Source organism: Sceloporus occidentalis, unplaced genomic scaffold (genome assembly GCF_023333645.1).
Source record: "Sceloporus occidentalis isolate IW3139 unplaced genomic scaffold, rSceOcc1.0.p SCAF_7, whole genome shotgun sequence".
Lineage (NCBI taxonomy): Eukaryota > Metazoa > Chordata > Lepidosauria > Squamata > Phrynosomatidae > Sceloporus > Sceloporus occidentalis.
The window spans coordinates 5,829,250-5,973,428 of record NW_028316987.1 but is presented as its reverse complement, the minus strand read 5'-3'; the positions used below and the strand labels follow the sequence as shown (position 1 = coordinate 5,973,428).

The following is a 144,179-nucleotide window of genomic DNA, read 5'->3' as shown; positions in this document are numbered from 1 at the left end:
AAGTCAATTTTCGTTCAGAGTGCTTTTGAAAGCACAGAGTGCTTTGAAAGTATAAACTTGGGTTAATTAGCATTAAACTGCAAACCAAATAAATTCCTTACTCATCCCTACAGGGGACAGGTGAATGCTGGGGATGCTAAAAGGGATGGGTAGGATGGAGATTTGGGAGCAGTAGAAGGAAGGCATTACAGACTGTTTTCTCCATGTAAATGATAGATTACAACCCACACACATTTCCTTTAAGAGTACAGAAGCATCAACAGCAGGGCCAGATTACCAATGTTTCAGTTGGTACAATGGCTCCAGGCCTCTCACTGGCTAGGGACCCAGTTGTTACCTTTGTGTGCCTTCAAGAACTTTCTGACTTGTGATGATCCTAGGGCAATCCTATCACAAGGTTTTTATTGGCAAGATTTATTTATTTAAAGAGTTGGCATTGTGGGGAAAGCCTTCAAGTAGCCTCTAAAGGGTTCAAAATATTTTCGTTTGCTTATGCAAGGCCATCCTGACCTGGTTGTTTCATTTCACATGTGCATGCTATTACTTTTAAATAACAAGTATGCTGAAGCATGTTGAACTTCTCTCCTTTTTTATGCTGTACAAGTCTACCCCTGTTCTTTCCATGTTAGTTCTGATTCTGGTACTAAACATTCTGGTTGGTACTAAATGCCCAGAAACACATTGACTTCTTTAATTGAGATATACCTCCGTGTATATGTGTATGCATGCACACACATGCCTACAAGTCACCTGTTGACTTATAGTGACGCCACAAATTTTATCTGGTTTTCTTAGGCATGGAATACTCAGAGGTGGTTTTTCTAGTGTCTTGCTTTGAAATGTAGGTATCTGTTGCCTTTAGGGTATTTAGGCCAGCTAGGGGGCTATCCAGACTACCTTTTGTACCAAATTGTAACCTGGATTAAAAGTGGGAAGTTCCCATTGGCATCAGTTTAAACAATCATCTTTGACGAAAGCAGAAGTGAATTTGATTGACAACAGAGGAGACTCCATTTTAAAATCAGTACTGCAAATGTGAACTTCAGAGGGGCAAATTGCATTGATCAAGATAAAGGGTAGTCAAAATTTCTACCCAGGGAGATTCGGTGTGGGGGCAACCGGATCTGCCCAGTTCTATCCAGAGCAAATGGGCTAGTGAGAATGGGGCCTAGGTATAGTTGTTGTTCTTGGTGGTGAACCTATCACAGGGTTTTTTGGGGCTGAGGGTGTGTTACTCACTTAAGGTCACCCAGTGGGTTTCCATGGCTCAGCGGGCATTAAAACCCTGGTCTCCCCAAACAACTAAACCACACTGGCCTCAAGCTGAAATTGGGTCCACCCATTAAAATTGTTGTGTTACAGGCCTAAATACCCCCCAAAGCATCAGATCCTGCCTAAAGCCTGGAGGCTAAACAGGTTCAGCCCAGGATGGGAGACTGCCAGTGAATACCAGATGCTGTAGTCTACATTTCAGGGGAAAGAGCTGGCAAAACCACCTCTATGTATTCCTTCTAAGAAAAACCTATAAGTCAATAGGCAACTTGAAAACACATACATTTGTGCTGGGGTGCAGCAGTATATCTGCAGTAAAAAAAAAAAAAAATAAATAAACAGAGCTTGAACTGGAAAAGACCAGGATTCACCTCTATCCAATCCTACTGTAGCTGTGTCTTTGTTGTTGTGTGTGCCTTCAAGTCATTTCTGACTTATGGTGACCCTAAAATAAACCTATCACAGAGTTTTCTGAGGCTGAGAGTATGTGACTTGCCCAAGGTCACCCTGTGATTTTCCACAGCTGAGCCGGGATTCAAACCCTAATCTCCAGAATCCTAGTCCAATGCTCAAACTACTGTTCCACGCTGCTTCCTTGTAGCTGTGTGTACCTGCTTTTAGAATCTTATACATGCATTAGCAAAGCAAATTGAAAAGGGAAGAGCAGAAAAGCCTGTCTCACCAGCTACCCTCAGCATGTTAAAAAGCAGTGTGGTATAGTGGTTTGAGTGATGGACTACAACTCTGGAAAGCAGGGTTTGATTTCCAGCTTGGCCATGGAAACCCACTTGGTGACTTTGGATAAGTCACACTCCTCAAGAGAAGGCAATGGTAAACCTCCTCTGAACAAATCTTGCCAAGAAACCTCCATTATAGGGTTGACTTAGGGTTGCCCAAAGTTGGGAACCACTACAAGGCACACTACAACAAATGTAAACCTGGCCATTAAAATAGTAATCACAAAAAAGTGGCAGCCAGTGAAAGAAAAAGTTGTTCCCAGATGCATTGTGGAAAAAGCCTTCACGTTACCGCTAAAGGGTTCAAAATGTTTTCATTTACTTATGCAAGACCATCCTGACCTGGTTGTTTCATCTGACATATGCATGTTATTACTTTTGAATAACAAGTATGCTGAATCATGTTGAACTGCTCTCCTTTTTTATGCAGTACTGTATAAACCTATTTCTATTCTTTCCATGCTCTATTAAAGTAGTAATGCCCAGAAACACATTGACTTCTTTGACTGAGATATACCTCTCTCTGTATGTGTGTGCGTGCGCACACATATGCCTTAAAGTCACCTGTTGACTTATAGTGACCCCACAAAGTTCACCTGGTATTATTAGGCAAGGAATACTCAGAAGTGGTTTTTCAAGTCCCTTGCTCTGCAAAGTAGGGATCTGTTACCTTTAGGGTATTTAGACCAGCTAGGTATATTTGTTGATGTTGTTGGCAAACCTATCACAGGGTTTTCTGGGGCTGAGAGTGTGTGATTCAGCTAAGGTCACCCAGTGGATTTCTATGTCCAAACAAGGGAGTATATCACATGGAGCTTTTTGGAAATTTTCCGACTCAGTTCCGACATGACTATACTTCCAACAATGTGCATTCACGTCGTAACGTGAATGTATTATCAGACACTATTCCTTTCTATGGGAGCTCTTTGCGAGGTGCTTCTGCAGTGATTCCAAAGTGACCCCTCATTTTGGTAAAACCAAAAAAAAGTGACTTCATAGAATTTGCTTCCAAGCTCACTTCGATTGCACTGCGAATTGGTCTGGTGTGGAAAACCACTCCGATGTCACTCCCCTGGGCCCCTTGTGTCCTGCTCCGTCATTCCCCTCCTCCTCCTTCATGCCATCTTGCCCCCTCTGCCACCCTGCAACCCATCCCATCATTCCCATCACCCTCTGCCTTCTCCTGCATCCTGATCCTGGCCCCAGCGACCCCCAGCGAGCTATCCCATCATCCTCTGCCTTCTCCTGCATCCCAATCCTGGCCCCAGTGACCCCCAGCGACCTATCCCATCATCCCCTGACTGTTTCTTCACCCCATGAAGCTAAGGAGGGAGCAGGGAAGGAGGACAGCATCCAGAGCCCCACTGAGCATGTGCAAGGGTGCCGATTCGAATCGTTGAACCCTCCGGTGTGGTAATACAATGTGCACTCACTCTGCTTTGCTTGAATCTGCATCAATTTGGAAGGGCAACAGAAAGGCAACCAGGTGTGGTAAAACATGACGTTTTAACCTTAATTCGCATTGCTAGACAGGAGTGGGTCTGGTGTGAAAAAACATCACGCTTTGCATTGCTAGAACAGGAGTGACTGCAGATCTGAGCTGCAAACCCCCCGCCCCCCATGTGTGATAAGGTCCATTGAAACAAACCCTAGTCTCCAGAGTCGCAGTCCAACACTCAAACCACTACGCCATGCTGGCTCTCTTGTAAACAAATGTTTTAGCTTAATTTTTAAAAAATATTATTGCAAACCACCTTGAATACTGTCTTGGGAGAAAAGCCAGATATCATGGTTTTTTGTGGGTTTTTCAGGCTATGTGGCCATGTTCTAGAAGATTTTCGGCCACATAGCCCAAAAAACCCACAAAAACCATGGATGCCAGCCATGAAAGCCTTCGACTTCACAGCCAGATATCAGTTCAATAAATGAATAAATCAACAGAAAGTCTGGAAAGCTTTTAAAAATACAGACAGACAATTAGCCCTAGTAAATAATAATAAACCACTCTGAGCAGTAGATGGAGTCAGGGCTGCTCTTTAATCCAAACTTTCCTCTTCAGAGAAATACAGCCTGAGCCATCACCATTCTTTTCACCACCCATTTGGAAGAGGTTCAAGGGCTGTAAGCGAAACTCCTCAGTGATCCTGGGTGCCAGTCTGGCGTGGTTCCCCCTCTCCAGCTGCTGCTCCTCCTCCTCTTGCAGGGCTGCTTCCATCCAGCTGTTTGGGAGCTTCTTTCAACCATTAATCCGAAACAGGGGGCAGAGAAGGAGGGAGCAAGAAAGAAAAATCTCCTGTTCCTGCAGGGCACAGCACATCAAACAAAAATGAGCTGGGTCTTGTGCAACTGACGGCAATTTCCTCTTCTGTCGTAAAACAAATTGTTGTTTTTCAAGAACGCCAGTTGGTTGTGGGGCACCATGTGCACACTTGCCCTGCAGGCTAGGTGTGTTGTGAAGGGGGGATCAGGGCAGGAGGGAAGATAGGATGGGTGGCCAAGAGCACAGGCATGACAGAAATGAGGACAGTTTCACATTTGTGGTTTTATTCGCAGTGGTGGACATTTTGAGGCCTTGTACTTTGTCAGGCTGGTTTGTGGCAGGGCTTGGAAAAGTAACTTTTTGGGGTTACATCTTTCAGAATCCCACAGGAACTGACCATTCTACCTAGAGAACTTTGCAAGTTGTAGTTCAAAGCAAAAACATTTCCAGGCTTTAGAGGAAACCATGGTAAACCTAGGAACATACCATCCAACTGTCCCAAACTGGCAGAGACAGTCTCACTTTTTCTGTCCCACTTTTTTCAGCTTCTGTTAAAATGTCCCAGTTTTAATCGCTTTCTCCCACTTTCCTGCTTACTTCACTTGTTACTAAATGAGTTCAAAATGAGCTCCAAATGCAGAAATAGTTTGAATTCAATTAACTCAGTAGTGGGAGAGGTGGGACCGAATCTGGCCCTCCAGTCCAGTCCATCTGCCTTGGTCCAGGCCTCAGAGGGAGAGAAGAACTCCAAGACTACAATATGGGTATAACCATATGGGTATAACCCCTTCCCCACCACCATTCCTTTCTCATTTTGTATCATGTCTTTTTAGATTGTAAGCCTGAGGGCAGGGAATCGTCTAAAAATAATAATAATTGTAAGCCACTCTTGAGAGCCTTTAGGGCTGAAGGGCAGGGTATAAATACCATTAAATAAATAAATAAATAAATAAAGTATTATTGGTTCTGGTGGGAAAATCCAACTCTATGAGTACATATACATGACACAGAGCCCCAGGATTTTCTCTTATATCCACACAGTGAAATGCACAGCTGTTCAAAAGCAGTTCTATATAGAAACAAACCACTGTGCAAGAGAATAATATGGTGGGTATGACCTCTTGGTTAGATCTGTCTCTGTCCAATTCATCTATTAAACTTCACTTGTGCACAGCATCCCATCATCCAGGTTGCTGTCAGGGCAAGGTAAAATAGGTTAAAACAAACAGAGAGGTCAACTTAGGGTAAAAGTAACAAGAACATATTACACTACAAGCATGCATTTTACATGCATTATCTCAGTAATCCTCTCAGCAATCTTATAAATTATGATTACTGCATAGGGTATACCCATATTGCAGATTCCAGTGGGGAAGATAGTGTTTTGCCCAAAGCCACACAATGAATTCATAACTGAGGTGCCATTTGAAAACCCTGGGCTATACTGTATTAGATTATTGGGCTGCCAAACATACTGTAACAACTAAAAGCCAAATAATTCTCCAAGGGCTGATGCTTTATGAAGCTCTAGTGCGTGGTCCAAAAGTACTATGATAAATAATTTAAAATGATGCCATTGATGCACAAGATCAGCAAACCTGCAGCAGACCCCCACGTTTGCAGAAGTACTAGCGAAAGGAAGGAAGGAAGGAAGGAAGGAAGGAAGGAAGGAGACAGAGAAACATTAGGAAGGAAAAAGACAGAGGCAGGACCGTAAGCAGCTCACTGGTGACTTAGCATATTCAGTAGACACAGAATTCTAATGGTGCATCTGCACTACAGAAATGATGCAGTTTGACCCCTCTTTAACTACCATAGCTTAATGCTATTAAATTCTGGGATTTGTAATTTTGTGAGATATTTAGCCTTCTTTGTCAGAGAACTCTGGTGCCACAACAAACTACAAATCCTAGGAATCCATAACACTGAGCCATGGCAGTTAATAAGCTTTCAGACTGCATTATTTCTGCAGTGCAGATCAGATAAAGGTGAGGGGATGGATAACAGAGAGTGATGATGGGGAATGGAATAGGCCAGGGGTCGGCAACCTCCGGCCCGCGGGCCACATCCGGCCCGGAGAGACCTTGGGACCGGCCCGAGCCCGGTCCTGCCGCCGATTGCCAAAGGCCCCACACCAGCAGCAATCGGCGGCAGGACTGGGTCTCTCGCGCGAGGCCTTTGGCCGCTCGCGCGAGAGGTCAAAGGCCCAGTGCCCTCGCACGAAAGGTCAAAGGCCTCTCGCGCGAGGGTGCGGGGTCTTTGGCCTCTCGTGCGAGCAGCCCTCAGCCGGCGGACAGGCAGGGCCAAGGAGCCTCGCTGCAGAGAGGTCTCCTTGGCCCTGCCTGGCTCCCTCCGCCGGCGGGTGGGTGCCCAGGGCCAAGGAGCCCCGCTGCAGCGAGGTCTCCTTGGCCCTGCCTGGCTCCCTCTGGGCAGGGAAGGAAGGGGGCGGGGGAGGAGGGAGGAAGGAAGGAAGAAGAGGAGGAGGAGGGAGGAAGAGGAGGAGGAGGGAGGAAGAAGAGGAGGAGGGAGGAAGAGGAGGAGGAAGAAGGGAGAGGGAGGAAGAGGAGGAGGAGGAGGAGGATTTCCATTCCATTTGGTGAGTGTGACTTTCCAAAGTTCATTTCTGTGTATTTTCGGTGCATTTAATGCTAAAAGGTCGGCTGTAACAATGATAGTGGTGATGGTGATGATGGTGATGGTGGTGGTGGTGGTGATATCAGTCAGCTTTTGAGGCATGCACTCACTCTTTCTGAAGGCGAGACAGTGTGACTTTCCAAAGTGTGCTTTCTATGTATTTTTGGTGCTTTTAATGCTAAAAGGTCTGCTTTAACAATGATAGTGATGTTGATGATGGTGGTGGTGGTGATATTGATATCAGCCAGCTTCTGAGGCCCAAATGTCCTCCATTTTGATCATGCCTAACAAACATGCATTTATATTAACTTTTTTTAAAATCATCAAATTTTTCGCATGCCCTCCATTTTAAAAAAGTGTCCTACATTTGAAAATGTCCTATATTATTTAATTATTTAATTATTTATTTTTTGGCTTTGGCCCCCCAGTTGTCTGAGGGACAGCAACCCGGCCCCCGGCTCAAAAATGTTGCCTACCCCTGGAATAGGCTATCTTGAAAAATGGCTACGTTGGTTGACTGTCTTCCTGTATTGGGAAACTTTATATTGAAGTTGCACACGTGGCACTAATATTGTCAACTTGGACTGACAACAGCATCAGCTATTGCTTTCAGAGCACTGCCACATGTGGTCTTTTCACTGCAGGAGCCAGGGAAAGAACAGAGGATGTTCTGCATGCAAAGTAAATGTTCTGCCATTAAATTCACTAAATTCCACAGTCATAGCCGAATACTCAAACCACTACACCACACTGGCTTTCCTGGTATTGGATACTAGAAGACATATTTGCACCCGGCCCATGAAGAGACCATATTCACATGCTAGCCATGGAAGAACAGAGCCTTGGATGTTATTAGCTCCTTATTTGGAAAAGCATGTCAGAGAAAATGTAGGATTATGCCATTAGAACAGCAGTAGAATTGTGCTCCTCTTAGTATCATCATATCCTCCTTTGCAGAGGACACTTTTCTGCAGGAAGACATCCTCTGCTTGAAGGAGTGCCTATTCCAAGGCCAATTTTAATATATGTATTTTAAAAAAAACACATAAGGAAGAAAATAGGACCTTGACATTCCCCATTGGCAGCGAATACCTGAATAGCCTGCTAAGCAAGCACCCAGGTGGTCTAGTTACACTCTTACCTGGTGAGATATTGCATTTCTGTTTAAATCTAAGTAATTATTTCCAAATTTGCACATAAACATAAATTAGCACATGCATGTCTTATTTACCATATGAACTTGACTATAAATTGACCTCATGCATAGGGCAGGTTTTGGGGCCAAAATTATGGATTTTGATATGACTAATGGATACGTCGAAGGTAAAACTTAAGGGCATGTAACAAGTCCCATTGTAGGATGAAGCAAAGGAAAACAGTGTCAAAGAATTTACAAAATTCCAGCAGGCATGACTGTTTGTGCTCACCCTAAAGGCTGGATAGATGAGATAGTAGAGTGAGGTCAGTGCTTCCAAGATAGAATCATAGAATCGTAGAGTTGGAAGAGACCACAAGGGCCATCCAGTCCAACCCCCTGCCATGCAGAAAATCCAAATCAAAGCATCCCTGATTTGATGCTTTGATTTGGATTACACTCTTGCCTTTTACTGGGGGATAATTCCTTTTTTAAAATAAGAATTAAGGTACAGTACTTACATTGACCCGTAGATAAGTTGACTCAGGTTTTTTGGGTCAATTGTTGACTAAAATTTCTAGACTTATACAGGAGTATATACAGTAAATCTGTGTCTCCCATTGCTCTTTCTCTCTCATTCTGTCTCTCTCTCACACACATACATATACAAGTACAAGTACACACACATGCACAAATAAACACATTTGACAGAGATGAGGGGAATATTCCTTATTTGGGACAATGCCTAAGTGGCTATCCTAATTGTCTTCCTATTGTCCAATCTTTACTGCAACATTATATCCGTTTAATAATACTTCACCTTATTATGACATCTCTTAATAAATCCTGGGCTCAGAGGGTGGTGACAAAGGAGGGCATTTTAAGTGTCTCCCTCCCAGCTATCCACTGGCCTATAGAAAGCTTTATTCGGTGAAAATCACCTTTGAAATAGTTTATGTATCAGAATAAAATATCCATCTACTCCAAAGGATTTGATGAGATACAATGGGCTCATTATTGAATATTGGCTTTAGACTAGATGATTTTTCTCTATAATTTGTTCTTGTCTAGAGATCCTGTTTTATATGCTTTCCCAGTGTTTCTTAGGCTACTTAATGTGAGGAACTAGCAATCCCCCATCACCACCCACTCATGTGCTGGCAGGGTACACATTTTCTCTAGATGTTTCTTATCGAAAGCCATGTCAAACAAACTTTTTCAAAGTATTCTTTTATAATTATGTCACTCACTACGGATGCATTCACATTGCAGAAACAATCCAGTTTGATACCACTTTAACTGCTATGGCTAAACACTGTGGAATTCTGGGAAGTGTAGTTTTGTGAGTTATTTAGCTTTTTCTCATAGATTAGCCACAGCAAACTAGTTCACAGAATTCCTTAGCATTGAGCCATGGCAGTTAAAGGGGTGTCAAACTGGTTTATTTCTGCAGTGCGGATGCAGCCCATGAGTATGTAAGGAAGGGGAGAATCATTTTGTAAAGGCCAGCTGGAACAGAAGGTACTAGTAGAATGAAGCACTGAAGAGTGTCAGGTAAAAACCTTCTTCACTTGCCCTTTGTGCTGTGGTTTCTAATTGAGGTAATGTATTACTTTTATATAATTTTCTCTTTAATAATATCAAAGATTGTTGGTGTGCCTTCTAATTCCCTACAGTCTCTTGTTCTTCTGGTTCTTGCATGTTCATCTCTGCTTGGATTGTGTGTTGCATTTATCATCACTGAAGCCCCATAAAAGCCTCTGGCATCTGACCTTTAAGACAAAGAAACATGGCCTCTCCTAACGTTTTTCTAAAACTAGGCAGTTGACAGCCCAGAATAATTCATGCCTGGTTTTTAATTATACCAACTTCCTTTCCCTCCCTATCCTCACCAGAAACATGTGTTGTCATCTAGGGAGGGGAGAACCTGTTTGACCAAATTTAGAACCGATTGAGGAAAAATTCCAAGACTTGAAGATAAATTAAAAAATGGTGATAGCTTAACAGAGACATGAGTTCCTCGCTAGCACACACCCTGAGTTTCATCATTTGTGGGACCTTACTAGGGTTCATTAACCATGACAAAAGAGATGCAATATTTTGCAAACAGCGTGGCATGTCCAGAAAAGACATAATGTAATGCCACTCCTGAACTTGGCTTTTTGAGAGGAACATGCTTAACTTATCCTCGCCTTGCTGTCGCCAGGGCTGGTCCATTTGGCAGATGACAAAGGAAATGGAGTGAGATGGGTATGCTCTCTGCACATATAACACAGAGTGCAAAGGGAGCACACACAGTACACCATAAGACAATGTGAGCAATGTTTTGGATGCTATTCAGAGTAGCACAGTCAGTGACAGACAGAGCTGACACATGGGATACAATTCACTTGTATGTTCTTCTACAGATAAGCTACACCAGGCAATGATGTTGCCTTGGGCAGATGATGTAAGACATTATAAAAAGGCAGCATATAGTTATTTAGACCAAAAAAAATAAAAAATAAATCTTACTACCAGGAAAAGGAAGAGTTGAGTGGGGGATCTGTATGCATCAGGTACCAAAATTGCTGAGCTGGCTTTGACCCAAATCAGTGCACTTGATTGGGATGGTGAGCATCCATTAAGGATACAGTGTACCTTGTAAACAATATCCAATGTATTTTGTGACGTTTAATGTCTGAGGGAACAACTGTCCATCTCCAAGTCTCCAACTTGAAAAGAAATCTCAAAGTAAGGAGAAAGTCTGGTTTTATGTGTATGGTGTTTTTAAAACCTCAATATCCATTTCCAGTTATTCCTAGCTGGCTCAGATTCCAGGTGCTTGTATGTATGTTGGTCAGGTACAAAAGAGACACACTGAAAAAGTAGGGAAAAGGAGAGAAATTTCAGTATATGCTCACTTACCCATCTATAAAGGTAAAAGTTTTCCCTTTGACAAGTTTGTCTAGTCATGTCTGAGTGCAGGGGCCGGTGCTCAAATCCATTATTAAGCTGAGGAAGCCAGCATAGACAAAGACGATTTCCATAATCATATGGCCAGCATGACTAAATGGAATGCTGTTACCTTCCCGCCAGGATGGTACCTATTTATCTACTTGCATTGCATGCTTTGGAACTGCTAGGCTGACGGAAGCTGGGACTAGTGACAGGAGCTCACTCCATCACACAGCACTTGAGCCTCAAATTACCGACCTGCTGACATTGCAATTGTCAGAGTCGGTGTCTTAACCACTGAACCACCACATCCCATCTATGCTTAGGTAGAAAACTATAGGTCCTCCTCATAAATAGCTGCACATCATGAAGACTGCCATTACCAGGTTCAAGGTGAATGTGGTGTTTTTCACCAGTATAGACAAGCTCCTACTCAGTTTTACAGTACAGATTTGGCCATAGTTCAGGTGAACATAATGAACTAATCAGGGCCCTCATAGGCCCAAATTTTCTAGAGCAGGGATTATCAATTTTGGAGTTTTCAGGCGTTTTGGACGTCAGCTCCCTTAATTCCCAACCATAGACCATACTGGATTGTGCTTTTGGAAAAGTAAGTCCAAAATAGTTGGAGGACCAAAGATTGAGAACCACTGTTCTAAAGGTTTAGAACCCAAATGGGTGCTTTTGAAATCCTTATGAAATCATTTTCTTGCTGATGGCTGAGGCCTTTAAACATTCTTGAGCCACTTGACAACATAGCATTATGCTGTCCAACATAATTTCTTGAAGGCTATGTGGACACTTGCTCACACAAAATTGAAACTGACAGGAAGACACAAGAGTATGACGAGATTAGTTCATAGGAGGACAGTGGGGGCCCCTCACACAAAGCAGAAGGCCAGCCTTCTTGTTATATGAGTGTTGAAAGCAGTGGCCTAGGAATTGCAGGTGGTAGGGTGGAATCTTCCAATGGGATAGTAGTGGAAACAAGTTGTGATAGCTGTACAGGACTGAAAAAAAGCTCTCTGTGTACTGTGCATGGCTGTCGATAAGACATGCAAGATGGAAATCCTAGTGCAGGGATGGACAACTGTGGGAGGCTGGGAGAGGTGCATTATCTCTCAAGTGACCTTTGGAGGGTCACACAAACTCCACCGCAAAAAAATGTTTTTGCCTCCCCAGATGCCCCCCAAACCCTCTAGGGACTGTGGGAGGCATCTTTACCATGTTTTTTCCGGCCCCTGGGCCGTTTTAAGCAAAACATTCTCAAAACAGGAAATGACTGAAAGTCATTTTCTATTTACTCCCAGCTTTTTTTTAAAGGCCTTTTCAAAGGAAAGGGAAGCTGCTGACCTGCCAACCCAATACAGTATTACTATATCTAAATAGTGCTATCTAGATAGGGGACAACTACGCATCCTAGTTTATTTGGTGATGTGCTACCTTTCTTAGCAAAAAGCCATTCAAGGTGGCTAGAGCAAAGGATAGTCATACAATAAATACTTCTTTTTGTTTAAGAGACTAACTAAAGACCCTTCAAAGTTGCCTAGCAAGGTGATAGGGAGGGATGAGAGGCTCTGATCTTGGGGTGGAAAAACTCTGGGGAACTATGGGATGGGGGCTGCCTGCATACTAGTAGTACCCCACACTTCCTTTCTCACAACTAAGGCCTGAATCCCACTACTTTTTAAACCGGATCGTAAATTGGTTTGAAACAGTTCAAATAACCCTGGTTCCCACTTGAATCGATTTGCTGAAGCGATTCGAAGAGGGGGGGCACGCGCTAGACCCATTTAACCAGCGTCTTTTCAATGCTGATGTTTTCTGTGCCTCTTTGGATAAATCGATTTTGCGCAAGTGTGAACCAGATACCTATCGGAATCGATTTAAATTTGCCCTTCGGCCAGCTGGAGTGTGTCCATTTTGAACCGATTCATTCATGGATGTGAACTACAAGTGGGTTATTTTACAGGGAAAAAATGCAATCAGGACAAATATAGTGGGAACCACGTTCCACTGTCTAATCGATCCATCAATTCTGATCGCAAACCACTTTTTTGTAAATGGGAATGAGGCCTAAGGCTGCCAGAGGAAACAAGGGATAGGTTTTCTGTATCTTTAATAACTGTATAAAAGAGGGAATGTCCTCTTCTTTGCAACCAGGGTACTGGAACACTGTCCCTTATTCCACCTGATAACCTTATCAGACACATAAATTAGTCTCTTTCTCCCCTCTTCTCTTTCTATCTCTCCTCCATTTCTCTTCTGTTTTTTTTTCTTTCTCTCTTTACGTAGGTTCTTTTATTCTCTCCTTCCTTCCCCAGCAACTTCTTTCTTCTCAGCTCACCCTCCATGTGATCAGTGGCATCACTAAAGGAGTGCATGGGGTGTGGATCACACCAGGTGATACCCCAGAGGAAGGATGACACCTGGTTGGCCCTCCTACCCCTAACACGCACCCTTCCTGGCTGCTTCATCACTGGGCTTTCTCCTTGGGGGGGAAGCCCAACAACAGAGGAGCAAGAGGGGTGAGTACATCGCTTCTGTCTCCTCCCACTGCCTCACTTGCCCGGCCAGGGCAACATAGCAGTTGGGAAAGGGGGCAGGCAAGCAAGTTAGTGGGAGGCAGCGGGACAGGCCTTTCTACCACTCCACTGACAACCCTCCACACCAGGTGTCACCATAGGTAGTGATGCCACTGCATGCAATAATCATGTTTTTAAAAAAATAGGGATGAGGATACAGTGCATCTGCCAAAACATTAAGAAAAAAAACAAAATCAATTATTGTTCGCCACTTGTTGCTTTGGTATCTTGGCTTCTTGCATTTTTATGTAAAAGGGCTACAAAAAATTTGCCCTCCCAAGAATTAAATGGTAGAACAGGTTTGTTTCATGGGCAGGATCAAAGGAAGCCAAAATTGTGACTGAGCCAACCGAGGCAACGTCACAGACACCTGGGGCGAGAATGACGCCACCAGAGTAAGATTTAGTGCTTTCTAAATTACACCTTTTGTGGGTTATGAGGCCTTAAAAATGAGGCTCACAAGCCACTTTCTAATTCTTCGAAGAAACCATTAGCAGTGCCTAATGATTTTTTTAAAGGCCCAAATGAGGAGATCTGCTTTCACTTAGAAAGGTGCTGCAGTGATTGAGGCCTGTTCGGAGTAAGCATCCTTGTTTGCTCTTCGCATAATTACATTTTTAATGTGGACAGTGTTAACATAAAAGGTTGACCGTTGACATTATCTTTCATATTACACAATTATTGCACTTCGATGCCACCTTGACTGCTATGGTTCTATTCTACAGAATCCCAGGATTTATAGTTCGATGAGGTACTAGAGTTCTCTGCAGAGAACACTAAATAGCTCACAAAGTTGTAAATTGCAGGATTCTATAGCATATAGCCATGGCAGTTAAATTAGTATCAAAATGCTATAGTTGTATAGTGTGGAGGGGATCTTTCTCTTATTCCTCTACTGTATGAATGGCAGAAATTTGACCTAGGCAAAAATTTTCCTCAGGGTGTCACGTTTTGATTGTGCTCTGTATAAAGATACATTTGGCTTGTGTGTGGCTGCAGATAATCTAGGATGGGAGAAGCATTCCCTTAGTTTTGATTTGGCTGGGCCAGCCCTACTTCATCCTCTCTTGTCCCACTTTGGGGCCATTCAGATTACCTATTACCCCGGTTCAGAAACCGGATTAACCACGGGAAGTTCATATTGGCCCCGATTCTTCCACAAGTGAAACTGAGGCTTTCACACCCATTGAGGGGCAAATGCCCCTTGACGTGGGTCTTTTGAAAGTGGAGTTTAACCTGTATCTTTTGAGAAAACTCAGGTCTGGCAAATATGAACTTCACCCTGGTCATGATCGGGTCAATTTCAGGGGAGGGATTTAGGTCAGAGGGAGGGCAGAGGGCAGAACATCGGGGTGGAGGAGGCGGAGGAAGGAGCCGTAGGAAGGGTGAAATGGAGGGCAGGATCGGGGCAAAGGAGGAGGAGGAGGAAGGATCAGGATGAAGGGTCAAGTTCAGGGGAGGGAATTAGGTCAGAGGGAGGGCAGGAAATGGAACATGCCTCCCCCTCGCAGGCAGCTTTCTCTCTCTCTTTCTCTCTCTCTTTTTGTATTTTTATTTTTGACATACTATGCGAATGCTTTTTCTACAGGGTAATACATATAGAAAGAATATGTCTGCTTGTTCTACATTTCCCTTTCTGCTTGCTGCCAGCACGGCACCTCACTTTGCAAGAGGCATTATTATTATTAATATTAATATTAATATTAATATTTTGTGTAATATGCAGATGCTACAATGCAAATGTTACAAATATTTCTCTTTCAATTTGGCAAATTGATACAATATGTGAATGCTTTTGCTACATATGTGTATGTGTGCATTCTGGGGTCGCAAGGAGGGAAAACAAAGCAAGAGGATGCAGAGATGGCATTCTGGGGCAAGGAATTATTATTATTATTATTATTATTATTATTATTATGACAGGAACGGGATGGCATGGCATGGGGGGAGGCAAGGGTTGTAGCATTTGGCTGGAAGCGAAAGGGACGGGAGAGGCTGGAAGGCTGCAGAGACCAATGACTTTGGAGGAGTCACACTCTCTCAGCCTCAGGGGAAAGGCAATGGCAAATCTTCTCGGAACCAATCTTGCCAAGAAAACCCCAGGATAGGGTTGTTTTAGGGTTGCCATAATGCGTAATGACCCAAATAAAAACAACACACACATACCTGGAGGTTTTTAAATCTGACAAGTTGACAGAATATGCGCACCAGTTGTTGTTTTTTTTAAAGGAGGAGGGAAAGCACCCATTCCGTTGGCCAATGGCTGTAGGAAATGTCACCTTTGACGAAAGCGGAAGTGAATCTGATTGATAGCAAAGGAGGCTTCATTTTAAACTGGTACTGCAAATGTGAACTTCAGAGGGGTAAATTACCCCGATTGAGGTAAATTATAGTGGGCATTGTTTCCTGAGAGATTCAAGAGGGGGGGACCCAGATCTGCCCAGTTCCATCCAGGGCAAATGGGCGAGTGGGAACGGGGCCTTTATCAGCAACCTTTAAAATGTCCTAGTTTCTCTCTCCTCCACCTTTGTCTTCAGCTTATTTCCACTGCTGCAATCTGAATTCAAAGTACATTTAGTTAACTAAGCAGGGGGGGAAGAGAGGAGAAGGCAGGATCTTGCCCTTTCTAGTGGGTGCAAGCAAAAAAGGAACTGCTGCAGACTCTCCAAGCTTGTTGGTTCTTCTTCATTAATACCTTTTGACATCTGGACTGCACCATGATGTTGATTGGCCACATGTGTTCCAATTTTCATCTGTGAAATGTTGGAGAAAGAGTTTTCCTAACCCCGAGTCCTTGGGCCTATTTGGCAAGGACCTCCTGGAATTTATTATTACCAGTCTAGGTCAACCTAGAACATTATATTCTCTGCACATTTGATATGATTGTTTATTGTTGTGTGTCTTCAAGTTGTTTCTGATTTATAGTGACCCTAAGGCAATGAAGTTCCCATGAGGTTTTCTTGGCAAGATTTGTGCCATGGCCTTCCCCTGAGGCTGAGAGCATGTGACTTGCCCAAGGTCACCCAGTGGGTTTCATGGCTGAGCTGTGAATCAAATCCTGGTCTCTAGAATCATAGTCCAAAATTCAAACCGCCACACCAGCCTGGCTGTTTCCGTTTGGTATGATGCCCATTCCTAAAGAAAGTCCAAAAATGCACAGGTGGCCAATATCCTTATTAATATCAGCTATCAGTTTTTAAAATGTGCAAGCTTTACATTAATCAGGTTAAATGGTAAAACAAAATATTCAGGAGGAAAAGAGGAAAGTACAGGTGTCCATCAAATTGCTTTGGGGAGATGTTTCAAGCCACTGAGGTGGGCAATTAAACTCAGCTCTAACATGGAGATCACATGCTAATGAACGTATTGCCAACCTTTTAGATTTTGGACTCTGATCCATACATATCAACAAGTCTTCCTTATTTTTTCCTGCTCCTAATGACAATTCAGGGGCTGAGATCTAAACTAGGGCATAATATGTAGATGAGGAGGTTTTTAAATTCATCCCCAAAGTCCCTAACACTCTCTTTACTAATACAACACTTATTCCAAGCCTGTTCTTTCCTGAAGGGGTTCAGCACTAACATCAATTATTTCAGATAATTATCTTCAGTTCTGCATATGATCATCATTATTTCATATGTATGTACATACTCAGAGGTCCCTTTGATTTTATAGCCATATGTCAACTTACAAAGCTTCTTACAATTAAGCTTCTATTTATGTCCTAGCTCTTGTCCTCTGGCTAGCTAGAAGCTTTTTTTTAACAGCATCTACATTGGGAGGTAAGTTAAGGACAACTAGAGAAACACGAACTTTCAGTGTTGGGATGCAGCAGCATACATCCAAATGCAACAAAGCTTGATTTGGAAAGAAGTGAGTTTGTACTCTAGTCAGTTCTACTATAGCAGTCCGTGGCCTCATTCACACTACATTTTAAACCAGTTTAAAAGGGAGTGGTTCATACTTGCACCGTTTTTTCACAACCCGTATTTGGAGGTTGGGGACACAAATCCCCCTTAACCTAGTTCTTTTGAAACCAAGGCATCTGCCACATCTTTTCAAAAGATCCGGATTATTTTAGGGAATTGCCAATGGGAACACACTGCTGATCCAGGAAAGAGGGGCAATGGGCAGAGGGGCAGAACATACCTATCCCACAGGTCTTGGCAAACTGTCATTGTTTTTCCTCTCTCAGCTCTTGCAGTTCCATGGGCGAAGATACCAGCTCTTTAAATCCTGTGAATTCAAATTTCCCATGCTGTCAAGTGGTCCCTTTAAACCACAGCACAGCCGTTTTCCACTTTTGCCCATGAATTGCCTACAACAGGCAAGGTAAATACTAGCTGCTTCTAGAATCTCTTACTACGCATTTATGAACAGCAAGCCAGAGAGAAAAGAGAAGAATAGAGAAACCAGCCTCACCATTTACCCCCAGCATGTTACAAAAAGTGTGTATGTATTATATATATATATATATATATATATATATATATATATAGTCTGGCCAACAAAATAAGGATCATAAGAAAAGTGTGGGCTGGTGAAAAAAAAAGTAATCTCTGGATGCATTTTAAAAGAAACCTTCAAGTGATCTGTAGAAGGTTCAGAAAGCTTTCATTCATTCATTCATTCATTCATTCATTCATTCATTCATTCATGGCTTGCCTGGCCTGGCTGTCTCATTTCCCATGTGAGTACTGATAGTTTGAATTTAAAATTTGCTGAAACATGTGGAACTGATCTTCTTGGTTTGTAGTGTAGGAACCTATGCCTATTCTTTCCATGTTATTTGTACCGCTGGGACACGGTTACCATATTATGAAAAGCAAAAAAGAGGAAACATTTATCAGATGACTAGCTCAAATCACAATTCACTATGACAACTCTCACTTTAAATACCCCTATTATATAAGCTGTGGTGCAGAAATATTCCTAACCTCCATTCTATTCCAATAGCAACAATTTTAATTGATGATTAGATTGATATTTAATCATACTAAACATTGATCTGGTTACTTCAGCAATCCTAACACAACCTGGGATTAAAGGCCCATCCCTTGCACTTGCTCATCTGCTACTCCAGCCTTGCAGGTTCCCACAACAACCCTGTGAGGTAGAGTGACATCAGGAAAAACTGTCAAGTGGACCAAAACGAAGAATGATGGATGGTGAAAGGGATAACAGATGCAGCCTAGGGAATGGGGGGAAATGGGAGATAAACATCTAGGTTCTCTGGAAGAGAGGAAAGAAACCCACAACCACTCCAGACCATGCAGTAGCTCCTTTCTTGCCAGAGCTGATACTACCATTGTTCTCCTTTCCCCTCCCCATGAATCTCCTCAGTATGGAGTGATAGGCCATTCTCTATATGGCACTCAATTTTGTCCCATAGATTTGCAATAATTAGACTTACAGAGGCTGGCTGCTTCCACCTTTCAGAGGTGGGAGGGGAACGTGTAAGAAAACCTGAACATTTTTTTTAAAATACCCAAACAAAAATGTTAGCGCTGAAAAAAAGACATGTCCACACAAAGAAGGTCAAAGTGTAACCCTAATCTCGTACCAATTTTTCTGTTGAAGAAGTAATACCCAGTAATGCCTGTATTTTTTCTTTTGTTTTTAACATATAGGAACATTCACACTAAACTCAAAGCTGTCTCGAAGTAATCAATCTGAGTCTCAGCAAGAGCAATCTGCCAACTTCCCCAGCAGACTGCTAGGTAGGGGAGGAACGGGTGAAGATTGAAAATGGGCAGCCAGGAAACAAGAAAATGAAACTGGAGACAGAAAAAAGCTAATCCTATATACATTGGGGTCTGGCTGTGCCCACCTCCAGCTCTCCCCCCCACTAGCATATAGTCCCTATGAGAATGCAAACCTTAATGGGAAAAAGTTGCCTAGCCCTGAAGTACAGAATTCAGCTGTTCTCCTAGCAAGGCTAAGTCAATGAATCATATATGCAGGATTTTATGTCCATTCATCCTCTTCCTCTCCCAGTGGAGTCAGAGAATGAGACATAAACTCATATGCATTAGAGTCATTCTACTTTTGCCCTCTTCCCAGCTTGTCTCTTCACCTCAAACCTGTCAAGCCAGCTGTCCTTCCAGAATCTGCCTGTCTGTCTAATAGATGCAGCCCTCAGTGCCATGCAGCTTGCTCAGAATGAGAGAGTGCTGAACATGAGTCAGAAAGGTGTCACCCATCCAAGATATACTTGTACTAGTACCAGACTCGCTAGTGTAGTGATGACTGGCTCAACTTTTCCCCCCCTGAGAACTTTGGAAAGTTATTTTTGTTAAAAATGTAGCATAACTAGAATTTGGGCTCTTTAGCTGATTCAGAAGAGTCCACCCTATAAAACATGTTGGAAATATAGATAGTAAATTATTACTGTATATACTCGACTATATGTCAAGAAATTTATACCCCAAAATTGACCCTAAAATTTTGGGTAGACTAATAGAAGGGTCAATGCATCAGTAGTGCTTAGAGAGGACCTAAAGCAAGTAAGCCTGATGTCTGAATCTCCACTGAACACCAATTCCTTCCCCTTGTAGTCCGTTTTGCAAACCTTTGCTTCCTAGCGGAAAAACTCCCCATTTAAATCCACTTGCTTCTTTCTCTGCTCCATTTTGCAAGTCCTGGCTTCCTATGGAAAAACCTCTCCATTTACATCCACTTGCTTCTTTCTCTGCTCCATTTTGCAAGCCCTGGCTTCCGATGGAAAAATCTTTCCATTTAAATCCACTTGCTTCTCTCTCGGCTCCATTTTGCAAGACTTGGCTTCCTATCAAAAAACCCTCTCCATTTAAATCCACTTCCTTCCTTTCTCAATCCAATGTTAAAACCTCTCCTCCAGCACCTGGGAATCGGTTGGGAGAGGTCCAGAGAAGAAGAAGGAGGGGCAAAAGTGGTATCTCCCCCTTTCCATCCTTCCTTATTGCCCCCCAGGTTTTATCCTAGACTTATCCACGGGTCATATCAAAATCCAGGATTTTGACCCTGAAACCTTCCCTCAACTTATACATAAAGTCAACTTGTACACGAGTATATACGGTAAATTCACAGACTTCATAAAAGGAGGGAAGTCCAGCCAGATATTTTAAGGTTCAAAAAACTATATGACAGGCTGTTATTTTAAGCTCTAATATTTGCAGTTCACCTCTTTCTGTATGGAGAATCAAGCTGCAGCTTGGACTGTTGAAAACAAATAGAAGTAAAATGTTCAGTAATAGGAACTTATTTTTTAAAAGAAGAAAAAAAATATTTATATGGCGTTCCTTGCAAAGGTGTTTTAGCAACTTGATAATGTTTGATCTAGCTCAGTGGTTCCCAAACTTTGGTCCTCCAGATGTTTTGGACTTTATCTCCGAGAATTCCTAACTGTTGACCAAGCTGACTAGGCTTCAGGGAGTTGAAGCCCAAACCACATGGAGATTCACAAAGTTTGGGAATCATTAATCTAGCTGCTCAGTTCTTAAAAAAACTATCTTTCTTATCTTATTACTTTCCAAAGAAGCTGAGCTCTTGAAAAAACTTTCCTTTGATGGAGTAACACAGCTTTTGGAAGGATTGTTGTTGTCTACCTTCAAGTCATTTCTGACTTATGGTGATCCTAAGGTAAACCTATCACTTTTTTTTGAAGCTGAGAGTATGTGATTTGCCCAAGGTCACCCAGTGGATTTCCATGGCTAAGTGCGGATTCAAACACTGGTCTTCAACCAATGCACAAATGCTGGATTAACCAAGAAGCAAAAAAAAAAAAAAAACCCTGCATTTTAAAAAGACCAAATTATAAGAGGTTGTATAGGCTTTAAGTGTATAATTTTGTTCAATGTATTTCAATTGATACGCTTCTGAAAAGAACTCTGGAAATGTCACTGTGGTTGGTTTGAGTTAATAGAGTTACGGTATATTCTAGCATATCTTTAGCATCTTAATTGTCAGGAACACTGTTTAGGAATCTTTAATGAAGGAATAAATAATGTGTAGCCTAGCAGGTGAAACCTCTTAAAAGAAATGCAAACTACAAAGGAGGTTGGTGAACAAAATCCAAAAGCCACAGGGAGGGAAACAGGCTCTAATCAACAGAATTCTACTGCCTAAAGTGATTACAGTTGGTAGGTGTGCAGTGAAGAAAAATAAAGCAAGAATGAAAACCAGGGGTCTTTCACACACCAAGGTTCCACCTTAAGACTCATGGCTGCATCCTGTGGAATACTGCATCTTGTCTTTTGGTGAGACACAAAGCTTTTTAAACTGCAGATGAGCTAGTGTGATGTAGTAGTTTGAATATTAGGCCAAGACTCCAGGAGACCAGGATTCAAATCCCCATTCAACCATGGAAACCACAGGGTAATCCTGAGCAACTACCACTCTCTAAATCTCAAAGGAAGGCAATGAGGAGTCTGCTCTGAACAAATCTCATGAAGAAAACCCTGGGATAGGGTCACTTTAGAGGCACCTTATATCAGCAATGACTTGAAGGTACATAACACCCAAACTGTGAATCCCAGGATTCTGCAGGATGTCAGTTAATGTAGCAGTTAAAGTAGAATCATAGTGCTGTCATTGTGTAGTGTGAACAAGCTCCAAGTGTGACATCTTTACTTTAACAGCAAGTGGCTAAAAACAGTTACATCATGCAAAAATATAATACAGTTGGTCTGCTGTATCCACCAATTCAAGCATCCACAGCTTGAAAATATTTTTAAAAGACAGACATTAAAAAAAAGGAAATCTTGATCTTGCCATTTTAAATTAGGGACACCATTTTGCTATACGTTGTATTTAATGGGACTTGAATATCCATGGATTTTGATATCCTGCAATCAAATCCCAGCAGAGCCCACTGAACAGTAAAATTAAATGTTCTGAAAGTTGGTAATTTTACTTGCTCCTCTGCATCACCCATAATAGCTTTTAGATTGGGGGGGGGGGGGGGCAAGATGGGGTGGTGATGAGAAAAATAAGGCTGGGGGGAGATATGACTGGACAACAAGTTTCAGTTCTCCATTCTGAAGGATGAGACAAAGAAGTTTATCGCACCGGGTTCTCGGCCCGGCCCGGCAGGAAACGGAAATGAGTGGGGGACGGATTTTACCGCACACACCCGTCCCTCACTCGTTCCGTTCCCCCTCTCTTCCCTGCCCATTCCGTTCCAGAGGGGACACTTTTTGAGAACTGTTCAGAACAGATCTCAAAAATTTCCCCCTCTGGAATGGATTAAGAACGGAAGAGAGGGGGAACGGAATGAATGAGGGACGGATGCGTGCGGTAAAATCCGTCCCCCACTCGTTCCGCACTCATCCCTACTCCTTCCGTTCCGTTCTCAGAACGCGTGGAAGGAACGCAGTGCGATAAAGTTCCATCAGTGCAATTCATATATATCTACTTGGATGTAACCTCCTTTGAGTTGAAGGGGATCTAATTCTGGATAAATGTATATAAAATCCCATCCTAATTGTTACAGCAGGAGAGCCTAGGCAGTTGGAAAATAAGAGCTCTATTCCCCCCAATCATAGTTTGATTTTATAATTAATAAAGGTCTACAGTACTAAATGAAATTAGCCTGTCAGTCCTTTCAACTTCTCCCATGCAATGTCACATTGACCTAAATAGCATTAATACAGAACAGTCTTTAGGGTACAGTGTAATAGCAGAGTAAGCAGAAACCTCTTGTTTTTCTTGTTCTGAGTTTATATTAGCTATGTATTTGTCTTATTTCACAAGGTTATGTTTTAATTGAGCAGAATGTGTCAGACGTCGGGAGGAAGAATCATCAGCATAGCAGATGAAAAGCATTGTCTGTGGCTTACCTCTGAGCTGAGATACTGTTCTGTGAAGACTTACTGCCATCACTCAACAGCAGAGTGTTGAGATGGTAGAGAATTGTAAAAGCAAACCAGCCATGCCAGCTCAAATGAAAACTCCAAATGTAAGTCAATATCTTTTATTAGGCCAATTCAAAATGTTTTGCGAGCTTTCAAGTTAGGCAGACCTCTCGAGGCTGACTGCCTCAACATCAGATTCTGAGGAGCAGGAATCAGAAGCAACATTATGGAGGAGGGAACTAGTACTGTCCACAAAGCTTGCCCTCCATCTATGGCTGCCAAATCTGGAACATTTTAGGTCCTGAAATTTCAGAGCCAACATTTTAAATTTAGGGATAAACCCTAATATCACAAAGGGTGGGCGGTTATTAATTATCAGCAATAAAAGGCATCAGGTCCTGTCTCATCTTGGAAGCTAAGCAAGGTTAGTATATGGATGGGAGACCACCAACGAATACCAGGTGCTGTAGGCTATATTTCAAATGAAGGAATGGCAAAACCATTTTGGAATTCACATCCTTTTAGAATATGTTTAAACCAAAGATGGTTGGATATGTAAATAAAGAATCCATGGATATGGAAGGCCATCTGCATTTCTACAGTGTAGGTGCACCTTTAGAGGAATTTTTAACAAGGGGAGGGAGAAGGAAAAGAAATGGACACATTGGCCTGTTACAGACAGCCAAAATAAAGCTGCTTCGAGTCACAGTGGAGGTATGGTGTTTCAATGATGCAAGAGTCCAGAAGCCACACCAAAGCCACGCTCCAGTCCTTAGGGCTGGAGCGTAGCTTTGGTGCGATTTCTGGACTCTTAGGACGCATGCATCATTGAAACTCCATACCTCCACTGTGACTCGAAGCAGCTTTATTTTGGCTGTCTGTAACAGGCCATAGTAAAGGCAGTCCTCCACTTGCCCTGAGGAGTGCAAAAGAAAAGACCAACCTTGAGATCCGAAAATCATATTGCCTAAGGTAGGTTGCCCTCAGATGTATCACTAGTGCTAACAAAAGATTCAACTGTCAATCTGTTCAGCTTATGTACATGAAATGGAAAGGGGTACCATCTTGGGCTTTCTGTCCAGCAATAAAATGCCTTGTACTACCCACAGAACTCTTCATGAGGGATGTTGGTGGTAAACCAGGCTAAAAAGTGTGGGATGTTTAAGCCATTAAGTTTACATTTGGTTGCAGTTTGAAGATAGAAACAAGGAGGCTATTTTCTACCGATCAAAAAACTTATATATGTAGTTTTGATTAGAGATGAAGGTGGTTTTACGTTTTATAGATTTTATAGTTTTAAAAAAATTGAAGCCAAACCATTATTTGCCTTTTTCATCTTCCTCAAAAACCTTCAGATGTTCCCACTTGCAACTAGATAGGGAGAGACAAAGACATGGGCCATGTAGTCCAAACCCTGCTCAACATTGGCAAACCACAGCTAACTAGAGTATCTTAAATAGATGGCTAACACCATAGTAATAATAACTTAAAGGAAAAGACCAGAAGTGTACCACAAAACAGAGGTCTACCAACTTAAGAAGATAAGAAGAAACATGAGTGAATCAGACAAAAGGCCTATCAGTTCAGCTTTCTATTCACATATGTGAAGGGATCTCTGGATCCCGTTTCGCCCATCAGTTTCCTGTCTATGAAAGTTATCACACGGGAGGAATTTCTCTTAATTTTGAATGAAAAGAAAGTGGGGCCAGAAGGCATTTACATGAATTCGCTAGTTCAGCGAATTTATGTGAATGTGAATTGCATTCAAACTGACTTCCCATTGCCTGAAAATAGCATGCCATTGCCCAAAATTGCGCAATAACGTTAAACCCCATGATTGCGTTCGGATTGCCATTGGATTATACTTCCAATTTCCCTTGTCTGATAACGTCCTATAAGAAACCCACAAGCAGGAAACACATCCGCTGTATCCTCAGTCTTACTTTGTCCAATGACTGATACATAGAATCATATTGCCTATGATACTAGAGATGGTAAATAGCCATCTTGATGATGGTCTCATCTTCCATTAATTTGTCCAGTCCAAGTTAAAATCATAGAAGCTGGCAGTGGCAGCCATAACTAATTCTTATAGCACTGAAAGGAAAGTAAACATCAATTCAAGTAAAGCACCCTGATGAGTTAAGGACCAGATCTACAATGAAAAAGAAACAAGTCCAACAAAATCTCTGTATCAATCAGCAATCACTGCTTGAACAGGAAAGAGTGGTTTTGCCTTTGTAAGTACTATGTGTGTCACTAGACCTAATACAGTGCTGGGGGTGCTGATCAAGCAAAAAAAAATTAAATATTGCTGAATTATTAATATTTTAAAATTTGGTGTCCTATCCCTGGATTGATGTTTGCTTTCGCTTGGATCCTGTGAATACCTTTAGAGCTGTGGTTTTGGATTGTTTATTCATACGATTGAAGTCAAACATAAAGCATCTTCCAAGACTTTTATTGGCATTTCCAGAGTCACTTTGTGGGTTTTAATAACAGAATCAAGAGGGGGTTTTACCGCCTCCAAGATGGAAGGTTATAATTTTGAAGTTATTGGTCAAATGCAGGGGCAGCTGGAAAGGGGTGTAGCCAAAACAATGCAAGAATGTTTGGGAATTGTTAATGAACCTCAAGACAAGCCTGAGAACCAATAAGAAAAAAAAATGTGAGAAAGGATTAAAGGAATTAAGCAAGCTTGCCTTGGGAATCACGAACTGAAACTAGCAGCTCAAATCATATGGTCCAACATCTAGTCCCAGTGTGAGCCTGCTTTCATGATCTCACTTTTGATCCTGACAATCCTAATGAGAACATAGAAAAACCACTTCTGCAAAAATAGTCCTTTAAATGCAGTATTTATGAAAGCAGATTTATTTTCCAGTACTGCGCATAGGGTATGATTCATATCTATAGAAGCAGAACACGTTGGGGTGATTATTTATCCCAAGTACAAAGAAACACAACCCTACTGCAAAGTAAGAACAAAAACATCTTTAGTTTGAAAGAAATCAGATTTTTTTTCCCCTTCCCACATGGCCACTGAGAGAGGTACATTGGAAAGCTGTGTCACTTTTCTCCTAACCACTGCAAATCCCTTCCAGGATGGACAAGGCAAACCCAAGGATGGGGATGCTGCACACAAAGGATTGCCTCCTTGTATTTAGTGTTAATTTTTCTAAAACAAGAGTGGTCAACTGCAGTAATCCAGGGCCACTTTTCTGCCCCTGGTACTCTTTGGGAAGGTGCCAAAAGGGAATCAGAAGTATACAGGAGTCCAGTTTTGATGGGGGTTGGGGGGTTGGAATGTTTAAACACTGTCTGCATGAGGGAATTGCAACCTATTTAAAAGGTGAAATGCTGCTCCTTGAAAAAAAGGAAAGTTAGGTGGGATATTCGGTGGGGTTTCAAGGGCCAGAAAAACAGCCTGGAGGACTTCATGCAGCTCCAAGACTGCACATTCCCCAGCCCTGATCTATAATATTAGACTAGTGATACCCAAACTTTGGTCTTCCAGATGTTTTGGACTTCAGCTCCCAGGATTCCTTGGCTGTTGGCCAAGCTTGCTGAGGATTCTTGGAGTTGAAGTTCAAAACACCTGGAGGACCAAAGCTTGAGAACCACTGTATTAGACCAATCTTCAATGTTGACACACAGCCATTAACACAGCATACATATATGGCCCATGGTCCTCTGTGTGTGTGTGTGTGTGTGTGTGTGTGTGTGTGTGTGTGTAGGGTCTTATTCCATCACTCTACATTGAGTTCCTTCCCTCACACTGGATGATGGGCCATTAGTGGTAGAATGGCAACCCAAATTCACCCATAACAAGGTTGGGCAAATGGATTGCCCAGTGAATCTGAGAGCCCACACTTCAGCATACCAAGGTGGAATGGTGTGATGCTCCAGATGTTGGATTGCAGTTCACCTTATCCTTCTATTTCCCTCACTAAAATGGGCTGAATACAAATTGTGAACAGATAAGTAATATTACACAATCTTGAAATACTTCCTGTGGTTTCTTCTATGCTTTCTAATCTAGGATTGGATAAATAAAATAAGACTGGGTTCAGAGCTGAGAAATATAATAGCTAACCAAGTTTGTAGATGAGACCAGCATATTCAGGATGTGAAGAATTAAGTGGATTTCAGATCTGGCCATGGTGCTACATGCCTTCGTTACATCCTGTTTCGATTACTGTAATGCAGTCTACATGAGGCTGCCTTTGAAAAGTGCTCAGAAACTTCACTTGGCCCAAAGAGCTGCAGCCAGGTTGTTAACTGGAACTCGCTACAGGGAGCACACAGCTCCCTTCTTGCAACAGCTCCATTGGCTACTAGTCCGTTTCTGGGCAAAATTTAAAGTGCTGGTTTTGACCTATTTGAATGACTGTTTCTCTCTTTACGAACCCACTAGAACACCGAGATCATCCAGAGATGCCCTCCTCTCTGTTCCACTACCCTCTAGGGCACGTTTGGTAGGAGAAAGAGGGCCTTCTTGGTGGCTGCTCCCAGGTTCTCCCTCCCTAAAGAAACCAGGCTGACTCCATCCCTGCTTTCGTTTCAATGGCAGACAGAAACATGTTTATGCCCCCAGGCTTTCTCACACTGATATGGGTGCTGTAGGAGTTTTGTAAGAATTTTATAAATTTTTTTTTTAATTTAAATTTGAACATGTAACATTTTTAACTTTTTGAAAGTAATTGTTTTTTAAACTTTGTATTTTTAATGCTTTGTACTACAGTATTTTAACTTGGACTGTTTTAAATTTTGTTAGCCACCTTGAGTCTCTGTACCGGGAGGAAGATGGGATATAAATGAGTAAAATAATAATAAATTTCATCTAAAAGCATGAATTGGTCAGGAAATAAGCAGATGAAGTTAAAAGTGAATAGGTGCAGAATTATTCAGAATGGGATAAAAATACTAAACATGCATACGTTAATGGGGGTAGGATTTTACTGCAATAAATCATCCAGGAAACACAGGGTTGTGTGGACAGCTCACAGGGGATTGATAATTATACATGTAGGAACAATGCAAAAGACAAAATCAATGCAAGCAGTGATTAGGAAGAAGACTGGGGGGAAATGCCAATATCATATTGTTATCTGCCCTCAAACTGACCATAACCCATGGCAGTCCTGTGGATATGTCTTTATATTATTACTCTATGGTGACCCCGTTAATTTCCTAGGGTTTTCTTAGATAAGGAATACTTAAGGTGGTATTATCAGTTCCTTCCTCAAAAAATATAGCCTACAGCTCCTAGTATTCTAACTAAGATCTGTCAATATATATTGGGGGGGGGGGGGAATAATTCACAGATTGGAAACAATCAATATACTTTTCCCACTCCTAAAAATAGGAGACCCAAAAAGACAAACAAATGCAACCTAGAACAGATCAAGCCTGAACTTTCCCTAGAAGCCAAGATGACTAAATTGAGGCTATCATACTTCAGTCACATCATGAGAAGAGATGACTCACTGGAAAAGACAACAATGCTAGGAAAGTTGGAGGGTAGTAGAAAGAGAAGAAAACCACATAGCAGAAGGATAGACTCAACCAAGAAGGTGATGGATCTGAGCCTGCAGGAACTGAGCAAAGCAGTTAAGGATGGGTGGGTGGGTGTTGGAGGTCTCTCATTCACTGGGTCGCAATGAGTCCGGTTGTACTCAAGGGCAGTTACCAACAATAGCCTGGTATTCTGTTTCTCTTCCAAGAACAGACAGGATCTGACACCTTTAGGGTATCTAGGCCCTTCTATACAGACTTCTTGCTGTTGCGTGCCTTCAAGTCACTTATGTCTTATGACATCCCTAAGGTGAATCTATTGGGGGGTTTCTTGACAAGTTCTTTAGATGAGATTTGTCGTTGCCTTTCCCCAGAGGCTGAGAGAGTGTCACTTGCCCAAGGTCACCCAGTGGGTTTTAGGGCTGAGCAGGAAATCGAACCCTGGCCCCCAGATTCGCAATCCAGCAGTCAAACCACTATGGCCCTTATCACATGAGCAAAATTTGAAGTTATCCCAGGGTCAATGTGAAGGCAATGCAGGGGCAATCATGGGCTTTCAATCAGGAGCCATCTTAAACACAATCGGGGGTCATTCCAGGGTTAGGTAAATCTTCTTTTCCCTCGAATTTACCTAACCCTGGAATGACCCTAGAATGACCCCCGGTTGTGTTTAGGATGGCTCCTGATTGCATTTGGTGTCATGTGATAAACTTGAAACTTTACCTAACCCTGGAATGAAGCTGGAATGACCCCCAATTGTGTTTAAGATGGTTCCTGATTGCATTTGGTGTCGTGTGATAAACAAACTTGAAACCCTGTGATTGCCCCTGCATTGCCATCACATTGCCTTCACATTGACCCTTGGATAACTTCAAATTTTGCTCATGTGATACGCACTTAACTGGGGGTAAATCTCATTCAACTCTTTAGCACATATTTCTCTGTAGGCCAATGTAGGAATGTACTGAGGAGGGCACAAAATATAAATTTAACCCATTATAAATGGAAAGAATGGACAGAGACAGATTTTTCTCCTTCATTCATAATTCTAGAATTTGGGCTCACAAGCTGAGAAATATTTCCAAATGGGAGGAGTAGTGAGGAAGAACTACATTACACAACCAGGGCCCGTGGAACTATTTTTAAGGGCTGTCTCAATATTGGCAGGAAGGTTGTTATTAATTTTGCCTATTTGCAGGCACTTGCAGGGTGAGGACAAATTACTTTTCCCATCTATTATAGCTGAAACATTTTTTAAAAATACGAAGATCCTTTCAAAGACAATCACTACTTAGCACATCCTCTACGTATTCAGTGCAGCTTTCTTCCAAGTAAGTGTGCTTAGGATAGACTGCAGTCAGTCTTTATTATTATTGGAAGGGCTCAGCTGCAATAGCTGTCTTAATATTTACAAATTTCAGGTGGTTCTGTAGAAACTGCAAAAAAATGTTTTTAATATTGCTTCTCGGTGCTTAATCAGTTAATGCAATTCCGATTGATATTTCCTTCAACTACATTGAACTACATTCAGCTGTCTTGGTGATCCAGTTTGTCAGATCATTAGCCCTCCCTTGCCTAGAATTGGGATTTGCATGTCTTAAGCCTCTGTTTTATGCACACAATGTATACTTAACAGAGGGAATAAATCACCAAAAGATGTGATGTTGACTAGTAGCTTAAATATCTTTTTAAGGGAACAAATTAATGGAACGTTTACAATTAGTGGTTAGTACTTATAACACGTAAATCAAACCTCCATGTTCATCAGTACTATATCTGGAAATAACAAATGATTGAGACTTATAGCAGGGGGTGCACTCCTGTCTTTATGCCTTGCTTTTTTTACTTCCTTAGGGCAGCTGTCTAACCATTCCTGGAAACAGGGCTTGAAAAGGTTACTTTTTTGGCCTATAACTCCCAGAATCCCAAAGCCAACCAGGCCATTCCTGGACATTGACCGTACTGTACCAGCTAGGAGATTCTGATCACTGTAGGCCAAACATTATGTCTTTTTTCCAGGCTGGGGTTGGCCAGACTGGATTTCCCTCATTGTGATCCAACAGTGCTCTTCTTAAGGTTTTTATAAAAGCCGCAACTGAAAGTCTGTGGATATAAAGCTCTAAGGCTCTCTCGGTTTAACCGCAGCTCACATCATGCTGTTATGTGCTTTGATACAAAGTCCTTTCGGCAGGTGGGGGGGGGAGGCAGCTGCCAAGGCTCAATTTAAAGGACCAAGGTTTTGGGGAATCGCCTGGCTGCCGGGGAGTGAGTAAGCCAAGGGAGCGGGTGCATGAGCAGGAGGAGAAGGTAATTAAAGAGGGAGGCACTAGCCACAGCAAGTTCCCACAAATGAAGGCCCCGGGGCTGTAGACACCAAACAACAAAGGACCAAGCAATTATTTGGCTCCAGTCGAAGGTGCTGGTCCCAGCGAGGAGCAGGTTTTAGCTGGCCACCCTGGGGCAATGCTGAGGTTTGGCAGCAGTGGCGGGTGTTGGACTGGGGGGGGAAGAGATGACAATGCTGCAAGCCCTTTGCAAGTGCCCAGCATATTTTGGGTCCCTCTGTGGGTGCAACATTGTTGGAGGAAGGAGGTGTCCCAAGATCTTCACTGGGGACTCACAAAGAAGGCCCCAGTGTGCCAGTTAAATCTGCAGGATCCCAGTAGAAAGTAAAAAGTGGTGGTGGTAGGGGGTGCTTTTTAATTCTAAGTGCTGTGTGCAGGCTGCAGTTTTGTTGTTGTGCACCTTTGAGTTGTTTTCAACTTTATGGCGAGCCAATCAGAGGGTTTTCTTGGCAAGTTTCCATGGCCAAGCTGGCATTCAAACCTTGGTCTCAAACACGCAAACCTTTTGGGAACAGTAAACACAGCACTTGATTTCAGTGACTTTTACATTTCTGCCTTAGCCCTTAATTCTGAATCTGAAATCCTCTATATTGTTTTTCCCAAAATGTGTAATTTGTAGAATCTAGCCTCACAGCTTATATTATTCATAAACTTCCCCAAGGTGAACCTACCATGAGGTTTTCTGGGGCTGAGTGTGTGTGACTTGCCCAAGGTGGGTTTCCATTGCTGAGCAGGGATTCGAATCCTGATCTCCAGAGTCCTAGTCCATTGCTGGAACCACTGCACCATGCTGTCTCTCCAATATTTGTCTGGCTATTGTTAATCTACTTTTGCTTTTTCCCTATCCATAAGGAACACCACACAAGCTAGAGGATACAGCGGTTTGCTTTTGCATCTGTCTACAGGGGAGGGCAAGATTCTGCCTCTTCTCTCACTCTTCTGCTGGTTAAGTTAACTGAGTGGAAACTACTTATGCATTTTGAACTCAGATTGCAGCCACTGAAGTAAGGTGAGGATAAAGGAGGTAAGTTGGAAGAGGAGGGAAAAAACAGGACTTTTTGAAAGCAGCAGCAGAAGTGGGACAACAGAAAATTAACTGGGACTGTCCCTGCCAAATAGGCACAGTTAGAGGATATATGGGTGCAAGAATGGTCTTGGGACTATATGTACCTGGAGCATATAAATTGCTCCCCAGCCCTTTAGAGCAAAGCACTGTGGCAACTATGAGAGTCTACTTCCTTATGTATGATCCATAGGATGGAGTGATAGCAGTTAAGGTGGATTCAAATTGCTATAACTGTGCAGTCTAGCTATACCTTATGTTATTTTGGAAGTTTCCTCTATTTAAATATTTATTTTTATGAAGGTTGCTTTAGAGGTTCTTTATGACTTTATCATAATTCATTTCAGGCCTTCATTGAGAGGTAAGCTGATTCAGATATGTTTTATGTATAAATATATAATGTTTACATTGTGTAAACCGTAGTGTCTACACTGCCTGATATTCCAGAAGTCTAGTACCTATAATAACTGTTGTCATTTTGAAGATACTCTAGTGTTGTTTTGCCACGAATCCCAGCTTTCATCCCACTACACACACAAAGGTTAATTCCTGCAGCTGTAAACCATCATGAATGGCAATTTTATAGTACCCTCTCTCAGAGGCTCATAACATGGCCACCCAACTTCAAACAAAACTAGAATTGACTTTCAGCCACTCTCAGTTTCATTTTCACCATAAATACTTGCATTTGGGGTGGTGGTGTACCCCATACTCTGTCCTGGGAGTGGAAAACTGTCCCCAGAGGCCCAGAATTTTCCCATCCTTGCACCAGTGTCTCAAATTTATTGGCAGAGAAAGAGGAGGAAAATATTTGGTCTTCTGAAGTTTTGGAACCTAACCAACTTGTTAAGGGGTTATGGGAACTAAAATCCAAACTCTGCACAGCCAATGGTTAATCACTACTGCTACAGCAACTGTCTTATCAGACACCCATGATTGTAATCATATTGAAATTTGCCTAGGTGTGCAGAGAAAATTGTTCTGGATACCAGAGTGATCCCAGCAATTCTTAATATCTCATCATGGGACTTCCTATTGAGTTCTTCTTCATTGCCATTATTATGTATTCTGCCCTGAGCAGGGGTAAAGTTGAACAAGATGACCTCAAATTACTTCCGAGTCTATGGCCCTTATCACACGTGGGGGGTTTGCAGTTCAGATCTGCAGTCACTCCTGTTCTAGCAATGCGAAGCATGATGCTTTTTCAAACCAGATCTGGAGTCACTCCGGTCTAGCAATGCGAATTCACGTTAAAACGTGATGTTTTACCCCACACCCCCCACGCCTTTCCGCTGCCCTTCCAAATCAAGGGGGAAGCGGAGTCAGTTCTATTCCAAGCAAGTCACGTGATGCGGATTCAAGAAAAGCAGGGTGAGTGCACATTGTATTATGCATGCTCAGTGGGGCTCTGGACGCTGTCCTCCATCCCTGCCCCCTCCTTAGCTGTCATCCTTCATCAAGGTGTAGGGGATGATGGGATGGGTGGCAGGGGGTCACCAGGGCCAGGATTGGGATGCAGGAACACTCAGGGGATGATGGGATAGGTCGCAGGGTGGCAAATAGGATGAAATGGCATGAAGGAGGAGTGGGGGGATGAAGGAGCAGGATGCAGGGGGTTGAGCCAAGGTTCAGATGCAGGAGAAGGCAGGGGATTATGGGATGGATGAAAGGTGGCAGAGAGGATGAGATGGCATGTAGGAGGAGGAGGTGAATGGAGGAGCAGGACGCAGGGGGCCAAGGGGGCGACATCGGAGGGATCTTCCACATCAGACCAATTCGGAGTGAAATCAAAGTGAGCTTGAATGCAAATTCTGTGAATTCCCTTTTTTCCCAATTTTACGAAAATGAGGGGTCACTTTGGAATCTCTGCGGAAGCGCCATGGAAGGGGCGCCCATAGAAAGGAATCTCGTCTGATAACACATTTACGTTATGACGTGAATCCGCATTGTGGACCCGCACTCACCCCAAATCTGAGCTGCAAAAATCCCCAGAAACCTCAGTGTGATAAACCTCTATAATTTGAGAACTGTGACTTTTCCTAGAGGCCACTTTCATCAGCCATTTCAAATGTGTGTTGTCAAGATTAAACTTCCCCAGCTCCCTAACTCCCGGTGGCAATTTCATACTCCTTACCTCTCCAGAACCTAATACCATCAGTTTTCATTGGAAAGCCCTCTGACATAGCAACTGTTCCTAGATGTAACTAGGGCTGCATCTGCACTGCAAAAATAATACACTTTGACAACACTTTACCTGACATGGCTCAATGCTATGGAATCCTAGGATTTGTAGTTTTTTGGCACCAGAGCTCTCTGACTGAGAAGGTCAAATAGATCACAAAACTACAAATCCAGTTTAACTATTGTCAAACTGCATTATTTCTGTAGTGCGGATGCAGCATAGGCCATAGACACTGGCTGTGATAGTGCTACAAAGAAAGGTTTTTCCCTCACAATCTTTATGACACTACAGATTGAAATTTGGTTTAGTTATCATGACATCCCATAAAAACCCTACGGATAAATGTGTTTATAAAGGAGGTTTATTGATTTAATTCCCTGGATTTCCTTTGCTGGTAGTCATAAGAAGTATGGTCTGAAACTGGCTTAAGTGGGAAGTGTAGCAGAAATGATCCTAGATCTACTCATTCCAGCTGAGCAATCTGACTAAGCCTGACCCTAAAGCTATCACTGATAAATTTGACAAGCCTGCTGATATCTTACATTGCAGACATGCCTATCAAAAAATGCTTCCTAAAGCAGCCTAATTTTCCCTATAACTGAGGCCCTACAGCAAACCCAATATCATTGACTAACCCTATATATCACATACTGCCAGAGCAACTAGGCCCATTCTAACTTTTCCTCTCCTGATAGGTTTTCCCAGAGTATTACCGCCATGACTCCTATCGGAAATATTTAATCTCAAGGCTCAGTTGTTTGCTATAGCAAAGTGCCCTCCTGTTAAAAAAACAAAAACAAAAAAAAAACACGCCACTTGTGTATTCCCCCCCAGCTTACCGCCATGGTTTTTTGGTTTGATTTTAGCCCCAAACAAGTCTGCTCACGCAATTAAATATATTCTCATCTCTTCCTCCACACACCCCTACAATCCCTCTTGGCTGAACGGAAGCTGAGACACAGACAGATAAACACAGGTGCAGAACTGTGAGTGAGTGCTGGTTTATTTATGGTACGGACTCCAACCATGGCGACGGGATTCCTACATTACAGTCCCTAATCTGTCCAGCCGGAAGCCCAGTCTCCATTCCCTCATTCTTTCATAATGTTGAGCCAAAACATGACAAAAAGAAGGAACAACATCCTCCACAATCTCCTTATGACAGTCCAGCCACTGATTTACTTCCTCTCCTAAATTCTTATCCCATAAACATCTCACAGCTTGTTTAGTCCTTAGGCTATCTATGAACAGACTATCAAGAGACCACATGGAAATTTGTCAAATGTTCACTAAAAAATTGACAAGGAAAGCATCTGCAATAGAACATTATGAAGGCTTTGAAGGGCAGGGGGTGTAACCTCATAGAATGTGACTCTATCTCATTCTGGGTGGGCTACAAGACATTTAAACTAATTCCACCTAAAAAGGTAGCATCAGAATTGAAAGAGTGCTCAGAGATCATCTGCTCCAGTACAATATTAGGGCTTTGAATGTAGTATATTTCCTATTATTTTCCCCAACATGATTGCTGCAATAATGTGGCTCGTGCTGTAAAGGCCACTGAAATGGTTAAAAGATTTTCTACCTTGGCCCAGTCATTCATCAAAATGTAGACTGTAGTCAAGAAATCAGAAGAAGGCTAAGACTTGGAAGGGAAGCTATGAAGATACTAGATAAGGTCCTCCAATATTAAGACAGATCACTAAATGCCAAAGTCACATGTGTGATGCCATAGTATTTCCAATTTCTGTGTACAGTTGTGAAAGCTGAATAGTGAAGAAAATGGACAGAATCAAGTCACTGGAAATGTGGTGCTGGTGAAAAATATTATGGATATCATGGATACAAATGACTGATACAGACAGGTGCTTTCCACTCGCCTGGGCCCAAAATTAGGGCTAGATAGGATTAGGCGTCCACACGCACCCAGCCCTACTATCGACACCCATGTGCCATCTTGGCACACCCCATCCCCATGGGGAACACTATGATGATGCATGCATGTCAGAGCGCCCTAATGGCATTTGTTGGAAGGGGTGCCATCACGGTGCATGAGCGCAATAATGACGCCCCTAAAAAGAAGCTATCTAGAGCGGCTTCTTTTTAGGGAGCACATCGGTGCCATGCCGTGCCGTGCAGTTGCTGTGGAACTGACCAGGGGCAAAGGCCAGCGTAAAGTTCTTAGAAAGGTTCTTTCTATCCATGATATCCATAATATTTTTTCTGTATAGTCCCTAAAAAGACAAATAAATGAATCCTGGAGCAAATCTACTCTGAACTCTCTCTAAAAGCTTAGGTTTCTGTATTTTGGATTCAACATGAGACAACATGACATGTTGGAGAAGATGATAATGCTCAGTAAATTGGAAAGCAGTTGAAAAAGAGGAAGAACACATTACAGATGGACTAATTTAATAAAAGAAGCCATGGCCCTAAGTTTGCAAGACTTGAGCAGGTTTGTTAATAACAGTCTCTTGCAGGATCTTTCATTCATAGGGATCTTTCATTCATTCATGGGATCTTTCATTCATAAGCCAGAATCGACTTGACAGCAAGTAACAACAAATCATCCTCTGATAGTTGGCTTTCCAGCATCTGCTTTAAGCATTGTAATGGAGAGTCAATTTTACTCTGAAAGTCTGTTCCACTATTGTACAACTTGTGCCACCAAGAAATTCTCCTAGTGTTTGGTCACAATGCTTTTTTTTATTGTAATTTCACCTGGTTGGTTCAGATCCTATCCTTCTGCAGCAACAAAAAAACAATTTTGCTCCATCATCTCTGTGGTAGTATTTGAGATCTTTGACAATTATATCTTATTGCAGCTACATCATCTCTTCTCTAATCTTAATTTACCAAACTCCTTTGCTGACAGGCATGTGTTGCCATACACTCACATCCATCTTTGTCTATGCACCTTTGCTGTACTTAACATTAAACACATCTTTTGATGAAGCAAAACAATGTACAGAAAACAGTGTCAAGGCAAGTCCACAGGAAATTCTCTCTCTCTTTGCTTCTTTTTACTTCCTTTTCTAGAGGCTAACCAGTCATGAAAGAATGGGACAATCTGTTCCAGAGGGAGAAGGATGCCTTCTCTTTCACCACAGTCATCCCACTCAATGTATTGGTATGGAGTTTGCCCTCCAGTTATACCTATCCAGGAAAGAAAGAGAGAAATCAGAATATAATTTATCAAACTGATAGACAATACAATTAATTATGTATTTTGATGACATCATTGGTAATATATTGAGCCAACACTGGTGTGACCTGGTGTATTGCCACACCTCCAGGTAATACACTGGTGTGTATTATCCTTAGTAGCAAATCTGCGGGAAAATATGCTCAGATACTTTTCCCAGAGCTCAGAAGTGTTACTTTTTTGACTCACTAGTGGGGAGATTGTAGTCCAAAAGGTAAAGTTTCCAAAAACAGAGTCTTTCCAACAAACCAAATCAGGAACATATTTCTGCATTGCACATTTGTGTATTGTTACTTAGAAAAGGGAGGAGGGACCCAAACACATGCTTTGAATAATTGTCATTTTTTACAGATCCATAGGCTCATTTCAAACCAGTACACAGCTAATGAACCCTTTGCTTTCCTGATCTTTCTAAACCAAGGGGAGATTATGAGCTCTCTTTTTTCTTTTGCAGGTTAGGGATTAATGGGTTTCAACATACATACACTTATAAGGGAAAAGGAGGAATGGGTATGGAACTGATAATCAATTTCCAAAAAGAAGGAGGCTTTTGTTTCAGTCTGCCTAGAACTCACATTCTTTGGCCTGGAAGCATTATTCTAAACACCTTCAGGACGTCTTGCTCTAATTTAGGCAACAGCTCTGTTCAGGTCTGGTCTGGACCATCTGGAGCTGTACAGACTGCCAAAAATGCAAAATGATCAACCAGGTTGCAAAAAGAGACTTCGAAGTGGATTTTGGAGATTATCACTCTAGGGCCAATTCCACAACAACTGTGCAACTGGAAGACAACAGAAGCATAGTGCTATAGCAATCTATAGTTCCGCATAGTTGCACAATCGCACTATAAAAACGAAATGAAATGAAACAAAAATGCAGTCACATTCCACGTACAAAAGCTAATCACATTGCTATATTGTGAGTATATCATCACTGGATGTTTTGCACATGCATCATTATCACGCTACTGCACATATCCAAAAAGTATGGTTCTGCTCGAAACAGAACAAAATTTCTATATTTAACAATATGATATATATCCAGTTCAAACCAAATAGTGCCCTATACCTCAAAATAAGACAGAAATCTACTCCAAAAATGATCCTAGCTGAAGTGCAGTCTGGGAAAAGCTCCCTAATAGCGCTCCCCAATAGTGCAAATGCTTTTGTGCATTTGCAGTAGCATGAACGAAGCACTATTGGCAAACCATTCATGGGGTTTCCCTGTTAATGAGAAGTTACAGGACAATCCCAGGTTATTTACAGGAGAAATACCGGAGAAGCACAATGTCATGTGAAAATGCGATTGTGCTATAATAACAGGAGCCTTCGGCTTTTCTCCCATTTTATAACCCCGTGTGATAATCTCCTTTGCCTACAGCCATTTATTTGACTTTCTGACTGTCCATGGCATTCTCAGCACTCTCCATCAGTGCCACATCTCAAATGAGTTGATTTTCTTTCTATCTGCTTTCTTCAAAAGCATTTCCTTCAAAAATGTTGGCTTATCCATAATAAACTTAATGTGTGAACCTTTCCCTGCCAACTTTCTCACATCTGGTCTAACTTTGTACAGTTTTTCTCTACCAGCAATACAACTGGAGAAGAGATCAGTAATGAAAATAGGTATCTTTCACTGCTGCATGTATCCTTCTTGAAAAGTGCCTAAATGGACCATCATTAGGGGTAAAGGTTCCAAGCTTTGTGTGTCTTCCCTGGAATTCAAATACTTGAAACAGCTTTCTCATGTAGGCTGGTCTTACAATAAGGCTACTGTCAGAGGCACAAGATGTTCAAGCAATCCTTTCACTGGTTCACCTGAGGTTTTGAGGAAGGATCATTCCATTTTGTTGGGCTTCTCCCAATCCCCTAAATTAGCCTGTTGCCCTCATCTGTATTAGTAGAAGCTGTTGTATTGCAATAAGGGCATAGTTAAAATCCAGTCAGCTTCTGTAGGAATAACCATCAGTTGTTCAGTGTCCAGAACTGGTATTTGGTGCTTAGACCAGAGCAATGAACACAAAAGCATAGTAATATGGTACTTGAAAATGAAAACAGGAATGTATGTGATCCTTCTATCTGCCATATCTTTGTATAGATAGGAGTTCTGAACAGGGGTTCAGAAAACCATAGAATTCAACTTCATTACTGGAGGAATTCCTCTGTTCATCTGCAGAGTGGTTTTTTTTCACAGCGAGTCGCAACCACACATCTGGGAGAAGTTGGGAAGGCTAGAAGATTTCTATGCATGCTTGAGACTTTGTACTTCTATTCTGAGAAATAAAATCTTGCCTGGTGCATTGGCAAAGGAAGTCAAAAGACCAAGCAAGATCTTGGAAAGGCTGTTGTCCCAAAACTCCCAGTAGTATTCCCAAAAGGTAATTTTTCCAAGCTTTTCATTAACAGGTGTATCTTGAACTACCTTGAGCCACCTCTTCTGATCAAGATAAACCGGAGGTACAAATTGTTCATTTTAAATACACCACAGGGTTTTCATTATGAGCTGTTATGGGCTTCTAATCATATGCAAACTAAGCCAGTCTCTAGGCATGACTAGAGGAAAATACAGCAATATCCTTTGAAAGGGCTCATGCCTAGATGGATCTTTTAAGTTAATTCCCTAACTGCAAGGTCAGGCCCTATTCAGAAGTTTTTTTTTTCTTATGTGACTATTCAAATAATCTCACTAATGCATTCTTGTTTTGTTGTTTGCAGGGGTGTGACTAGGGGGGTTGCAGGGAGTGCAGACCGCAATGGGTGACACCACTTCTCCCCAAACATCTGTGTTCTGGCAGAAATGGGCTTTGGCATTCATCTGTGTCCTGTTAAAATGCTGAAGAGGTGGTGTGAGTGAAGTGAGGCTCAGCAGGAGGAGAAAAGAGAGGCCTAGGTTTTATTTTTTATTTTTAAAAATGAAAAATCAATTTTAATTGTTTTTTTAAATCTAAAAAAACTCAAATCTTACCAAATTTTCACTTGAAACCAAATGTAAATACATTTAGGCTGTGTGTATGGTATTGTAATTTAAAGATATAATTTTAATATTGGTCCAGCACGCCCGCATTATATGCGGGCACGTCACATGTGACTTCCAGCATATGCTGGAAGCTATGCTAGAAAAATTCCTCTCGCATCCTGGAAGAATTAATGGGGTGCACACCTGTGGCGCACACCCTGTGCCACACCGTGGGCACGAGCCCTGTTACTTTTAATGGGGCTCAAACTTAACATGTTTTTCCCTTATGTGGGGGGGGGGGGGTCTGCAACGAATCCCCACATAAGGGAAGGGGGCACTGTAGTTGATTATGAAACAAATATTACATCCAGTGATATACAGGTTTTTTAATTTATGAGTAACATTAGTATAAAAAACATTACTGAGGATTCTGTATGGTCTGTTATGGGGGGAAGTCAATGGGGGGTGATACTGTGAGTTACCACACATTGGCTGATGCCATCCCTAGTGATACCATTGAACAAGACAAGACTTGTACCCAGGACTAATCTATTACAGAACAGACTGAGGACAGAAAATGAGAGAACTCTACTAGTGGTCACATCCACATCCAACTGAGACCATTCAGATGTATCATCAGTGAACTATAACCTATTCTGGACTGTAATGTTGCCCTCTCAAAGACTCTTGGTGGTAGACCTTTAGTTGCCTACAGACAGCCTCCAAACCTCAAACAGGTACCTATGTACAGACGAATGCACAACACCGATGTGGGAATAAGTACAAGACCTTGTCACAAACCCAGATTCCAACTCTGCCACACATCTATTCAGAAAATGTTATCACAGGACCTAATGGCATCATCCACAATATTAGAGGGACCTTCACTTGCTCATCCTCTAATATGATCTATGCCACCCTCTGTCAATGATGCCCTTCAGCACTCTACACTGGGCAAACAAGCCAGTCCTTGCACCAGAAGATAAATAGACACAAATTAGACCTTAGGAATGTGAACACACAAAAACCAATTGCAGGACACTTCAGTCTTGCTGGGCATTCAATTTTGGACCTCAGAACAGAAGTTCTTGAACTGAAAAACTACAATGGAAGATTGGAAATTGGAATACAATCTGTATCTGTGGGAAAATGAAATCCACCAGGATACAAGGTATCTGGAGCTCATTCATGAGCTTGGCTTGGAGAATCTGCATTCCATATACTCTGTGATACCAAATGCATGAAATAAATAAGAAAATGGAAATGAATATCCACCTTGAATCAGACAAAAATCAATCCTGTTGATGCAGCCTAGGATTATATTAGCCTTTTAAGATGTTGGCTCATATTCACCCTGTGGTCCACTAAGGACTTACTGTGTATAGTGAGAAGGGAGCTGGAGCTTCTCTTCTTGGTAAGAGCCATTCAACAGTGGAATGAAAGAATATTAAGGAGATTCAACTTGGGGTTGCCATAAGTCATTGGTCCACATGAGTATGAAACCCTTTTCTGTTGGTTGATTGAGGCAAATTCCAGAGGGGCTTACAGGATTTTCCACCCCAGGAAAATGAAATCCAGAAGGGAATTATCCTGACAAAGGTATGATGGTCCTGTGAACTTTCTTTGCTTCTTGCTTCTTTGAATATGGGCTGGCTATTCTACTTAGAAAGGAATTGCTGTACAAAGATCCTAAAAATGCACACCCAACACCCAGGAGTATGGATTGCATTGCCAACGACTGAAATATAGAATGTGGTTGCAGTAGTAATTTAAATGCAATTCTCCATAAGACAAAGAAGATGGACATTTTCAACACTCCACGTAGCCCAGAGGTATCCTTGAATACAACAGAAGTTGTGGTTGGTGCAGGGCTTTTGAAACTAGCCACTCAGACAGAAGAGGTGATGGAGAAGGGAGATCCTGACCCACCCCGGCCTACTTTCTTGAATGTGTTTGAGGAAGGATCATTGGAGCTTATCCCATGAACAAATAAGCCAGTTTACATCTTCCGGCTTGAATTCAGGATCCGGGATGCCTCTGGATGTTATCATACCTAAATCACCTATCTAGCCGGGATGCTGCCACCTGGATGCATCCTGGCTTGAAGCCTTGCTCATCAAACACTTTTTCGAAGTCAGGAAGCTTCCGACTTCAAAAATTAGCCAGCTGAGCAAGGCTTCATCTGGGCTCAGTGAGAGAGAAAAAGAGAGACTACTGGATTTTATTTATTTTTTTAAAAAAAAATCATATTTTTTTTAAAATTAAAAATGTTGTATGCTTTTAAAATTTTCTTTCAAAACTTCACATCTTACCAAATTTTTACTTTAACAACATGAAACTAGGTACATGTAAATATGTTTAGGCTGTAAGGGTGATATTGTAATCTAAGGGTATAATTTTAATTTTGCTAGTTGTTTACGGAGAACCAGCATGAGGAAGTGGTTTGAGTGTTGGATTACTACTCTGCAGACCAGGGTTCATTTCCTCTCTCGGCTATAAAACCCATTGGGTGACCTTGGGCAAGTCACAGGGGCAAACCTCCTCCAAACAAATCTTGCCACAAGAACCCATGATACGGTTGCCATAAGGCAGAAATGACTTGAAAGCACATGACAACAACAAAAGTTGTTTATGTCACACTATTACTACTACTTGCAGTGATACACGTGAATTACGATTTGTGATAGACATTAGAACAAAAAAGCAATTACTAAGGATTCTGTATGGTGGTTATGGGAGAAGGTCATTGCCACTACATCATCTTGACACTCACAGGAAGAATGTGGAGATAGGAAAATTGTGCCCTTTTTGCAATCTCTTGCCTGAAGCACCTGTTTTCACATGCTCCATAGTCAAACCAGCCTTCATCCAATGGCAGTCAAGGAGAGGTACTGACCAAAATCCAGTTCAATTAGGTTTTAGTAAGATGGCTAGATATAAAAGTGCACATGACCAACCTATTTTTAATAACCATGTAGAAGAAGGAATCTCAGCAAATGTGGCTTGCAAGACATAACCTGTTAGAAGTACAGGATTTCTAGTTTATAGCTGCCCTCCCTTGACTTTGGAGTGGACGCCATCTGGGGTCTATACCAAAATATATTTATTCATTTATTTATATCCCACCTTTCTCCCAAATGGGACTTAAAACAGCTTACAATATAATTTAAAACAGAACAGCTAAAACAATATGAAGTACAATGATATTCAAAATATATTTTTCTTTGCTTGAACTCCTGTGTGCACTGTATGTGTGTCCATGTGGTATACTGAGCAGGGAGACTGGATAAAACTGTATGAAAATTAGCCTTTTAAAGAGTAAAATTTTAGTCTCCCATTATGATTGCTGAAGGGGGGGTTAAAAACTCAATTCCTGTGTCTATCCTAAAATTATATAAATTGTCACTGTTGTAAACACAAACATACTTACTTTGGAGTACAGTAAGTCAGTAAGTCTCACCTAATTTTACTTTTGACTAGGTGCATCTAGGGTGAGTTGTCAGATTGGGAGTCATCATCCAAAAATTATTTGGTTCCTATCTTACCTGAAGCCATCCCCCTGGTAGGAGGACTTCAGCAAACTCATAGTCTTTATTCAGCCTCAACCCAACATCTGAAGTATAAATACATAATATGTGGACCAACTTAATAGGACACCTATGAGGATTACTGAAGAAATGGATGTAAAGCGCTTTGAAAACTTGAAGCATTACATAAATGTTAATTAGTACTATTAGTATTAATGAACTCTCAACTTCTATCAAGTCAGCATCAACCTTCTTTCTTTTCTTTTCTTTGTAACTTGAAAACTTGCTTACAAGATATTCAGCAACAGTGTACCTACACCCATTTAATACAAACAAGTCACAGGTGGACACGAACACACAGTTTCATACAGACTTGAGTTCAAGCACCTACAAAAATTCCCCTGTGACGATCTTCTCTCCCATCATCTTCTAATCTTTTATTTGCCTTTGAAATCCAAGAGTCCTCTTTGGTGTAATGGGAAGTCCCTGATCCCTTCTTTTCATTTCCTGAGAGTTTCACTCAAGCTGCAATGCAGCCTATGCAGTAGGGGTTGGAATTGTGTATATCTGCCCCCAGTTGGACTGCAACATCTAGCAGTCCTGAGCAACATAGTCAATGGTGAGGAATTCTGGGAGCTGCAGTCCAACAGTATCTGGAGAGCCACATAGTTCCCCATTCCTATAAAGAAGCATGACCTCCAAGACTCATCAGGCAGCTGATTTGCAAGTGACATGGTGAACAGGTAGCTTACATCTTTTGTTCCTGGCACTGATCATGTTGCCAGGGGGCCAGATTTATTATATGTGGGCCTCTAGGAAGTAATCCAAGGAGCAAGCTGTTTGCCTGCGATAGGGCTGCACTTTCCCCAGTGGATGTTGACACTTCAGGCTTCTCTCAAGCCTGTTGCGGTTGTCGCTATTGTCGCTGTATGCTTTTAAGTCATTTGTAACATATGGAAACCCTAAGGCTACCTTGTCATGGGATTTTCTTGGCATGGTTGTTCAGAGGATGTTTGCTATTGCCTTCCTCTGAGGCAGAGAGAATGTGACTTGCCCAAGGCCATCTAGTGAGTTTCAATGGCTGAGTTTCAAATCTGTTCTCCCAGAGTCCTAGTCCAATACTCAAACCACTGGTTTTTCCGTCTGGCAGATTATTTAGCTAGGGTCTTGTGTGCACTGGCCAGGATACTCCAAGGGTAGATCAGAGTATCTTGGGGTCACAGCTACCCTGATCTCACCCTACACCCATTACCTCAGCCTCCATTTATGCACCATGGAGCCATCATGCATTGTTTGCAGGGCATCTTGCCGGGCTTTCCAGTGCATCCACCTCCACCAAGGGTTAATTGCTTCTGAGGTCAGAATGAGGTGCCCAAAGTTCCATCTTTCTTCTCCTGCCTTCCCCTCTGAGAGGAGTGCAACTCCTCTCTCCTAGTTGCAAACTACTTTTGTAGTTGAACTCAGCTTGCAGCCATTGAAATAAGCTGAGGTTAAAGGGAGAAAGTGGGAGAAGAAGAGAGAAATGGGGGCATTTTAAAAGCAGCCGAAAAGGTGGGATGAAAGATAATTAGGATTGTCCTTGCCAAATTGGGTCAGTTGTGGGCTGTTCGCCAGAGGAAGGTAAACAGAATCAACTCTACATGAGTTCCAAAGTTGCTACTCTAAGGTTGCACTTCAGTGGGCAATCTGGACGATGTATTGCACTCATTGGACAAGAGATTGGGCTGTTCATTGCTAGACCAGTGCCCCATCATGAGTGAAATCTTATAAAGCAGTAAATACCAATAGTTTTTTGTGGATATTTTGGGCTATGTGGCCATGTTCTATAAGAGTTTATTCCTGATGTTTCACCAGCATCTGTGGCTGACATCTTCAGAGAATGCTAACCTGGAAGAGAGTGAGTATATATATTGGGTGAGGAGGAGTGGTTCCCATGTTAATCTGTGTATTGTTCTGTTGTTGATGGCCTCCTCAGGGTAGGAGGATATGCAAAAGAGCATTAGTGTCTGCTAATTGGTGATCATTGTTTGCTGGGAAAGCCTCTGACCCTGAGTGGTTTCTCATTTGCATTTGCTGAGTCCTGGTTTTGGTGTCCTTCAGGACTGGTAGCCAAACCTTCTTTACTTTGAGGGTGTATTCTTTCCTGTTGAAGTTGTCCAAGTGTTTGTGGATTTCAATGGCTTCCCCGTGCATTCTGACCTGATAGTTGTTGGCATAGTCCAGAATTTCAGTGTTTTCAAAGAGCGTTTTGTGCCCAGGATGGTTTGTAATGTGTTCTGCTACTGCTGGTTTTTCTGCCTGACCCAGTCTGCAGTGTCTCTCATGTTCCTTGAATCGTGTTTGGACACTGCGTTTGGTGGTCCTTATGTAGACTTGTCCGCAGCTGCATGGTATGCGGTAAACTCCTGCAGCTGTGAGAGGGTCTCCCTTATTCTTTGCTGAGCATAGCATTTGCTGGATTTTCTTGGTCGGTTTCTAAATCATTTGGAGGTTGTGCTTCTTCATCACTTTGCCTATTCTGTCTGTGACTCCTTTGATGTATGGTAGAAATACCTTCCCTTTGGGTGGTTGCTTGTCTTCACTCCTCTGGGTTTTCTAGGTCTGGCAGCCCTTCTGATGCCTGAGCTGAAATAACCATTCACCTATAGAGCCTGGTCTAGGTGCTTCAATTCATCTTCCAAGAAATGGGGTTCACAGATGCATTTTGCCCGGTGTACCAGTGTTTTGATTGTGCTTCTTTTTTGTCCTGGATGATGGTTTAGGTAAATACTAAATTTGTGGCCCATAGTTCTCCAGCCAGCTTGTGTTTGTTGCTTGGCTGCTTCCATATGCTTCCTCTCACATCATTGGAGATTTTGGATGGAGGAAAAAAGCAGGGAGTAAAAGGCATACTCCCAGCAAAGTTGCACAATCATTCTGAAGATTTTCAGGCACATTGTGCTTATCCAAGACTTAACCCATGAATGCTCCAGCAACAAACCATTCACCAGGGTACTCCCGGGAATGGTTTGTTGTTAGAGCATTCCAGGATCTTCATGGATTAAGTCCTGGATAAGCGCAACATCTTATCATGGGTGCTGCCAGTAGTGATTTGAGTGTTGGACTTTGACTCTGGAGACCAGAGATCGATTTCTAGCTCAGCCATAAAACCCTCTGGATGACCTTGGGCAAATCACATGCTCTCAGCCTCAGGGGAAGGCAATGAGTGACAAACCTCCTCTGAGCAAATTTTGCTAAGAAAACTCTACCTTGGGGTCACCATAAGTTGGAAACAACTTGAAGGCACACAGCAACAACAACATTGTAGTATATTTGGGCAGGAAGTGATGATGCAATTTTTTTTGCATTTCAATGTGTGTTGCTGCAGTGATGTTACAGAGGGAAAGGGCAAGTGCTGAAAGGGACTTGGAATATCTTAAAACGGAGAGAAAAGCCAACATTTCTTGTTTATACACGTGATTATCTAGTTCAGTAAATCGATTGTCTCACTTGCTCTGGGAAGTAACCACAGCTGCTTAGAAAACTAAGGCGGGTTACAGACGGGCAGGGGAAGACGTCTTGGAGGTGTATTCTGCTGAATACGGAGCCTCCAGACCACCCGCCCTGGGGGCGTGGCTCAGGTGTATGGGGCTTCCACATGGGGGGCAGTGAAGACGCCTCACCTGGGGTCGTTTCTGACCCGCAGTTTCCATACCGCCGCCTCGGAGGACGCTGCAAAGAGAGAGGCAGCTTCTGCACGGGCGGCCAAAAACGGGGCTTTTTTTTTTCTTTTGCCGGCTGGTGGATGCGCAGCTGCGCAGCTGCGGCGCTCAGCACCGGTGGCAGAAAGCCTATGTGCACATTTAAAGCACCCAGGCCCCTTTAAACTTTTTCCCTCGCCCTGCCCAAGAACAATGGTGGTCTCCTGCCAGCTGGTGATCAGCTGGTGTTGGCATCCTTGTCCGCTTGCACGTTGGTAGTGTCACCAGCATCATGGATGCCTCCTCTCCTTTGGTCCCCACGCTCTTGCTGAATCTGCAATGCACAGCCACAGCTGTCGCCGCTGCCACCGCTGTCCCCCTGCCATCCCCCATCACCTCCCTTGTACATATGTAAATATTTAAAGTTTTAGGGGTTTTTTATTGTTAGGTGAAAATGGCACAGGAATGTGTGTAGGGGTTCACTTTAAATTCCAAACTTTCCCCAATTCTAGCAGCGCATGCGTACATGTTGCTCTAGGGTTAGGGTTAGGGTTAGGGTTACGAGCATTAAAATAGAGTGCAGCTGTGCTGCAGCTTCCACATCTGCATGGCATCTGACGCTCTAATTAGAGCCTCGGTGCAAACTGCGCATGTTCCAGGACCCCGACTCATTATGCGACACAGCAGACACGGAGCTTTTAAATGGGCAACTTAAATTAGCGGTGTAACAATTCTGGCGTACCGGTGCAGCAGCTTATAGACGGAGCTGCGCAGTTGCGCAGTATATAGAAAAGAAGCGGGGAAAAGCAGCACCTTTTTAATGCCGCTTCTTCCCGCTTGGGGCGTGCGGGCGGCGTGTTCATGGCGGCATTCAGGTAAGGGCCGTCTGAAGGCATGAACACACCCCTTTTTGCCTGTCTGTAACCCCCCTAAGACTCTGGTCTGCATGAAAGCTAGTTGGGAATTGCTTCCTGCATTTCATTCTCTCCTCTTTCTTTTCCTGAGCAAGTTTCTAGCCTTTAGGGTAGAAGAAACCCCAAAAACCATATAAGCAATTTCAACTGAAAGCTCAGAAACCACAAGCGTCCCCTGCCGGCAGCTCCTTGGTTTAGAAGGTTTAATCCTCTGCCAAGTCATCATTCCCCTGGAAAATTAAGTGAATTATTCTGAAATTGCTCTTCACCCCATCCTTCTTTTAGTGGTTAGCAAGGAAGTTAGCTCTAGGCCTCAGAAGATCCAGGTGAAGTTTCGCATTCTTCCATAGATTTCCAAATGTGTGTAGAGAATTATTTGGTCAGCTTTCTGCATCAGTTTTCCAGAAAGTCAGTCAAAGCTGGATTAAAGTGGTTGGGGCTGTGGAGTAGTTCTAAAAAAAAAACAGGGCCTCTGCACATTTATGACCTATTCTGGGAATTCTTACATAGAAATTAATTAATCAAATGTGTATAAAAATAATAATAATTTCCCCTTTCCTCTCCAGCACATTTGTGCAATGCCATTTCTCTTAATTCCATCCACAAAATCCATTTTGTCTTTGAAGCCTTTCACACAAGGGTGGAAACTGTGGAGACATCCAAATGTTGTTGCACTGCAACTCCCAGCATTCTTCATCACTGGCTATGCTGGCTAAGGCTGCTGGAAATTCCAGTCCAGAAACTATGAAGGGCTACACAATTACCATTCCTGCTCAAAAGTTGCTTGTGTGGCTAGTGTTATTACATGGCTTTGTTGCTAGGTGAAACTGGACTTAGGACTTCTCCAGAAAGAGCAAATATGTCAGGAGGTTACAATATTTATTGCTGTATTTCTTGTGTTTGGGGCTTTTTTAAAATCAAGTTAACAATTTTGTTGTCCCAGATTATTTTCTGGTAATTTCTGGCAGCCACTGCTTCAAGTAGGTCTCTTTTTAATTCTGAGACACACTGGAACAATATATTCCTTCTCTTCTCTTCTCTTCTCTTTCTTTCTTTTTTTTTTTAAATTTCTTTTAGCATTCCAGTGCAATAGTGCATCGGTGCCTCATGAAATGGCACTACTCCACTTCAACTCCATGACTGTAAAAAAACAAACAAAAATTGAAAATTCAGAGAGGAGAATGTTTGTCTTCAAACCAAAGGGGCACCTCTGGAAATCACACCCCCATTTTAAAAAAAAACTTAGGAAAATCCAAGTGCAGATCCCAAAAATTGCTAGACAGAGCCCCCCTCCAAAAGGAATGGAAGGAGCCGATAATAACTGACAAACCCTATATTAGTACTATATTACAAGAACTTGTGCTTCTTTGGGAGTAGTGTTACTTTTTGTTTCTTATTCTTTAATTTCATTCCATTTTTAATTCTTTAATTTTCCTGGAGCAGTTGTGGAGCACTTGGGAAGTACACATAGGGCCTTAGGGTTCCCTGGAGCATGGATTACGAACCACTGCATTAAGGACTCTTCCAGACTGATCTAAATACCATTACCTTGGCCCGCAACAGACCACCAATTTGCAGCGGCCTGGGACCAAAATTAGGATTTGGGAGAAGGGAGCAACCACATGCTCCCAAACCCTAGCGCAAGGCAGTGGCACCTCACATAGGGGCTGCCATGATGAAGCAAGCGCGGTGCAGCAGCCGCACATCATGGTGCCACATTTGCATCATTGACTCGTGACAGTGTGCCAATGACACACTCATGGCAGCGGCCGCACGCACAAAGAAGAACCTAGTCTTAGCAGGTTCTTTTTGGTGCAGAGGGAGCCTGGGCAGTTTGGTTGCTGTGGGCTCCCTCAGGAGCAAAAACAGGAGGCTCCAGCCCACTCTTACAGGGCAGTCTGTCAAGCCCCCTTGTTGGGGTAGGCCCCTTAGGGGCTCCGCCATAGAAATTGATTCTAAAAAGGGCTTCACAAGTATAAAAGGTTGAGAACCCCTGCCTTAATGGTATCTTGGAGAATTCCTATTTCTGTTTTGTTCTTGCTTAACAGAAGCAATGTAGTTCTCACATTCACAGTGATGTAACATTGCCATTTAGGCTAAGTAAACAGGCACAGAAATGTATGCAAGCCATGGAGATCTCCAGGCAAGATGATGCAAAAGTGCTGATGGCGGGGAGTCCGATTTGACAGATAGGCCATTGTGTTTATATAGCTACAGTCTTGAACTGAAACATGGGAGGAGAGGGCTGCAAATATTCAAAGTAGGACTCTACTAGGTCTCACACCTGGAGTAGCCCCTGAGAATGCTAGGAACAACAAAAGAAAAAGAGTTTGATTTTCATTTTTTTTTTAAATATAAAATCCTGTTGTAAGAGTTGCTCCCATCCTTGGTGAAGCACAGCAGTTTTTTATATCAGTGGAAAACAGAGTGGTCAAAGGAGAAGTATATAGAAAACAAATTGTGTAAATCTACCTGATTAAAGGGGATCAATCTTCAAAGCAAAAAGTCCTTTCTTTAGGGGTATAAAATGCTCTTCCCCAAGACTAGGATCACACTGCTGAATGGCTACATTAATTGTACCATAAAAGGCAAAGATAGACAAGAAAAAGAATTGTCATCAGCCCCAACCAACATAGTCTTGAAATAAATGCTAATAGGTGCCATAAATCAAAAAACACCTGGAAGGCCAGTTAGCTACCTCTGCAAAGATAAAAGCACCCTTCTATTAGAGGAAATACACCTTCCTTTTACATGTGCACACTGTATTTTGAATTGGCTCATCACATCAGGTTTGTTATAGACATGTTATTAACAAACTAGGAAGTTTGCTTGGCTCAGAGTGGAAGATGTCACAAAATCAGTTAATGAAAACTTTATATATACCAGAACATACAAAATTGGCTTGAGCAACAAGGTTTCTCCATGCTATGACAAATTTACTGGAAAAGGATAATTTTCTATCAAATGTACAGTCTGTTCATTACATCATGGATTAATCACCTTTCTGAGTTATACTTCCTTTGAATCATGTCCCAGTGCATGGGGTTATATCGGAATAAGTATATTTTTGCATTACTCTTCCTTTGCTACTCTTGTTCATTTTTTACCCATCTCCAGTTAGGATTATTATTTTAGGTGCTATATGCATTATATGTATATAAATCTGAGCTATTTGGCGGAAGAGATGTGCCAGTTTACAAGTGATTTTCAACTTTTTTTATTTTCAGTTTGTGATTTTGTATTTATTGTAATACAAAAACCAATTAATTCCTCTGTGCTTAGGCTGCATTCGTGCTGTGGGACGGTGTGGATGGGAAGGGGGAAGAGAGAGAGGGAGAGATCTTAGTAACAAAGTAGGATATGTGTGTGTGTGTGAGAGAGAGAGAATGATTGTGTTAGTAGTAGTGGTGGTGATGGGGAGGAGGAGGAGGAGGAGGAGGAGGAGGAGGAGGAGGAGGAGGAGGAGGAGGAGATGATGATGATTCCAGGAACTGGAACATGCCATGACATCTTCTCAAAATTTAAACTTTACATTGAGATCCGTCTGTCAAATTAACAGCTCAATCCTATACATATTCACTTGAATATAAATACTACTGTGTTACAAGGCACTTTCTCTCAAGGAAGTATGTGTTTCCTACTGGTTTATGGTGTATCCACACCATACAATTACCCCAGTTTGATCCCACTTTTCTGTGAGAGAGTTCTGGTTCTATATGAGTGCTGGTTCCTCACCAAAGTACAAATCCCAGATTCTGAAGGATGGAAGCAGAGCAGTTAACGTGGTTATCAGACTGCTATAACTCTGCAGTGTGCATATGTCCTTAGGTCATATTTGTATACCCTACAACTCTGGTTCTATAAGAATGGGATTTTTCTCTTCTCTAAGAGTGGAGTTATATAAAAGGGTGGAATTCTATTCTGTCCAATGAATCATGTGCTCCTATTTCACAGTAATTCTGCCAATGGAGTTAGGGTACACTGACGCTAAACATCCAAATTTCAGATGTGCATAAAGTCATGCCATACATCTTCTACTAATTATTTCAGCAATACTGTAACTTATCTGCCTGGAGAGCAGCTGGGTCTCCTGTATAATCTGATCATTTCCCACAATTAAAACACTGAAAATATTTATAGTCAGCCCAAGATTTGCAGGGCCAGCCCTGTTCAGTGGCCAGCAACGAATGAGTCTGTTAATGAGAGAAGTCATGTCCTACGAAATCCAAATGGACAAGGGCAAGTGATGCCAGACTGCCCAGATTCTTGCAGAGGAAAAAAAGGATGAAAGACAAAGGAGTGTATAGATGGAAGAGGGGAGTGGAGGAGAGGAAAACAAAGCAGCAACCATTTGTATCCAAAAAATATTCAACAGACAGTGCTGGACTAGGCACATCATATGCAAGAATGGCATAATCATGCATAATATAGCGTGGGATTCAAAGGCTGCTTTCAAGGACTCTGTTATGGTGTGACTCTCAACTTTCACTCCAATAAAATGTGCAGGCTTCCAGACTTCATGGCTACAAAGCAAAGCTTGGAAATAGTTATCTTGGAAAGGAGCTGGAAAACAAATATAAGAGGAGATACTTGTTAAAAGAAATCCACAAGCCATATTCCAATTCACAAGCTGTTACACTGACTCTTAACTTTGATGCTAAAGAAGCTGGGATTTCAGCACCTTGCAGTGACTCACGAAATAATCTGTATTTCATCACTAAAAGGATGAGTTGGGTAGAGGGTTTGATGGTGTCATACTGAAATTACAGTACTTCAAAAGGACAGGCCACAAGTACCATTCAGGTGACCACCAATATCCCCCAAAACTAAGAGTTCCCTCTGCTGGCCATTCTTCGCTGCATATTTCCAGGCCCAAAATGAAGGACCTCCAAATGGCCATAGATCTTTTCCATACTTTCTCATTTTATTTTGCAGTTTGTAATTGTAATCAATGTGAAAGGATGTAGAATAAGTGGAAGACCTCATGCTAGATGGTTAGACTCTCTCTTAAGGAAGTCACACGGGTATGAATTTGCAGGACCTAAGCACAGCAGTGGAGGATAGGGAGTTTTGGAGGTGTCTCATCCACCTCCATGAATCGGGATTGAATCAAAGGTGGTTAACAACAACAACAACAAATTGAATTGTCATAGTTCATTTTAAGCCTTCCCACTCTATTTAAAGAATACCCATAACATAAAACAACAACTGGCCACATACACCACAGTCTCTTCTATAAAACAACAAAGGATCCTGTGGTATCTTTAGAGACTGTCAAATTTATTATAAGGGCTTTCAGAGAATACACCTGTTGATACCAGGGCCATATTCTGCAAATTCAGATGGAGAAATTGCTGGAAGTGGCAATTACATTTTTAATCAGCTCATTCACAAAAACATTAACATACCACATTCTGGTGCTAGATTAGATGGTTAAAACGTGTGATAAGCATCTGTTATTCAATTCAAATTGCAGCAGACTAATATGCATCTCTGTGTGTGTGCGCACGTGCACATGCGTGCGCGCACCTTCAAGTACCCTGTCTACCACTTTAAATTACTTTCCTAGTTCTTTAAATAAGATATGTGCTAACTAAGCATGTCAAAAAGTGCAGATATCTCTGTTAAAGGGCTTTAATTAACACACACACACACTGTCTTTTGACCTGTGTTGAAAATATTGCTATAGTGATTAGGAAGCTTTTAAAGGACAGTAAATACTACAAATGTGTGCACTCTCTTTGTTCTTTATTTATTCTTGGCTATATAACTTTGAATGTGTCCATGAGTCAGACTTTGAACCTTGTTGTAAATCTCATTATCTTCCCAGAAATAAAAACAATGAAACTTCATTATTATACCCTTTCTGTTGCCATTATTATACCTCTTCTGTTGCCTTCTAGTGCCGTTGCCAGTATCGAAGTAGTTGTCAGTCCATTTAGCTTCTGCATGTGGAATAGAGGAAGGGAAAGCCAAGTTACCTCGAGTAATAAAGCATCTTGGGTCAATGATGTCTGAACAGCTTCTTGGCTTATACCAAGCTCTGAGCACAGGCCTATAGGATTTCCATGGTGTGCTTCTCCCATGGAATATAATGTCTATACCAAGGATCTTGGGAGCTGCATTTTATGAGCTTGCTGAAAATTCTATAAATTCTGTTCTCTAATGGAGGACACTCTCTCATAGTTTTCCCACCAAGATGAGAGAGGCGGTTAAACTAAGGGCTTGTCTTCACTGGCCAGGATAGTCTGGACGGCCCCTGGAATATTCTGGCCCCAATTTCCTGCATTGTCCATGTTCTCTCCCCACCAACAATGGGTATCAGACTGCTATGATTCTGCAGCGTGTATATGCCCTTATGTTATATTTGTATACCCTTCAACTTTATTTTATACTAGCAGTACCTGACCACGCATTGCTGTGGCTCAGTCTAGTTAAATGGAAAAGAAAGGAAAGAGAAAGCACACGTTTCCCCAATGTCTTCCTATGGGCAAGCATTCCCCAATGTCTCCCTATGGGCAAGCATTCCCCAATGTCTCCCTATGGGCAAGCATTCCCCAATGTCTCCTTATGGACAAGCATTCCCCAATGTCTCCCTATGGGCAAGCATTCCCCAATGTCTCCCTATGGGCAAGCATTCCCCAATGTCTCCTTATGGACAAGCATTCCCCAATGTCTCCCTATGGACAAGCATTCCCCAATGTCTCCCTATGGGCAAGCATTCCCGGAAACACTGAAATGGAATTGTAAAATTGGAAATTTGGAAATCTTAAATGGGTTGTAAATTGGAAACATTCAAATGGAATCGTAAAATATTTGGCATAGTGTGTGTTGCTTTTATGTCCAACAGAAGGCACTATTTTTCAAAAAAACATTTTTACCTGTCACAAGTGTGACAACTATATAATAGTAGGTATATAAAACATACTAGGCATATAAAAACATGTGTGTATTCGAATGCAAGGTTGTGTCAAAATTTCAAAGCAATCGGTAAAGAACATTCGGAGATTTAAGATTTTGAACAAACGAACATTTACATCTCTATTTATATAGATGAAGGATGGAATTTTCATGCAATCCCTGTTCATTATCTGTCACCGCTGCTGAGGTCACAACAAGGCACCCAGGCCTGTTATTGATGATGGGCACCTTGTCTTCACCTCACTCATGCCCACAGCACCACCACTGGGCGGCTGGCAGGGATTGCATGGGAAGGCAGCTGCCTATCGTTGCTGTAGAGAGTCAAAAACCCAGTGCAAAAGGTAAGGTTTTAAAATCTGGGTTAAGGGGAGAAAATGCTGACTTGGGTGCAGACATCAAGAAGAAAAACCATGCCCAGTTTGGGATTTTGGCCTCATGTCATGTAAACAGCATACAGTTTGCTGGGGAGGGGGCAATTTGGCATACATAACACATGTAGACAAGCCCTGAGTTTTAAGCCTAGATGCTATAAGTGCTCTCTAACTTTGCTTTCCAGAATCATCCGAAGGAGAGCTGGAAAAGATTTTAAACTGATGTGGCCTGTTAGCCTCTGGAAAGAGAGAAGAAGAGATTGAGGACTGCCAGTGGAGTGAAATGGAAGCATCTATTGGTCTTTCCTTAGGGACTGAAAAGATAAAGTGAGCTGTAGGTCCTCTCTCCCCTCCCCACTCCTCAGATTAACTATCAGATGAAACATTTCCCCTCCCTGTAGGCTAGACCCATATAAAAGACCTCCCATATTCTTCTTAAATAGGTGCAAAGAAGGATGCGGGCAGGTGGAGCTGGGAGGTATTTAACCACTTTAAAGGCCCCTTTTGCTTTGCCAGGTGCTATGCTCAGGTGCTTTTGAATCCAGGTAGTTACCCAGCTGGGGAAATCTCAGTCAATCTTGTTCACTTTAATTTTGCTCCTCCACACCCAATGGGACTTTTTGAACTTTTCCCTGTACTTTCATCCCTTTGTTGTGATAAATGTCCACAAGTTCATTAGTGTGCCACAAGCATAGATACTGCACACATATTCAGATGTAGAATCTGACATGGGCGTCTTTTTCTTGACCTTTGTAATCTTCACAAAGTAAATACGCTCATCTGTCTGCATTTGCAGATTTGATTTTTGCAGATTTGATTCTTAACAGCTTTTATTAATATGATCTCTTTAGGAATATCTAGGTCCTCCAATGCAACTCTATGGTCAACTTTAACCAAAAGTTGCACTGAAGAACCTAGAGATTCCTAGAGAGAACACTTCATTAGGCATTTGTAGTTCCCCCAGCACAATTCTATAGCCATAGTCTGGCAGATGTTGGTCACAGAGTTGTACTGGAGGACCTAGAGTTTCCTAGAGAGGTAAAAACATAGTGTTTTTGTATTTGTGTTTTTTCCCCATTCACGGGGTCCTATGCCCCTAACCCCAGTAAATGTGAAGGGATGAGTGTACTGCTTTTGTCAAGTGATATTCTGCTTGGGAGGAGGAATGTGTGATCCCACAAAGACTGTTAGACTACGGCCTATTACAGACAGCCAAAATAAAGCTGCTTCGAGTCACAGTGGAGATATGGTGTTTCAATGATGCATGTGTCCTAAGAGTCCAGAAGCCACACCAAAGCCACGCTCCAGTCCTTAGGGCTGGAGCGTGGCTTTGGTGCGACTTCTGGACTCTTAGGATGCATGCATCATTGAAACATCATATCTCCACTGTGACTCGAAGCAGCTTTATTTTGGCTGTCTGTAACAGGCCTACAACTCCCATGGTCCTTCAACATTGCTTGTACTTACTAGGAATGATGAGAGTTGGAATCCAATAATGTCTAGGGAGCCACACATTGCCCATCCTTGTTCTGAATAGTTACTTTAATATATTATATGTAGGACAAACACAAAAGTGTGAAGACCTCCTATTCATTTCACTGGGGACCTGTGTCCCAAGAATGTAGGGAAGGTGGCATGAATCCATTTTACAAATGTTCAGCAAACTACATCAGCCAAATGTATCTGCATTTGCATATTATTGGAGATATTTATTATTAATAATATAGCTGCCACGGTTGCATTTTACAAAATCTTGGGATTTGTGGATTACAAGAGGATTCTAAATACCTCACAAAATTACAAATCCAGCATTCCATAAAATGGAGCCGTGGCACTTAAAGTGGTATTGAGGTGATATAATTGTGCAGCGTGAAAGAAAGGTGAGCTGGTTGGACCAATAATCTGGTTTAGTACAAGAGAGGATTCTTTCTCTGTAGGGTGGCGAAACACAGAAAGCAACAGCATATGTCTTTTACTAAATATTACTGTAGAGACATGTGAGAAGGATGTGGACTGGTAGCAACAACACACAGGGCCCATCCAAGACATTTTGCTGTCTGAGGCGACAGACAAGATGGCATGTCTTCCCCATTCGATGTACAGAAACTGGCTGGACTGGCAGTTTGATCTCACTTAGCATTCACAATAGAGAAGGTTCCCTCCAATGCACTGTTTCCTAACATTTGCTCCTCCTAACCTTTAGACGTCAGCATCCAGAAATGCCTCAGTGGTAAGCAAACAAAACATCTGGAGGAACAACAGTGGAAAAGCACTGTTCCAATACACCAAAGCGATCTGTTGAGCTTAAGGAACCCAAGAGAAGCTGTGAGGCAGAAAGGAACAGCTGTAGTCTAGAAGAACCAGTAGGTTTCTCTCACTGTCCACTAGTATAAGGTGATGTCCTTGGTCTGCCTAATAGTAGGGTTGGGCCTGGCCACATATCCCCCTTACCTAATAGCTGCATCTTATAGCCACCTAATTTTGTCTTCTTCCTTCCCTCCCATTGGGTCTCTCTATATATATTTTGACTATTCTTGTGGGACCTCTGCTACAAAATGTCATGCATGCAAACAACTTTAAAACCTTGTGACGAGCTAAACCCACAACAGGTTGTTGTCTCACCATGCAAACCATCTCTCAACCCCATGGCTTCAGGACAAGCCAGAACCTGCCTTACATTCTCTAATGCAGGTTGTGAAGCATGGGATGGTGGTAGGAAGACAGAGCAGTATGCCTGTAAAAGAGAGAGAGAGAAGACACCCAGCTTTAGCCTCCTTTTTGTGTTTGAAAGGAGGATCAAAGATTCCTAGTAAACTCTCAGTAACACTCTCTGGTCTCTAGCCACACATCGAATGGACATGGGGCATTCTGGGGACTACAAAAGGACAAGACTGTCCGTTAAACCAGACTTGTTGATATGCTTTTGTTGTTAATTTCCTTCAAGTTAACTTCAACTTATGATGACCCTATGAATTAGAAACCTACAAGTTACCCTATCCGCAACAGCCCTACTCAAATCTTCAATCTGCTATGTGGCCTTCCTCTTTTCCTACTGCTTTCCACCTTACCAAGCATTACTGTCTTTTCTAGTGAGTCATACCTTCTCATGATCTCTCATGATACAGCCAAAGTATGACAGCCTCAGTTTAGTAATTTTGGTTTTTAGGGAGAGTTCAGACTTGATTTGGTCTAGGATTGGTTGTCTTTTTCTTTCATTTGTCCTGGGAATGGTGTGTCTTTCCCAAGTCAGGAAACAAGCAACAATAAAACATTAGTGTAGACCTAGTTATTTATTTCTTTATTATAGCATTGACACAAAGGGTGGAGATTGTGTAGTTCTCCAGATGCTGTTGAAGTCCAATTCCAAACATTTCTCCCCACTGGCTGGGCTGGCTAGAGCTCCTGGGAACTGCAGTCCCAAAACAGTTGGGGATTTCCAAAATTCCCATCTTTGATTCACATCCTGCAGTATAGTTGAAAAAGATCTCAGAGCAGCTTGCAATTCAGAAAGAGCAATAAATGGCCTTTACAGACCTGCCTGAAAGGCCGGCCTGGGGACAGAGTCAGGGAGCAGCATCCTCATGATGCACACCCAACTCTGTCTCCCAGGTGCCATGATGCTTGTAATGGAGATGATTGCTGCCAACTACAGTTGGACACAACTAGACAATCTTGTCAAAGCAAAATCTTTACCTTTGTGGGCATTCACACTCATTTTTTTTTGTCCTGAGCAGATACAGATCTCTGTGCTGATGCATATTGGGATTGTTGCTGCCTTTACATTTTGGGTTCCCGAATCTCTCAGAGTCATTTTAACCCTTGTGTTATTTATACATGCCATCATTTCGGGATAAAATGGAGCTGCCTCCTTTCCTTTGAACGATACAGAGCGATTCAAATTAATTCAGAAACTTATTTACATTGCCAGCGATGCAGATCAATGCAGATCTTTCAGGAATAGTCAGGAAAAAAAACTGGTATTGAATATCGTGGGTTAAGTGGGGGGTTTGCCAGCCCCCCAAAAAAGTTCATCGAGTGCATTCCAGATGTCCGTGAACAACAAGGATTCATTCCAGATTATTTTCATAGTGTGAATGGGGCCTTACATAGAAGAACCCACTGAAGGACCTCTGGGCTCATAGGCTGTTTTGTGTGTATTCTCAAAAGTATTTGGTGCCCCCTAGTGTTGTAAAGCATTTTCCCTGAAACCACAGGCGAGGATGGCATATATACTGTATACACTCATGTATAAGGCTAAAAATTTTAGTCAAGAAATTGACCCATAAAACCTGGGTTGACTTATCCATGAGTCAATGTAATTACAGTACTTTAACTCTTACATATATAAAAAAGGAACCATCCCCTTTCTCTGAATAGAGTGATAAAAGGCGAGACCTTAGTTCATCCTGGGAGCACCAAAAAGAAGCATGGATCCCCTCTACGCTCTCATTCATCCAGGCTTTAGGATGAGCACAGACAATTATGTCTGCCATAATTGGCATCATTTTCCTTTGCATCATTCTTTACATTCTTTGTTACTTGCCCCTAAATTTTACCCTTGACTTATCCATGGGTCATATCAAAATCTGTAATTTTGGCTCCAAAACTTGACCTCGACTCATACGTGAGGTTCGATGTATAGTCAAGTACATACAGCAGTTAAATAAGTTTCTCGTGTTTGCATTTGTTTTGTCCAGATTGTGCTTTTGATACCAAAATGTTAATCTGGTAAATCAGAAGGAAACATTTTACTTAAGGAGATGTCTTGAACCATCATGATGACATTTCCACATAGTCCTTGTAAATATATTGAATGCTTTGGTCTGTTGGGAAACCTCCCCTCTCACCCTGAGAGGTTTTCATTTGCATTTGCTGGGTCTTGATTTTGGTGTTTTTCAGGACCGGTAGCCAAACTTGGTTTACTTTAAGGGTTTCTTCTTTCCTGTTGAAGTTGTCCAGGCATTTCAATAACTTCTCTGTGCATTCTGACCTGATAATTGTTGTCATGTTCCAGAATTTCTATAGAGGAGAGGACTCTATAGTAGGAGGGAGAAAATGCTATCTTGTTCGGAAAGAGGAGGCTAATTTGGAAAGGCATTTTATGCCCAGGATGGTTTATAACATGTTCTGCTACTGCTGCTTTTTCTGGCTGACCCAGTCTGCAGTGCCTCTCGTGTTCCTTGATTTGTTTTGGATGCTGTGTTTGTTGGTCCCTATGTAGACTTGTCCACAGCTGCACCGTTTGCGGTAAACCATGGGCATAAAATGCTGTTTGAAAACACTGAAATTCTGGACCTTGCCAACAACTATTAGTTCAGAATGCACAGGGAAGCCATTGGGCATTATCCAACAAGGGAAACTGGAAGTATAATCCAATGGCAATCCGAACGCAATAATGGGGTTTAATGTTATTGTGTGATAGACTACCACACGCAATTTTGGGCAATGGGAAGTCAGTCCGAGTGCAATCATGGGGTTTAACATTATTGCATGAGAGGTGAGCACATGCAATTTCAGGCAATGGCAAGCTATTTTCGGGCAATAGGTAGTCAGTTCGAACGCAATTCAAATTCACGTAAATTTGCTGAACTAGTGAATTCACATAAATGCATTCTGGCCCCACTTTCTTTTCATTCAAAATTAAGAGAAATTCCTCCCGTGTGATAAACTCCATTGAAAGAAGAAACCTTTAAAGTAACTGACGTTTGGCTAGCAGTCCTGAAACGCACCAAAACCAAGACCCAGCAAATGCGTTCTCCTAAAATGGGATGCAAAGCATCTTGTGAGCATCAAGTATAACCTCTGGCACGTTTTCCAATGTGTTTAATGTGCCTTCGAGCCTCCTATTGACTTCTGGTGACCCCATTAATGTTGTGAGGTTGGCTGAAGGCACACAACAACAACAACAACACCACACACACACACACACACATATATAATTTATTAAGTATTTTAAAGATTTTTATTTTATTTTAGCTTCTCTCCCAGGAAGCCGAGGTGACCTTAAAATGAACCTATCCTGGGGTTTTCTTGGCAAGATTTGTTCAGAGGTTTGCTGAGGCTGAGAGAATGTGACTTGCTTCCAAGGTCATACTGCAGAAATAATCCACTTTCAAACCGCTTTAACTGCCCTGGCTCAGTGCTAAGGAATCCTGGAAACTGTAGTTTTGTGAGACATTTAGCACTCTCTGTCAGAGAGCTCTGGTGCCACAATAAACTACAATTCCCAGAATTCCATAGTATTGAGCCATGACAGTTAAAGCGGTGTCAAAGTGGGTTATTTCTGCAGTGCGGACGCAGCCTTGGTCGCTTAAGGTCCCCATCTTATTCCAGAGCCCCAGATGCATCCAAGTGGATTTTGGGGGCGGGGAGAAATCGACCTAATTTTCCTATTGGCTCATGGTCAAATCACTCTTCCATCTTTGACCAATCATATGTCTCTGAAAAACAAATCCCGCCCCTTCATTAAGCCCTGTGTGTCTTGTTTGTTTGTTTCTGGTCTCTTCTCCCTCGCAGGTCCTTGTCTATCAATCTCGGGGCAGCCGTGCCACCATCCTCGATTCCTATTGGCCTTCCTTCAAATCAATCTCCCATTCCACGCAGCCGATAGGGCGTCGCGCATGGCGTCCATCATTGTCAAAAACCATTGGTTGAACCAGAGACTCGAGGGAGAGGCCGTCGATTGGGTAAAAGAGACGTCAATCGTGAGGAAGGCGGCGACATGAGTGAAGAAGCTGCACTCTGATTGGTCAAAATGTACCCACGCTGAGCAGCGATTGGCCGCTCGTCGGTGGAAGAGGCGGGCCTAACAGGGCGGTGCCCGGGCTGCTTGAGGAGGAGGAAGATGGCGCCGTGAGGGGGGTCCGAGCCGCAGCCGCCTCCTCTTTCTAGCCGGTGAGCGGGGCGGCGGGGGAGCGGGCGGAGGCTCCGGGAAGTGGGAGCCAGTCGGAGAGCGGAGGGATCTACGGAGAGCGAGGGGGGCCTTAAAGGGAGGGGGCGGCCGCGCGCGAACGGGGCTGAGGCGACTGGGACCGGAAGGGGGCGGAGCCAAGGGGAGAGCCCGCCTCCTCAGGGACCCAGAAGAAGAAGAAGGGGAGGCAGAGAGCAATGAAGCGAGAGAGCGCTGCTTCCCTGCTGCTGCAGTTGTTTTTATTGTGTGCCTTCAAATACTTTCCGACTTATGGCAACCCTGAGGCGAAGCTGTCATGGGTGTTTCTTTCTTGGCAAGTTCCTTCAGAAGGGGCTTTGCCATTGCCATCCTCTGAGGCTGAGAGAGTGTGACTTGGCCAGTAATCACTCAGTGGGTCTCCATGGCCAAGTGGAGACTTCAACCCAGCTCTCTACAATTGTCCCAACACTGAAACCACTGCACCACAATGGGTCCTTTCCAACCCAATGGCGACCCTGTGGAGAACCCATCATGGCAACTTTCCCTGAGGCTGAGAGAGTGTGACTTGCTCCAGGTCCCCCAGTGGGTTTTCATGGCTGAGCCGGGATTCGAACCCTGGTCTCCATAGTCATAGTCCAGTGCTCAAACCACAAGATCAAATAGTAACAATATTAGTAATGGTACTATATTTATATTCCGCCTTTTCCCAAAGGAATCAAAGCAGATTACAACAAAAAGATAACAAAAAAATATCATAAGAATAAAATTTAAACAGCTATCAACCATCCCATACCCTATTCCTGCCCCCAAACATAAAAACATAAAATAGAATTAAATAGCAATTAAGTTAAATAATTTCTTCTTTGCATAATGATTTTCCAGACTGATGGAAATTGAACCCTGGTCTCCAGAGTTGGAATCCAACACTCAAACCACTACATCTCACAGCCTTTGTTACTGTTGTCCCTATTCCTACGGTCTTTAGTTATAGGCTGAAATGGGGCAGGAGGAGCTTGTTGTAGTACTTCTGACTTCAGCCCAAAACACACTGCAGAAATAATCCAGTTTGAGACCGCTTCAACTGCCCAGACTCTAGGAATTGTAGTTTTCAGAGGCATTTAGCCTTCTCTGTCAGAAAGAGCTCTAGTCCCACAACAAACTGCAATTTCCAGGATTCCCTAGCACTAAGCCAGGGCAGTTAAAGCGGTCTCAAACTGGATTATTTCTGCAATGTGTTTTGAACCTTCCTGAAAGGAGGAAGAGCTGCGTCTCCTGATAAGTTGTGTGTGTGAGGCTGCTGCTGAAGCACAGAAGTGGGAGCAGTGACGATGGAGAGTTGATTTGTTGTGGTTGTTGTTAGCTGCCCACACATTGACCTCAACTCATGGACATCTCCAAGGCTCCCTATCATCCACTGCTCTGCTCATGTCCTGCAGATTCATGTCTGTGACCCCCTTGATTGAATCCATCCACCTGGCATGGTTTCTTCCTTTCTTTCTATGATGTTCTACCTTTCCTGAGCCAGCATGCATAGTGGTTTGAGCACTGGACTGTGACTTTGGGAACCAGGGTTCAGTTCCCAGCTCATCCATGAAACTCACTGGGTGACCTTAGGCAAGCCACATTCTCTCAGCCTCAGGGGAAGGCAATGGCAGACCTCCTCTGAAAACTCTTGCCAAGAAAACCCCATGATAGGTTTGCTTTAGGGTCACCATAAGTCAGGAACTGGAGAGCCAGCATGATGTAGTGGTTTGAGTGTTGGACTGTGACTGTGGAGATCAGGTTTTGTATCCCAGCTTGGCCATGTAAACCCGCTGGGTAACCCGGGACAAGTCACGCTCTCTCAGCCTCAGAAGATGGCAGGAGCAATTCCCCTTTGAATAAATTTGCCAAGAAAACCCCATGATTCCAAAACGCATGAAAGGGTATCTATCAGTTGGAAACAACTTGATGGCACAGAACAACAGCCTTTCTTAGCATTATTACCTTTTCTAAAGAGTCGTGACTTCTTCAATTTAGTCATCTTGGCTTCCAAGGAGAGTTGTTGTTGTTGTTGTTGTTGTTAATTTATAAAGCGCTGTAGGTTTAGATCAGGCTTGATTTGCTCAAGGACTCATTTGTTTGTCTTTTTGGCAGTCCATGGTATCAGTTCTTACATTTCTGCCTTTCCCATCCCTAGACTTCTTTTGATTTCTTGACTACAGTCTCTATTCTGATCATTACTTGATCGAAGGTATGGGAAATCTTTAACTATTTTGATTTCCTTATTGTCTAGGTTGAATTTATATCAGTCATCTTTGGAGAGTTGATAGCCATGAGCAAAGAAGAAGAGCATAGGGACAGAATGTGGAAGTACAGAAGGTAAACAGTGGCTCCTTCCAGTGGCCACATCGAAGAGAGGACAGGACTAATGTTACTCTTTTAGCAGTCAAAAGTTCAGGGAGCCCTGTTCTCTGTTTCTTATGGTCACCCCATAGGGAACTGAATAGGAACCTGGTTAACACAGTGCAACGGATGTTAAAAAAGGGCTGACAGATTTGTGGGTATGATGAAGAAATGGCTCTTTAAGCATTGGGTGACTAAGGTCTAATCTGCACTACAGAAATAATGCAGTTTAATACTGCTTTAACTGTAATGGTTCCAACCAGTGGTTGTCCTAGGATTTGTAGTTTGTTGTGGCACCAGCACTCTCTGACACAGTAGGCTAAATAGCTCATAAAATTACAAATCCCAGAATGTCCCAGCATTGCGCCTTGGCAGTTAAAACTATAGTGGGCCCTTCCCTTACGCAGGGGGCCCATTATCCTTTCCAGGGCGTGCCAAGACTTCTTCTGGTGCGGCTTTCAGCATATGCTGAAAGCGGCACATATTGCCCCCGCATATGACGCGCCTGCACTGTATGTGAAACTGCATTGTTTCTGCAGAGCAGATTAGATCTGGGTTGTACAGGTTACGTCTCCCTTATTCAGAATTCCAAAATCTTCCAAAATACAAAATTGTCCACACGGATAGCTAAGATTAGTGACACCTTTGCTTTCTGATGGTTAAATGTATGCAAACTTTGTTTCATGCACAACATTATTAAAAAATACTATGTATAAATTTACCTTCATGCTGTGTGAATAAAATGTATATGAAACATACCGTATATACTCAAATATAAGTTGACCTCATGTACAAGTCGAGGGCAAGTTTTGGGGCCAAAATTATGGATTTTGATATGACCCCTGGATAAGTCAAGGGTAAAACTTATGGGCATGTAACAAAGGATGTAAAGGATGATGCAAATGAAAATGATGCCAAAGAACTTAGAAAATTATGGCAGACATAACTGTTTGTGCTCATCCTAAAGGCTGGATGCATGAAAGAATAGAGGGGATCCATGCTTCTTTTTGGTGCTCCCAGGATGGACTAAGCTCTTGCTTTTTATTCAGAGAAAGGGGATAGCTCATTTTATGTATACATAAGAGTTAAAGTACAGTACTTACATTGACCCATGTATAAATTGACCCAGTTTTTTTGGATCAATTTTTTGACTAAAATTTCTAGACTTAGACATGAGTATATACAGTAAATGAATTTTCTATTTAGACATGGGTCCTATCTTCAAGAGACCTTGGCGGGATACACACCGCCCCTTTGAGGTGGCCTGCACCCATCCCTTTCCCCTCCGGATTGTGGCCTGGGCATCAGCAGCGGCAGCCCCAGAGGCCCCAATTTGTCGCTTCCCCAGGCCTGGAAAGGGGTGTCTTTGGGGCTTCATACTCCAAGGATACCCTGACAGCTACGGGGAAGGGGAGAAATAGCCACTTGGCCCCTTTCTCTTCCGCATCGCTGGTGCGGCTGTGTAAAGGCTGCGCCTGCGATGCATGTGACAAAAAGGAACTCCATTTCGGAGCTCCTTCCCACGATGCTAAAGAGCGCCCCAAGCGACCTGCAGCATCACGGGAACGTCACACCCGCACCGTGTTGTTTGGCTGCGGCGCGGCTGTGACGTCATAATGGCGGCGCCTGTGTATACAGGGCACCGCCATTATCACGCCGTTGTGACGTGCTAGGGTTGTGAGGCGTGCGGTGACACTGCCCTCGGGCAACCCTAGCATGTATCCAGGCCGGCACGGGTCTGGAAAGCCCCCTCATTAGATAAATATTCCAAAATCCAAAAACAGTCCAAAATCCAAAACACTTCTGATTCCAGGCATTTTGGATAAGGAAGACTCAACCTTTGGAAGTTAGTTTCCTGGTGGAATAGCCATAGCATGAGGTAATGATAGGTGTGGAAAGGATCCATAGTAGGTATTTCATTGTTAAAATAGCAGTCCCTGGCACTGGGTGTCTGCATGAGCATGTTTATACCAATATAGTATATAGGGAGATGAAATTTAGGGAGCTAGTACTGGGAGATGATTGGATAGGTTTGGGAAGCAGAGATGGGAAGTAGATGTACATGGGACATTGTGGTATGCAATTTTTTTAACATATATAATTTGATAAATTACCACACATACATTGTATCCAAAACAGCAAATTCATTGATCTTTTGACTACTTCTGTAATTAGTAACACAAACTCTCTGCCCTGTAGTAGCATTCTTCATAAATTTAAGGGTCTTTATTTTTCCTAGCCATTATTTCCCTGGCATCAGGATTTTGCCAATAAAACCATGTATTGCTCCTTTTTGCCCGAATCAATGGAAGCTGTCTTGATTCTAAACCCATGGTTATCATGAGTAATGGTCTGGGTGAGGGCAAACAAATTGAAACTTAATCCAGACAGTAGCAATAGCAGCTTCATTTATATACCACTTCATACCTCACTAAACAGTGTCTAAGAAGTTTACAGCAGTAAGCTAATTACCCCCAATAAGTTGGGTACTCATTTTAGTGACTTTGGAAGGATGCAAGTCTGAATCAACCCTGAGCCGCTGGCTGGGATTGAACTCACAAGTAAATGCAGTAGTGGCATTTAACCACTGCCCCACCAGGGCTTCTGGTCAGTTTAAAACAGACCTGGGAATGGGGATTCAGCTTTTGTTAGATAGGGTTATACTACACTTGAAGATGCAGGTTTGCAGTTTTTGCACTTTTAAAGCTTGTGCACCAAATGCTTTGGTTCCTTGAGACGTTGGAACTAGCCATAGTGATAAATGCCTTAGTTACATCCTATTTGGACTACTGCAATGCAGTGTACATGGGGCTGCCTTTGAAGAATGTTCATAAACTTCAGCTGGTGCAAAGAGCAGCAGCCAGATATTAACTGTGGCAGGTTACAGTGACCATATTATGCCCCTGTTGAAACAGCTCCACTATCTTATCAGTTTGTTTCCAGACACAATTCAGAGTCCTATTTATGATCTATAAAGCCCTATATGGCTCATGTCCAGGATATATGGGAGATAGTATCTCCCTATAAGAGCCTGCCTGGACCCTGAGACCATCAGGAGAGGCTCTCTTCTCAGTCCCATCACTATCGCAAGCCAAGTTGATAGGGATGCAAGCGGAGGCCTTATCGGTGGCTGCCCCTAGACACTGGAATGCCCTTCTCAAGAAAGCTGGAATGGCCTCCTCCTTGCTGTCTTTCCTTTGGCATGCAAGACCTTTTTCATTCCAACATGTTTTTGAAACAAAGTTTTTATAGAAGAGGCTTGAGGCTGCTGTATTGTTTTAAACTGAACTGATTTAAATGTTTTTTATCTTTTAAAATTGCATTTTATACTTATAACTAGAGGATTGAATTATTTTAATACTGTAAATAGTTTAATTGTATTTTAATGCTCACTCTCTGTAAGTTTTTAATAAGCCAGTTTGAGTTCCAATTCCAGGAGAAAATGGCTTATTATTATTATTATTATTATTGTTTAATGTGCAGGATTCAACAACCATGTTTGTCATGGAAAATGTGGCACTGCCCTCTAGCGAGCATGTCATGCATGGCTAGTCATTTTCCAAGCTATAAAGGTGGGCAGGGATTGTTCTGCAGTTACGCAGTGAATCATGTCACATCTGGAGCTTTTAAAATGGGGATCAGCACAGAGTATTGTTGGGCAGCTTTATGCTAATGAACATTGGCTGTGTGGAGTAAATTGATAGCTTCTCCCATTGGTCTTTCCTACTCTAGAATGGGAAAGGATGTGAAATTGGGCTTCGGTATTGTGTCGGATGCTGGTACTTGAATTCCCTTGCAAAGTTTTAAGCAGTGGTACTGAAGGCAGCATGCATCCCTTCCCTAGTGTCCTCTTCTTTAGGAAAAACATAAATGAAGGTTGCCCAGAAAGAAGGGAGAAGAAGGCTTGATATGTGAGGAAATGGTGACAGTAATGTTTTGCCTGTACCAAAACTAGTCCACACTGTTAGAGCCTGTTAATGTGGCCTTCTGTCATAAGCCATCTCTGATTTATACATTTATTTCAGTCTTATCAGTTTTTTCCTTTCTCCTGACCTCATTCTGTATCATCACCACTGTTCACTCTTCTGTTTAAGTTGGCTGAGCCCATAAATGTTTCTGGTATAATAAATGTGTTAGTCATCATGCCACAAATTTCCTTGTGTGAGTATATTCTAAATGGAGTGGATGGGGTTTACTTAGATGTCTGCTGAAATAGAATTTCCAATAAATTGAATAGTTGGCCTCATTGGTTTCATAGTCAATCACAAATGGCAGCTCTGTCTTCCACCACCATCTCTGCCCCAGAGCACCTGTTACCTGAGGTGGTCACCTTTCTCTGACAAGTATACCAGGCATGAGAAGGTGTCCTTTTCAGAGACTATGCAGCTTTTGCTTCACATGTGTTGTAAGATCGTGATGCTTCATTCACCTTCTCATGCCTGGTATACTTGTCAGAGAAAGGTGACCACCTCAGGTAACAGGTGCTCTGGGGCAGAGATGGTGGTGGAAGACAGAGCTGCAATTCCTTTACCTGAACTGAATCCCCAACACAACCTGCTGCTTACAGATATATTGGAAATAGAGTTTGGAAAACCTGCTAGCTAGCCTGCCATTGGGTATGCTGGCAGGGAATTCTGGACATGGTAGTCTCCAAAAAAAGTAACTTCCCAAAATGCTGTGTCATCGGCTGTGTTCAAATAAGATTGAACTGCCCTGTTGGTTTCTGTTTTTCAGATTGGAGATGTTATTCTTTTCCTCCAGCAGCAAATTTCTTGGTCTTGCTCTGATAAAGGTGTTGAGCAAATGGATATATTCCCCACTGCTGTTTTCAGATAACAGTGAGATGGTCCCATTCTGTATAGCTTTATGTGCATATCACAAAGGAGGAATTATGGATATGATAGGGAACTTTGTGACAGATACTAGTTTCACTGTGTTTAATGCTGTTGGTTGAGTAGCAGGCAGACAAACCTGTTTTGCAGTCAGATTGGTTGTCTTAATTTCTCTGCAAAAGGATACTTGTTCACTTTCCTAACTATTTCTGTGTTTTCCTCAAATCATTATAGTCCTTTTATAAAGTAAATTCCAACTCAGTAGTATAAAAAGTAAATTCCAATTCAGTAGTACAGACATTAACTTCATGCTCTTGCAGATTTTCTGAGAGTGTCTACTAATAAGCTTTTATTCAGCATGCTCAGACCTCTGTTAAAAGAGGTATGCTCTTTTCTTATAAAGGCTTTTGTAATTTGGGGAGTATGACTTATGCATTTAGGAGATGGATGCATCTACTGACCCATGGTGTTTCTATAGTCCAGTAAAACAAAATATAAAAAGCACTGTTGCCATGATTTTACATGTACAAATGCTGTTAAGTAGAGCTCAATCCATCACACACCTTCTCTTTTAGCTCTTGAATAATATTAGTGGTTACTCTGTGCTGGTGAAAATAGACTAAATGGCAGAGGGAGCTGCAGCCTTATATAGACTGTACAGGAACACCTACCTGTTTCAAATAATGTCACTTCTCCAGAGAAAAATGAACTGCACTCAAAGGTACTTTATATGTGTAATATCAGAACCTTTGTCTATATTCTTTGAGAATTCTTGGAGAACAGGTGAGGTCCCTGCAGACCTGAAGAAAAGGAGGTTGGGGAGAGGACTTGGACAACTACAACAGTCAGCTTGATTCATGCATGTTCTAGATTAGATCATTAAACAAATAGTCTTTGAGCTCTTAGATAATAATGTTTTGCTTACTAAGAGCCAGTATGGATTTCTCTAAAGAAGCAACAAAATCTTATAGTGATCTGAAAGGACTTGGATTTCAGATATGAAATTGTATACCACAAAAAAGAAACCATACTTCATAATATGTTTTACATTTTGTATGACCTTTAAATTTTTCATTTGGTTAGTGTTTTGTTTTTGTTTGTTTTTTAAATTCATTACAAACATGACATGTGAGTACAGTTCTCTTTCCTAGTTTTATTCGCTAATGATCAAAAAAGCGAAAAATAAGTTTTGTTTCTGATTCAGTACAAAATTTTCTGGTATTCACAAGAGGTAGGGGACAGGGGTGTCCTTACAGATGTTCTCTTGGACTGCAGATTTCATCAGCCTAACCAGAATAGCCAATGGTGATAATCATTCAGCATCTGGGGAACCACACAGTCCTGATCTTAGCATTGTAGACATTGGGGATATTAATGTAAACATTATCCTCCATTCCACTAATTAGCCTTGTATCCTTTTTGCAGATCCAGAGGACAGTATGGCCGCCACTGCTGCTGTAAGCCCCAGCGAATACTTACAGCCTGCTGCTTCATCAGCTCAGGTAGGTCTTTAATATAAACTGAACTAAAAATAAAAGCAACAAAATCCCCTAAGCAGTGTATTTTCCTTGTAATGTGCATTATATGGTGGTGTTACTGCAGGAGGAGACCATGAATCTCTTGGCTAGGCCCCAGTTACAAGTAAAACACTCTGTTGAGGAGGACTCATGGATTAGAGATTTATTGTGCCACAAGTGAAGAAAGATGTTCACTGATCAGTTTCTATAGGACTGGAACCTCAGTCTGCATAGAAAGCTTGGGCAGCAGTAAACCTTTTCAAAGATAATCATGGCCAGCAAAATTTGTGAGATGGTACTTTTGTAGAATTCTGCTGGAGAATCATATGTTTCAGGGCTCTGGATGTAAAAAGTGGCTTCCTTTTAGAAATCAATATGACAGGGGGAAATCAAGAAACTTTTCTAGCTTTTCTCTAGGATGTTTTCTCCCCTTCCTTCTGAAGTGGTTCTGGAGTAGCTGTGTCTTGAACATATATATTTAAAAGATTCAGTTAAAATGTTCAGAGAATTTAAGCATCTTCTTTGTGAATAAGGTTTAAGGTGATTGGAAAATATACTTTGTTTTTGTTGTTTGCTGTCAAGTTGACTTCAGCTTACAATAAACCTATGAAGACAACCGGTCATCAGCTTCCCTGCTTATGTCTTGCAAACTCAGAGCCAAGCTTCCATGAGTGAATCAGTCCACTTTTAGTGTGGGCTCCCTCTTTTCCTTCTGCATTTCACTTTACCAAGCATTATCATCTTTTCCTGTGAGCCATGTCTTCTTTGTCTAAAGTAGGGACAGGCAGAGTGTGGGCCACGAATGGCCCCACAGGAGTGTTTTTATAGTTCACAGGGCTCCCTAGGAGTCAACAAAGGGTGGGTCCTCCAAAAAGGCCCCAAGATGTTGTGGAGGGCATTTCTACCATGTTTGGAGGCCCCTGGGCCCCCAAGGGTCAAAAACATTTTTCTTCCCTGAAATGTTCCAAAATGCCCATTGGGCATGGGGATACATTGCTTTCATTGCTTCTGATTCAGGCTTGATTTGCTCTAAGACCCATTCCTTTGTCTTTTTGATACCTGTAGAACTCTCCTCCAGCACTTCATTTCAAATGAGTTAATTTTCTTCCGAACAATTTCATTTTCCAGCTTTCACAACCATACATAGAAATTGTATAAGTACAGCCTAGAAAAATAGTGATAGAAAGTCTGTGTGGCATGGCAAAGATTTATTATGCTATGAACTGTGGATAAAAAGGGAGAATTCTTTTTCAAAGTGCTAGAATGCATATGATGAAAATTATTTGTCAGTATATTTTGAATTAAGAAGCATTCATTTCCACAGTGCATAATTAACTTCTGGATGCCACAGGATGTTGTGATGACTGCTATCATGGATTGCTCTCAATATTGGTTAGAGAAATGAACAAAGATAGATCTATCAACTTCTGTTAGTTGGTATTTCTGAAAATGGAACTTCTAGACACTTCATTACCAGGTGCTGAGGAGACTTCAGGGGAAGGCTAGCAGTTTGCATATTCCTGCATATGAAATATTGAATTTTTAAGAATTCTCCTTCTGATGGCACTCTGGGACATAAAAGGCAACATTTCAAAAATTATGTTTGGAGTTCCTTTTCTTGTCTAAAAAGATGGATACATAATACTGCAAACATTAGTTGGTCCTAATCTGTTATTTTACTGACTTTATGAGTCTGATTTTAATGTCTCAGCCTGGATTTTTTATTTTGATCTATGACAGGTTAATGACACCCACTTTCATCCATTTGTCAACTTTCTGGAAAGGCTACTGGTTCCTTTTGGGAGTAGGGGACAGTGCCACTGTTTGAGCATGGCTGGCTGGCCCTTTACCTTTCCAACTAGAGAGGTTTTCACTTTTGTAGAAGGCAAGACAGGTGGGAGCATACCAGACCTTTATAATACTATGAACATTAATGGGGGGGACTCCTGGAATCACTTGATAAAATTAATCCTCCATAAATACAGCCTGATAAAATGAATTTATTTCTTTATATAAAACCAACAAAATTGGATGGAAACACTAAGTACAGTGCCCAAAACTGTATTTTATTTCTAAATTTTGTACAAAAAATAGGCAAAGCAATGCAACATTGACAGTAGACATGTCACATAACTAAACAGCATGCCACATCTCATTGGGGAAGGGTAAAACTCCCTGAGAACTTGGCATTCAGATAAGCCCTAGCAGGATGACTAGGATAAAATTGAATCTAAAGAGGGATGTTCATTTTCCAGAAGAGTTTGCTGTTTTGTGCCTTCAAGTCCTTTCTCATTTATGGCAACCCTTAGTTAAGCTTACCATGGTTTGGAAATAAAGGGGTGTTGTTGCACAGTTAAAATTAACTAATTTATGATCACATGAACATTCATAAAGGACCATTCTTCCACCTTTTCCTGTTTAAAATAGGAATTTACTTCATAAGAATGGCCTAAACACCTTAAAAGCACCATATCTGATCTTGGAAACTAAGCACAGTCAGCCTTGGTTAGTATGTGGATGGGATATCACCAATGAATATCAAGTGCTGTAGGCTACATTTCAGAAGAAGGAACTGGCAAAACCACCTCTGAGTATTTCCTGCCTAAAATAACCCTATGAAATTCATGCAGATGTGATAAGTTGATAGGTGACTTGAAGGCATGGTTAGTGGGAATCTGTGGGGGGAAAGGCAATTATTTATGCAGTGAGTTTGGAGTGCTGATGACAGAATGCTAATACAAGAATTTAATACGGAACTGGGCATAGTGATTACAAACTTCTGAAAACAGCGCAAGACATAAAATGCTACTTTATTACTTTCCCTTTTGTATGCTTTCACTTTCTACTGGTTTACATTAAGAAAGGATATATTAGATTTTCTCTTACATGTGGGTGGAAGGAATGCATATTGAAATGTGTGAGGTGTTGTATACCAGCTGCCCCTGTGGATTTAGTCTTTAGTTTATTCCCTCGAACATTTCTTAAATTCCCCCCATTTGCTGAGCCCAGCTGGTATTTTGCTTTTGATATGCAACTGCATTAATTTTCCCCGTGTTGCTTGGTATTTGTGTGAAGTTAACCCAAGAGAACATTTTAAATGTAAAATGTAGATGTCGTTTGTTGTCATTTGCTGTCAAGTAGACTACAACTCACGATGACTCTGTGAATGACAGACATCCAAGATCTCCAGTAATCAGCTGTTCTGCTCAAGCCTTGCACACTCAGGGCTGTGGGTTATTTGATTGGATCAGTTTTCCTGTAGTTGATCTCCCTCTTTTCCTAAAGCCTTCCACTTTACCAACGGCAGGAAGGAGGAGTAACGGGTGCATGTGCACCTGTTTTTCCCTCTCCCTGACCTGTGCCCGTCGAAATGGCATCACATGCCACCCGTGGTATGCATGCCATAGATTCGCCATCATGAGCCTAGATTATTCTGACTAGTATTTAATGATGTGCCTTTATACTGTGGGATCTTATCTAGTTCTTCCAAGTCCTTCTTTTGATTTCTTGACTGCAGTCTCCATTTTCTCTGAGCCACTATAGGAAATCTTTAACTATTTCAGCTCCATTAACTGCTTGAAAACTATGTAATTTGTCTGTGTTATTTATTTTATTCTTTTTAATTTTCAACTTTAACCCTGTTTTTACTCTTGTTGTGTGTGTATGTGCACGCCTTCAAGTTGCCTGTTGACTTATACAGCCCCATGAATTTCATAAGCAAGAAACAGTCAGAGGTGGTTTTGCCTGTTTCTTCCTCTGAAATATAGCCTACATACAACAGCTGCTATTCCTTGGTGGTCTCCCATCCAAGTATTCACCATGGCTGACCCTACTAAGTTTACAAGATCAGACAGGACCTGCAGCCTTTAGGTTATTAAGATCCTTTGCAGATTGTTGACATTCCTTTTAAGGCCCAGTTAATGCCCTCACTTATTCCTTATTTTTATTTTTGCATTTCAAGAGTCCATTCTGCCCTTCTGCTTCACAGCCATCAGAAGCGAGTTGTGTAAAGATTGCAAATTGCAATTTGCAACACACATATATTACACTTGGTGGCATGTTGGTTGTCCAATGTATCTTGTACTATAGGAAATTTTAAAAATGAGCGCAATTTCAGTATTATTTCATCATGTCCACTTATGTGAACTCTTTGGGTTGAAGAAAAATTAGTACTATATGCTCAATGTGTGGAAAGAGTGTAGAAGTCAGGCCCATCATGTTTCAAATGCATATATCTACTTACAAGGTGTTAGGCCTTGTCAGTGAGATTCAGATTTTTAAAAAAAACCTCTATAGAGTAGTTGGACAAATGTGGGATGTGAACTTCTAGTTATTCTTTTCAGAAAAGTAATAGCATACCCTAGTGCTCAGAGGAATAGACTGGCAAATGAATATACTGCTAAGCTTGTTTATTTTTAACAAAATGTCTTGCTTCTTAATCAGTTACTCAGTCAGTCAAGTACAGATAGAGGCAAAATGTGATATGTTGCCTGTACCTTTGGATTAACATCCATCCTTTAGTGAACTAGAATGTTCTTCAGTTGTTCTAGTTGTACTGAATCATCTTTTTCTCACTGTGAAATGGAACTGATACGCAGTGCAGAGTGAGTGAGTGAAGCTGAAAGTACTTCAGCAAATGAAAGGTAGACTGTTGATATGAGATACTTTAGGTACAACTCTTTAGGGATGTGTCCTTTTAAAAACCAGTGTTCTATGAGGTGCAGTCATTTTTTGTTAAACGTGAAGAAAGTATATGTCATTCTGTACATTACTACTAATATTCCTGTAGCGTAATTTCCACATAAATATTTGAATGTGTTTGAATATAACATTTAAACCAAACATGCTGAATAAGAAAACATTATTAGGAGTATCAGAAGAATTTTCAATTTCACTTTTTCCAGAAAATTCACATCGCTACAGTAATGAGAGAGAGTAGCAAATGAATATGTCATTGTTTTGAGTAATGAATAAACCATGGTTTTATCTCCAGCTTGGTTTATAATCCGTAGAATACTTAGAAAGCAGAAGCTGAAGGAAAACTGTGTTTACTTTTTTTGAGAAAAGTCAGAGCAAGGGATCCCTCAGCAATATTGATCTACTTTATGGAGTTGTAAATTTTGAAAAATTTCTGGAAAATTGTTGTAAATTCTAAAAACGTGGAGCACTTTGGACACTCAGTGCACTATATAAATAAGAGTATTGCTTATTTTGAGAATGTGCTGATGCTAAATTAATTGAGTTGGATTCATACTCATTTACGTTAGTCATCTTTAGTCCTATTTAAGTCCATATCCTAAATATTTTTTTCTGTTCATTTCAATGGGATTAAAACCTGACACTTGGTTTTATTAGTGCCTGTTCATTTGAGGATATTCTTTTAAAACAAAACAGCATCTCCCAAACTTGCCAAAATCATGACTGTTTCCTCACATTAGGTTTCATGATTTGCTGAGTCTGCTGTGTTTAATTTGAAATGACTATTTGTCTAGATATCCTAAAGGCACCAGATACTGTCTGATCTTGGAAGCTAAGTAGGGTCACCCATGGTTAGTTCCTGGATGGGAAAACAGCAAGGAATATCAGGTGCTGTAGGCTATATTAATATAAATAATAATAAAACTTTTATTTATATCCCACTTTTTGTAAAAACAATCAAAGCGGCGAACAACATATAAAATCATTCAAAAATTTATACAATGTTCCCCCTTAAAAAAGAATTAAACAATTAAGATTAAAATTACAGAAATCACTTTAAAAGCTACTAAATCAAATGATCATGGGCAGAGTAATAGCATAGCACAAATATCCATGGTGTAAGGAGTGATCATTATGTGGCTGAGGACATATTTTGGAAAAGCCTGCCGGAAGAGATCCATCTTGACAGTTTTTTTAAGGTTGGTAATTTGACAGATCCCAGTCTGTGGCAGGCGATTCCACAGACTGGGAGCGGTTGCAGAGAAAGTCCTTTGGGGGGTAGCAACTAGCCTGGTCTTTAAAGGTTGCAATAGGTTCCTCCCAGAGGACAGAACTGGCAAAACTGCCTCTGAATATTCCTTGCTTAAGAAAACCTTATGAAATTCATGGGGTTGCCGTAAGTTGACAGGTGACTTAAAGATGCATGGACACATTTGCCTGCTAACCTGCCTTTGATATCACCCATATGTTTTCCATTCTTGTAGGATTCTCAGCCTTCTCCACTCGCCCTCCTTGCTGCCACATGCAGCAAAATTGGTCCTCCAGCTGTTGAAGCAGCCGTGGCCTCTCCTGTTCCTCCCCAGCCTGCCCCTCGGAAATTGGTCCCCATCAAGCCTGCTCCACTCCCACTTAATTCCAACAAGAACAACATTGGGATCTTGTCTTCAAAAGGGAACCTCTTCCAGATCCAGGGCTCTCAGCTTGGGACCTCGTATCCTGGGGGGCAGTTGGTGTTTACCATCCAGAACCCAGCTGTAATCAACAAAGGGGCCCGCTCCCCTGCCAACATCCAGTACCAGGCAGTTCCACAGATACAAACAGCATCAGGACAGACCATTCAAGTGCAACAGAACTTGGGCAACCAAATACAGATTATTCCCAGCTCCATCCCCCCTTCCTCCTCCTCCTCTTCGTCGTCATCCTCCTCCTCTTCTTCAGCTCATAAGCCTGTGCCGATCAAGCCAGCGCCAGCTCACAAGACCCCAGCCACGGCTGTCCATAGCCCCACCAATGTGGTCAAGTTAACTGGCACCAGTGGAAATGTCACCCTTACTCTGCCAGTGAGCAATCTGGTCACTGCTGGAGACACCAGTACTCAGACTCAGATAGTCCCAGACAGTCCATCAAAGCCAAACAAAAAGGCCCGGAAGAAGGCAGTGTCACCAGCCCAGACCACTGCGATGGCTGTGACCGAACAGGTGGAGACAGTTTTGATAGAAACCACGGCTGACAATATCATCCAGGCAGGGAACAACCTCTTGATTGTGCAGAGCCCTGGGTCGGGCCAGCCAGCAGTGGTCCAGCAGGTACAAGTGGTCCAACCCAAGCAAGAACAACAGGTTGTTCAGATCCCCCAGCAAGCTCTGCGGGTAGTCCAGGCGGCCTCAGCCACACTCCCAACTGTTCCCCAGAAGTCCCCACAAAATTTCCAGATCCAGACATCTGAGCCGATCCCCACTCAGGTATTATCTAGATTTTATGGTTTATGAGACATTTTTATGTGTTCAAATTGTATGTTGTCTGCTTATGTGATGATTCAGAAATGCAGTAAATAAAATGTGGGACTTCAGATGCAAGTCAAGATTGCCTGGAACTCTGGAATGAAATGGAACTGGAAAAATAACAAAATCATGTAGCATAATCAATTACATATTTAGTCGGTTCTTTGTTTTATACATGCATATATAAATAATACCTTTTGAGAATCACTTCTTTATGAAAAGGGATGGACAATCAATTTGGTGCAGCCATGTGGAAAGATGGCTTTCTCTGTAGTGGAAACTGCTGTACGTGGGGGTAGGTTCTGATATTTATCTCCCCCCCCCCCCCCCCGAAATAGGAAGTCTTATAATCTCTGTATTTGAGTAATTACAGTATTCTAATTCCTCTTTCTACACAGCTTTCCTCTGCATCTGTGTTTCTATCAGGGACCTGTTGATTATGTATGTGTGGGTAATTCATCCCATTCTTAGGGATTCTAAAAGCAGGAAATAAAGTCTTCTGAAACGACATCTCTATTTAGCATTTTTTCATCATCTTTGAAACAGGCTAGGTTGACTGGATTTTAATTTAGATTATGAAAGTGGTTTTTAGTCCTGAAATATTTAAATTGAATCTGTTTCAGTTTATTTGTCTTATTTATATAAGCTCTAAGTCTCCGTTTTGTGGTCAAGGTGACTTAACAAACACTAAAGAAAGTCAGCACACACATATTATTTCACCTTTTTGCTTAATCTGGGGAGGGGTGGCAAGAAAAATCAAATGGTAGATTTCTGTCTTACGCCTAGATTTCTGTTTAGTATTTGTGGTTGTTTTGGAATATAGCTTATTTTCATACTGTTGTTTAGAATTAAGGAACAGTGGAGTTCTCAGATACACTGTGTTCAGAAGTGAGTAAATTGAGTACATGTCTGAAATTTCCCAGTATGGCATGGTGATAGACGGGTTTAAGTGAACAGCATCATGAATTTACATAGTGAAGGGAACAATGCACAGTTTAAGGAAGCATATACCTCGTGTTCATGTGATATACCCATTATCCTTATTGGGAAAGTGGTAGAAAATGTGTTGAAAGACAAGTGAGAATTTGGATTTCACTAGGTCAATTATTTCTCTACTTAGGAAAGATGTTATATGATGTACCAGAAAGTGTTCAGTGCTGAGAGGTTCCACACTGCATTTCTTAACTTTTTGTGCCCTTCTTCTAGATCTATTTCAAGACTCCTTCTGGTGAGCTGCAAACAATGCTGCTCCAAGAAGCTCCTGGCGTTAATGTGGCCCCTTCTGCCACTGCTTCCTCAACCACTTCCTGCAGCAGTCCTGCCCCTCGCAGTTCCCAAACAGGAGGCAGTACCAAAAAGACAGGGGCTCGCAAAGAGCGTGCCCTGCCAAAGATTGCCCCTGCTGGGGGCATCATCAGCCTCAATGCTGCTCAACTGGCTGCTGCTGCTCAGGCCATGCAGACCATCAGCATCAACGGAGTTCAAGTTCAAGGCGTTCCTGTAACTATCACCAACACTGGAGGTGAGATATGTGATGAGCAGCATCTCCTGCTGAATGTGTGATATAGAATTGCGTCTTGGTGGTATTTGTGACATTGAGAACACCTGACATTTAAAAAGTGATTTGAAAAACTAGGGAGAAATGATGTAGAGAATTAGAGTAGGAGTGGGATAGAACACAGTTTCTGTACAATGTAAGAATGTTGACAAAACTGAGAGGGGAAAGAAAAAAATAAGAATGTTACAGGAAGGGTGCAATGGTAAGCTAATAGCTGGGAAATGCATTGAACCAGATGGACTATACTTTCAACTAAGTGCATCAAAAGGATGTAAGTTCTACTGTTCTGTGCAGCCTCTGGTACATGAAATACATAGATGTCAAAAACAGTAACATAATCATTGAACGACCCTAATGCTTGTTATGCCTGCCCCACACTGCATACAGCCTTGCAAAGGAGACGATGAGCTGTTTCATGAGATGTTTTGAAGAGAGGTGCAATCTTTAGAGTGTTTTGCATGACTTGTCTGCTTGTTCACTGGTTAGGACTAGCTGCTTTCTGAATGTAAAAATAGCAAGATCTGCTGACCAGAGCAGAACTTAATTTTTCCTCCCAGGCTTCAAAGGACTGTTGAAAGTGATGTTATGGCTGCTACTTTAGGGTTTCTGCCCTGGAAGAACCATGTGCAAGTAGTAATGGCATACTTTCTAACTTGTGGGAGGCATATTCCAACTGTGTACATGATCTCGTCTAGCTTCTCAAGGCATGTGCAGTTATAATAGTGCTGTGGCATTGCTCCCTACTTCCTCTGCTTTAGATGTAAGGGTTCCCACAACACTTACTTCTCAAGCTGAAATGGTATGCGAGTCTTAGCTTTCAGAATGTAGGAAGATGTCAGAGAAATGGGGGCTGGGCAGGAGTCCTGTGACATAGAGTTCTAAATGAGAACTAAAAGTAGGAACCATATAGATAGAAGCAAGGTGCTCCCATGAAAGGCTGGGGAAGAAATTCTTAGTGGTTGGACTCAAGAAGGAACAAAGTGCAGGATTTCAGAACCACAGAGGTATTTTGAACAATTTACAGCACTGACCCTCTAAAAAGCAATAGAGAAAAGTTGAAAGGATGGGGGTACAAAACAGAATTCCAGGGATATGGTATGTTGGCTTGCTTTGTTTTTTTGAAATTACTATCCCCAGCTGAATTTGGGTGCATGTTAGTAGTGAAAAGGCTATGAATGATAGTTTCATTGTCCCTCTCCCCATAGGCCAGCAACAGCTGACAGTGCAAAACGTCTCAGGCAACAACCTGACTATCAGCGGTCTGAGCCCTACCCAAATCCAGCTGCAGATGGAGCAGGCACTCTTGGGAGATCTGCAGCCTGGAGAGAAGAGACGGCGGATGGCTTGCACCTGTCCCAATTGCAAGGATGGGGAGAAAAGGTAAGGACAGGTGCCATAGTGCTCCAGGTCTGAAAGGGACACCAAAATCCCGAGGTCTCTCGACAAATGACTGCCCTGGGCAGTTATTTGAGGCCGTGGTGGATAAGTAATATGGAAGTAGTACAATCCAAAATAATTTTTTCTCCCCAGTATCTGGAGCAGTCACAGCACTCTTGGGGTTGCAGTTGTGATGGTTCCTAGGCTGATTGTTACGACAATCGATGGAATCCTGGAATGTGCCTGGGATTAGTGGCCAAAGTCCAGCTCTAAGTCATTGCCTGATAGGGCAGTGCTTCTGTAATCAATATGTATGGGAGTGAGGGGTAGGTCACTTCAGGATTATCATTCAGATAGCTGTAGGTTTTGCTAGGCACAGGGGAAGGGATATTTTAGTCCTTGCCAGAATGGCAAGTGTGTATTGTTACAAAGTATTAATGGAGCATTGTTGGATTTGATGGAAGAAGCAGTGGAGTATTGCCAGGTAGAGAAGTAGCAGTTCTTACCAGTTAGCACTGGTGTAATTATTATTAGTTACATGCATATCCTGCTCAGATTCCTTCATTAAGCTCAAGTTAGCATAGATCACCATGTACAGTTGCAGTAGCTGAACAGTTAAAAAAGCAGATAGGAAGAAAATAAATTCATTTGAGAGATGGTGCTGGAGAAGAGTGCTAAGGATTCCGTGGTCAGCCAAAAAGACAAACAAATGGGTCCTAGAACAGATTAAGCCAGAAATCTCCCTAGAAGCCAAGATGACTAAACTGAGGCTGTCATACTTTGGTCACATCATGAGAAGGCATGACTCATTGGGAAAAAAACAATACTGCTAGGAAAGGTATACGGTAGTAGAAAGAGAGGAAGACTGCATGATAGATGGATGGACTCTGTTAAAGAGGTCATCGATATGAATTTACAGGAACTAAGCAGAGCAGTGGAGGACAAGGAGTCTTGGAGATGTCTCATCCACGGGGTCACCATGGGTCAACATCGAGGGCAGTTAACAACAGCAACAACAGGACATAGATGGTAGGTCCTAAATATCGTAAAACGCACCAGATCTCATCTGATCTTGGATGCTAACCCAGGCTAACCCTGGTTAGTACTTGGATGGCAGATATCGAATGAATACCAGGTGCTGTGGGCTATATTTCAGAGGAAGGAAATGACAGGCATCTTGAAGGGACATACATACACACACAAACACACATGATAGATGGTACTCCTGCTCCTCTTCCTTACTTTATCCTCACAACTTACTTATGGGAATGGAAGAATTACTAGCACAAGGTCAACCAAACATGGTTTATTAGGGATCTGGACCACCCAAGTTCCAGTCCAGCAGTCTAATCACAACATTAGAATGGCTATGATGCTGTTTCTTGGATTGCCTCTAGAGAAGATAGTGAATAATATGATTTAAAGGTGCTGCAAGGAACCCTGGATTGTTCTTGTGGTTTCTGAGGTCTCTACACTTCAGATTGTAAATCTCCCCGCTCTTTTCTTCCTTCCAGGTTGGGAGATCAGGGTAAGAAGAGGCACATCTGCCATGTTCCTGAATGTGGGAAGACTTTCCGCAAGACCTCTCTGCTGCGGGCTCATGTGCGCCTGCACACAGGCGAGCGCCCTTTTGTGTGCAACTGGGTTTATTGTGGGAAACGGTTCACGCGCAGTGATGAGCTGCAACGGCACGCCCGGACACATACAGGTCTGTCCTGTCATCCCTGTTTTTCTGTACAAGAATAGCGGGTAGAAAATATGTCTAATATAGGTGCTTCAGGTGCTTCTTTATATTATCACAGTCAGCCGTGCACTCACTGTGTAAAGCAGACCTGTGTTGTAATTTTTTCTATGGACGGAAAGATTAAAAATCAAGGAACAGTGATCTAGTTTTCATTGAAGTGATATCGGTCTATTTTGGCTGTACTGCTTCGGAACTGCAAGTGAAGTTTATGTGACTGCATTCTTTCCTCACTTAATATTTTGAAAGGAAATCCCTGTCCAGGGATAAGGGATAGTGGAGTTATAGCCACGAACTATTTGAGGGGTGGAGGCACATGTTGCTCACATTAAGTCTAAACCTCATCTGTTCTTTCTTCATAGACCTAGATTTTGTTGACTTTGTGTACCCCTTTGTGTACCTACTGTGCACAGTGGTTCTTCATAAATGGGATGGAAGTTATTTGGGTGTCTGTGTGTTCCACTTTATGAATTCATAAAACTTGGGTGGAGAGCTGTGGCCTGCCGCTGTTTTGAGACTGCAGCTCCTAAGACTCTTCAGCATTGGCTATGTTAACTAGGGCTATTGGGAGCTTTCATGGTTTTAGGCTTTCTCATGTTCGCAGCATCATAAGAACTGGATAAAGTTATATCAGATCAGTATCTGTTATCTAGCATTGTAGTTCCAAAATGGTTTTGCCATATGCTCTGGAGGAATTTATTGTCAGGTTATGAGAATCTGATATCCACTGTTCTTATTATGAGTTTCCTCCCATTGATGTGCTATGAAGAATAATGCTTGAAAGATCAGCTCCCTCCCCTTTTTTTTAAGGTAAGCCATCTAAGCAATTGTCTATAACTATGTTTTGTATCAGTGCATGTCACATTGTATGTGTGACACAAACCATCATATATTCTCAGTCTTGCTCTTGTTTCTTCCTCTGGGCAGGTGACAAACGTTTCGAGTGTGCTCAGTGCCAAAAGCGCTTTATTAGAAGTGATCATCTGACGAAGCACTATAAAACCCACCTGGTCACCAAGAACTTGTAGGGCTAGATGCAACCAGGAAAAGTGGAGAGCAGTAGGGGTGTTAGTAACCCCTTGCCATGGGAGATGGTCTCTCCAACGACAGCAAAATGCCTAAGAAACACTCCTCGTTGGGACATTGGCTTTCCCAGACACATCTGCACAAGGAGAGTGTTAATAGTCACTGTTCCTTCCCTCAGATGGCCTCCACCTTCTGGTTACATGCCTTTGGAACTTCTTCGAAGGTTCATCAGATGCTGTGTCTTCAGCCTGGGATAAAGAAGACTCTGGTGGCTAAAATCAGCACAAAGCCCAGCAGTGAGCAGGGGAAAGGATGGGAAAATAGCTAAGCAAAGCCCATCCACCTACTGATCTCAGGAGCTTGCAAAGCGAACACTCTGCTCCGCTGCACCCAAAGGTCTCCTTGTGTGTTTGATAGTAGCACCAGCGAAACTGTAAACTCCACTTATAATCTTGGTTTCTCTTCCCATCCATCCCCATGTGCTTGTGAAGCTTTTGAACGGGGGACCAGGAAACAACCTGAAATAGGATTCTCTGTCCTCCAAGCACATTCCTACTTTATATTTAAAATTATAAATATCTATAAATATATATCTATATATTAAAAAAATCCTTAAGCAGCCCATTTTTTTCTACAGAGAATGTTGCCTTACATTTTTCCCCCAGGTTCAAATTATGTACTATGAGCATTTTTTAAAAAAATTAAAGAACCCTTGCCTCATATGGCACAACCCAATGTCCCTTTGCTAATGTGAGACCTTGTTCCCAGACAGTGCCATTATCAGGTTTGTGTACTTACATGCTTTGTGTACGCCCAGGGCTTTTTAGGATATATGTGGCAACAGCACTTTGTTCAGGAGAGTGGTGAATGTGCATTTGTGAACAGCAGCCCTTGTGCGTAGTTACATGAACTGCTGAATCATAGCTAAGGGCCCTCAGCAAGACAGCCGCAGATGAAACAGAAAGATGTACATGTAGTATATGCAAGTTGTATATAACTATGGAGTTAATGTGCAGTTTTGCACTTCTTGGTTCAGCAGCTTTCTGCGCACATTGTGATGCAACTCCAAGTGCAAAACTATGTAGAATGCTTTCACTGAATTGGGGCTATAGGCCATAATGCAGTTCAGGGTTGCACTTATCAGACCCTGGTAAAAGTCAGTTGATTGTGTGCTAAAATGCAAGCATTCTTGCTACTCCCCCCCAAAATGGAGTTCTCTCGCTCACTCTCTCCCACCTCCTTTTTTGTTCTATTGGATTTTTTTTCTAAGCAAACTGGGTTCTTTCCTCCTCTCCTCCTTCCCCTTCAAAATACTCGTCATCACCCCCTTCTGTGTATTATAGTGTATATTGTATCATAGACTATATATTGAGTTATGTGTTTCCTATATGTTTCAAAAACATAAGGCTTGTTATTTTTGAGCTTTTAAATTAAAAAATCCACTTTATTTTTTAGTTGTAACTGCTTGAAGCATTTTTTTTAAAAAGGGGCAAATCCTTTGTTTTTTATTAATGCTGTAATGTGACTGACCAGTATGTAGATAGCCCAGAATGGGTTGAATGGGGAGAGTAAAATCAGATTTATGGATAGGTAATTGTAATTGGTTCAGGAAATATATGCAGTGGAAGAATGGAACATTTAGGTGGTTTCATGAAGGGTTAAGTTGGACTAGAAAGTTTTTATTTTTTTACTTTATTGAGACTCCTAGTAGTGTTTTCCCAAATTCTGCTCTGATTGGCCAGAATGTACATTTCAGTTTTAAGTTGTCTTTCTACACCTTACTTTTTTTACAGCATTAACAGTCACAAATACATTTTCTAATTCCATGTATGGAAAATTACTTTTGGCCTGGTGTGTGCATTACATAGCAACATGCCGTGTTGATGTATTTAAAATGTTGAGCAAGTTGCTGGTATACCATACATATAGTGGCAATGTGGCACACCATGGGAGTGCCATATCAGGCTGCCCCATCTATAAAATGTAAAACAAACGTTTGACTGCAGTTAAATTTGCTTGTACTTTGGGGTCTCATGTTATAGGCACTTTCTGTGGGAACAAGCCACAAAGAAACACTCCTTCACAAGTTTCAGTGAAACTCAGTGGAAACTGTACAAGAGCATGCTATTTGAATGGGCTTGTACAGAAGACTTCCCAGTGGATTGTTCCCTGTGTGTTGTATGCAGAGAACAGCTGTTGACAGGAAGCCAACAGTTCAGCTCCTTTTGTGTGGACTTAGGATATACATGACTACCCTCCAACCACACTCTCTGTCCTCTTAACAGTGAACAGTCCTCAGGTGGGGTGGGGGGAGATTATTTTGGGAGGGAGGCAGGCAGGCAGGAGAAATAAACAAACCCATGTTGTTACAGTCCTGTTTGAGATTTGTCTTATTTAAATATAATGTTAACATTCATTACAAGCCATTGCAAGGCAAAGTCTTGTTGCTTCAGTAACAGGTAGTACTACTGATAACTGTACAGATCAGTTTTCTGGGAGAAGATAAAATGAATGAGTGGGTGGGAGTGTGAATTCCACACTGGGTGACTTAACAGTGGATAAGTGGGACTATGACCATCAGTTGTAGCCCTGTTGCACAAATAAGAGAAATTCCCATTGAACGCCTTAGATCTGGAGACGTGGATAGAATTATGTTGTTTCCCCATCTTAGTAAAGAGGTGATTACAAACACTGGTCACTGAGCATTCACAGTGGAGGAGGATTAAATAGCTTACAGCTGAAGGTACACTTGAGTATGAAGTCCTGCAATATGTACAAAAGTCACTATGGCGGGTTACACACCACCATTAAAGTACGGAGTCAGTCTGTACTAGGGTTAGGAAGGTGCGGTGCTTTCGCACCCCCCTAACCCTAGTACGGACTGAGTCCGTACAAAATGGCGGCCCCCCTTCCACATGGGGCCCGCCATGATGACATCACGACTGCGCCGCCTCTATACGGGGCGGCGCGGACATGATGTCGTCGGTCCGCGCCAGGGTGCTTAGTGCGCCCTTTCCGCAGACCAGGAAGGAGCTCCATTTCGGAGCTCCTTCCTGGTTTGCGGCGCCGCTTTGCCTCGCTGGGCGCAGCCTTCAGACGGCTGCGCCCAGCGAAGCAAGGGAGAAAGGGGCCAAGCGGCCCCTTTCTCCTTCTCCCCGCCGCCGCCCCAAGGACACCCTTTTTCAGGCTGCGGGGAAGCGCCGTTTTGCCGCTTCCCCGCAGCCTGAAAAGCAGCGGATCGGGGCCTCAGCAGCTGCCGTTCTGGCAGCTGAGGCCCCGATACACCGGGGAAAGGGGCGGGTACAGCCCGCCCCAAATGGGCAGTCTGTAACCCACCAATGTATCCCAAATAACAGCATAGGAAACCCTGAGTGTTTGGGGAACTTTTATCAAGCTGGGCTGCCCTTAGGTAGCTGGATTACTGGTTTGGGTGGCTGATTATTTCAAAATAGATGGGAGCCATCAACCACCCCCCCCCCCAAAAAAAAATCTACCACAGGAAAATGTTTCATTTACTGGCCCATCTAGAGGTCTTCCAAGACTGTAGTATTGGTGTCATGCTAATTCTCAGCATACTTATCAAATTTGCAGATGGCACCAAATTAGGAGGAATAGCTAATACTCCAGAGAACAGGATCAAAATTCAAAACAACCTGAATAGATTAGAAAGCTGGGCCAAAGCTAACAAAATGAAATTCAACACGGAGAAATGTAAGGTACTGCACTTAGGGCAGAAAAATGAAATGCACAGATATAGGATGGGGGACACCTGGCTGAATGAGACTACATGTGAAAGGGATCTAGGAGTCCAAGTAGACCACATGTTGAACATGAGTCAACAGTGTGATACGGCAGCTAAAAAGGCCAATGAAATTTTAGGCGGCATCAATAAAAGTATAGTGTAGATCAAGAGAAGTAATAGTCCCACTGTATTCTGCTTTGGTCAGGCCCCACCTGGAATATTGTGTCCAGTTCTGGGCACCACAATTCAAAAAGGACATTGAGAAACTGGAGCATGTCCAAAGGAGGGTGACTAAAATGGCGAAGGGTCTGGAAACCATGTGCTACCTAGTGGTGGTAGACCAGGCAAAAGAGAAGAAGTAATCCAGTGGACATCATCAACTCAGGTTTTTCAGTGAAGAGCTGGGGCAGGTCCTCTAGCTGGTGGTGGATGATGTAGATTCAGGAGTTAGGAACCTGTCCCACCTTGACATCCTTTGCCCACTGTCCTGTTCAATGTAAAAATGGGTTAATCTAAAGATGGACTTGGATGTTGAAGAAACTCTCTTTTTTTCTGCCTTGCATTCTCTGGACACAGAGGAATATCACCAAGTAGGACTAGTTCAAACATTGACATCCCTCAGCAGCAACAAGACTCTTGGCATTCTCATTGGAGTATGGTATCTATGGTATGGAGTTCCCACCAGAGGTAAGAAGCCCTTGCTTTTTTCAGATACAATTCCCATTATTCCTCAGCAATTGATCAAGCTAGCTAGAACTGATGGGAGTTGTAGGGCAACATACCTGGAGGGCTAAACCAGGAATGGATTGTGCAAACCATCCTTAATTACACAATCAAACCCTGACATGGGCTTAACATCTCTTTATTCCATGCAGTCTTTTGGTTGTGTTGAAATCTCACTGCCAAAAAAGAGAATGTTCAGTATTTCTATTACCAGTGCTCTGTTTGCCTGGAAGAAACATAACCTTTTGCATTCAACATAGCCAGGATAGGGAGAAGTTGATTAGCTTCCATTACACAACCCTTTAAGGTATAAATTAGCAAACCTGAGACTGAAATGATTTTTTAAATGCCATGGGAGATGGCAGTGAAAAAGGGGTGATACATCTTTTCACTTTTGGACACTTCTGGACTGTGGCTTAATAAATGAATAGTTATAATTTGTTAAGCTCCAATATCTGCAAAACAAAAAGTGCGAATTTTTGGGAAGAGGGAGTGTACAAAGTCAGGAAAGTGAGGATTCTGTGATGGGAATAAAATAATTTGTTTATGTCTATCAGAGTTGCTTCAGGTTCTGCTAGAAGTTGGCTTTGTCATTATGTTTTTGTCAAGGAAAGAGGCAGAATGAGAACTGGGATACACAAGTACTAGTACTGTTCAGAAGCTGCTAGCTGATCAAATATTGTGCCCATAACAAAACAAGAAAATGCCCCTGTTTTGTATATTCCATGTCCAAAAGCCAACTGGACCGGCAACTGAGCCTTTCCTCAGCACCAGCAGAGGAGTCTGTTGGCTCTATTTCCTTGTCAGTGGCAAACCCACTCTTGGTTTTATGGCTATTCCACCTTGCAGCTGCTCTGAGTTGTATAGGATAGGGCCCAACACATGGAGAGCTCCTGTACAACGGAATGCATTTGTGAGAGGAGCAATCATATATCCAAGAGTGGATTCACCAGATTGATGGTCTAAGCCCTGACCCTGGCACAATGATTCTACTGGAATTAACAATGGGTTTAGTTTCTATAGTTTTTTGTGGGTTTTTTGGGCTATGTGGCCATGTTCTAGCAGAGTTTCTTTCTGACGTTTTGCCAGCATCTGTGGCTAGCATCTTCAGATGCCATCTTCTCTGAAGATGCCAGCCACAGATGCTGGCGAAACGTCAGAAAGAAACTCTGCTAGAACATGGCCACATAGCCCTAAAAACCCACAAAAAAGTATGGATGTCAGCCAGGAAAGCCTTCGGTTTAGTTTCTGTCAAAGGAGATTTAAATCACTACTTTTCCAAGACAGCCCACTTTATTCCCCACAGTGCCAAGAGAAACTGCCACTCTCCCTCCGTTATATATTCTGGCTCTCATGAGCTACTCATCCATTTTAGCATACACCAAGATGCCAAAACCATGTCTTTCCCAGGATCTATCAAATTCTGGTATGGACTTTGCCATTCCAGAGTTTGGAAAAGTTGCTTTTTTGGACTACAGCACCCAAAGTTCCCCCAGCAGCATGGCCATGGCTACTGGGAGATGTAGTCTAAAAATAACTTCCCAAGTTGTGAGAATAAGAGCCCACACCACCTCTATTTTAATTATGAAAATGTAAGAACATTAAAGCATGTTAATCATAAATTGTTAAACATGATTGGAACTCTCGTGTAAACGTCTTTGAGTGTAGCAATGTTATACTGTAATTAGAAAATTTGTGGATTCACAAATAATGTTTATTGAGGGAAAAGAAAGGATGCTGATGTACAAATTTATAACACAGTTATTAAAAAACCAGTCATTATGAAAGACATTGTAAATATTAACTTTCTTGTTCATCATCATATTCCAGACCCTGAAGATGACAAGTTCTGTGGTGAATCCATGCATTCCTCATTTTTAAAACTATTCGCTCCAAGCGGGAGATACGAAACTCAAAATCTCTCACTGCAAAGAAAAGCATATTATTTTGAGTCAAGCATAGACAGAAATGATGGTTGTAACAATTACAAGAGGGGTAGGATTCATGTCCATTGCTGTTTGATACAAAATATGAAAAATATGATTCCAGTTGGCAGGCAAATATATGCTTGGTTTTATGTAGCTGAGAGCAAGGGGAGAATGGTGGGGAGTGAGGTCAGAGGGGAATGTAATGCAAAACGTATAGGCTAAAAGTTACATAAAAGTCTAAAGGTATGGGAAAATGTAGTGATCATGAACAAAGTAGTGTTGGTGGCCTCACAAACATCCTGCCACTAGCTTATGTTTATGTACACAGTTCAGTTCATTTTTATTACGGTCATAGACCAGCACGGGTAAAAAGGGATTACAGAATAAAAGAGCGTAAAAGCAAGGTAAAACAGGCTAAAAACAAGATAAAAACACAGGTTAAAAACAGTAATTAAAATATCCATTTAAAATCCAGTGGGGTAGGGCAAGATTGCTACTAGCCTACTGCGGAGGTCATTGCCTGATGGATTTTAACTGCAGCTGCCCAAAAGCTGGCAACGTTATATATTATATCAGGGTTAGTGTCTGAAAGCAACAAAGAAGTGTAAGATTGACTAGTGTATCCTTGATGTTTTTACAATAAAGACGAAACAAGGCTGAGATGGATGTCCCTGCAGTAAGAGCACTGGAGTAATATGCTCTGTTGTCTCTATTTGGTCAGAGTTACATGAAGTGAGAGAAAAAAGTGTAATCTCTGTTCAGGTCACAGAACTAAATTTCCTAATGAAATGGAATTTTGTAAGTTTCACACTGGAATTCATATTAGTTGTTGCTATGAGATCAGCACACTTTCTATGCCTGCCAACTCAGAATAACACTTTATGGATCTTATGAAATTGATTTTAGTCCATGAAATTGTATGCCATAATAAATTCATTCCTTAAGTCTTTTAAGAAAGAATCACAGAGTCAGAGGAAACTAAGCACCATCTAGTTTTATCTCTTACCACTGCAGGAATCCCCTGCTAAAGCACCCTGATAGATGGCTGTTGAATCTCTATTTGGAAACTTCTAATGAAGGTTTTCAACCTTCTGAGGTGGTCTGTTGCATCTGCTGGAACACAGTAAGTTCTTCCTAATGTTTAATCAGAATCTCCCCCTTGTTATTTGAAGCTACAGTATTAATTTGGTTCCTATCCTCTGAAATAGAAGAAAAGCTTGCTCCACCTTCTATCCGATAGTTCTTCAGATATTTTAGGAGGGCTATCATATCACTCCTCGGTCTTCTCTTCTGCAGTCCAACCATAAGCCAGCTCTCTCCACTGTTCATCACAAGGCTTGGTTTCCAGACCTTAGTTACCTTCCTCTGGACACATTCCAGCTTACTGATATCCTTAAATATGGTGATCAGAACTTCCATGCAAGATCTTACCAACCCTTTTTTGTTGGCATTGTTTTAATATGTATTATGTACTATCAAGATATGAACATGTAGATGTTGAAGGTGGATCTACATGTACATTCACAGGTGTAGGAAGAAGGACTTACCGTAGTTAAACATCCAGTTCACTAATTCGTCCTGCAGTACAAAACTAATAAGATCTTGGATTTATGCCCTTTACCACTTGATATAAAATGGGAAGACCTTCTCACCTGTGTTATCCATTACAAACTGGATCCTCTGCATCCCACGCAGGATCTCATCCAATGTGACTCGGCCTGGTGATTTAGGGAAATAGCGTGCATTGGTTTGTGTCCCTCTTTCCTCTGAGTCCTTTGCATCTGAGGTGGATGGTTTTGCAAGATCATCATCTTCAAAGTCCGAGTACAAAAAGGAAAGTTGAGTTAACAGCATGGCAATCTCTTTGCTTTGTAGAAAACTTTGATATGTTTTGGCAGAAGGCTTCGGAACATTGCTGCTTACTCGCTAACTAGATTGTGTATTTTCCTCTTACAAGTTGGACTGGAGCAGTTACTTTCTATAACTTCTCTCAAGCTCTGAGCATACAAAGTTGCCTTATATGGAGGCAATGTTTGTCTGTCCAGCTCAGTATTGTCTATTTAGACAGCAGCTCTCCAAGGTCTTGGGACATTACTACCCATGTTTTAAACCGTGATTACACCAGGAAAGAAGCAGCGTTGGCCATAGTCATTGCATGGCACCGCCTCCAACTTATAGCTGCTTTGTCCCTGACCCATCCCTTTTCATTGACAGGGGAAACCTGTCAATGAACTGGCAAGCACACAAGTCTCCAGGTGCAAAGTGGCACTCCCAGGGCAGTTGCGCAGTTGTGAGTCACGTGGTTTCAGTGTCCCCTCATCCCCCTCCCTTGCTATTCCTGATTACCTTTATTTATTTTTCTGTTTCTTTTGTTCCTTTTTAAAAACTTGTTGTGGTAGCAGAGTTTTGGAATTGCAAGAAATGGAGGGATAATTTAAAAAAAACAACTAAAGGCATGCTGGGAAGGGCATAAGGTAGGGTTAATGAGAGTCAGGAAGAGAGCACTATGGGGGCAGCAGCAGCCCTGGCCAAGTAATTGAGAGAAGGTGTGGTGAGGGCTGCCTTTAAAGCGGTATATTCCCATTTTATTTTAACTAGTGTGACCTGCTAGGAGAACAGTGTTCCTGCAGAAGACTCCTTGGACAGAGATGGGTCTTTCCCATCACCTGCCATCTCATTTTTTTCAAACAGGAAGGACCAGAGATGGAACTTGGCTTCTTTAGCATGCATACTGGCACAGCAATCACTCACAAAAGCCCTGTCTTCAGTGAGGAGCACAAAACTAGTTATTCTTGTGTTTACTCATAGCATGCATGGACAACCAGATGTAGAGTTGTGCATCCTGTTCAAAAATAATTACTGCATATTCTCATGTATAAATCTAGAAATTTTGGTCAAAAAATTGACCCAAAAAACCTCGGTCGACTTATCCATGGGTCATTGTAAATACTGTACTTTAACTCTTATCAAAAAAGGGACCATTCCCTGATGAAAGGCAAGAGTGTAATCTGTCCTGGAAGCACTGACCCTGCTCTACTCTCTCATCCATTCAGCCTTTAGTATGACTACAAACAGTTATGCCTGATGGACTTTTGTAAGTTCTTTGGCATCATTTTCCTTTGCTCCCTTCTTTATATCCTTTGTTACATACCCCTAAGTTTTACTCTCAACTTATCCATGGGTCATATTAAAATCCATAATTTTGCCCCCTAAACCTGCCTCGACTTATACATGAGGTTGATTTATAGTTCTGTAGATACAGTACTGTATGTGCACTGATACATGACACTAAGGAGAACTTGCACTTAGAATAGCTATCTCTCTGGTAGAGTTGTGAAGGGTTTACTTGTCAACTATTTAAAGTCAGTAAACTTTTATTCTTTTGTGCCCCCAAATCATAAAAAGTGAAGTGGCTCAGAAGAAGACTAGGAATGGGAATGGCAGCTATGAAGGACCTAGATTAGATCCTAAAGAGTAAAGACATTCAACAAGCACTGAAGTCAGAATTGTCCAAACCACAGTAATCCCCATAATCATGCAGGATGCAAGAGCTGGACAGTGAAAAAAAAAACAGGTAAGAAGAAAATAAACTCATTTGAGATCTTCTGCAGGAGGAGAGTGCTGAGCATATTGTGGTCAGCTAAAACAAACAAATGGGTTCTAGAACAGATCACACCAGAACTCTTCCTGGAAGCCAAGATGATGAAACTGAGGCTGTTGTATTTTGGCCACATCATGAGAAGGCATAACTCACAAGAAAAGACAATCATGCTAGGAAAAATAGAGGGCAGTAGAAAGAGAGGAAGATCTCACACCAGATGGCTAGACCCAATAAGGGAAGTCATAGGCCTGAATCTACAAAACATACAAAGAGCAGTGGAGGATAGAGTGGCTTGGAGATGTCTCATCCACAGGTTGCCATGAGTTGTGGCTGACTCAAGGGCAGTTAACAACAACAACAAGTACAAACCTTGTCCTCCTTGCTTGTCCCGACTCCATTCTTGGATCAGTCCCTGGAGCTGGTTCTGGATCAATTCCTGGATCTGCTCCTGGATTTGGTCCTGCTTCTTGTCCTGCTTCCTATCCTGTTCTGGTTCTTCATCATCATCTTCTTCATGTTTCAATATGTAGGCAACTGACAAGGGAAAAGGTACTGGAGTAAATAACTCCTTGGTTATTTGTTCCAGCAACAAGGATAGCATATGATGAGATGGTGGGGAGGGAGATGTCGTACTACAGGGAAGGGATGGGCAACTTGTGGACTTCAGGCTATGTTGATGTGTCAGCTTGATTTCATGTAACCCTCAACCAACATTCCAAAACTGAAGTTCAAAAGTCTATTTCCAGCAAATCTACACAAATAGCCAATAAATTCTGAGATTAGTGTGAATGGAACATGATGGAATGGAGGGGCATTGATAAGCCTGGGCCCATGGACTCTTAATTCTAGTTTTATTGCACAGATATTATTTATTTTATTTCACAGAGCCCTGAATCTATTTCTGTATAAACTTTACAATGTAGATGTTAGGCTTATGTATGCATTCCATTTAAAATAACAGGTACCAACACAACCACAAAACAGAATTTTAGCACAAAATTAAACAAATTATTATGGTAAAATATTGTAGAATGTTTTTTTAAAAAGCATTTTAAATCACAAAAATATAAGAGTACAGTAACAATCTGTTAAAAGCCCCTTCCCCAAAGAGAATAAATAGATCTTGCATGAATAAAATTATATTTTTAATGCATGAATAAAAATAGATTTTTCTGCCAGAGGAAGGACAAGAGGGAGGAAGCCAGCCTAGCTTCCTGGAAAAGAGTTGTGATACCTGGGAGCAGCCACCAAAAAGGCTGCACCTTATCTGTCCAAGAAACATACCTGTCAGGAGGACCAAGACAAGGGCCTCTCTGATGATTTTAAAACCCAGACAGGCTGAACAAGCTGCCCCCTTCAAAAGTTAATATATTTTAGTTAAGTTAAGGTAACAGCTCAGATAGGATTTTATTTTGGGTTAATTAGCCATCTCAGCCTGAAGTGTTTGTGTTTTACAGAAAACAAAAGCACAATTACAGGTTGTTAAAATAGCTATTCAAATTTTTATAAACCCCCCAAAGCTGTATCCTGTTTTATGCTTGTTCATTAGTTATTATCAGTTATTCTCTAGGTCCTAGTCTAGGAGAAAAATCAGCCTCAAAATTGACTCAGAAAGCTGCGTGCTCCTTAGAAAGCCTGAAGCCCTGTAGCTCAGGTACATGGCAAACTTGTTTGGGAATTAGTATATATGTTTCCTTGTACCACGTTTATGGTACAGAGACATTTCAGAACTCAAGAAACAATTGACACAATACTCCAGAGTTCCATGGGGCAAGAACGGAAAGGATAATTTCCTGGGCTGAGAGAAGAAAATAACTAGAGCTTTGTAAATTACTCTTGAATTTCTATAATCTCCAGCCAGCATAATCGATGGCCATATTGGCTGGGATGTTATGGGAGCTGCTGTCCAAAAGAAAATCTTTCCAAGCTGCACACCCTAGAAACACAACAGTTCCTTTCAAGAGCTGCAAGAAAGTAGATGTTTGTACCTGGGGCGATGGGCTTAACTTTGGAGGGCGGCTTTGGCTCTTCCACCAGCTGAGGCGTAAAATCGGTGATGTCTTCTTCTTTACAACATTTCCAGGACATGTTTACATTTTCCCCATTCTCCACAGAAAGGTTCTTTATCTTTTGTGCAGAAATTAAGCCCTCTGGTCCTCTGATTCAGGGATTCTTGTCTGCTATCTTTGGTGGATGCAAACTGCCAGCCCTTGGGCACTGCTACTTCCCTCTTCTTCTGAACCACGTTGGCATTCCTTTTTCAAAGGGCAGATCTGCAGCCTTTTCAGCCTAGAACGGAGTGGTAAAGAATATGAGAAATCGGGCATGGGATGCTTGGATTCAATGTAGCCCACCTCATCCTGCCAGATATTGTCTAAATTCACTGCTACAAGCATCTTGTAAAATGTTTTTCTGGCATCTATATCGCTGGCTATTAGGTGCCTCTGTGCTGGCATCTCTCTCCAAGGTAAAGTACTCTGGAGCTGAAATAGGACTTTGGTTTCTAGACGCCCACCAATCCTTTTGTCCCAGTTTATTATTATTTACAAACTGGGCACATTCTCTGTTGTGTATATCTTGGGCTAGATCCAGATTCAGTCAAATGCAATTGGAATGATGGAAATTTGTCTGCCTGTTTTCCCCATGCTGTGGAAGATAGGGGGCATTGGTTGGAAAGAGGGCACAGAGAAGTCCATTTCCATCAGTCCAATTGTTGTTAACTGCCTTCAAGTGGACCCCTTTTTGTATTGTATTTGTTGCGCTCCTGTGTGTGTCTGCATGCTTTTGTTCATTATCCTGGTATTATTCCATATAAAAAGCAGTAGAACAGGAAAATAGATTTGTAGCCAAGTGCTGAATGAATGCTGAATTCATGCAGCGCACAGAAACACACACCATTCCCAACTTGGACATCTGTTTTGCAAGCTGTGGATTTAGTGGTTTGATAATGGCACAAATCCAGGCCAGCTCAAAACATTTTGCTGCTTTGGGTAAAGGCCAACATGGTGCTGTGTTCCTTTGGTTAACAAAGCCCACATGTTCTTGGACTTTAGTTCTTGAATTGACAATTTTGCACAAGGGGTGGGAATAATATCTAAAGAATAGGGATAGGTTTCTATCCCACAAAAAAGAAAAGCAGTTTCAGCAAACATTTTATTCAAAACTAACAATATGGGTGTGTAGAGTGAAACAACTAAATCAGGTTTACTTGTTTACTTGGATAAGTAAACAGAACATTCTGGAATTTAGAGACTACCTGAAGACTTTTTCAAAATGCATCTAGGGATTACTTTCTTCTACCATCTTGCAGTTTTCTTAATATTTTGTGGCTAAACCTATAGATCTGTTTGTTTTTAACATGCTGGGGAGAGCTGGTGAGACATGCTTATCTGCTCTTCCCCTTTCTCCGTTTTGCTGTTCATGAGAATTCAATAAGGGATTTGGGAGGCATGTGATGTTTACCTTGCCTTTTGTAGCAGGTACACACAGCTACTTCTGCCAAACTAGCTGTTCGAAAGCATGCAAGTGCAAGTAGATAGGTACCACTTAAGTGAGAAGGTAACAGTGTTTGGTGCAGTCATGCTGGCCACATGACCACCAGAACAGTCCTCAGACAAAGCTGGTTCTTTGGCTTAGAAATGAGATGAACACTGTCCCCTGTAGTCAGTTACGACTAGACATTCATGTGAAGGGACTACCCTTACCTTTTACCTTTATACACAGCTGTAGTAGGATCAGCTAGAGGAGAATTCTGCTCCTCTCCTAAAACCTTCCCTGCAGCATGGTTGTAGTGGTTTAAGCATTGGATTATGACTCTTGGCAACACGGTTTGAATTCCCATTCAGCCATGAAACCCACTGAGTGACCCTGGGCAAGTTACACTCTCTCAGCCTCAGAGGATGGCAACGGCAAAACCCTTCTGAACAAGTCTTGCCAAGAAAACCCCGTGATAGGGTAGCCATAGGCCTGAAATGTCTGGAAGGCACACAACAACAACAACAACTGCAGACATCCTGTTGCAGTCTGATATTGAAAATCTGTTTCTCCTGCCCTCCTTCACTATTCTTTCAATGCCAATGCAGCTCAAAAACATCCAGCTAGACAGGAAAAGGAAGAAAAGGGAGAGTTGAGCAGGTATAAAAATACTTTGTAAGAACGAACTTCTTTGTCAGAGGCTTTATTAATGAATCAGAATCATAGAATCATAGAATCGTAGAGTTGGAAGAGACCACTAGGGCCATCCAGTCCAACCCCCTACCATGCAGGAAATCCAAATCAAAGCATCCCTGACAGATGGCCATCCAGCCTCTGTTTAAAGACCTCCAAGGATGAAGAAGTATACTAGTACAGAGGCCAGCAGTATTGAATTTTACTTCAATACTACCAATGGGATAGCTTCTGCCATCATATCAGCTTAATTTAGGGGACACCAATCTGCCCTTCAACACACATCTGCCCTTTGAGACCAGTCTGTAAAAGAATGTTTTCATGCCATTGTGCTTAATTCTAATACCATATAGCCAGAGGATCTTTGAGTCAGGATTCTGCCACCCACTGGAAAAGAGAAACCCAATCCTCCCACTCAGGACTGCTCTAAGAGAGTGACAGAACTAAAATTTAGAAACCTTAAAAATCCTTTTTACACCATGAAATATGTAATATATTTGTCTCACTCACCCTCTCTCTTTCATTCACTCCTTTTCTTTTGCTCTCCAAGAAATCTTCATTGTCACCCAGGCATGGTCTAGATAATGAAAGTATTTTTCAGATTCAACCAATGATTGTCCAGCATTTCTTCAGATCAGGAACAAATATATTGAGACTTCCCATTCTCATCTCACATAAGGCCAAACATGGATACAGGGTTCAATAAGACACTGCCATGTCTTAGAGAAATGTACTATGCAGCATGATTCTAACTTTGGGCCTGAACAGACAGGCCAAAATAAAGCCACTTCAGGTCATTTAGGAGGTATGCTGTTTAAATGACACACATATCTTAAGAGGCCAGAAGGTCCTTGGGACTGGAGCGTGGCTTTGGCATGGCTTCCAGCCTCTTAGGACTCATGCAGCATTTAAACAGCATACTTCCAAAGTGACCTGAAGCAGTTTTATTTTGGCCTGTAAAATTTGATGAACTGAGTATTGGTTGCAATTATGCCATCATTCTGTATTTCCTCACTGTGTTTCCCCCAAACCGTACTTCTCAAGCTTGACACCTTGCAAGGAACACAAATGTGAGCTCACTTCTTTGGACACTCAAGTCTTTGCAGTGAATAATAAGCCCTCCTATGCATTTTATGAAGTCTTCCACTCTTCCATCGCTTATACAAATGAGGCAGGGATTGTGTGGCCCTTCAACTGTTGGACTACACCTCCCATCATCTCTATTGGCCATTCTGGCTGGGACTAATGGAGGTGAAGAATGTCTGGAAGGCCACATGGTCCTCACCCTTTGGTTTAATCATCATAGAATAAAGCTAGTTCCTCACCTGCTCTCATATAAAGTCAAACCAGGCCTAAAGTATACTCCTTGTAGAGAATGGGAACACCATGAAAGAAAAACATGGGACACTTACTCTCAGAGAGGACCTCAGCCATATGACCCGAGAACAGGCAAGGCAAAGTGTCACAATGGAGGAGATGCCATTGTTACCTTAGCAACTTGGCTGAGCCATAGGCATTGTTAGGGTTTGTTTTTGGTTCACCCTGTAAGGTACATGTGCATTCACTTTTGATGCAAGTTAAATTTGCACATGTTGGGGAATTTAGGTGAGGAATCTACGTCAGAAATGTCAATGGGCTCAAAACTGCGGTGCCCAGAAGGCTGACTAGGGCCATCTATAGGGAGCATATACTGTATATACTCGACTATAAGTCAACCTTATGTGTAAGTCAAGGACAGGTTTGGGAGCTAAAATTATAGATTTTGATATAACCCATGTATAAGTCGACGGTAAAACTTAGGGGCATGTAACAAAGGATTAAACAATGCAGGATAGGAAAATGATGACAAAGAACATGGGTATTTTCTTACCTAAGCATTCAAAAAGGCCAGAAGCGGCACCGTAGTGGAGAGAGTAGAGGAGAGCCAATGCTTATTTTAGGTTCTCTTGGGATGGTCTAAGATCTCACCTTTCGTCACCCTACCCTAAAAAGGGAATGGTTCCCTTTTTGATAAGACTTAAGGTACAGTGTTTATATTGGCCCTTCTGATCTCTTCCAACTCTAGGATCCTGTGATTCTCGGCCAATGGTCCCCAAATCTTTAAGGGATTTTGGACTTCAGCTCCCAGAATCCCAGACTACTGAGGCTTCTGGGAGCTGAACTCCAAAAGCCCTTTAAAAGCACAGTTTGGGGACCACTGTTCTAGGCCAACCAACAACCCAGCAGCAATGGTGTCATTGAGGTTGGTGTCACCTAATATGTGGGAGCCGAACTGCCTTGCCTCCCAACCCAACCTGCTGCTAGTGGGGCACTGCGGTATCCACCCTCCAAAGGGTCTTCAAGGTTTGGCTGCTCCAAGAACAGCCACGCCAAACCCTGAAAGTGACGGTCCAAAACATACTGCAGAAGTAATCCAGTCTGAGACCGCTTTAACTGCTCTGGCTCAATGCTAGGGAATTCTTGTTGTTCTCTCTCCTTAGATAGATAGGGATTACTTGCATGCAAATTCCACACACACACACACACACACACTCATTCAAACTAACGGTGTGATATAGGTCACTCCTTCTTTGGGACTAACAGACATTCTCTCTCAAGATTTTCAACTGAACTGTTGAGTCTTCCATCTTCCTCCTTTCAACTTTCTTTGGAAAGATGGTGAGATAAATATTTATTCTCAACCTGAACTAGATTAGGATATAGCTTCTATGTAAATATAGATTAAAGTAAACCTTTGTTTTAAACTACAAGCCACATGTTTGTTGTTTTTGAGTCAGTCTCACTTCTTAGGAAAGCATAGTTAGACAAAGGCACATTTCTGCTACTCTGCTGATTTAAAGCTAGACCCTAAGAGGCTTGGCTTTGACATTTTTTATATTTAAATATTTTTGTTTCCTTACCAAAGCCTGAAGCCTTAGGAAACTTAAATTACCCTACAATTCTGGGAACTGTAGTTTTGTGAGATATTTAGCCTTCACTGTCAGAGAGTTCTGGTGCCACAATAAACTACAATTCCCAGGATGCTTTGGATCAGTATCTTCCCAGAGGGTAGCATTGGTGTGGCCTCCAAAGGGTCTGTTTAGGGTCCGGTGCAGCTGCTGGGAAAGTGGGAAAGTGCCAATTCTTGCTCACCTAGTAGCTGTGCCAGTCCCTTGTTGGAACAATGTTCCTTTAAACTGTTACAAAAATATTTTGTATGGCTAAAATTACTAAGGGCCCGAACAGCCAGGTCAAAATAAAGCTGCTTCGGGTCTCTTTGGAGGTGTGCTCTTTAAATGATGCATGAGTCTGAAGAGGCTGAAAGCCATGCCAAAGCCACACTCAGGTCCTAAGGACTGTAGTGCAGCTTTGGTGCAACTTCTGGCCTCTTAAGATGTGTGTGTCATTTAAAGAGCATACCTCCAAAGAGACCCAAAGCAGCTTTATTTTGGCCTGTCTGTTTGGACCCTAAGTCACAGCACTTGACATGATATAAAGGCTTACAATAGAGAATGCATCCATCAGGTAACTCTCTATATATGTGCACTGTGACTCAGTGCATGTGTGGGTTGAAGACAGTGGTTGAAGAGAGTGGGTTGTTGATGGTTGGAGTTATTGTTATACAGTGAGCCCCTGGTATCTCCTGGGGTTTGTTTCCAGGTCACCCCGTGGATACCAAAATCCATGGATGCTCAAGTCCCATTAAATACAATGTCATATTAAAATGGTGTCCCACATATAACATGGCAAAATCAAGATTTGCTTTTGGAAATTTATATTTTTTGGAACATTTTCACTCCGCAGATGCTTGAATCCATGGATAAAAAATCCATGGAGGGCCAGCTGTATCACAAATGGTGAAAGTTGAGAGGAGTCGTGAGGAGAGTTTGTATAATATACTTGTAAATATTGCTATGGCAACTTACGATTAAAGAATCCCCAAAGGCTTGGAAGATATCAACAAGTGTCTGTGAGTTTATTCAAGTGTGGTCAGTGCATTGCCAATACAGTAGATCAAGATCCCAAAACGGTGTTCTGTGGGGTCCTAAGTATTGTTGAAAGAATCCCTGGGAGTGGGAGACTTCCTGCATTTACCACAGTACAAGCAGTCTTCCAGCCCAGAAAGTCTGGTTGAGGAAGAAAGAGCTCTTAAGACCAGGGCCTTTGGGCCTAGCTGAACGGTGGCAAAAGATGTGGGATGTGTGTCATTGTTTCTCCTGGCTCAGGCTGCATCCCCACTGCAGAAATAATCCAGTTGGACATCGCTTCAACAGCCATGGCTCAGTGCTACAGAATTCTGGGAAATGGAGTTTGTAGTGGCATCAGAGCTCGCTGACAGAGAAGGCTAAATGTAGTCTCAAAAACTACAGTTCCCAGAATTTCATGACATTCAGTCATGGCAGTTAAAGCGGTATCAATCTGCATTAATTCCACAGTGTGGCAGCAGCCAGTGAATCACAATCCTCGATGAACTTCCAAAACTCGGTGCTGCCTCGCTATTGGCTGAGAAGGTACTTTTTTACCACACGGGGAATGAGCCATTACTATACGCTCCACGTTTCTTGTACACTTTGCAAAGCTCCAGTGCCACGACAAATTACATTTCCCAGAATTGCATGGCATTGGGCCATGGCAGATAAAGTGGTGCCAAACCAGATTATTCCTGCAGTGTGGATGCAGCCTCAGGCAGCAGGTGAACTGGGGCCACTGATGGAGCGCACTGGGGAGAACTTTGGCGAACGCGCATGATGCACAAAAACAGTATCTCACAACACATATGGAAGCCCTTCTTCTGTGAAAACCCTCACATCTGCTTTCAGACACAAACTGTCACAATAACTTCCAAGAGCCATATTATTATTAGTAGTAGTAGTAGTAAACTTTATTTATGCAGCGCTGTAAATTTGCACAGCGCTGTACATACTGAGTATACCAGAATTGAAAACCTGCCTAAGGCGTACACTGTAAGAAAACAAAATATTAAAACGTATCTTAAAATACAGCAAAACACAGATACATAATAATGATTCTATGGTTGCCTGGTGCCCCAACCAACTACAATTCCCAGAATTTCATAGTATTGAGCTCTGGTTCTTCAACCAACTACCATTCCCAGAATTCCACTGCATTGAACTCTGACCAACTACAATTCCCAGAATTCCATAGCATTGAGCTACAATTCCCAGAATTTCATAGCATTGAGCTACAGTTCCCAGAATTCCACAGTACTGAGCTCTGGTGTTTCAACCAACTACAATTCCCAGAATTCCACAGTATTGAGCTCTGGTGCTTCAACCAACTACAATTCCCAGAATTCCACTGCATTGAACGCTGACCAACTACAGTTCCCAGAATTCCATAGCACTGAGCTACAATTCCCAGAATTTCATAGTACTGAGCTCTGACCAACTACAATTCCCAGAATCCCACAGCATTCAGCCATGGCAGCCTCTCCCCCCCCCCCCCCTTTTTGATTGACTACTCTCTATCGTCTTTCTCTTTTGATTGGCTGCGAAGGAGGGACCTGAGGCGGTTTCCGCGCTTCTGATTGGTTGTTAAGTCAACCAATCGCCTTCCTCTGTGAACGTTCTAAGTGGGCAGAAGCGAGAACGAAAAGGCGAGACGGAGCGGCGCTGGGTTCGCTTTGTCCCCTGCGCATGCGCAGAGAAGGTAGAAGAAGGTGCTCTCCATGCTTTGCAGCAGGAGGCATTCAGGGCTCTTTGCTTTGGGTCGCATTGCTTTTTCTCATTGGGGCCAAGTTCCAAAATCTTCCCCTGCTGCCATGGATTTGGGGGCCCTTCGGAAGAACTACAAGGGAGAAGAGGAGGTGAGGCAGGAGTTTAGCCCCAGAAGGTCTTCTTTTTCCATTTTGATGTTTTGTAACTGCCCTCTAGATCAGGGTGACCCAACGTCCTCCTTTTCCAGGACACGTCCTACATTCCAGCCTTCCTTCTCCAGGAGGCATTGCAAAATGTCCTCCATTTAGAGCATGGATATAGAAATAGAAATCTATTAGAAATGCATATTGGGAATGAGGGTGGTAGAGGAAAAGTTGGATGGTGAATGCAGACTGCTTGATCTAACTTGAATAAGGGCTTAAAAGGATTGAGGAGCATTTAAAGAAAAGGGTTGCAAATCAGAAGTGGAGGAGAGCCAGTGCAAGAGGCATATGGCAAGTTATTTACATTAGCTTGGGAGGATTTAGGCTGCATCTACACATGCAGTTTGGCACTGCTTTAACTGCCATGTCTCAGTGCTGGGGAATTCTGGGATTTAAAATTGTGTGAGATGTTTAGCCCCACCGTCAGGGTGCTCTGGTGCCACAACAAACTACAAATGCCAGGGTTCCATAGGTTGGAGCCATGACAATTAAAGTTGTCAAGCTGCATTAATTGTAATGTGTGGCAGCAGCCTTGGTCACACTCAGACATGATGTGTGAGGAGGCAAAGTGTTTTGGTCCTTCCTTCCTCCATCAAGAGGGGAGAGCTTGCAGGCACTCCACATGATGAAAAACCCTGGAAACCCAGGGGTTGAAATCACATGGAAGGCTTCCATGGATAGAGGAGGATTTCCTCCCCTTCAGAGGATTGCTCCTCACATGTAAAGAATAGCATGCTCCCCATCCTTGTGGATTTATTAGCCCCATACAGACAGGCCAAAATAAAGCTGCTTCGGGTCACTTTGGAGGTATGCTGTTTACATGATGCATGCGTACTATGAGCCCGGAAGCTGTGCCAAAGGCACGATCCAGTCCCAAGTACCAGAGCGCAGCTTTCACGCAACTTCTGGACTCTTACTACGCATGCATCATGTAAGTGGTATACCTCCAATGTGACCCGAAGCAGCTTTATTTTTACCTGTCTGTATAGGGCCATTGTCCCAGATGCCTGAATAAGTGCTTTTTTGGGAGTGGGAAGAGAACTGAGGGAGCAATTAAAATGGAAAGACCCAGCATCATATTGTGTAGGCACATAATATGGGTGTCCTCTGTGAATAACAGTGCTGTTTGCTTCTTTCCCCAGGCTTTTGAGGAGAAACATCTCATCTCCCTTAACCCCATTAAGCAGTTCTCTGTCTGGTTTGAGGAGGCGATGAAGTGCCCATCCATAGGGGAAGTTAATGCCATGTGCTTGGCTACCTGTAGCAGGTAGGAATCAAACCCTAATTTTATGCATTCTTGCTGCCTTACTGCTTGTGCATGTCTTTCTGTCTTGCAACAAACTGCATTTGTGCCTTCTCAGGGATGGAAGGCCTTCAGCTCGGATGTTGCTTTTGAAGGGCTTTGGCCAGGAAGGCTTCCGATTCTTCACCAACCATGAGAGCAGGAAAGGCAAGGAACTGGTGAGTGCTGTCCTGTGTGGAAGGGTTTTGGAGAGAATGTGAACTTCATAGGCTGGCAGCCCAGACCACTCGCTACAGAGCTGACCCATCAAGGCTTATTTAGAAAGTAAAGAAAAACATTAGTTCAAATTTCTCTTCAGCACATACAGTATGCTTCCCATATCTGAGGTTTCACTCACCCACATCCTTGGGAGAAGGCCTCTCTGAGCATCTAGAGATCATCAAGTGTGACTCTATGGCAAACATCCACCAGAAATATAGGGTTTCTGGTTGTTCACGATCTTCATCACCCATGGTAGGAAATGTATTCCCCACAGATGCTGGGATCGTACTGTAAGTAAAAAATTTTCACTGGGATCACCATGTTTGTCTGGCAGCAAAATGAGAGTTTAATTTTAAAGGACTAACAAATTTTATTTAGTGTAGACAGCCAGGGACTCCAGTCCACTTTATTAGTTGCATATAATATAGCTCTAGTTGCTGAGTGTTGATATGCCTGCTTGGGAGAAAAAGGAATGGAAACGCAGAAGTTACTAACAAAGTATTGTTGTTATTTCCCCCCCAAAAAAATTATAAAAAGCATTTGCATGAAGAAAAGTAGAAGAAAAACATTAACATGTTGCTGGCAATAATGCCTTACAGTATAGCAGATTAGCATGTGTATGGTGTTGAAAATAATTCATCCTCAAGGTGACATCTAGTCCATAGGGACTAGAAATGAGAGACCTTGAGTGGATGGAAGCTGGTAAGTGGCAAAAAAAGTTGAGTGGTAATAAAGACAAACCTGCATAAGTGCTGATTAACTTATCTAGTGAGACAAATCCTTTTCCCCTCACATCTTGACCAAGGCTGTATCTACACTGCAGAACGAATACAGTTTGACACGACTTTCACTGCCATGGCTCAATGCTATGGTATTCTGGGATTTGTAATTTTGTGGAACATTTAGCTTTCTCTGTCAGAGAGCTGTGGTGCCACAGCAAACTACAAATCCCAGGATTCCATAGGATGATGTCATGGCAGTTAAAGTGGTGTCAAACTGCGTTAATTCTGCAGTGTGGCAGCAACCTCAGTCTTCTTCCACTGTTTTCTATTGATATATACAGTTTGTCATCAAATCTAATCATGCAAATGAAAAAAAGTTTCAGGTAGTCTTGCTGTTCGTGATTCAGTTATTTCATTCTTATTTTCCTTTTTCTTGATTTGCAGGACTCAAATCCATATGCTTCAGTTGTCTTCTACTGGGAGCCCCTCAATCGCCAGGTAAGCTATCTCCTTTTCACTTACTGAAAATGAGTGTTGGAGTCAGACTGAAAACTTAATTGTGACACAGGCCAAGAAAGTGAGAAGACGTTTCAAGCAGCTGTATCAATTTAATTTTCTATTTACTCTTTAAAAGCTCCAAGCCTTGGCTATATGTGGTGAAGCCTTGAGTTGCTTTATTGCTTTATGAAAATAGTGTATCCTATAGGAACAGTGTGGAAGGGACGGCTTTCTGTATTTCTTGTCTGTAGAAACTGGCCTGTAGAGATTTTGAAACCCCAAAACAGGATTATTCTGTTTGACTGATTTAAGGGTCAGTTTCTTTATGTGATGGATGCAGACAGAATCTGTATGAGAAGAGCTTCTGGTTAGAGGACCAGAATCAGGCATGCTGGGGTTTCTGGTGCATACCTACTCACAAGGCCCTCTCCAAGCTCTGCCTTTGTGAGCAGATGAGCAAGTTAGAATAGTTACAATACTATAGTAAAGTATTCCAAAACACTAAATTACTTTGGGATGGGCTTTTCTTTTCTTTCCGATTTAATCCGGCCATGTTCAGAGTTAGGGTTAGAACCACATTTTAAAAAAACCCTCTGATTAGTCTTCTCTCTTGCACCTCCATTAATTTTTTATTGTGGTTTTTTTCTTTGCAGGTGCGAATTGAGGGCTCTGTAGAGAGGCTTCCTGAGCAGGAATCTGAGACTTACTTCCATTCACGTCCAAAGAGCAGTCAAATTGGGGCTGTTGTGAGTCGGCAAAGCACAGTGATCCCAGATAGAGAGGTGAGGAGCTGCAATGATGTCTCCTTGGGGCTCCCTTTTCTTGATGGTGTACCTTAGGGTGAACAAAAGGCAAATATCTGCCATCTGTGCCATTCATTCCCTCTTTACTTATATGATTACCAGTTTTCTGACCTAATGTTTGGTCGTACTTTGAAGATATCCTGGATAATTTTTGTGGCTGCCCTTCCCATAGTTTTTTAAGGGTTTTTTGGGCTATAAGGTCATGTTCTAGCAGCTGTCCTTCCCATTATTATTCTTGTGATAATCTTTAACAGGGTAGATTGAAGTTTGGAATCATGCAGTCTTTCACGTGTTATTGAATTGCAATTTATAGCATTCCTCACCATGTTGTGATGGCTGGGGCTGCTGGGAATTTCAGTTCAACCACATAACTATTGCCCGTGAAATAAATGCACATTGTTAAGGATGAAGACAAAATGACAATTTACATTATCAGACAGGTTATAAATAAATAAAAGATTCAAAATCCCAGTGCTGCTTGTGGGATGTTCTTTCTTAGGGATGTTAAATAAAAATACTGATCAGCCTTCTGTGGATGAGAGATAAAATGTTCTTCCTCAGTTCTGGGGTTCCCTAATACAATGTGTCCCAACCTGCTGCCTTCTGAATGTGTTGGACTGCAATTATTGTAATTCCCAGAAAAATATTCAGTGCTGTTTTAAAGAGAGATCTTGATATAAGAAAGTACTGTTTTACAAACTGGAGCAGGGGAAATAGACTGGTCTTGATACCAAACCATTGGAAATCTTGTTTATTCATGAGGCATAAAACTTTGCACACAAACACCTCTTCTGCCAAAGATGACCATTTCAGAACATCGAATTTTGTACCACAAACTTCTGTCTATGTGTAAGCCTGTTTACGCTTTCAAGTGTAACTATGCCTTCAACGTAACTGTAATTAATAGTTGAATACAATCGCAGCCTTGTATTTAAGAAGATGTCTGATAGTCTTGGCTGACCAGAAATTCTATGCAGGTGAGCAGGAAGGCTGGCAGAGGGAGGACAGATTATTCCTTCTCTCTTTCACTGCCATTCTGCTTAACAGAAAGTAAATATTTTTGCATCCTAAGAGGATAATAATGTATGTTTCCATACTGGCAACAAGAGTGTGAGGGAGATGGAAGAAACCTTCCTTTCTTCGTAGCCAGCAAAGAAATACAAGATAACCAAAAAAAAAAAAAATAAATAAATAAAAAAATTGCAGCTTGTTTGCAACATTGTGCAAGTAGTTTAGAGGTGGTGCCAGGCTTCCTGTTTTCCTGTTTACCTTCTTGAGGTGTTCATATTTCTTTTACCCTTTTTTAGTATTTAAGAAAGAAGAATGCAGAGCTAGAAGAAGTGTACCGGGAAGCTAAAGTGCCTAAGCCAGCATACTGGTGAGTTGGACCTTCTTGTATCATTTCGCCTTTGTTTACTGCAAGCCATAAACCCAGAAATATCTTGGTTTCTGAAATTTGAAATCTTTATATGATAGGTTGATTGGGCTGAATAGAAGAAGAAAAAGAAGACATTTGCATCCAGGCATTCCGCTTCCTAAACATTTCCTAGGTTCTCTATGAACATTTTAAGAAGTGCCTGAAGAATTGAATTTTACCTGCAAGCTATTTAGTTCCCTACTCCTGGTTCATATAAGTGCAAAACAAACAAACAAAAAACCCTGGCTTTGGCCCTGAGGATATTACAGACTAAATTTTGACAGCTTAAGAGACAAGCCATTAAAAGGTAGATGCAAAAACATAATGGGAATAGCCTTTTATTTTGACTGATATTTAGGGTAAGTAAATTTGGCTTCTGCTAGGCAGAGCAACTGAAGAACACTTCCTTGGGCACTTCCAGAATGACCTAAAAGAAGTGCCAAGCTTAGAGCAAAGGAAGAAAGAAACTTAATGTGAAATGTGCCTCTCAACCTGTTGTGCTTTGATAAGCAGCAACAGTATGCTCCCTGCCTTCACACCCCAATAAAATGGTGATTTGAGTTGAGGGTGAGTAACATCTGTTACTTTGTGAAAAGTGATCCCTTGTGGCTTGCACTGTTGAGGGCTCAGTGAAGCTCACAGAGCCTCGTGACAAAAAAAGCTAGTGTGGTGGTGATGGTTTTTTAACTGTCATGAACCAGGATTAAAAAAGAAGCAACAACCCTGGATGGAGTGAGATGGGTTTCTTTTTAACCCACTGAGAATTATGTTGTATTGAAGATTAGTAGTACATTTAGCAATGATGTTAGAGTTTTTTCAGGTTTGATTTTTATATGCCCATATTCTCCCCTGCCAAGAAATAGGGCCAGTCTATTGACAACCCAAGCTCCTCACATATGTTCTGCTACATCATACTTTTCTTGGGGAAAAATTGCCATGGGACATCTTTTTGTTTCTGTAGGTTACATAGGCTGAGACGTAAAATGTGTCCCAGTAGGAAAATATAATAGGTTTTCAAGGATATACACTTGGCTCTCCACATTCATGGCTCTGGCACTCACATTTTTTTATTATTCACCAGGTTAAGGCCGCTGTCTGTGCTCACTCTTCTTTCTCCTCCCTCCTGGGCTTTTCCCTTCAGGGGGAAGAACCCAGAAGGGAGAAGCCAGGAAGGGTGCGGACGTCAACCCCGCACCCTTCCTGGCTTCTCCCTTCTGGTTGGATAACTGCCTTCCTCAAGTAGCCATCCACCTGGAAAAGGGTATGGGATGGATCCATCCCCCCCCCTTCCCTTTCCCAGGCAGATGGGTGCCTGGGCAATGCAGGCAGCCATCCCCTTGGGAAAGGGGCTTGGAGGGATGGATTAATCCCCCCTTGCTCCTCTTTCCCAGGCAGATGGGTGCCTAGCCAGGCAGGCACCCATCTGCCCAAGAAAGAGGCGAGGGCAGGGGAAAAAGAAAAACAGTTGTGCCTGCTCCTCTTCCTCCATCCACCCATCCCTTTAACTGGCTTCTGTGCGGGGGCTGAGAGTTATTCATGATTTTTCCACATTCGTGGGCATCTTGCGCCCTTAACTCCAGTGAAAGTGGAGGGCCAAATGTATATAAAAAGTAGCCAGGACGAGAAACACACACAGAGAGAGACCTAGCTACTTTTTATGTTCATCATCAAAAAAACACTAGATGGTAAATGGCTGAAATTGGGAACATTGTTGCATAGTGCATACATTGTAGTCTACCCCTCCTTGGATTCTGCAGCAAAATAGGAGTCTGAAGGAATAAAATGTCCCATCCTGGTGCATGAATGTTGAACGGTATCATTTCTCTTCTTCTCTCACAGGGGTGGATACATCTTAAAGCCAGAAGTCATTGAGTTCTGGCAGGGCCAAACAAACCGTTTGCATGACCGCATTGTCTTCCGGTACCTCCAGGACATGAGTGCACCCTTGGAGCCCATGACCCACAGGGGAGAGGGCAACTGGGTATACGAGAGGCTCTCCCCTTGAAAAGCATGTAGGGTTCATTGTCTTCATACCATTCTTACAATATCTGTGCCAAAGTTTGTGTTCCTCGCTCTCCCCTGAGACAGATCATGCTGCAAGCCAGTAAACAAATACTGGATCTCCTTGGAGGAAGCCTGGGATCAAGGCACTTCATCAAACAGGGCTGGGATCTTGGCTCTGCCACTAACTATAAGCCTAGTCTACTTTAGAGAATTGTTGTAAGGATAAACAAGGCTATCCCTGTGTGAACCTGAGCTCATTGAAAGGAAGGCAGGATACAAATGCGATGGTGCTGTAAATGTTTAAGGTATAAATATGCTACAAATTTTTATCTATTTAAACCCATTGAACTTCCATACCTCCCAGACATGGTGGCATCTTAGCAATTTATGGTGAAATAACACAATTTTATGAGTAGGGTTGAGAATTCTGTATCTCCTGGGTTTTGGAGGTGATGGTTGAAGAGATCATGGCAGACTGGCTTCATTTTGTAATGACTGGATAAACCTGTCTGGTTCTACATTGACATGTACAGGATGGGTTTGTTTTTTCCCTAAACCAGTAGGCAAAGTCCTTTTTATTCAGACAGGCTTTTTGTAATTGATTTATCTGCTGAGGGAGGGTTTTTTAAAAGGAGGTGCTGTACCCTTTTTATCACTGTGCTGCTATACTGCTTTTCATTTAGTTGTGTTCTGCTACCATAATTTGTTTACGTCTTTTTAAACAACTTTTTAAGTTTTATTTTTACCTTTGTTTAAATCTTCCATGAGCTGCCTAGAGTCCCACTCTTGGGAGAAAAAACAGATATGCATCAAATAACACATTCAGTTGAATATGAACAGCAGAAAAGCTTGATTTTTGCACATGCGCTAGCATATACAGGCATATCAAAATTAACAAAGCGTCTGACAAAGAAACACAGTTTGACAAACTCTTTTTAATGCATGCCCAGTCCACCCCTTCTCCCTCTTCATCCTGTGTCTAGCCTGAAAGCTTTGTTGCAGTATAAGCATTTGGAGGATAGTGAAAGAAGACTAGGTACTTTCACTGTTCGGTGCAGCCGCATGCCTACAATAAATAATGCAATAAAGTGATAGCTGGGAAAAGATGGGATTCTACTCTAGCTGACCTTTCATGAACAGAGAGAGAAGAGGAGAAAATTGTCTCACCAGCTCACTCCAGCATGTAAAAAATATAACTTTGGCCACAATATAGAAATCATAAGAAAAGTGGAACCTGGTGAAAGAAAGTCATCCCTGGATGTATTTTGGAAGATGCTTTCAGATGGTCTCTATGACAATTTGATTGTTGGTTTGTTTACTTACTTGCCTAATCGCGTTGTTTCATTTCACCTGTGTGGATTCTTAGTTTTGTAAGAAACATTTTGCTGAAACATGTTGAACTGACCTTTTCTGTGATATATGACTCTATTCCGAGTCTTTCCAAGTTATTTTTGCTTCTGGTACCATATTGTTTGTTAAAGGCGTAATGCCCAGGAGCACATCAGCTTTGCTAATTGATGTAAACCTGTAGTGCTATTTGGTATAATTCAGCAGCTAGGATGCATTGTAAAGAATGTGAACTCTGGATGAGTATTGAGAATAATGGAAGGCCAGAAGGGATAGACCAGTGCCATTAACTTCAAGAGCTCATGTCTGAATTTGCTTTTTCCTTCCTCCTTTCCCCTTTGTTTGTGACTTATACGTCCCTAGATTGTAAGCCTTATGGTGCCGGCTGTAGCCTTTTTGCTTTCAGTTGGAGTGGGGCAACGGCATCAGTCTGGGGGCCACTCTTATGCTCTAGGGGCCACATGGACTATTGAAAGACAAAAGCAATACAAATCTGAAAGTGGCCAGAAGGCTACTTCTGATTTTCAAAAATTGTTGTGTTTTGGTGCTAAACAGTAAAATGGAGGCGTTACAAACTGTTTTAAGGGCAAATTGTTGTGCCTGGAGGCTTCCAAGAAGAGCAATTCACTCTCCTTTTGGGGGCCAAACAGTCAATTCAGAGATTCTGGAGGTGCCAAAGGCCACAAAAAACATCCTTGAGGCCACCAATTCTGGACACAACATTAGGATCTTAGGAAACTATAAACAAGAGGCTGTGAACTGCTCCAGCTCCTCTTAACTCAGGAGCTAAAACAGCTAGTGACGTCCAGATGGCCCATGCTGGTTGGGGACGGTGGAAATTGTAATAGTTGTAAGAGGATGGAATTTGTAATTTTACACATCTGGAAGGTGCTGGATTGGAGAATGCAGAGCTAGAAAATTGGGGTGAGATAGTCAGATGTCATTTCTGTTCAGTATAGTGTCTAGATCAAGGGAAGTAATAGTGCCACTGTATTCTGCTCTAGTCAGTATTCTGCTCTGGAATATTGTGTCTAGTTCTGGGCACCACAATTTAAAAAGGATGTGGAGAAACTGGAGCATGTCCAAAGGAGAGTGACTAAAATGGTGAAGGGTCTGGAAGCCATGCCCTACGAGGAACGACTTATGGAGCTGGAGATGTTTAGCCTGGAAAAGAGATGGTTAAGATGTGAATATGATAGCCCTCTTCAAATATTTGAAGGGATGGCATGTTGAGGAGGGAGCAAGCTTGTTTTCTACTGCTCCAGAGACTAGGACCCGGAACAATGGATGCAAGCTACAGCAAAAGAGATTCCACCTCAACATTAAGAGGAACTTTCTGACAGTAAGGGCTGTCCGACAGTGGAACACACTCCCTTGGAGTGTAGTGGAATCTCCCTCCTTGGAGGTCTTTAAGCAGAGGCTGGATGGCCATCTGTCAGGGATGCTTTGATTTGGATTTCCTGCATGGCAGGGGGTTGGACTGGATGGCCCTTGTGATCTCTTCCAACACTCTTATTCTATGATTCTATTCTTCTGATTTTACTGAGCACTGCTGGCAAGTTTTTATTTTATCTTTTATCTCTTCAAGCCATAAAAGCTAGGACTTGATTTTATAGAAAGAAAAGCAGAGAAAATAATGTTCTCAGGATATGGAAATCTGACCTGGATATCAGATTCTGTGCTTGCATCACAGTCTTGGGAACAAAAGGGCTCGATCCCAAGCTGGTCTTTTGCTTCCTTAAGGAAGGAGGCACTAAATCCCCATCCATTTGCAGCCAGGAGTAGGCAAAGTGCAGCTGCGAGGCCTTTTTTGGAGTCCGCAGGCCCCTCTGGTGTCAAACCTTTTAAAAAATTTTTGCTCCTAGATGCCTTCCAGGGGATGTGGGGGCATTTTTGCCAATGGGGGGTGCTGGGCCATTTTAAACCCAAGAGAAGCCCTTTTAAAAACATGAATTGACTTTTCTTGTGTCTAAAATTCCCCCTCCCCCCTGGAAAAAATGTCTCTATTTTGGGGATCTATTTCTGTTGGGAATCAGTCCTTGGGGGGCTAATGCAGCCCTCTGGCCTCCCACAGTTCTCTAACCTTAATGTGGGGTCCCACATGCTACATATCCATCGCCATTCCTAAGGGGCCCAAACACCAATATTTAACTTTAGGAGCAGTATGGGAGTCTGCAGATATTTTCAATTCATAGGGGGAAAGTTAAGATCCAGGTCACTGTGTCCATCAACAACAGTATCAACTGGAGAATTCCCTTCTTCTGCCTCAGAGGTGTATCACCCAATGTGTCGACTATTCTTTTGTGTTTGTGGTGAGTGGGTTTTCGAAACCATTTTATCTATAGCCATAAATGGAAGTGCAATAGAACATCAGATGACCCTATGGTATCAGATGTATACTTGGTAATCTGTGTTATATAATGTTCCTTGTAAAATAGGTTTTAAGTGACGTAAGCCGTCCCAGTAATGTTATTGCTCTGTTGGGTCCATCTGGCACCTGCATGCTGCTACATACTAAGCTGGAGACTGTGCTTATGTACCTTTGGCCAATAAACTTACTGAGGTACAGTTGAAGGTGAGTGTGGTTTAATATTAACTTTTGTCCTGTTTCTCTTTCTTTTTTCTTTCTTCCAAAGGGTAGTGTTCCTTCGTTTTCTCAAGGATCCCGACAGGAGTGTGTGCCCCTCCTAACCCCAGAAGGGCTCTTGTGTCTTTAATCGATTGAACAACACACATGTTCAGCTCAGGTAGCTGGAAAATAACCCATTCATTTCATTGATTGCCTTCAAGTCATATCTGACTTATGGTGACCCTAAGACGACTCTGTTACGAGACTTTTTTGGCAGAATTTGTTCAAAGGGAGTTTGCCTTTTGCCTTCCTCTGATGCTGAGAGAGTCAGAGTGACCAGATGTCCTATTTATTATCATTATTATATTTATTTCTATCCCACTCTTTTCCAAGGCCTGGGACTCAGAGCAGCTTCACAGCATTAAAAAGACTACAATTAAAAACATTTTTTAAAAAAAACATACATTAAAAGGGAATTAAATTATTACGGTATTAAAACAGATAGTTATTAAAAGAATAAAACACAGTTTAAAAGTCCTAACCACAATAGAGGACAAGACACCACAAAATGTAGGGCAGTGAAGGAAGATGTAGGACATTTACCATATAAAAGCTAAAAACACAAATCTGAATATAAATTCATGCTTCTTAATAATGCTCAAAATGGAGGGCATTTTGGAAATCCTCCTGGACAAGAGGCTGAGATGTAGGGCATGCCTTCGAAAAGGGGGACATCTGGTCACCCTGGAGAGAGTGTGCCTTTCCCAAGGTCATTCAGTAGGTGTTCGTACCCAGCTGGGGATTCATATTTTGGCCATTTCTTTGGAAGATCTTGCTGAATACTTCCTTTCCACCAGGAGGAGCTAATGGGAGAGACTTTTCTGGTGTGCAGCCCAAGTATCGGTTTACTCTCATTGAGTTCTTGGGTTGCATCCCAGTGAAACTACAGCCTTGATAACCTTTTGCCCTCTCTCAGCTCCTGGTGCATATTTGCCTTCTCAGTCATTGCTCCCTTGCTCACTCATCAGGGGTCAGGATCTCCTAGGGCAGGACAGCTCACTTGTGAGAATGGGATTCCCTTAAGGGCTGGAAGAATCCCCAGCAAGCTTACAAACATTCATTTGTGGAATGCATTCTAAACACATTCACTTTTCTTCCTTCATGCAGTGGCTTTGTGTCGTAGTTGCTTCCTGCACCTGAAGGTTGAAGGAAACCTGTGTTTGCAAAGCTAAACCATTAGGATAAGAGCACTTTGGTTTGGAAAAAGGTATTTTGGCGGGTTCTTTTTTACTACAAGTTCCAGAACTGTCCCAAATCTGCTTGTGGTGACATTGCTGAAAAGCTCAAAGGTAGTGTTGTTTGTAGGGCACAGACTCGGGTTCAAATGCCTGCTGAACCTTGAGCCTAACTTATTTTGCTTACTTTCAACTCATTTGGATTTACAGCAACACTATGAATTCCATACGGTTTTCTTAGGCAAGCAGTACTCAGGTGTTTTTGCTAGTTCCTTTGAAATACAGCTTTTGGCACCTGGTATTCCTTGGTGGGCCTCCATCCAAGTCCTATCTAGGCCTCACGCTGCTTAGTTTCCAAGATCAAATGGGGTCTGATGCCTTTGGAGTATTTAAGATGAGTAATCTTTCCCATATCCTCCAATATTTCACAGATGAAAAATGAGACACATGTAGACAAGCAACATCAGAGGGTGGCCAAGATGGCAAACATTAATGAGGAAGAGCACACAAGCTAGGAGAAGCTGTGACAGTTTGCTTGTGCTTGAGTCTATGGGACAGGATAAGATTTCAAACACCCTTCTCCCCAGTTGCTGAGTAAACTGAGTGCAAACTGCTTTGAACTCAGATTGCACCAACTGAAGTAAGCTGAGGACAAATGCAGAAAGTGGGGAGGAGGACAGAACAACTGGGACATTTTAAAAGCAGCTGAAAAATGGAGATGTCAGAGGATTGATCAGTAGTTGACATGTTCTCCTCAGGGTTGGGCTGAGGGTCCTGTGAGGTGAAGATCGTAAAAAATACTGAAATGCAATACAAAGATTATTGTCCTCTGCACTCAGATATTTTGAAAAGGCTATAAATGATTTGTACTCTTGCATAGCTGGGGTTTATTGACAGAAGTCTGGGCTTTGCCTTAAATCTAGGCAGTGAAATATTTGCAAAGAGGCAAATTGGCTCAGAGGGGAGCTGCCAGGCTTGGCCTGAGCTTAGAAGAGCAAGCAACTGGGGAAGTTCAGTTTTGCAAAGGGGACAGGTCTCCCGAGTTTTATTCATACTCTGCTTGAGGGAAAGAACAATCATCACTGCCTCTCCTATTCAACACATGCAGATGTCAACTGAACTTTCAATTTAGTCGTACTTTTCAGTTACATTGCCAACTAGACATGGGGCTTGTTTTTGATTTGTCAGTAGTGAATGCATAGAGGAAAGATGGTCAGCTCTGAAGGTGTCTCAAACAGTCTGCAATGGAAGCAATACTCGCAGCATATTTTGAATTTTTTGGGATGATGACATTGTCTGTCATGCCCTGCAGGCTTCTTTGTTCCCACAGACATCAGTTGCAATCTTTACATTTGGGGAAGGCATAAATTTCCTTAACGACTATCTATTGTTCTGGAATATATCCAGGTAGACATGTTGTCCATACAGCAAAATTCAACAAAATACAAAATCCACAGAATGCTAATAGCTTTATGGGGTCAGCTAAAATGCACACAATACCTCATGCAAGTTTTCGAAGCTTCACTGGCTTGTTCATCAGCCTAAGATGTTAAAAATCGTACAGGAGAAGAATAGAGGCTGCTCCAGTGACACAAATCATGGAAGAAGCTCCGAAACGGAGCTCCTTCTGGGGCTGTGGAAAGGGCGCCCCAGGCGCCCTCGTGCGGCCCCACTACGTCACTTCCACGCCGCCCCATTTGGAGGCAGCGCGGTCATGACGTAGTCATGATGGCGCCCATGTGTATAGGGCGCCGCCATTTTCTACGCGCTCTGTGCATATTAGGGTTAGGGGCGTCAGGAAGTGACACCCCTTCCTAACCCTAATACGCACGGAGCGCGTACTTTGTGCGCGTATGTAACGCACCAAAGTTAGACTCACAGCCTACATTTTTTCTCAGATGTTATTTCTTTTGTCAGTTAAGAAGGTCTGAAGGATATTAATGTAAGCAGAGGCCTTGGCCATGTGAGACTGGGCAATAAAATTTCAAATCCCTTTCTCCTCCTTGCATGATGCATTTTGTGTATTTTAGCTGGCTCCTAAAAGTATCACTGTTTTGTGGATTTTGTTGTACCTATTGTGATGAGAAGTGCCTGCCTTGAATGGGCAATTAAGACCCATTAACTTTACAAAGGACTGACTCCTGGTGGAGATGAAAGCTGCTAGAACCAGTTTGTTGACTCTGAGATACAAGTGTTTCTCCTGGGTACCGGGAAGGACAGGTTAAATTTTCAGCTGTTTCAGGACATGTTGTATTCTAATATATGCCTTTCTCACACACTTTTGGGTCTCCAGATGAAGTCCAACCTGCTTACACTGCTCTTTTGTTGTTGTTCTGTGCCTTCAAGGTGTTTCTAATTTATGGCCCCTGCTAAGGGGAACCTAAAATGAAGTTTTCTCTGTGAGATTTGTTTAGAGGAGGTTTGCCTGTGCTTTCCTTTGAGGCTGAAAGAGTGTGCCTTGCTTGAGCTCACCCAGTGAGTTTCCATGCTTCAGTGGAGATTTGATCCCTGGTCTCCCAGAGTCTTACCACAATACTGCACCACACACTTATAGTGCTGCTATTCCACTTTTACTGCTCTGGCTGCCTCCTGTTGCATCCTGAGGTTTGTAGTTCAGTGCGGCCTAAGAGCACTCTGGCTGAGAATTCTAAAGGCTTTTCCTTAAACTGCAAATCCAAAAATGCAAATGGCTAGAACAGTTAAAGTGGAATAGCAGCGCTATAAGAGTGTGGTGCGGTAATCTAGCCAGTGTGTGCATGTGCCTTCAAGTTGCCTGTTGACTTATGGCAACCCATTTTCTTAGGGTTTTCTGAAATTTGCAAGACTACAATGCCTGGTATTTGTTGGTGGTCTCTCCTCCAAGTACTAAACATGGCTGACACTGCTTATCTTCCAAAATCAGATGGACCTTGTGCCTTTAGGGTATTTGGGACCCTGCTGTCCTGGTCCAGTGCTCAAATCACCACCAAAGTGGCTTTCTTACACTGGCCTTTGGCAATTCATTGTTATACTCTGGGAATGTGAATTGATCCTAATCAAATGAGGATTATGCAATGAGATGCTGATCTTTGGGAAGGAGTATATATGCTTGCCTGTCTTCCAGCAAACCAACCAACCTACACGTCTGCCTGCTCTTTTGGACTTGCATTGGCTATTTTGAAGTGAGGGTGGTGTAGTGGTTTGAGCATTGGACTATGACTCTGGAGAGAGAGGTTCAGATCCCAGTTCAGCTGTAAAAAAACCCACCTAGTGTCCTTGGGCAAGTCACATTTTCTCAGCCTCAGAGGGTGGCAGTGGCAAATCCCTTCTGAAGAAACTTGCCAAGAAAACCCTGTGATAGGGTTGCTGTAAGTTGGAAACACCTTGAAGGCAAAGCGACACACAGTTTTCAAGTGCCTTGTTTCAGAATTTGTTATACCACTGAACTCAAGTGCTATGGCACAAACCAGCATAAAATATCAGAGGTGCTAAATGGGGAGGTAAATAAACCTAAGGTTTCCTTTGAACTGACTCCTAGTCCTGGAATTTATTTTCAGGGGCAGCATCTTCTCTGAGATGAATACTGTGCTAATAAAGATGAGTGTGTCTCTGAGCATGAGCTGAGTATCTTTCACTGCTGTGTGAAATGGGTTGGGAACTAGGGAATTTAAGACGAAAGTTTTGGAGCCTAGCTGTGGCTTGCACCCTATCACTTCTCCAGAGTTCACCGTTTAGTTTACATGTATTTCATTCCAGTATTTTCTATCTTTGGTAACACATCAAAGGCAAGATGTCATTGTTCTTGTAATCTGTACAAAGATTAGGTGGAGGTAGGTGGAGGAGGTAGGGATGTTTCTAGAATGGATGCAGCTGAATTAATCCTTTTGTTATTTGCAGATCTAAAAGCAGAAATAGCTTAATAAAGTATCTCTCTTTCTCTTTCTTAAAAGACTGGGTGTAGTCGGCTTTGAAATTAAACAGAGAGAAAGCAGGAGATTTTGGGTACAAAGAAAGGCTGTATTGTATGGAGTCGTGCTTTGTGTCAAATTCTCAGGCATACAAGCCTACCCAGAATTTGCCCAAAGGGAACTGTATTTCCTGCAACTGTCTCTGTCTTTATTATTTGTTACCAAAACAGAACACAAGATGTTCTTTTGTTGTAGACTGAGAGTCCACCTACATGCTGGGAATGTAGTCTCTTTTCAGTGAAGTGGGCAGGGAGGAGGTGAGGAAATGTCTTTTTATAAAGCCAATCCACTGACTATTGCTTGGCTATGGTAACCCTTGCTTATGGTAAACCTGTGAATAGTCCTCCTCTTTTCCTACTGCCTTCCACTGTACCTAGAATTATCGTACTTTCTCCCATCATCTCATTATATGTCCAAACTATGACAGCCTTAGTTTAGTCCTTTCATTTTCTTGGAAAAGTTCAACTCAATTTGCCCTACAACCCATTTTTTTGGTCCTTTTAATATCCCTAACAGTCTCCACATTTCAAATGTGTTTATTCTCTTCCTATCAGCTTGCTTTACTGCCCAGCTTTCACAACCATATACAACATAATCTCAAGCAAATAGAAGGCTATAGAGCAGTGCTCCATCATGGAATCAGAGCAGGGAAATGGTTCCGGTTTTGAACTATAACCTCCAGAATCCTCAGCCCTGAGGATTCTGGGAGTTGTAGTCAAAAAGTCATTTGTCCACACACTGCTTAGAATGTTGAGAAGAGTGCAGTGGAACAATATGCAGATCCTATGGGAGGAAGGGAACAAAGAAGAGAGTGGGTGATCCAGGCCTGACACAAAACATTTTGCTGTTTCGGGCAGAGATGGTGTTTCCCTTCCATTCCATGCATATAAATACTGTGGTACACAGCAGTAGTCTTTTCCAACATTGTGCTGCCCCCTCTCAGCATGTGCCACCCAAGGCAACTGCCTCACTTTGCCTAGGGAGAATATTGGTCCTAGGGGATACTGTCCTTACATGGTGGTGCATCCCATCACTGGCTCCCCCTCTCTTTCCGCATTCAGTATAAGCTCCTGCTGTTGACATTTAAAGCCCTCCATGGACTGGCCCCTCCTTACTTATCAGACCTTCTTTCTCCTCACCTTCCCACCAGGGCCCTCCGTTCTGGTAGTCAAGGTCTGCTGTCCCAGCCCAGGATTTCTTCTGCCCCATCCCGGATTCGCCCCTTTTCCCTCGCTGCCCCTCACTCTTGGAACCTTCTTCCCCCACAAGCAAGAGCCATCACTTCTTTAACCAGCTTCAAAACGGAATTGAAAACCATCCTGTTCAGAGAAGCCTTCCCAGTCTTTGCATAATTGTCGCTTACTATTTGATGTTCTTTTGGTGTCTGTTTATCGAACCATTTCCTGTATTGCTATGTACTATATATGTATTATCCTGCTTGAGAGTATGTATTTTCCCTGGAAGAAGATTAACCATCCATTATGAAGCCAAGCCCTCCCTCCAGTCCATCTGCCTTGGTCCAGGCCTCTGAGGTAGAGAGGAACTGCTGGACGTCTTACCCTTTCCTTCCACCACTCCTTTCTCCTTTTGTGTCATGTCTTTTTAGATTGTAAGCCCGAGGGTAGGGAACCGTCTAATTAAAAAGATTGTATGTACAGCGCTGTGTAAATTTACAGTGCTTCATAAATAAAGGTTAATAATAATAATAATAATTTTCTTGGCAAGATTTGTTCAGAGGAGTTTTGCCATTACCATCTTCTGAGGTCAAGAAAGTGTGACTTGCCCAATGTCACTCACTGGGTTTCATAGCCAAACTGGGAATCGAACCCTGGTCCCCAGAGTCGCAAACCACTACACTACACTGTAGGTTCAAATTAAAGAATAAAAACATAGCTGGTCTCTAGCTAATACAGTGGACCCTTGTTATATGCTGGGGTTTGGTTCATGGATGTTCAAGTCCCATTAAATATGACATTGCAAAATCGTGTCCCTTATAAAAATGGAAAATCAAGGTTTGATATTTGAAATTTATACTTTTTTGAACATTTTCAAACCTTGGATGTTTGAATCCGTGTATAAAAATCCATGTATAAGAAGGGCTGACTGTAATTTTAATGTAAAGCCAACCCTTTCCTTAAAATGGGTAGAGGTCATGCAGCCCTCCAAGGGCCCTTTCCTACTACGCAATTATAGCACTATGATTCCACTTTAACTGCCGTTGTATTTAATGGGACTTGAGCATCCTCATTTTTTGGTATCCATGGGAGAGTTCCAGAACCAAACCCAAGCAGATACCAAGAGCCCACTGTAATGTGAATTACAGGTGTTGTTATCTTGAAAGTCCTAACAGACCCAGCCAGCATAGCCAATGGTGAAGAATGTTTGGAGTTGCAATCCAACAGTAATCGCAGCAGCGTATGATTTCCACTGCTGCTTTAAACTATCTCAGATTATTAAATAGGGAGGGGAGAAAGGAAGGCATTTCTAACCACAATATATTTATCATCTGCACACTTCCAACCCAAATTTTCTATATGTACAGTTATGAAGGTCTTACACTTGAGCATAGCAGGACTAAGTCAAGATATGGTATTAGATACTGTAACTAGTATACTAAATATAGAGCCGGCGTGGTGGTTAGAGTGGGACCTGAGAGATTCAGGTTCCAATCCTCACTGAGTCATGAAACTCACTGGGTAAACTTGGGCTGGCCACTCTCTGACGCCAACCTGCTTCACAGGGTTGTTGGTAGTAAAAAGTGGGGTTGAGAACCAGGTACTGTTGAATTCATTGGACTAAAGTTGGGGGTTCTAAATGTAACATGTAAAGCAAAACACTGAAATGTACCACGAACACACACACAGAGTGGAACACAGTTCACCGTGAGGTTTTACTGTGTATTTACTGAAATGATCTATGCAGCAGAGATGGACCTCCTCCCCATAGCATGAGAAGTCTGTTGCAGTCATCCTAGATTCTCCTACTCATTGGGAGATTCCTGAAAAAAATCAAAAGCTTACTAGCCACAAGCATTTGCCTTCAAAATGCTACCCTCATGGGTGAGCATTATGACAGGGTGACTAGATATCACTAGAGGAAAAGGCACTGTAAAATGTGGAACATTCAAGAAAAATGGAGGACGTGACCAAATAAAAGCTACAAACAGTAATATCCATGGATTCAAGCACCCCTGTCTTGAAAACACTGAAAAAAAGATATATAAATTCCAAAAAACCCAAACCTTGCCACTTTGCCATTTTATATAAGGGACACCATTTTACTGAGCCATTATATTTAATGAGACGTGAGCATCCATGGATTTTGGTATCCACAAGGTGCCACAAATTTTGGGAAAGCAGCCTGGCAGGCTTAGCAACTTTTTTTCCTGATATGGCAGGGAAGAAAAGACATGCTTTGTGGCCTTGAAATACCTTTTTACTCCTTCAGAAGTTTGTATCTAAGTCTACTCATTTCTTGGTTAGACATTCTGTGAATGAGTGCTCAGAGACATCCTATTGCTTAATGTGTTCAAAGGCAAAAGTCTTTGCATTCCCAATCAAGTACTGGGGTTTTGTAAGTTTGAAGTTGATTATTCTTTTTTGAATTACACTTTTGGCCCACACAGTAAGAGCATCTTTAAAACATATTTTGGACTATTACATGATGGGAATAATTAGGGAAATGGGGGGGGGGGGAGTCAAAATTTCAGAACGCTAACACAGACACATACAGAAAAATGTATAGTTAGCCTTCTGTATCCACAGATTCAACCAACCTCAGCATGAGAATATTAACAAATATATATAAATTCCAAACAGGAAATCTTGATTTTGCCATTTTATATCAGGGACACCATTTTACTATTCCATTGTATTTAATGTGGCTTGAGCATCTATGGCGAGTCCTGGAATCAAACCCTAGCAGATACCAAGGGCCCACTCTATGTACATTACCTATATATGTGTAAATATATGTCATCTACACCAGCTAATTTTTAGATGATTCTGTGTAGGATGGTTGGCTTATCAATAGACTAAACTTTGTTGTCAGTACCGTAAGTGCAATGAACTGTAGATCTGTCAATGTTGTGTGTGAAATTTAGGAGCAAACCAGATGTTACATTGGGAGAACCCTGCTACAATCTCCTCACATAATTTTCTTCTTCTAAAGGGATCTATGGGATGTTCCAATTTGGATAAAAGCTGTGACACAGCAGGGAGGGAGCCTATGTCCTTTCCTTCTGTCCCACAGCTCTGATCCAAATGCTCCACCCAGCCCCAGAGAGGGAAAAACTTATACACCTCTCTACTGTGTCTATATGTTTTTCCCACCATGGCTAATAGCAGACCTGAGGGTGTTGGTGCTATATTGCAGCTATTGTACCAGGGTCAGGATTACACATTCCTTCCCTCTGTGACTTTGATCTAAATTGGAACACCACACACACCTACTTTCAGAAGGAATTACAGGCAGCCTTAGGTCTTCTGCATAATGTCTAGTTATCATTTTGCAACAAGAGAAAACCCAGCAGCCTTGCTAGACCAGAAAAAGGTGAGGACATCAATCAGACTGTTTTTTCCCTTTGTCTCAAATTTTGGAAGGGATGGGGAGCCAGGCAAATAAATATTGTTCAGTTACAACTCCCATCATCCTTGACTATCTGCCATGCTGTCTAAAGTAGCTTAACAACATCAGGAGAGCCACAGGGTCTGACTCTTGACCCTTCTCAGGCAAGAATCAACTTCAGTTGGGATGATAACTTAGGGAATGGAGGGAAATTCTTTTGGATCACAACCCCTAGTATCTCCTAGCTAGCATGCTCCATGGGACTTGTAGTCTAAAATATTTTTTTTCAAACTGATCAGGATGGTAATTCTGCCTTAAACTTGCAATAATACATCCAGCAAAGTGAGGGATCTCTCTCTCACACACACACATGTTGTGTTCTTTCCATTTGTTTCCTATTTATGGCAACCCTAGGTTGACCTTATTACATGGTTTTCTTGGCAAGATTTGTTCAGAGAGAAGCTGAGAGAGTGTAACTGGCTCAAGGTCCCCCAGCGGGTTTCCATGGCTAAGCAAGGATTCGAACCCCGATCTCATGTAATAATCATAATACTCAAACCACTATACCACTGGATAATTAATTTTTTTCTTTACTAACCAGACCATATGGAAAAAAACAGTTGGGACAAAATTAGCAAGGTAAACAGCTACAAGGCTCAATAAAACTGATGTGCAAACTTCAGCAAAACTAGATTTTTACAAGCACAAAACAAGCTTGATGGATGAGTTATTAATACAATTCTTTGCAGTTAAAGTTCACTTGGCTTGCTAGGCTGAGTTGGCAGGAATTGGCTTGGAGGTGATTAAACGGACTGTGAGAAAAGGACAACCTTGAATTCAATGTGTGAAGCAAACAAGAGTTTTAGCAAACTTTCCTGCACTTTAATGGACCAGAGTCAGGACTAGCACAAAGGTTTGCCACCATTTGGGTGATACGTGAAGCATGAACCTTGGCCTTAAGATGAAAAATAAGAAGCCCTTATATTCATGTATTTAAATAAGATTTAAATAGAAATTCAGACTCAAAAAGATTCTTTAGTCTAGGATTAGGGAATAAGTGGCCCTCTGGATTTTGTTGGGAGCGCAACTCCCATTAGTCCTAGCCAGCAGAGCCATTGGTGGGGCTTAATGGGAGTTGTAATCTAGAAACAGCTGAATGACTGTACATCCCCAGTCTCATTTTAGTCTAGTTCCCTCAACATAAAAAGAGCATCTACCTGCCACTAACTTCACAACTATACTTTGTTTTCCAAATTAACCACAAACAGAGCACATTTGCACCATAAGAATACAGGGCCTCTGTTGACAAGTGATCCCCATTGCATGTCAGAGAGAGTCCTTCACCCTTTGGGTTTACGATTTGGGCCAGAGAGAAACAACTTCAGTCTAAATACAGCAATTTGCCAGCATGACCAAATCCCATCCCTAGGAAGGTATTATTTGGATTGTTACTTATGGGTCAGCTCTTGGAGATTTTGGAGGTCATGCAAGGGGAGCAAATAGTTACTTATTTATATTGCTTATTGTATTTTTTACTGCCAGGGTTGGGAAGAAATGCTTGTTGGACTTTCTTCCTCATATGCCAAAACAACTTTGCAAGCTCTGGGTACTATGGACTTGGAGCAGCAGCAGATGGCGGTGGGGTGGATGTCATTTACTGCTCCACTTCAGATGGCAAAATGTCTTGGTCCTGCTTTCTGCCACTCTATGCCAAAGCAACTCCTTGCCTCCATTTATGAAAGCCCCTAACGAGGCATAGATAAGCAAGAGACTAAAGACCACAGATGATGGAAGAGAAAAGGCTCAGTTTTGCATTCAAACTTGGTCAGAATCTGAATAAAGGAACAGGTCTGTGTGGGTCACACTATGTATGTGCTATGAACTGCTTTGTAGCTGGTTACACATTATCTGATATATATGTGTGTATCTACCTTCAAGTTGCCTGCTGACTTGTGGTGACCACATGAATTTCACGGAGTTTTCTAAACCAAGGAGTACTCAACTCAGTATTACCAGTACCTTTCTCTGAAATATAGCCTACAGCACCCAGTATTGCTTGGCAGTCTCCCATCCAAGTACGAACCAGAGCTGACCCTGCTTAGCTTCCAAGATCAGATACAATCTGGTGCTTTTAGGATACTTAGGCCCTCAGATGGTGTATATATACGCCTGTTAATCTCAGGAGGAACAACATCTGTACCCTCCAATATTTCGCAGTTTAAAACCAGGACATTTGTGCCCACGCAACTTCAGAATGGGATCGAGATGGCAAAAGTTATTAAAGAGAAGGGACACACAAGCTAGAAGATGCTGCAGCAGTTTGCTTTTCCATGAATCTACAAGGAACTGCAAGATTCTCCTTTCTCCTCTCTCCCCTGCTGAGTTAATTGGGTGCAAATTGCTTTTCCACTTTGAACTCAATTTGCAGCAATTCAAGTAAGCTGAGGACGAAGGAGGAAAGTGTGAGGAAGAGGCAGAAACTGAGACAGTTTAACAGCAGCTGAAAAAGTGGGATGATGGGGTTAATCAGGACTCCCTGCCTGCCAAATAGGTACAACTACATGAATTTGTTAGGCTTTAGTACTATGGAACATGGAGTGCTGGCACAGGAGAAAGAAAGGCCATTTTACTTCTCCACCTCAGATGGCAAAATGTCTTGATCCATCTTTCTGCTGCACTATATTAAACTAATACCTTACCTTTATTAAAGCGAGGGACTGAAGAACCCAAATGAAGGGAGAAAAAGTGACAATTTTTAAAAAATGCAGTCAAGCTTGGTTAGAATCTGAATAAAGGAACAGATTTGTGTGGGGCACATTATGCAGATGCTACAGATTGAATTATAGCTGATTATACACTGTGATGTATATGTGTGTCAAGTCAGCTGTCAATTTGTGGCAACATGATGCTTTGTAGCTGTTTACACACTATGGCTGGCATATTAATGGCATACGCATGTATAAGCTGTGCTACAAATGCAAGGTGAATTGTTCACCATAACACAACAGACATATTCTGCTGACAGCTGCAGAAGAAGAGTTGCGCATACAACAGAGTTGCAAATTGTGGTTGCGCACTGTACTTTATGGTTGTGTAGTGGGGTTGCACTTGCAATTTCACATTGTACAAGAGCATCCAGTCATCAACATGTGTTGCACAATGTATTGTGCATGGGGTTCACCTTAGGGTCACCATAAGTTGGAAATGACTTGAAGGCACACAAGAACAAAAATTGTGTAGTGCTGGTGCAGTGTATCATCATGTACAGATATTTATGGTAAAGTCAGGGGATGTTGAATTGCAGCCTATGTGATGCATATACACTCTTGTTAATCTATGGAGGAACAAGGCTGGCCTGAGACATTTTGCTATTTGAGGTAAAGGACAAGATGAGGTCCCTCGCTCCCATTTCCATATATAACAACCCAACTGGGCTGGCTGAATTTCACCTCCATGCCGGTAATGAGACAAGGTTCCCTGTTCCCTGAGAGCTATGGCCAGGTTATATGACACATGCAACCTTCAGGAAGTTACAGATTGGGGCCCACCACACTGAAAACACTGGTGGCCTATGGGGAGTGAAGTCAACCTGGTTTGCTACATGTCCCATTTTGGGCCATGCCTAGGAATGCAGAAAACAGGTTTTATCACCTACCTGACAGGGTACAGTGCATGACTAAGGAGCTTTGTTTGTCTTGGCAAGTCACGTTTGCATAGGCTCATGTGCAAAAGAGCCTGGTATCTATGCCTGCAGTCACGAAAATAAATTGTTCACAGCTTTAATGGTAAAAACTAGGATGGTTCCAGATTTGAGATCCTTGCCTCTACTGTTTGGCCATATTTGATGGCAACAGCTTGATCTGGGACCTTATCCTTACCCACTATTTTAATATTCCACAGTGCCCAAAGAACAACTGAGGCATATGGGGCATTTCCGTTAGTGAGAAGCTTCATAGACGAAACCAATGGCACCAAAGAAACCTGGAACAGGTGGGCAGGAGGGCCAAGGAATGTCTCAGTGCTGGTGGGACCTAGATAGGACCCATTTTTGTCAGAGGGTTCTGGAGACTACATGTACTGATACTGGCTCTGATATTGGCAGATACAACTGCACTTCACTTATCTTGACAATGTCACTAAGAGCTATCCAGCAAAGCTGGCCCAAGACCTTTTGCAGCCTGAAGCAAATAATAAGATGGTGCCACCTTCATTTCAAGTAGAAAAGCCAACAGAAATGGGAGCTGGAACTTACTTTAGTGCAAGCAATGGGATGGCATTCTCCACCATGGCTGAAGAGGCTTGCTTAGGGAGTGCAGAGGTGGCTCTATGGCACACCTGGCACAGCTTTGTCCCCTGAGGTACCATTTTCCTGCATTTGCCACCTAAGACAAGTGCCTCACTTTGCCTAATGGCAGGACCAACCCTGGTCAAGGTTTAACATCAAGCAGCTCTACATATGTCCCTACTGTCATGCATTGTACCTCTAGCTTTTCATTTTTTCCCACTGCTGATGGTGCAGTGGGCTTGCGTTTAATGTAAATATTACTAATTTTATTCCTTAAATTAAAAAAAGAGAACAATAACAATAATAAAGTTCATCTTCCTCTAAACCTTTCTTCTTCATGTGAAAATCGGGACCTGATCCTGGAGCCCCAGACAGGCCCCTCGTTAACTTCATTTGCAAATGGAATTGAATTGAATCACAGTCAGCTTCTCAGTGTTCAGACAACCAACCAGTGCATAGAAAGGGCATTTCCCCTTCATCCACCCATCATTTTTCATCTCGTTCATTGTCAGCAAAAAAGTTGGGGTTTTCCGACAACATAGCCCTGACTTTCTTCTTTTCCTTGAAGCGCCCCGAATTGGAGACTTTGACATGTTTGCCTTTGGTGCTCTTGTCCACAATCTTCTCTAGCCGAGCATTGAATTCCTGCTGACTGCTCCCATCACTGCCGCCATCTGCTAGCACCCCCTCTTGCTGGTTCTCATTATTGGCAACTGCATAGATATCAGGACTTTCATACAGCACCTTAGGAGCAGATTTTTTCTTCCGGAGGAAGGTCAGCTTCCACCAGCTATAATTGTTTTCTGCCATGGTGGTCAACAGAGAAGGATTTGTCAATCCTGTGGGGTTAAAAAAACAAACAAATCTGTTATTACTAGGTCTTGTGATTTGGACTGGTCACTCCTTCCACCCCAAAGCTGGTCAGAATTGTAGGCTTACTTTTCCAGAAACCATTTCATATCCCCTATCATCTCATAGATGAAAAGTGGGACATGTGTGGCCAAGCAACATCAGTGTGTGGTCAAGATGGCAAAATTTATTAATGAGGAAGAACAGACAAACTAGGAGACACTGCAGTAGTTTGCTTTCTCCTGAGTCTACAGGGAAGTGCAAGATAAAGCCCTCTGCTCTCTTACCTGGCGAGTTAATTGTGTGTAAACTACTTTTGTATTTACAAATCAGTTTATGGCAGTGCAGATAACATGAAGACAAAGGGGGGAAATGGGAGGAGGAGAGAGAAACAAGCATATTTTAAAAGTAGTTGAAAAGGCAGACGAAAGAGGGCTAATTGGGACTGTCCTTGTCAAACTGGGACAGTTGGAAGTTAAGGAATTTCTATTCTGGGAAACCAAGTTGTTAAAATGGGCCAGCCCTCCTATTGTTCAACCCAGACAGCAAATGCAGGGAGGGATCAGCAAAATGTTTAAACAGAGAGTTATATGCCATATAACTGGTTCTGTGTCCACCTAAAGTAGCCTGCTGCCTTCAGGTGCTATTGAGGATATTGTCCCATGGGCCATATTGAAGAAAAATATAGTCCTGTCAGATTTTGTACATGGAATGGACGGATGGAGCCATTTTCACTTCCAGCAGCAAAATGTCTTTGGCCAGCCACAGTGATAGCCTGATGCCAAAGAGGCATGGGCATTATAAGCAATAGATCTCTGGCCCAGTTCCTTTTAATAATGATAAACACTGCAACTGTTAAGACTGCATTTTGAGGTGGGGGGGGGGGGGAGAGATTCTGAACCAGGGCTGGCTCCAGAGGGTGGCAAAGCATTTGTTAGGACCTCCAATACCAGGAAAGTGCCAAGATCCCTAACAATGCTTCCATTTCTACTTAGCACTAGGTTTCCTAGGTCTCAGACCTGGCCCCACTTTTTCAGTCTGTAGGCAAGGGGAAGGAATCGTAGGGTGAGAGAATGGAAAAGTGTGTGTTTTATTTGAATGACATACGATAATACAGTCAGCCCTCCATAGCCACAGAATCTTTATCCATGGATTCAGCTATCCACAGCTTGAAAATACATATACACACACACATATATATAATTCCAAAAAACAAACCTTGATTGCCATTTTATATAAGAGACACCATTTTACTATGCCATGATGGGACTTGAGCAAACCCCAGTGGATACCAAGGGCCAACTGTATCAGCAAATGTAGTCAAGGCATAAAACATCATGCTTAATGACATCACCAGGGCCGGAACACCCCCACCTGCTCATGGCATCACAAGTCACTAAATCTCAGATTTTGGTCCTGAAATGTCAGGGCTTCAGACATTCCTGACCTGGCAACCCTACTTAGTAAAGAGTATCCCTGTAGGCCAAGAAGTAGCCTAATAGAATCCTCTGGTTTGCATGGTGGGTGGCCTCTTATACATTACCACAAAAGCAAAAACATGTCACCAAAAAGAAAGGACACAAATTTGTATGAAATATACAGTACATATGCTAATGCATATGTCCAGATGCAATTTTAGAAATTACAAGAAATACAATGTGGCATCCCACCATAGTAAGGCAAACCATGACCTGTACGGTTGCTCAGTTTGCTGTCTAGGTCCCTTACATAGGATGAAAAAATTCTAGGTTCCTGCTGCTGCTCTCCCCACTTACAGCTCTTGATTTTTAAAGTGGGGAACCCTTAAAGAAGAGGACTGTCATTTCTAAAGGAGGACAGGTGGGCACTCTAACACCTCTAAGCTCTTCCAGACTGAAAGGACCCCCAGAAGATGCTGTGCCATGGTGATACGAGCAACCAAGTTTCTTCCCCTGGCTGCATTTTCTTCCACTGGGAAAAGGATAGAGAGCAGGCTCACCACATAAGCTATGAATCCCTGTACATATTGTTTAAACATGCCAGCTACAATAAGATCTTGGTTCAGAAGTCCTTTCACCATGCACTTGAAAGCTTTGGTCCACTTTTCCCCTCATTGATCAACCTCACAGGCTTGTTGTAAGCACTGTGAAAGCTTGGAATACATTACATCAGTCAGGCGTGGCCGTGGGCAACTACCCAAGATCTGGTGGGTCACACCCACACTGGACCACAGGGAACTACTTTCCATACAAATACCCCAATTTATCTTCCAGCTTGGTAGTCTGGAGGGGTGACTAAAAATGAGGGGGCATACCGAAATTGCCCTCTCATGTCCCCTAAAGGAGTGGAGGCAATTTAAAATTTTAAAATATATTGTATTAATATTCAAACAAATATGAGGCTCCACAGGGGCCACACAAAGCCCACCTTTCCCAACCTCTGAACCAAATATTGGATTTTGGAGGAGAAAGTACATATTAACATTCCTTCTGATTAGAGACTGTGTTCTTCTAAAGCCCATCTCTGGACTGACTGATAGTGTAGCTCGTAGCTGGGAAACTTGAGTGTTTCTTGTGCCAGCACCAGAGTTGATATAAGGGTTGATTATAAGTCCAGAGTGCGGAAATGTTAGCATTTTTGATAGATCAAGGATTCTGAGAGTTGTAGTTTTTAGAAAAGCAAGCCCTCTAACCTTTCCATGCTCTTTGTGACATGCCACATTACTTGACCTTGCCTTGACAATGAGGTCAGCCTTGTCCCACAAGTCACTATGATGTTTCTTGTTTGGAAGCCACCCTCTGACTTGAGTTGAAGCGGCTTCTATCAAGACCTCAAAGGATATTTACTTAAGGTGTTGTCACACCCAGCCTTCAATCTGTTTGTAAGCAAACCTGTGTAGCAATCAGAAATTAAAAGAATGGGTGGTATATGGAGGGGGGAGTGTGTGTGTACATGTGTGTTTGTGTGTGTACAAGCTTTTCCATTATCAAAGCACCATTTTTCCAATCTAGGAAAGTAGTTAAGAAATTATTCAAGATGGACAGCTTTTTAAAAAGGTGTTGACATGTCCTACTTTATAGTGAACCAATGTCTATATGGCGGTATCCTCCACGTGAAGCACTATCCAGCCAAAGTCTGCTTTGAAGAGAATTAGAACTAAATGGAGGGCGTGCAGGTGACTTGAAGCTCCAGAGGGAGCACCTGGAAAACAGACCGTGCAGGCAAATAAGTCACCTAGGACATTGCCGCACAAGCCCCGTTCTCGCCACAATCACGTGTCAATGAAAACGGAATTAAACTTGTTTGTATAATAGCCATTACCGCACGTTTTCTTAATCGTGTGACTGAGGCTGCTGCCACCATCACATGCTTTTCCTGACTCTCCCTAAACCCTACCTATGCCCTATGCCCTATCTAGCATGCCTTTTGGGTTTTAAAATTTTAAAGTTTATTTATATAAATTAAATAAAAATAAAAATTTATTTATATAAAATTTATTCATGCTATTCTGGAGCTCTGCTACTGCGATTGAAATTTTGAAAAGAAGAAGTAAAGAAATAGAAAAGGAAGAAAGAAAGAAAGAAAGAAAGAAAGAAAGAGGGAATCAAGCTTGCTTGGAAATAGCAAGGCGGAAGGTGGACAGGGGAGAGGAGAAGACACAAACGCCACGTGCCTGCAAATACCACAACTGCCTCAGTGGTGACATTTATCACCTGAGGACTAGGACGAGTGGGAGATCATCGATTGATTTTCCTCCTCAATGAAAGGGGATGCCCCAACAGCTCTTGGACACAGCAGCTCTGGGTCGGAGGTATTGTCATGCGACTATTACCAAAACAGGTTTTTTTCCAGGTCTAATTGTGATTTTAAAAGCTGTCTGTACTAATCTCCTCAGTCACCCTTCCCCACTACAGAAAGCTACACTATTTCTATTTGAATGGTAGCAATTACTTCCCAATTGGGAATTCCCAATATATTTGTTGTTATGTTATTTACTGGCTTCATGTCAATCTCGACCCATGGTGATCCTGCTGATGAGACCTCTCCAAGACCCTCTGTCCTCTGTTGCTCTGCAAACTACTGCAAACTCATATTCATGATCTTTTTAATAGAGAGAGTCCATCCATCTAGCATGCGGCCTTCCTCTCTTTCTACTTCCCTTCACCTTTCCTAGCACTATTGCTTTTTCCACTGCATATGCCGATATTATGCAAATCTCAGCCCTTTGTTGCCCTCTCTTTTGGCAATGCGTAAGTGGCTACTTCAAAGCCCTATTGGTAATTCTTTCCTAACCAGCAGCTTCATGCAACAGGCTGCCTAGAAATACTGAACATTTCTTGGTGTTGATATATTTCACAATACAACAATTTCTTACAGAGGTAAGAAAAGCCACTTTTAGGGCCATGTTACATATTGGTAGCTGGGGTTACAAGTCTGCGGTGTGACTTAAGTGGCACCCAGAGAAACTGGAACAAGGGGTTTTTAGTCCTCTTAACTTCTGTTTTCTGCTGTGATGCCACTATTTTCACCATTTCCAAAGTTAAATTTAGCATTTACCTTAGCACCTTTAATCTTTACCTGAAGCATGGGTTCTATCTATTTTTTTCTCTTTCTGATACATTCCACTCCTATTAATCCATAACAGGGTGATTATCATGCGGCCATCCAGCAACTGTTGGACTGTAACTCCCAGCATTCCTCACCAAGTGCTATGCTGACTAAGGCTGTTGGGACTTTCAGTCTTTCCCATTCTGTTTCTCAAAAAAGAAAAAAGGGGGGGAAAAGGAATTGTGCATATGACCTACTAATGTGTCCTAACATAGTTCCAAAACACACTGCAGAAATAATCCAGTTTGAGACATGTTCTTCCTTGTTCATAACCTTTGCCATCTTGACCATACTCTGATGTTGCTTGTGCCCCAATTTTTATCTGCAAAATGTTGGAGAGTATTTTTCTTTTTCTTTATTTCTGTTTCTAAAAAACCTTTTAACAATTTTAGCTTTATATTACAGTCAGCCCTCGCCTTACGTGAGGAATCCGTTCCGGATCCTGCTGTGTAAGGCGAATTCCGCCTATGCTCAAGCCCCATTGGAAACAATGGGGCTTGTGCACAGTGGTGCAGCGGCGCAACAGTGAGCAGGGCGCCATGAGCATGCCCCCCATTCAATTGAATGGGACGCGATGCCCCTTCCGCCCTGTGCCCTCCCTGCGACTTGAGCGCGTACACTCAAGACCGCGTATGGCGCACTGTATAAGGAGCCCTGGTGGTGCAGTGGTTAAATCCTGGTACTGCAGCCACAACTTTGTGAGTTCGATCTCAGGGCTCCAAGGTTGACTCAACCTTCCATCCTTTCTTTGGTGGGTAAACTGAGCACCCAGCTTGTTGCGGGCAATTGGCTTACAGATTATAAACTGCTTAGAGAGTGCTGAGTTCACTATTAAGCAGTATAGAAATGTGAATGCTATTGCTATTATTTGACCTTGAAGATTTTCAAAATTGTTTAACCACCCATCATAAACACTTTAAGATAGGGATGAGAAAATTACAGTCTGTGAACTATATTTCTCCAAAACTTTCCAGTCTCTGTATGCCTACGTACCCCCCTCCCAGTTTTCCCTCCATTAAAAAGGGATCCTTCCTCCCTCCTTCAAGGGTGATGGAAGGCAACGTTGCCACGTTTTTGAATGCCAAAAGCGGTTGTACATCCAGCACAAGGCATGTCTCAAAGTTAGAAGTAGTTCTAGTTTTGTGAGCAAAACAAAAGCTTTGCCAGGAACTAAAACAAGTCTAGGGACAAAACTGTGCCAAATTCCACCACCACTTTGACTGAGGGTGCACGTGGCCTTTTAAAGTCAATAGCATTTTAAACTTTGGGGTGGGGTAACAGGGAGGAGTGGGTGAAGTCATTTGTGGCCACTGCCTCTCTGGGTGTTTTTCATTCTTGCTTTATGTATATGGTACTCTGATTAGGCCAGTGGTTTTCAAGGTTTTAGCTTCCAATAAGCCATTCTACACTGACATTTTGCTGACAAAGAATAGTATGTCTGATGTCAGACCTCAATGGATGTGCAAATATTCTTCCCAGAAATATTCTAGAGTATACACCAAATCATGCAGGATTCAGGAGGCCTTTCACATCACACAATTATAGCACTATGATTCCACTTTAGGTGCCATGGTGACATCCTATGGAAGCCTGGTACCTGCAGCTGAAAAAGTAGTTTTCTACCACAGAGCACTAGCACGTCTCCAAATTACAAACTCCAGGCTTCAATAGGATGCAGCTATGGCAGTTAAAGTGGGATCACAATTGTGAAATAGTGTGAAACGGTTCTTTGTCAACCTCATTGTTTCCCATTGTTGTTCTACAGCCAAGAGTGCCCCTAGAATATACCCATGTTCCCATACATTTATGCATTACTAAAGAAATGTAACACAGAAGTGCAGCTATTTTTCAGGTAAACATATCCACCACTGGTAATCCTCTAAGTAAGGAACCTTGGATAGGTATTCAAGAAATCACAGAATTCTCCCCTGAAAAGCACTGGTCTCAGTTTCCCAGGTGTCCTTCCCAATTATTTCATAGAACTTTCCTTCATCAAAAGTAGATACTGGAGTTTATCAGACAAGGGAAATTGGAAGTATAATCAAATGGCAATCCGAACGCAATCATGGGGTTTCACATTATTGCTTGATAGACTACCACACACAATTTCGGGCAATGGGAAGTCAGTCTGATTCCTCCCGTGTGATAAACTCCACTGGTTTCTGGAACAGGTGGCATGTTGTGTAGCAACAAGTAGTTGAATAAAGGGGGAGGGGGGTTACTTGTCCAGATGAGAAAAGGTTCAAAGGCATCCATCAGCCTGAGAAGTTTGCATATTGGATATCCTGACTTAAGGCAGAAGACGGATAGGAAAGTGACTCAGATCTCCCTCCTCATAGCAAACCTCTTGACGGGATGAAAAGTACAGTGGGCACCACCAAAAGAGGATGCAAAGAAATTGCACGTGCTACTTTATATGTATGCATGCAAATGTAGAAATGGTTACAATCATTTAAATAGAAAAACATTATATTTCCCCAAAGCAACCATCTGAGCTGTATAGATGCTGCTTTTGTCTGCTCACTGGATGGATAACTTGGGAGGGGGTCTTTTCTTATCAGATTATCTGTTTAAAACTCCAGCACTCAGACTCCCACACACAGTATGGTCAGTGGCCCTAATGGATGGGGGATTATGGGAAGTCTAGTTTCAAAAAGTAACCTTTTCAAATGTTGTCCCCCATCAAGCACCGGGTTTATTGGCACGACATTCTGACAGAGAGAGAGGAGGTTAGTCAAAAATCATTTCTCTTCCTAGCTCTCTGTTAAAAGAGATTTTCCTAAATTATTTGTCTTCAGGCCTGTTTACACTGTAGACTTAAATGTGGTCCTGATATGGCTGGAGTGGGCGTAATTGTCATAGCTCCCTGACCCCACAGAGCAATGCAAATAGGATTTTTAGGCATACACCATTAATTTGTAGTTCAAATGCTGTAGTTTGCCCTTCTGTGACTCCCATTGTCCCTAATAAACATAGGTGTGATGAGGAATGATGAGAATGGTGAGCCCCTCTCTGACCCAGGAAGCCTCCTTTTAACCATCCATCAAGAAGCCAAGCCCTTCCTCCAGTCCATCTGCCTTGGTCCAGGCCTCAGAGGTGGAGAAGATCTGCTGGACCTAATCCTATTCCCCACCACCACTCCCTTCTCCTTTTGTGTCGTGTCTTTTAGATTGTAAGCCTGAGGGCAGGGAACCATCTGACTAAAAAATTTATGTACAGCGCTGTGTAAATTTACAGCGTTTTATAAATAAAGATTAATAATAATAATAATAATAATAATAATAATAATGGGAATCCATCACATTTGAAGATGCCAGGATAAGGGATGCTGCCATGGTCTCTTTGTGGAAATACAACATCTAGGATATCTTGGTTGGAAGTTATGGTGAGAGCCAGGTGGTTTGAGTGTTAGACTATGCCTCTGGAGACCAGGTTTCGATTCCCAGCTTGATCATGAAACCCATTAGGTGACAGTCGGCAAGTAATACTCCTGTCAGCCTCAGAGGATGGCAATGGAAAACCTTCTTTGAAGAAATCTTGCCAATAGGTTCACCTTAAGGTTGCCATTAGTCAGAAGGCACACAACAACAATGGCAAATACATAGTTTTTAAACTGTTTAAATTGTTCAGTATAAACAAGGGGTGGACCATGCCACAGCCCTCTGGGTGTTGGATTGCCACTATCAACATTCCTTAGATTATTGAGAAGAGGTTTGCCATTACTTTCACCTAAGACAGAAAAAGGGTGACTTGCCCAAGGTCATCCAGTGGGTTTCCGAGGCTGAGCAGAGATGCAAACCCTGGTCTCTTGGAGTCTTATTCCAACATTAAAACCACTACACCATGCTAGCTCCCTCATCCAACATTTACAAATGATAAATATCCCAATCTTCCTTTTGAGAAGATCAGAGCAGCATATTTGAGGCCCCTAAACAATCTCACATCCGGACACTAACCAGGATGTAACTTGCCTAAAGTATAAGAGTATAATGTATTTTTAGACCATTCTCTGGATCCATTGGAACATACTGTTTTGTTTGTTTGTTTTTGCATCCCAGAATTATTATCAGTGTAGTTCACAAGATGTGGTTAATGGGCTGCAGCTCAAAGCATTCCTTGCACACCGGCTATGCTGGCTAGGACTGCTGGAACTTGTAATCCAACACCAGCTGGTAGGTTTTATGATTCCCAACACAGCAGGGACGTAGCCAGGATTTTAGGAAGGGGGGGGGGGGGTCCAGACTAAGTGCCACCATTATAATGGGGCTTGGGTGCAGCGGTGCAGCAGCACATACCATTCATTTTTTTAATGGAAGGGGGGGTCCGAACCCCAAGATCCCCCCCTTGGCTATGTCTCTGAACACAGTACAGTACCATTCTTTCTTCTGCTCTCTCTCTCATTCTCAAGCAAAGAAGGAGGCCAAGGATAACAGGAAAACAAGTCTTGCACCGGAGTGATACCAGTGGTTCTTAAACATGAATCCATTGATTGTTTGGGACTTCAGTTCCCAGAAGCCCAAGCCAACATAGTTAATAGACAGGAATTCTGGGAGGCAAAGTCTAAAACATTTGAAGGAGCAAAGGTTGAGAACTGCAGCCTTGGAAAATGCCTGCGACAAGCATCATATAAATAAATAACCGAATACTGTTGTTTTTAAATTGTCACAGATATCTGAGCTTGGGGATGAATAGCTGAACTGTTCACTGTTTGGGAAAGTTAATTTTTGGAATCCCAGAATTCCCAAGCCAGTTTGGCCAGTGGCTTTCAAGTTGGTGTAGACCACAAAAGTAACTTTCCAAGCTTTGTGGAGCACCCTGCAATTCTTATTCTGGGGCATATCTAAAAGGGTTCTATGGCTGTCAAGCAATCATTGCAGTCTCTAAGCAAATGTAATTTTTCTCTGGGCAAAAGATTGTATCATGAACAGTTGGGAAATGCAGTGAAGTTTGCCACAAAAGCAACCTCCTTAGGGAAAGAGATCTGGATCCTGAAAAAGCAAACAAGTAGTAACTATGCTTTTAATATGTAAACCAGGCAAAACCGGCAACCTTAAATGCATACTGTAGCAATTGTCCCTGAAGAACCTTTCCAGTGTTTTTGCTTAGGGCCTTTTAAGTGTACGTGAAGCATAAAGCATAGACAAGCAGGGATGAACCTACGGATTCAAATACGTTGACTTTACACATATGAGGAAGTCAGGATTAGCTATATCTCCCTTCACAAGACTGCTACTGCAGAATAGGAAAGAGCACCCTTATCAAATGAGTTGCCTGTCACACCTTTTCATTTTTGTACACTGTCTCAAACGTAACTTGCAATCTGTCCTTACCTCATTCTACCCGCACAACGCCGTAAAGCAGATTATGCTGAGAAGATGCATCCTGGCCAAGACAACAGTGAGACTCCAAATGCAGCAAAGATGAGACACTGTCTCTCCAAGACCTTGGGAAAGTGACCTTTTGGACTGTCACCCCTAGCATCCCCAGCTATTAAACTTGACAGCTCAAGATCTGGGGGAGCTGGTAGCTCTGGTCTTCCTAGCTCCAGACATAAAAAAACTTTGCTCACTCTGATACACCAGTTTCAGGCTTTCCATCTGTTGCAGGAATCAATAAAACATTTGCAGTGGTAAGGAGGTACAAGACTCCAGTTCAAGTTTCCTTCCTCCTATCCCCCTGCTGCCATAAGAGTGCATGTGCCAACATACCTGCTTCCTTGGGCTCCTGAAGTTCTTTCCACCGACTGTATGTTCAGCTGTTGTGGGTAAAGACCAACATGAAGGAGTGGGACAGGACCTGACAGTGAGACAGATCTCTGTGGCAGAACAAGCAGTTTTGTCTCCAGCAAGCAGTAGAAAAGCGGTCTTCACATTTCAGGTGTGTTGAGGTGCCACATACCTGTTCCTACTGCACCTTTCCCTCTCTCTCTCCCCCTGCTTCCTTCCCGCCCTCTCTGTATGTCAAGGTTAACTGGTGACTGGGCCACTCCTGTCTAAAGTAAACAGGAGGTAACAGAGGCTGAGCTGAGAGAGATCTGAATATTCATGATGAAAAAAAACTGCTGAGAGGTGCTCCAATTCAACATCAGTGGAAGAGAACAAGGGAGCACCTGAGGGTGCAGATTTGTGGCAGGTTAAATTCCAGAAAAGCAATCAACGTGAGCTAGTTGCAGGGGGAAAAAAAGTCTAGACAACACTAACAGCTGACTCCAGTGCTACTCCAGGTATTAGTTTATTTTAGAGATACATCACACATTCTCCGATATGTTATGCTGACTCAAAAAAGACCATGGGCAATATATATTATATGTTCCCATGCACATACTGTGGTACATTGGAATGTCAACCAAGTTAAAATTAGAGACTGGGATGACAAAGATCGCATCCTGATATACTAGTGTGTAAAACACAGTCATCTCAAGTGTTGCCTAAAGCATGAAGGTGTAAACACCAAATAAAGATAATGACTATTTTTTTCAATCAGAAAACTACCAGGACAAGATATTCATGATACTGTATCCAGTTGCGTGTTCATCACTTGATATCTCGTCCCTTGATTACTAGCAGTCAGAAGTGTGAATCAATACCACCACCTGGGAAAAAAAATTTACCTGAGATTTCTCTACTCCTCCTGCTCATTGGTAACATCGTGAAACTACATGCAAATCTTTTTTCTTTTTCATTGACCTAATAAAGTTATTGGTCTAATATAAACGCAGGAATTTTCCAATGACCACCAAGCCTTTGAATCTGAGATGACACTGAACACTATAAATATTTGAACTTGTATGGTGGTCTAACTTGTGTACCTTCACATGTGCACATTCACCCCTTGGAACCAATGTTTAGCAAATTTCAGCTTTAAGACTGCATTTTCTGGTTGCCTGTTACTAATCATTTCCTTTATCCCCAACCAACATTTGGTGTTATGGTTTAAACATTGGTGTAGGACACTGGGAGACCAGGATTTGAATTCTGACTCGGACATGGCAAATCACTGGGTGACCATGGGCATGTCACACTTCCTCAGACTTAGAGGATGACAATGGCAAATTCCTCTGAAGAAACCTACCAAGGAAGTCCCATGATAGATTTGCCTTAGGGTTGCCATAAGTCAGAAACAACATGAAGGCACACAACAACAAAACTTTTCCCAAGGAGCCTGGGTGGTAGGCATGATACTGTTTTTTAACCCTCATAACAAACTTGTGAGGTAGAAACATCAACAATTATTGTGGCATTTGAAAGACTAACTTGGCATAAGCTTTCCACTTCTTCAGATCAGATGGATTAGGCAAAGAGATAATGATTTGCCAAACAGACTAATGTTATGCAGATTTACAAGGAAGTAAACCTCACAAGCTGTACTCAGCTTTATTGTTATTGTGTGCCTTGAAGTCATTATGATTCTAAGGCAAACCTATCACAGGGTTTTTTGGAAAGATTTGTTCAGAGGGTTTTTGCCATTGCCTTCCTCTGAGGCTGAGCTTGTGTGACTTGCCCATGGTCATCCAGTGGGTTTCCATGGTCAAACACAAATCACTACACCATGCTGTCTCCCCATAGGTAAATGAATTACCGTGTTAAATTTACTTTTGAAGAAACATGCTTTGGATTGTGCAACATAATCAACCTAGTGAGAACTTTGCAGGATTTGAACTGGAGCTTCCTTAATCAGCCCCAAACACAACATCACACTATCTTCTGAATCCAAGGACTGGTTCACATGCGAATAATGCTCTACATCTCAGTGCATGCTGATGATTCCCAGTTGGATGTATGGACAGCCCCCATTTAAAATGTCATTGTATTTTATGATATTAGGTAAAACAAAATCTTTGTTCTTGGAGCTTGTCCTTGGACAAGCAATTCACACAGGCGGGCGCTATGGAAACAGACCACAAATATGTATGTGTGAACTTGTCCTGGGACCTTAAAAACAGAATGTCCCAGAAGATGGAACACCTCAGCCACTGGCATTTCTTCCCATTTTGAATGCCACATTTGTGCCCATTAATTTTATTAATGAAAGACCAACCTGCTTTGTCTATATAAAAGGCTGCAGGGCATTGTGGTAAGTGACAGCATCCATAAACAGAGTTTTTAAAAGTGCCTTTTTTGGACTACCATGCACACAGAATTCATGAAGCAATGTGGCCATCAGGGGATTCTAGGAGTTGTAGTTCAAGAAAGACACCCCCCATTGTTTTTGAATGGGTTCCATGGTAAGAAACTGCTATGCAGAATAAGGTCACTTCTTCTCAAACAACATCTCTCAGCCTCCAGGCTTTTAAATGGGGGACAGAAGACACATCTGGATATGCAATTCATGTTACACCCTAAAACACTGGACAGGCAGGGCAACTTGACACTTTGCTCTTGCAGGGTAAGAGATCTTCCTACTCCAATTAGGAAATCTGCATAGATTCAGTTATTATTTGTAATTTATATAGTGCTTTCAGTATGTATGCCCTTTTAAACCAGGGCTTGGGGTGGCCTTCCACATGTCTATTAACTTGTGCTGCTAGCATTCCTTACCACTAACCAGAGCAAAAGGTTGTTGATGGGAATTTGAGTCCAAAAATATCTAGAGGGCCACAGTTGCTCAGTTAACAAAGCAGATTTGTTGCAGGTCATTATTTCTTTAAGACAGTATTTGGTACCACAGGTCGAAGTAACCTGGAAAGGTTTCTACACCACAGAAGAGAAGAGTAGTGTTTCAGATAAAAGTAACACTAGGCAAATGTGGAATGAAACAAGCTGATCAAGTAAGTCTTTTTAAAGTAAATCAAAACACTCAGAAATTTCTAGAGACCATATGAAGGAATTTTCCAGAATTGATCCAGGGATGACTTTTTCTTTGACCAAACATATAGGTTTATGCCTCCCCCCCACATTCCTTTTTTTCATAATCTTAATGCTGATGCTGCTGGACAGAGGATGAGGAGAAAAAGCATTGGGCTGAGCAGACACAGAAAGACTTTGTAAAAAGGATAGGGTTGCCATATTCTAGTTCCTCATATACAGGCATATAATTTGCATATTATACAAATTATTATGATTATGCATATTCTTAATTTGCATTCTGTTTATGCACATTCACTGCATTAAACATTGCACTTCTTCTACCGTTATGTTTCCATCTCTATACCAAACTAAAAGCTCTCTTTTCTGTTTCCCCCCACTAGTTGGTATGAAGAGAGGCAGGTTTCCAAGCAGCCCCAGA

General features: G+C 42.2%; 4 protein-coding genes across 9 annotated transcripts; 2 read left to right on the top strand and 2 right to left on the bottom strand.

Annotated features, from left to right (window-relative positions):
* The first annotated feature begins 62,886 nt into the window (after positions 1-62,886).
* Positions 62,887-86,054, top strand: SP2 (Sp2 transcription factor). Of its 4 annotated transcripts, XM_089531761.1 has the most exons (8): positions 62,920-62,970; positions 65,241-65,326; positions 71,608-71,684; positions 77,882-78,859; positions 80,105-80,420; positions 81,662-81,836; positions 83,348-83,541; positions 84,502-86,054. In XM_089531761.1, exons 3-8 carry the CDS (start codon positions 71,622-71,624, stop codon positions 84,600-84,602), a joined length of 1,827 nt encoding a protein of 608 aa, XP_089387887.1. In that variant the 5' UTR covers positions 62,920-62,970; positions 65,241-65,326; positions 71,608-71,621; the 3' UTR covers positions 84,603-86,054. The 4 variants fall into 4 exon arrangements, 3 of the variants coding, with proteins under 3 accessions (XP_089387886.1, XP_089387887.1, XP_089387888.1); XR_016281880.1 differs by lacking the exons at positions 65,241-65,326; positions 84,502-86,054 and adding an exon at positions 82,753-82,862 and having other exon boundaries at positions 62,887-62,970; positions 83,348-83,417; XM_089531760.1 differs by lacking the exon at positions 65,241-65,326 and having other exon boundaries at positions 62,887-62,970.
* A 4,717-nt stretch (positions 86,055-90,771) lies between these two features.
* Positions 90,772-97,073, bottom strand: LOC149309085 (uncharacterized). 2 transcript variants are annotated; one of them, XM_089531161.1, is made up of 5 exons: positions 96,949-97,073; positions 96,583-96,883; positions 94,964-95,128; positions 92,646-92,804; positions 90,772-90,990 (listed from the first exon to the last, which is right to left on the bottom strand). In XM_089531161.1, the coding sequence occupies exons 2-5, from the start codon at positions 96,680-96,682 to the stop codon at positions 90,866-90,868; spliced, it is 549 nt and encodes a 182-aa protein (XP_089387287.1). In that variant the 5' UTR covers positions 96,683-96,883; positions 96,949-97,073; the 3' UTR covers positions 90,772-90,865. The 2 variants fall into 2 exon arrangements, with proteins under 2 accessions (XP_089387287.1, XP_089387286.1); XM_089531160.1 differs by lacking the exon at positions 96,949-97,073 and having other exon boundaries at positions 96,583-96,919.
* Positions 97,074-104,415: 7,342 nt separating this feature from the next.
* Positions 104,416-122,352, top strand: PNPO (pyridoxamine 5'-phosphate oxidase). 2 transcript variants are annotated; one of them, XM_089531757.1, is made up of 8 exons: positions 104,416-104,567; positions 105,764-105,888; positions 105,983-106,082; positions 107,292-107,345; positions 107,999-108,127; positions 109,456-109,526; positions 111,405-111,577; positions 115,553-122,352. In XM_089531757.1, exons 1-7 carry the CDS (start codon positions 104,430-104,432, stop codon positions 111,568-111,570), a joined length of 783 nt encoding a protein of 260 aa, XP_089387883.1. In that variant the 5' UTR covers positions 104,416-104,429; the 3' UTR covers positions 111,571-111,577; positions 115,553-122,352. The 2 variants fall into 2 exon arrangements, with proteins under 2 accessions (XP_089387883.1, XP_089387882.1); XM_089531756.1 differs by lacking the exon at positions 115,553-122,352 and having other exon boundaries at positions 111,405-115,484.
* Positions 122,353-125,703: 3,351 nt separating this feature from the next.
* Positions 125,704-140,891, bottom strand: PRR15L (proline rich 15 like). The gene is made up of 2 exons (XM_089531758.1): positions 140,663-140,891; positions 125,704-130,357 (listed from the first exon to the last, which is right to left on the bottom strand). The coding sequence occupies exon 2, from the start codon at positions 130,326-130,328 to the stop codon at positions 130,005-130,007; it is 324 nt and encodes a 107-aa protein (XP_089387884.1). The 5' UTR covers positions 130,329-130,357; positions 140,663-140,891; the 3' UTR covers positions 125,704-130,004.
* Between the last annotated feature and the right edge of the window lie 3,288 nt (positions 140,892-144,179).

Coding starts and splice junctions, on each gene's coding strand:
- SP2 (XM_089531760.1), top strand. CDS start 71,622: ATGGCCGCCACTGCTGCTGTAAGCCCCAGCGAATACTTACAGCCTGCT. Junction 71,685..77,881: donor CTGCTGCTTCATCAGCTCAG/GTAGGTCTTTAA, acceptor CCATTCTTGTAG/GATTCTCAGCCTTCTCCACT. Junction 81,837..83,347: donor TGCAAGGATGGGGAGAAAAG/GTAAGGACAGGT, acceptor TCTTCCTTCCAG/GTTGGGAGATCAGGGTAAGA.
- LOC149309085 (XM_089531161.1), bottom strand. CDS start 96,682: ATGTCCTGGAAATGTTGTAAAGAAGAAGACATCACCGATTTTACGCCT. Junction 92,805..94,963: donor GGACAAGCAAGGAGGACAAG/GTTTGTACTTGT, acceptor CGGACTTTGAAG/ATGATGATCTTGCAAAACCA. Junction 90,991..92,645: donor GTTTGTAATGGATAACACAG/GTGAGAAGGTCT, acceptor TTTTCTTTGCAG/TGAGAGATTTTGAGTTTCGT.
- PNPO (XM_089531757.1), top strand. CDS start 104,430: ATGCTTTGCAGCAGGAGGCATTCAGGGCTCTTTGCTTTGGGTCGCATT. Junction 107,346..107,998: donor GGGAGCCCCTCAATCGCCAG/GTAAGCTATCTC, acceptor TTTTCTTTGCAG/GTGCGAATTGAGGGCTCTGT. Junction 109,527..111,404: donor GTGCCTAAGCCAGCATACTG/GTGAGTTGGACC, acceptor CTTCTCTCACAG/GGGTGGATACATCTTAAAGC.
- PRR15L (XM_089531758.1), bottom strand. CDS start 130,328: ATGGCAGAAAACAATTATAGCTGGTGGAAGCTGACCTTCCTCCGGAAG.